Source organism: Indicator indicator, chromosome 11 (assembly GCF_027791375.1).
Source record: "Indicator indicator isolate 239-I01 chromosome 11, UM_Iind_1.1, whole genome shotgun sequence".
Classification (NCBI taxonomy): domain Eukaryota; kingdom Metazoa; phylum Chordata; class Aves; order Piciformes; family Indicatoridae; genus Indicator; species Indicator indicator.
This window is the reverse complement of record NC_072020.1, coordinates 23,214,576-23,358,754: the sequence shown is the minus strand read 5'-3', so window position 1 is coordinate 23,358,754 and position 144,179 is coordinate 23,214,576. Positions and strand designations below refer to the sequence as shown.

General features: G+C 38.6%; 2 protein-coding genes across 2 annotated transcripts; both read left to right on the top strand.

Annotated features, from left to right (window-relative positions):
* Nucleotides 1-8,439: 8,439 nt before the first annotated feature.
* Nucleotides 8,440-11,288, top strand: SOSTDC1 (sclerostin domain containing 1). Its single transcript, XM_054385081.1, has 2 exons — nt 8,440-8,755; nt 10,873-11,288. The coding sequence occupies exons 1-2, from the start codon at nt 8,440-8,442 to the stop codon at nt 11,286-11,288; spliced, it is 732 nt and encodes a 243-aa protein (XP_054241056.1).
* Nucleotides 11,289-25,553: 14,265 nt separating this feature from the next.
* On the top strand, nt 25,554-121,685 carry CRPPA (CDP-L-ribitol pyrophosphorylase A). Its single transcript, XM_054385059.1, has 11 exons — nt 25,554-25,720; nt 31,676-31,955; nt 47,613-47,762; nt 60,860-60,964; nt 65,552-65,597; nt 74,205-74,302; nt 77,789-77,878; nt 78,496-78,588; nt 82,405-82,521; nt 120,205-120,219; nt 121,581-121,685. The coding sequence occupies exons 1-11, from the start codon at nt 25,554-25,556 to the stop codon at nt 121,683-121,685; spliced, it is 1,266 nt and encodes a 421-aa protein (XP_054241034.1).
* The last annotated feature ends 22,494 nt before the right edge of the window (nt 121,686-144,179 follow it).

Below are 144,179 nucleotides of genomic sequence, written 5' to 3'. Positions count from 1 at the left end.
GACGCAACCTAAAAGTTGAGGTAGGTATTTGAGATATAACAGCATTTGCCAACATTCTCTACCACTATAAACCAGAAATAGTACTATAACTTCTTGTACATGCAGAATCAGAAGTAACTGTGAAGTAATTTTTCTCTATGTAGTTTTTTTTAAAGGAAAAAAAAAGATACAGTTCTTTACTATTTTAAGAAGTTCTACAGCAACAGCTACTTTCATCTGTCGTAGAAACTACTAAAATTATTTTTCACTCATTTTTGACATAAATGGGTATCAAATGCTTTGCTACTAGTTAATGAAATCTCCTCAGAATACCTATTTTAGAAAATTTGTCCCCAGACTGCCTCCTGGACCTGCCTGATCTACTGGCTCTTTCTGATGCTGTGTAAGTATGCAGCCTTAGTAAGTATCTCAAGTACTTTTCCTCTCTTGAAGCTTCCACTGTGCAGAAAAATCTCTGGAGGGATACCCTCCCACTCCTCTAGCTCCCCTGTTAGTTGCTAAAGGTGCTTCCTGCAGAGAGGAACCAGGTGGACAGACATGGAAATGACAGGCAGTCATTATCCCACCTCTTAGGCTTGCCAGAATTTGCAGTGGAAAAAGTGAAGGAGGGAGTCAGTGTGGCACACTAATTCCATTCAGCTACACAACAGATGGATGGAAGTGAGCATCTGTCATGCAGAACTCTACAGGGGATATGGAAGGCAAGATTTTATGATTCTGCCCTCCCAAGAGGTAGCAAAGGTAGCCAGCAAAAAGAAACCCAAAATTCGGGCAGAACACCATCTCTTACTGGCTCTTTATACAATGGTGGCTTGCTACATCCAACCTTAAAAAGTAAACATGAATCTCCTGGACTTAGAGGAGGTCTATCTGGTTACCATCAGGGAAGAATCATGCCAGGGATTTCACCTGAATCATTTTCCATTTACAGTAAAAATTGTTAGGTTGTTCTAATCAGGCAGGCATGAATGTGTGTGAGATGAGAGCTACATTTTAGATGAAAATTGCCAGAAGGGAGGACACTATTCTGGTTTTCCTCAAAGTGAAAATTTATTGGATATATTCCTCATGAAAAACAAATGCAGATGTTAACAGTTATGAAAGCTTTATTTGTATAAAGTTTCCATGTTAGGGTACATTTTAGAAAAGCAGCTGTGTGAAAAGTTTTGAAGAATTGCAGAAAGGCCAAGTGAACAAACAATGTTCTGACATTTCCTTTCCTGAATACTGTTTATGTGTCATCTAAACCAGTTTGTAATTGTAAGTAGACTTAAGACTGAAGTCCCAAAATAAATGTCTCTCACAACCATGTTTTGCACTGGAAAAAGAATGTCTTCATTGCCTGAATGAAGTGACAAGGTTTTGAAAATGGGGCAACACGTTTTTTAAGGATCCTGTTCAGTTTCTGGACACTGATGTTAGGTTCAATAGTGACAAGAACCACTGTTAGATCAGTGATAAACAGTATGGACAAAGTTTAATCTTTGGAGAAGTAGGCATTTTAAATTAATCACTGCTGATTATCTCTGCTGACAGCAGCCTCATTGTTAAATTGTTTTGTAACTATATTACTTTAACTACATTTTAATCCTAAATGCTAATCTGTTGTGATTATATAGATATATAGAGCATTAGCTGAAGACTGAAATCCTGCTGCACTTCAGGCTAGAGGATGGTTTTGCTTAAAACTCTGTGATTAAGCAAGTACAGCTAATATTTTTTTTATTACCACAAAGGTATACTGAGAGACTTCTAAGCTTAGATAAGATAAGATAAATAATCCTTTAAAACCAAATGTCATGCTTAAGGCAGGGATTATCCTGCTGGTACTGAACTGCCATTATTAAAAGTCAAGATTAATCAAAGAAAAAAATCAAAATAGTAACATCTGCTTAGATTTTCTTATTTTTCTGAAATTTCTTCAGTAAGGAGTCTCATAATGTGAAGATTTTTTTTTTTTTCTGACTAGGATTGAAGGAAAGATTTTGAAATCTTGACAACTATTGCTGCAAAGAATTTCCATTCTTTGTTCCTCCCTGTAAGTGTTTTGATATTAAATTTTACATACAATCTGGAGAAGGAGTGGAAGGTACTGAATAGGAATTCCCACCTCTAAGCTTTATGGCAATAGTATTTTTCACACTCTAAACCAAACAGAATTTGCATGCATTTCTATAGATTATCTTTGTGAACATGAATCAACAGCAACAACAAAATGTTCTCACTGTAAAAATGTTTAAAGAATTGCTAAACATTTAGCCCTACGATTTTGGAAACTTGACTCTTGGTATGCATTTTGCCACTCTATTAGTTAAGGCTGTACAGCAGTCATAGTAAACTATATTAAGCTTTAGTTTAGTAAAAATGTAATTTTATTGTATTAAAGGAGATCCTAGAGAATTCTGGTGAGGAGATCTTCAATCATCAGGGATTTATCAGCTCCTGTTATACTTTCTTTTACACTTGAATTCAAGGTGATTAAAATAGCTGGAAAGGAAGTCTGGAATGGGCTGCAGTGTCTGCACAGGCAGGTGATCCTTGGGTCTGTGTCTTAATTTCATTCAGCTCAACTCATTCATTGATTGAACTGAACTCATTCATTGATTGAACTGAAACAGTTCAGTACTTAGAACTGGATGACTAAAACTAACTTCAGGTAGGAAGGAAATATCAGCAGCTGAGACTGAAACCTGACGCATGAAGATATTCTTAAATTTCCTTTGAGAAAGAGAGACAGATGTGTCCACTCTAATTAAGGTTCCCAGTGCTTAAAACTGTTCTGGGGGTGATAATGTGGAAGCATTTGCTGCATTATAGCAGATCCTACAGGTACAAATAAGAGATTTTCAGTACTGGTACAAATGTGCAATAATATTGGATGGATTAATTGCAATAAAATAAACTATATGCATTTTATTCAATGATATTCTGGTTCATGGGTTGTAAGTGGAACCCTGACACTGATGTGTCTGTGAATTCGTTGTGCAGAATAGGCCATTCCTGTCTCCTGGCAGGGAAAAGATTACACAGTATTACAATTATTAAAATTCTAATTTGGGGCCAGGTTTTGCCCTCAGGTACTTCCTTAATTTCAGCAGGGAGTTGTGCATGTTTATCTGATTGAAGAATTTGGACACTCACATTCTTGGTGAAGGTAACATTTTTCTTTAACATGAATATACAGTAGTCAAATCTAAAATCTGAAGGTAGCAGGGATAGGTTTCTTACCAGGAGACAAATGTCAGTAACTGTTCTGTTTTGATAAGGTAAAGTGATTTCCTTGTAAGGGAGTGGAAGATGGAGCAGAAGGAAGGAAAGAGGGATCTTCTTCCAGATACCTTGTAGGCTTGTTTTTAAATTATGACTTTGAATCCAACAACAGGTTTGGCAAGTGTTTGCCTAGGAAATCCTGACACTATGCCAGATTTTCTTAGCTGGTTTGTTGTAGAGTGTGCATTTTTTAAATACACTGTAATCATTTCAGACCACGTAATTAGAAACACAAAGCAGTTTACTGAAACATAGTGATATATTAAGAGTTCAGTTAATTACATGTAAAGAAACAAGTCAGACTTCAAAACCTTCACTCAGTTTCTTTTTTATTTGCAACTGGGGCATGTTGATGGGACTTTGCCTGCTTAACACCGAGTAGGAGTTTCAGAATTTTAACCTGAGGGTAAAATTTTCAAAAGCATTTAAGCAACTGGCTCACTGAAAATCAGTAGGACTTTCGCTCCTCAGGGCAACATTTTAGAAAGTATGTAGACACCAAAGTCCAGTGTCTATATGTATATATATATATACATGAATATATATGAAAAATCCTGCTTTATTACCCTAAATCTCTCTAAAATAGAAGTGTTACATTTCAGGGTCATCTAAGAGTTGCCCCCAGTAAACAGGCTATTATTCTCTTTTTCTTTTCTTTCTAGTTTTTTTTTTTCTTAATTTGTAAGACCTCACTTTCTTTTTCTTCCTTCTTCAACATATGCAGATATCATAAAACATGTTTTGGATTATAATAAGCTACGTTGTCTTCAATCTGGTATTAACATCTTACTACAAATGCTCAGGAAGAGGTGGCAATTATAATTAGTGCATGTCAACAGTTCTTCACTCTACTGTAAGTGTTCCTAGACTTTCAAAATAAACTGAAGCATTTCCCCCTTTTCAGTCTATTTAATGTCTTTTGTGCTAAAAGTGATAAATTGCCTCCTTTGAAGGCACAGCCTGATCTAAATTATTCTGTCTTCATTATGTATAAGAGCAAGTAGTAAAAATAAAATTGCAATATGAAATCTTATGGAGATGAAGACATAAATCAGAACTAATTAGTCATTCTCATTAATGAGAATATAGGTTATGTTTGCCATTGAATTTCTCAAAAGTAATTTACTGAGAAAATTAAGAAGTACCACTAAGTATAGAAAAACCCTGGTATTCAAAATATCTTTTGTTTGAGAATCTGCATGGGGATGTATCTTGGGTCTATAACATATTTTCTGTATGGGCTTTAAAATCATGCTGACTTGTTGCACAACAGCTTACAAGTTCTCAACAGTTGCATTTATTACCATTTTACCTCACTTTCAGACATGTTCTCTTATCATGCTCCAAATCACATTTTATGCTGCTTTGAAGTACATTACTAATATGCTTATTGCTTAACAGAAAATAGCCTGACAGTCATTTCTGTTTTAAGGTGCAAAGTAATAAATGTCAGTTTCTTTTTTGCAGTCATTTATCTGAGCCTGTACTCACTCTCAAAATATCTGCCTTTGGAAACAAGTCAGAGTGCAATGCTCTGATGGTCTTCTCTTTGGGACAACAACAAATTTTGAACCTTTCTCTCTGTGCAGCTTTCATTCTAGTTCTGGCCTTTTCCTGTCATTATTAAAACTGTGCAGGCCCAGTTTTATGAAAATTTGGGCATTTCTTCTTATTTTGTGCATGTTCAGTGATCATGTGGTTTGCAAAGAAAAGGCTCTCTGGCAGTCATTTTTACTTGTCAGTGCATACCCCTCTATTCCCTGTGGCTGTTTTGTGCTGCTAGACAGGTGTGTGCACTCCACACAAAACTTTGCCCTTCGGACATCATTACAGTGTCTAAGAAACATGGAGGATGGGGTCCTGACAGACTTATAAATGACCACAAAGAAGGGAATTCTCTTTTGGGATCTTAACAGAACACATGCCTTGTATTATTCCACATCCATTGAGAGAACTGTGGGGCTTTTTCCCTCACAGAAAATGGAGAAAGCAAGATTTAAGGTGTGGATAACTCTCTGAAGAGTGATGGATGGCTTTACTACTATATTTAAGTTCATTCAGAAGCAAGGCTATTAAGATACAAAAAGCAGTTGAGTGGGGGAAAAAAAAAAAAGCAGCATGTAGTTAAATATAGCACTTCATCCCTGGGCGCATACACAAACATCAACTTCCCCACAGTCACTTTTCAAGGATCTGACTAACAGCAGCATTTTCACCATGCCCAGCAACAGAACAGAGCTCTTGTGGATCCTTAGCAGCAGTGATATCCAGTCTCCTGATCCTTTCATGCTGAGCATTCTCTAGACACTTAGGTATAGTCAGTATGCCCTGGCTGATCTTAAGCGTCATAATGGAAGATAAAGGAAAGAGAATTTATTGCCTAGGACTCAAAGTATATAGGGTTTTATAGATCAATAAGAACATCCTGAGTTATGCCCGGAGGCAAAAAGGAAGCCAGTACAGACTTCAAAGACCTTGTGTAATATATTCCTTATGGCAAATATTACAGATTAAGCATAGAGCAATGTTCTACACAAGCCACTGAATCTGACTAGAATAAGGACAGACTATAGGTTCTAGAAGACTTTTTTGGAGGCTACAAAGCTAACTTACAGCCTTCACCTTTGAGAGCTTACCAGAACCATCTATCTAGCAATAGCTAAAAAACCTGTTCTGGGCTAAGCATCAAGAAACATCTTTTGATTGTGCAGCTTGCTCAGGAAGAATAACCCAGTTTGACTGAATGGCATCCTTTCCTTTCATGCAAGTTCTAATCTCTCTCAGAAAGACTCAGAAAAAGTGAAAGACTGCAGTCTCTAGGCTTGACTAAAGAAAGTATAAACCAAATTAACTGACAAACTCCTCAGAAGCCTGCTTACCTTTCAAAGCAGGGAGGTTGACAGTACTAAGAAACTGAAATCGTGAAATTTTCACATGGTATTTGTAACGAGTGGGAAATACAAATGAAATTAAAACAATGTCAACTCTATGCCTAGTGCGCAGAAAAAAGAGTTAATCTGTATTATCATTCCTGTTGCAAATTCAAGGCCAAACTTCTCCTCTGTAAGAAGCTTGTCTTGAGGTCTTCCTTTTCTGAGTGACAAGACCAAGAGCAGTATGTGATAATCTTAATGCTTTCATATAGCCCAGTTTTGAAAGGATGATTTTTAGCTTCCAATGAAATTTGAAAAGGTTGAGGCTTAGCAAGTTATAGACCCAAGTTCATAGCCACTCCAAGGTCCCATTCGTGTTTCCTGTGAGAAGATTAAGCCTTACTTCAAAGAAAGAAGCTCTCATAAAGACTTCCCAAGTCTAAGCTAAGAAAATCTTTCTACTAGGAAGAAGTCTCCTGAGTGATACCCACAGGTGCATAACTGGAAAACAAGTTCCATGTTTGGTTTTTTTTTTTAATTGGCTTAGTTCACCACAAGGACTGCAGGGAAGGTGAAATGTGTGAAGATCTGTATGATCTGTGAATATGGAAAAAAAAATTAAGTAGGATTTGAACATCGACAAAGTAGACCCTTCCTTAGCTGCTGCTGAAGAAAAATAATGCTCAAATATAAATGGTCTGTAACATACATATCTTCTCTGACAACTTGATACTTTTTTAAAAGGGAAGGTAAAATGCACATCTTTGCTTTAGTGACTAAGTAACATGTTCCATGAGAGTGGAACTTGGAGCTTTGTCAGGGGTTAGCAGTGATCCCACTCCTCCATACATTACTGTGCTGAAAGATCTCACTCTGCCTTGCAACATTCTTGTTATTCCAGAACTGGGTTGGGCTAGTCATAATAGATGCAGGCAATCAACGTCCCCACACACAGCTCTGCCAGTAAAACTTCACTTCACAAGGCTCCTGTTTTTCCTGTGTCTTAAACAAAGACTATCGATTTGGCACTTACTGTGGATCTCTCCTTACTCCTGCAGAAACCCAGGGTAACTTAGTGATGCAAAAGGAAAGTGTTGCTGATATAGATGTCTTACTGGGACCAGGATGAAACAATGTTGTCTTCTCTGACTGACTGAGATTTTGGCCCTGACAATAGAGGTAACTGACCTGTGTTCCACTTTTGCGTTCATTGCAGCAAATAAAATGCAGGATGACTATGCATAGCAACTCAGTTACAAAGTGTGTAAGAGGGATTAGAGTCTAACCTTTTCATAATGTGGCCTCCTGCATGGCTGTGCTTTTTCCCAAGAGAAAGATTTCCTTTTAATTAGAACATTATTGTTTTCAGTGTTGATCATTGTTTTATTTATAATGAAAATCTATAGAGCATTCATCAGGAGGCAGACGAGCATTGGCCTTCTGACAGCATCTCGATTTACACTAGTTTGGAGTTGGGCCATGCAATTTAATGTAAAATCAAATAAGTGTGTGATGCAGTAAAAAAAGTATGCCTTTTGGTTTTGTTATGACACAAAATAATACATTAAAAATATAAGAATGCTCTAGGCAACATACAAAAATAAAAAAAAAAAAGACTTGGTTTGGTGAATGAGCATAGTGAGAGACTATGAATATGGATATTTTTGTACTAAAGAGCCTAGAGGAGATACTTTTTATGCGTGGTGATACAGAAACACATACTTGTAACTCTGCACACCAGGGAGAGAATATTCCCCTAAAACAAGTAGTTTCTCTAGCAGTGCTCCTTGTTGATCAAAGCTGCATAATTTAAAGCATCTAGAGGCAGCTTTAAATTATTCACAGTATTTTTTTAAGTGATCTGGGTATACTGAAGACAGTATTTGTTTGTAACTAGCAGTCTTCTGTAAGTTCTATAACTTTTGCATCCTTACAGTCAGTTTTCTGAAAGTCACATTGGAGAAGAGGGGACGTAACTTTGCCTGACAGGAGTGAGACTTCTTCCGACACCGTGTTAGTGGCATCACGCAAACAGCACAGGCATGCAGGGCCGTGTGCCACAGCAGGGCAGACCGGCAGCCTCTAGTTTTCAGCCCGAATGCTGCTGTGTGGTGCCGGAGAGTTTTCTGATACCCTCAAAAGCCCCAAACAGGAATCCTGCAATTAGTGCATCTAACTCCTCCTTTACTGCAGTCTTCTCTCCTATTGGTAATAGGTCTTCGCAGGCTCATGTTGAGATCCCACCCCTTTTGTGGGTTTTCATTCTGAAGCTATCCACAACTTTACACCTGAATGAATGCCAAGCCTCTCTGAATATATAAAGGAAACCTTCACGAGCAGTTTCAGAGTTACCCAGAAGCAACAGAAGATTTCCTGCAGCTCTGTTCAGACAGACACTGAACCAGCCATGCTTCTTCCTGCCATTCCCTTCTACGGCTTTCTCCTGGCTTGCATCTTCACGAGAAGCTCTTTGGCTTTCAAGAACGATGCTACAGAGATACTTTATTCACACGTTGTTAAACCTGCTGTGGCGAGCCCGAGCAGCAACAGCACGCTGAACCAAGCCAGGAACGGCGGCAGGCACTACCCCAGCGCAGGATCCGACCGTAACAGTGAGTATCCCACCGGCGGCACTTCCACGCTGCCCGGCCCGGCCCCGGAGCGCAGCCCCCGGCCGCAGCCCCCTCGGAGCGCGGGGCCACAACAGTGCCCGGAAGCCGGAGCGAGGGAAGATGCTGCTGGCTCCCTGCTGGGCTCTGCCTCGCCGGGCGCCCCCGGGGTGTGAGTCCTGTAGGACCGGCTCTTTCGGGCAGGTTGCTTCCTGAGGGAGGTTGATGCAGGAAAGCCGGGTTTGTGGGTTATCCGTTGGGGAAGCAAGATCAAGGAAAAGGAGTGAGAGGCATTCCCAAAGCGCTCGCTTCCTTAACTCACCCTCCCACTGCGGGCGGGGGAGGTGTCCGGGCTACATTTCAAATGCAATAAAAAACTCTGAATTTCATTCCCGCTGCTCAGTTTTACTTCCTGCTGTAGCACTTAGCTGCTTAACACCTCCAGCAAAAGTAAACAAATCAGATCGTGATTTACCTGTGATCTCTGCTCTAACTTGCCTTTTTATATCTAGTCTTTTCCTGTTAAGTTGTATGTATACACGTCAGATACATGGGGCTCTGGAAACATGCTGCTGACTGTTCCCTCCCCTGCCCGCCTCCTTAAAATGAAAGAAATTCAAACAGACACACACACACACACACCAACCCACCCACAATAACGCGATAAAAATAGCGTCATCCCTGGAAAGCGAAGGCAAACGCGACACCGATGCCTTTCAGCTAAGCCAGGTGTGTCAGCTTCTATGAATGCCGAGGGTGTAAGTGCACAGGAAACATCTCATCATGATGAGATGACTGGAGCAGCCCAGTAGGTATTCATTGTCAGCTGTCACCGCAAAAACGCTGAGCCAGGAAAGATATAAAAACAAGAGAGACAAACTCCAATCTGTGACCAGCTGCTTCCAGGTACATTCCTGTGTGCAGCTGCAGGAAGGAAAGCTTGATCTCTTCTGCAAGGCAGGCAGGAGAACAGCCTTGAAAACAGTCCCTTGGATCAACCTGCAGATTTACAGTCCCTTTGACTGCCCATCCCGAGACAAAGGGGATGGGGTGAAGTAATCTAAGTGTCTCTGTTCAGAACTGGCTTCCAAAAATCCAAGCAGAAACAGAAGCAGCCTGTAGCTGTGATATGTAGATGTACCTTCAAAGCCTTTTATGATTCACTCTAAAATGTTTCTAGTAATTACTTCTGTTTTAAAGGCGTTAGTTAATTGCATTGTGTGTAGAATCTGTGCCGTAATTGTCCTTCAGAAAGAGGGAGAGCACAGCCAGTAAAGATTGCTTATTAAAATTAAGCGCGCTGTGGGCGTTTATTTCAAAGTGTAATTACTGAAATAAACAGTTGTGTTTATTGCAGGGTGCAGAGCTGCACATACAGACGGGTACAAACACGCCTGTATGAGAAGCTCTGTCTGTTGATTCTGTGTCAGTTGCCTGAGAGAATTTACAGGATCCTCTATGTTACATCTAATATAAATACTGCTACAGATACAAAGATGCTGTTACCCTGAGGGCAAAATAATCACACTGAAATCATTGCTGCTAATCATTCGAACTTTATATGCAGAACACCCTGCCCTTGTAACTTCAGCTGTTATCACTTCTGCAGTATCTACATTCAGAGCAGCTGCGCTCATGGGAAACTCAGTCCACTGTAACCGTGGAATGAGAAGAAACACACTCTTTGGAATTCATTTAAGAGCACATAAACAGTTTCCAAAGCACTATTTACCCCTTGCTAATGGTCCAACATAATTGTTGTAAACATCACAGAGCAGATACCCTAGACAGAGAAGAAGCAGGAAACATTTCTTCCTTTGGGGCATTTTTTCCTCTTCTAAAAGGTACATCCCTGAGAAGAAGGAGAGAGAACAAAATTCCCTTTTCTACCACAACTGCTGAAGTACATATCATTATGATTTCTTTATGCTGTGGTAATACCTAGAGATATCATCTGTGCTTCAGGCCCTTGTGTTGGGGGACACAACAGTAAAAAGGTGTCCTGAAAAGATTACAGCTTACTTTAACTTCTGCAAAAGAGCTCATTAATGTGAAAATTACTGGCTAAGGAAGCCTCTCCATTCTCAGTCTCAGTGTTTATTGTTCTGTGCATTCTGCAGATCGTGTTCAGGTTGGCTGTCGGGAACTGAGATCCACCAAGTACATTTCAGATGGCCAGTGCACCAGCATCAATCCACTGAAGGAGCTAGTGTGTGCTGGTGAGTGCCTCCCTTTGCCACTGCTCCCCAACTGGATTGGAGGAGGTTATGGAACCAAGTACTGGAGCAGGCGGAGCTCACAGGAGTGGAGATGTGTCAATGACAAAACCCGCACCCAGAGGATCCAGCTTCAGTGCCAGGATGGAAGTATAAGAACCTACAAAATAACTGTGGTCACAGCCTGCAAGTGCAAGCGATACACGAGGCAGCACAATGAGTCCAGCCACAACTTCGAGGGAACTTCTCAAGCAAAACCTATCCAGCATCACAAAGAGAGGAAAAGAGGCAGTAAATCCAGCAAACATAGTACAAGTTAGAAGTCAGACATTCCATCCTCTCTCATCCCCCTCTCCTTGTGCCAAAATTGAACTCGCCTGTAACCTTTGCTTTACCATTTTGACTGCTTAAAGACAAGTCTGCCATTGCTGTCTTCTCAGTTGACGCTACATGCTTATTGCTTTGACCAAAATTAAAAGGGGCATTCTCAGCATATGGACCTTTTGGGTGATTTTCCAAATGCTCAAGATGGGGAATAATACCAGCCTTCCAAACCCACACTATAAACTTTTTTATTTTCTCGAGCTGTGGAGACAAAGAAAATTTGCCATGAATATTCACCGAAGTCTATTTTGTACAAAGATGCATTGTTGTGTGTTTTCATGAGAACAGTTATCACATCTATTGCCTTCTAGATCATGTTTTATGAACTTCTGACAACAGCTTAAAAATACAACACCTAGTATCTGCTTTCAGATTCATTCTAAATAAAAAAAAAAGCCTTGCATGCTGACCTTTCTCTTATCTCAGTATACTGAAAATTAAAAATATGCATGGCAGCAAAAAGTAAAGCTGAACAAACTATTTATTTGTTGTTGTAATTATTTAATGAGCTTCTATGTGTGTTACTTCCCTCCAAAATGTTCTTATGTTTATAACTTTTCCCATGTATCAAAGTATTTTCCTATGATTTATGGCTGGATTAGAACATACATTTTTGTAGATAATGTAAAATAGACATTTTAGCATTCTTGATATATATATTTTCATTTTGAACATTCATAGACTTAGATGTTGTTTTGAAGTAGCAACAACAAGTTTCATTCACTCTTCTCTCTATTATTTTTGTTTAAAAGTGTGCAATCGAAAGACAAGTATGATGTCTATCAAATCCATTGGTTTCTTTTTACAAAAATAAACACTGCTACAAATTGTATTCTCTGGCTCTGTGTACAAAAGTGCACACATTTTCATCAGCCACAATACTTAAAAAGGAGAACACGGCTTGGTTAAAAACAAAAGTCTGTCTGTGATATTTAACATTAAAGCAATCTTTCTGTGGGGTCTTTTTGGATGTAAAAATCTTATATGGCTGTTCAACAGATGGTGCTTATTAGTGGTCCAAGCCAGGTTTTTATCTAATGATTCTTAAGTTGTATATTGCAAAAAAAAGAGTGTATTAAGGAAGTTTTACAAGCTAGTAAGACACAACCATTTTGTTTTCCTTTTATTAGAAATGATCAAAGAAAAGACTAATGGTGAGACTAATGGTAAAAAGCTTCATCTTTCCCATAGAGCAGACAGTGTCCTGCATATTATCTACACATTCTTACGGAATGTAGCAGGAAATGTACAGTAAGCAATCTATCTTTCAACACATAGTCCATGAATCACCTATTCTTAATCTTTCACACTCCACTGAAGTACTATGGGCAAGATTTCAGCATGGGATTTTGCTGTTCTTAAATCATTAACTTTTACAACCCACTTGCACCCAAAGAAAAGAATATCCAAGAAGAGAGTAACGAAAAGTCTTGCCTGATAAGGTTTCACACAAGCTCCCTTTGACCTTCTCTTTATCTCATTCCACTTTGCATGTCAATTCCAAAAGATTCATCATAAAGTTCTTGGCAGAGATCTTTCTTGGTCGTTAATGTAGAACTGTTTGAAAATCACTGCAACTCCTTGACTTTGTGAATCCTAAATTTTATTTACAAAATGTAATGATTTTTCTTCAAAGCAACATCCAAAAACTCTCTCTAAATCTGCTATGTGTTAAAAAAAGATATTTCAAAGAAAAAATAAAATACAGAGTGATCTACAATTAAAAAACAATGCATTAATGGCCTAGTTTTCTCAAGTTGAGTTCCTTGGTCATGAACACATCAGAACAATGAGGTCAGAGACCACCAAGACTTAAATTCTCTGATCCTAGAGGTGCTTCTTTTAAGACTAAGAGGACAAATCGTTAATAAAGGAATTAGCAGGGAGAGAGGTGACATGACATTGCTCCTAGGCACATCAGTTCAGTGGACCTACAGATATCCTATTTTTTATTTTAATGGACATTATAGTGTCATTCAATCTATTTTATGAGGGAATGTCAAACATATGTCAATTTAAGAAGTGTTCTCCAGCTACTTGTTTGAGACGATAAAGCACAGAAGATTGACATAATGGACCAAAATTTAACCCAAATTATTTTCAAAGTAAATAATCACTACATATCAGTAAGGTTGCTCTGCCTGTTCTGCGTTTGATTCCTAGGAATAAGAATGGTGAAAAAAACCACACATCTTGCTTATGACTCTTCTCCAGTCAGTGAAGTTTGACTGTAGGAACAATATGAACATCTTGTAAGAGCTTGCCTTTAGCAACAGAGGTAAATTCTGGCTGGTCTTTTCATGCAGAACTACCTTATGGGGAATAGTTCAAAACACTTCCATCAAGATAACTTCATGAAATTTTGCTGGATGTAATGAATTAAAATCAATTTTCCTCAGACATCATATCAACCTGCTCTAGGTGCTCCTGCTCTGTCAGGGGTGTTGGACTAGAGGATCTTTTAAGGTCCCCTTCCAAACCCTAACATTCTGTGATTCCGTGTGATAGAAACAAACTCAGCCAGATGTCGATCACTTTGATAGCATGGTAGCACTCAGAGGAACACTTGAGGCAGTGGTAGATAGTATGTGCCATTAAGACATTACCAACTGTGGGAGTCAGAAGGACCTGACTCTTGCAGTCTATGCTAGAAAGGCCCTTGAAAAGTTTATTTATTCAGTTTCTAGGCAATAGTAACAAATCTGTTGCTCTCTTCTTTCCAGCAGCTCTGGAATCAAAAGCACCCAATCCAAGTTCAGTCATTTGTTTGGAAATAAAGCAGACATTTGAATCACACCCTTCAAAATACCTAACAGATTTCTGGTAGTAAATCACTGTAGTCCTCCTAACCTTGACCTTTATACCCTTCCTGAAGAAGTACAACATTAATCAAGAAAGGACTGTTCAATACATTCCACTGTGAGAGTCTTGTTGCTACAGTATTAACCTGGAGGTGTTCAGTGGAAAATTAGAAGGAATCCTTAGTAGTGGAAGGTATCCTATTCTCATGATGCATTTCCTTTCCCCTAGGCCAGGCAAGGGGCTTTGATTTTAAGTTCACTGACATACATATCAACATTGCTCCAGGCTAAAACTGAAAATTCTCTAGAGATTTATGAGTTAAGCAGACATTCTGTCACTGGATTTGTTAATTTTGCCTGAGCGTCACCCCCAAACAAAAAGCCTGCCTGTGGACCTTTCTGAAATACATGGAGCCTTTCAGCTCACTCATTGCATGAGTTATGTGGACTGACACTAGGCAAGTGGGATTTACAAGTGTTATTTCCTATCACTGAGGTAATATTCAAACATTTACCTTCCTTAGTACTTCCACAACAACAAAATACTCTTAATTCCTAAGTAATGCTCATCAACCTGTAAGCCATGAAAAAAACTAGTCTCTACTAATTGCTGAGAAAAGTCTGTACAAACACTGGAGTGTAACTTCATTTTAAGAGTTGTTTTTGCTTAACAGACTTCAGTTTGAAAACATAACATAGTGAATGAGGTAGTGTTACATTACCTAGCTAGGGTTCAAGCCTTTTTAACCCCTCTATACAACCACAAAGAAATACAGAGGACATCTTAATATCAATAAAAATCAGGACCACTGACTCTGATAAGGCTATTTGTGGAAATGGTCCTTCATGAACGCAAGGGAAAATAAAGAAATTCAGCTCCCTGGAAAAGAGGCTTAAATCAGAATACACAACAGTATAGTTCTGTTTACTAAACAGCAAAGACAAGTGCTGTCAAAAAGTAACCTGTGTTACTATCTTCTTAAGTAAAAAATACCAAATAATATAAAGATGCATTGTTGAACACTGCCTGTTTTTCCTTCCCTGCCCTATTTTAGTAGTTGAGCAAGAGTGTATTACTATCTCACTGTTTAAATCCTCAACTGTTCTGAATATATCTAATATGGCATACTTCCTTTTTGATACAGAAATATTTAAATCTCTTTTAAGAATGACTGGATGTATCATTTGTTAGACCAGTGAGAAATAACTTAGTGAGGAAATGGCAAAGAAACTCAGAAGAAGCATGAACTAGTTTGTGAAGTCCAATGCTTTGGTGGGCTAAAGAAGAGCTAACCAGGCATATTCATTAAAGTTCTTTTATATGAAAGAGTGAAGAGTTGAGGGAGAGGGCCTAAGGAGAAAAGTACTTGTCCAACCCTACCACAAGAACAGCCACTGAGACGGACTATGCCAAGCTTTAAGAAACAGACACTGTAGCACAAAGACTTTGTTATAATTGCAGCTGAAGCAAGTTTAAACATCTGTTGCTTGTTAGATTATTTTACTTATTTATTTATTTATTTACTCATTTAGGTTTGGGATGGGCTGAAGAAAGCTCTTTTAGATTCCCTATGGCCATTAGACTGGGATGGAGAACAGAGGTCTGAATGTTTCTAAACTGTAAAGCTGCAAAAATGTTGGTTTTAACAAAGATCACTAGATATTTTTTTTCCCACTGAAAAATGCCTGCTGAAAGTTTTGCTTTTGTACATCTTTATTGCAGTTTTTAGGACAATAGCCAAAACAGTTCATAGCAACAGGGAACAGGTTGTATAACTGCATTGCATCTTTGGTTTACATCTTCGGTTTTCGGATACTGAAATGTCTGAACCTAGGCATGTCTAGAAGAGGAGAAAGATGAGAAAATGGATTAAAAAAAAAAGAAAAAGGAAAAAAAATACACGTGGAGGACAGCATGCGGTGGATGTCCTTCATTTTCTTCTGATCATCACAACTTTTAATGAGATTTCAAAAGACTTGTTCTGTCTGCAGACTGCCAAGCCAAGCATTAGCCAATGCACATGCTCCCCTTGGGAATTAACAGACTGCCAAGTTTACATCTACATGGTACATAACCATTTCTGACTGTCTCTGTGTCTTCTCCTCCCACAAAAATGTGGGAAAAATGTACAGCACAGTGTGTCTGTACCATCCACACGTTCCATACTGAACCAGTACAAGTTTGAGAGATTTCTGAATCTGACGTCTTCACAGAAACTCATGGTTCACTACATTGGTCATATCTTCTGGTCAGCATCCACAGCTTACTCTTTCTGAGGAGAAAGAATACTGACTAAGCTGAAAAGGTTCATATGCTGGTTTCCTAAGAAAGCTATCACTCTATCACACACCTGAACTTTGGCTCAAAATCCTATCTTGCTTACAACCTATGAAAATTTACCAGCAGATTCCCTCTCAGTGCAACCCTTATAAAATTACAGAATGATTTTGTGAACAGGACTATTAAGAATACAAGAAGTGAGTCATCCATAAACATTTTCTAGGTGGCCTGCAACTATTGCCCCTGTATTTTCTTGTGAACTTTTTGTAATCAGTTCTGAATCTTGACACTTTTACCAGAAGAAAATGTTTGCCACATCATTTGCCAAGAATAAAGTAAATATTAAGATGGATTTCCATTTTTATTTGTGCAATTAAATACATTTTTGCATACCTATTCCACAAAAGCCTTTATTAGACAGACTACTCAAACCACTGTCTGAATCTTAACTGAAGAATACAGTACTTTGTGATACACAAATACTGTGCCCCCTTTCAAATCTGCCTGCTTCTGCCCTCCACTTTGAAACTTCTGGGTCTGGCAAAATCTAAATGCTCTTTCTCATGGTGTCTCTTTTCTTTACAGTAGTTAGGTTACTTGTTCCACATTTCTGTTTCAACAACAACAACAACAAAGGATACATTAATCAATTTTCTAAAGTGCTGAGTACTGAAGAAACCAATGTATGTGGAAACACAAGTGTACTGGCACAGGTAAATGTCAGGAAGAATTTTTAAACTTGGATTGCATTACTCAGAAAACCAGTAACAGCATACAGAGCATTTTTCATTAGGTAGTTGGTTTGCATCCAACTAGATTAGTATGTTGGAAAATGGTTAACCTTTGATGGTTGCTCAGTGGTATATATTAAACAGGCTGAGTCTATCTAATTGCTGGATGACAGGTAGCCACATTGCTGCAGCTGGGAAAAATCTGTAACCTCAATCTTTCTTAAAACTGAACAGGATCAAAGGACTGACAATTTCCAATCTGACATTTTCATGCCAAAATTGGACAAGCCAGCAAAGGATGAGGAAAAGGATTAGAACAGGAGTACAATTTTTAGGGACTGCCACCCCATAGATTTTGCTCACTATAAAGCAACTGTCTGGAAAGAGAAAAAAAGATTCACAGAGTTTTCCACAAGGCAGGCTGCATTTTAAGGCACTTCCCTAATAAAATGCCAAAGAGGTTAGAACATAGCACTAAAAGCTCCTTAAAAGAAGAGAAAAATGAATTAGGTCCACATGATTAATTTGTCTAATACATAACATAAAAATACTTAACGAAGGCAAAATCCAGTTTTTGTGTTGCATAGAAGCTTGTCTTACCTACTGAAATTTCAGTCCTTAATGGTACAGCTAGGACCGGTCTTCATTTGTCAAGTGAAAACTTGCACAGTTTGAATCCCTCCTAGATGAACTCTAGCAAATTGAGTTTATATTCATCAGACATGGGAATAATGGATAACATTCCTAGTACTCTAAGAGTAACATGACAAGAGATGCAGATGTAATGCTTTCAGTGTAGTAATAAATAGTAAAGCTTGTACTCCTATTCATACCAAATCTGCAAATTTTCATTGCTGTTATTTGATTCTGTCCGTCACTTTAAGTCTGGTGAATTGTTTCTCATCCCTTCACAAAGGTTCCATGAAGATAACATGGAATGTGGTAAAGCAGTAAGACACACCATGATAATATGTGCATACTAAAATTAAACAAATATTTGAAGCAGTGAAAATCCCAACTCTGTTCCAAATCTAACTTCATCTCTTAAGTATTCTGTACTGTTTCACTATATCATCTGTATCACTGGCATCTCTGTCTTAAAACCACATATTGAAGCAGTTCACAGATTATCTCTGCTTTCAATCATTTTGGGAAAAGGAAACTACCATTAGTCTTTCCTCCAAGGTAACTCTAATGGCTGGTTCCTGCTCTTAAGTCACAGTGACAGTGGAAAAGAACCTCCAGGATTTCTATGCCTTGGCCTCTATGTCTTGATCTTCGTTAGGGTCACCATACAAGACACTTTGATAGTCAAACATCCCGAAACATAAATCTTATAAACCAGCACAAAAAATGCTGAACAGAGAGATAAGCCTCCTCCTCTTGGCATTACTCAACATCTTACCAATGTATCTAGAGCATACTAAAACCCCCCTGGAACCTAATGTTTAAGACTACTCAACTATTTCTAATGAAAAATTACACAAGGCCTCACCTACATTGCCCACTTGCCAAAGCACTCCCCAAAGCAGTAGAAGACTTCCTTCAAATCTTTAATATTTCTGAATTTCACAAAGACTACAGTAGTCAGGGACTTTCATGAATTATTGGATTAGATGCTATGGAGTAATTATCTTATATTTAAATTCTTTTACTTTGTGTACACAAAATACTCATTAGCTTTTGAATTAACCTTCCATACCCCAGAGAAATAGCCTGAAGTATTATTGAGCAGAGTGGATAAACACACCAGAGTGAATATAACATTTTAGGGTGAAGCTTTAAAATGTGTGTTAAGCATCAAGTGAATGAAATTTCTGTCTTTTTTTTTATTCTAGCACTTGCACAGAGCATAACCAAGATGCTTTCTCTGCATATCAGATGTTCATAGACTCTAGAGAAAATTTATCTACCTGAACCACGTAAAACTATGCCAAAGGTGGATATCAACTACATGATAGAAAAAGTGACACTCAGTGTATTTTTCAACACTTATCTAAAATGAGGTGTAAGTATGAAAACCTTCCACTGTCTTTAGAGAAGAAATTTCCCTTACATTTATAGTATTCATATTCTCTATTTGCACTTCAACTATTAACAAACTAAAAATCATGGAACACTTCTACCATATTAATTAAGGCAATAGCACTTAGAATTCCCCTTAGGGATCTGATTTATCAGTGATTTTATGGACTTTCTTTGATATTTGATAGTCAGCTATTTACATCATTTAAGTTATGCATGTGCATAACTCCCTTGCTGAATACATGCTGTTTTGATCTCAGTTCCACATAGCAATAGGAGTAAATCAGTAGCACAACACTTTATGTATTCCACACATCTATAGCATCTTTCATCAAAGAATCTCAGAGCAAGAAATAACCCTTTGCAATCATATTTGTAAAAATAGAAACATAAAAATATGCTAACATGAAATAAGATTTCCCTGAAGGTATTCATTATGATTTGGAGGGAAAATAGTTTTCCCTTTTTCAACATTCCACTATTATACTGCCTCAAGCTATGTGTTCCTTGACATGATACTGGATTGCGAACCACTGTCACCACAGAACAAATACTGTGAGGTGGCTGCTGTGCAACAAAGACTGAAATACATCGGTCCAAAAGGACTACATGGAGGGGTGATGAGGTCTCAGTCACAGGCAACATGTAAAAGATTGTGAAGAGCATCAGAGAAAACTTACACAATTATTTTTACTAGTGATCAATCAGAAAGGAAATAAAACATCTGGAAATGAAATGCCTACCCAGACTATGCTTTCTCAATTACTATTTTTATTTCCCATAGAGAGATGTAGAAATAACGATTATGCCTAAAACTCTGGGATCTCTTGTAAACTGCTATAAATAGCAACAGATAAAACCTGAAATACTATCTTTTGGTGGACTTTCTAATCTCCTTAGATGTGCAAAGAACCTGTGTCTGTCTCTCTAAGCAGCGACTTCAACAATTAGAGACATTACTGGTGACTTAAATAAAGCCAAGACTGCTACCTCAACAGAAAAATTCTCTCAAGAGAAGTGATATTCCACTTGCCTGCTTATAGCTCTTGATGTTCACTTTGTGGTTTGCCACCAATGAAGTAATAACTTATATAACCAGAAAAAATGAATGAAATATAATCCTGGAAATACAAGGTTCTGGCTAAAAGAGTCACTGCTCAGAATGCTGCACATACTGTGTTAGATGAAAGAATGGCTCTCAGATTTTAAATAGTTTTAGCTTCATGTTGTCTTTTATGGATCTTGCACTTCCATAGTAGGAAGCATTATTGTTATGTTGTTTGTTTGAGGGTTTTGTTTTGTTTATTTTGCTCTAACAATTCACTTTAATTTTCAAAATATTCCTTGATTGTATGCATTTCCCTTTAAAACACACAATAGTGAGTCCTGCTGCTGGTTGAGAAAAGGTAAATTCATTTTACCTGCATTAAAACCAAAATACTTCAAGAGCTTAGAAATTATTTTGAAAAAGGGACAGACAATTCATCAATTAATTTATACCACATTTACAGAAGACTCAATTGTGATTTAAAATTAAGAAATTTTACTCCTTCACTAATTTTTCACATTCAGTATGATTTCTACCTATCCAAAAACTTAATGCTGTCTGGAAAAACTGTTGTGAGTTTCAATCATAAAAACAGACAATTTTTTTTCCCAAAAAAGTTAAATTTTAAAGTGAATTTAACTTCTGCAACTTGATTCCAGTTTGTAGGTATCTTCTTTCTTCAATAAAAAAGAAAAGACTTCAAACATATGATTGGCATATTTACTGCTTAATTGTAAACTGCTACTGTGGTTTCAGATGTTATTATACCCTTGCACAGAAATGATGGATTAGGCAGCTCTTTATTTGCTTTGAGGCAAAAATGTTGCCTCTGTCCCTCTTTATCCAATTAAAAACTGTGTAAAATTGTTCTCCCAGTATGTGTGAATTTTTATCTCGCTTCAACTGTTTATCTATGAACATGTACCTATACGCACAGTAACCAAATTATTAGACAGATTCAATAAAAATGCAAAATGGACTAGAACCAAAACAAATGATGAATTCACAAAATGCCACTGTGCCTCATCGCATGTTACTATCAAGTGAGTATTAAAAACGTGTAAACCCCAAATCCCAGATTTCTTAACTCATGCTAAGACGTGGCACACATTCATAATGATGTTAAATTGTGGAATTGTTGAATGGCTTGGGTTGGAAGGGACCTTGAAGATCATCGACTGTAAGTTACTAAGCACATGAGATTGGTGAAGCAGGTGAAGAAGTGCAAAGCCATAATGTCAAGAAGGAAGGGGAAAATAGTTCTGAAGGCTGTGTTTGTGAATATCCTACTCAGTTACCCTTCAGAACAGTGGGAGAAGCCATGGAAACAAAAAAGATTTTGTTTTGCTCCTGGAAAATCAGCTTGAGTACTTTGTCCAGTTCTGGGCCCCTTAGTTTAAGAAAGATGTTGAGTTGCTCGAACGTGTCCAGAGAAGGGCAACAAAGCTGGTGAGGGGTCTGGAGCACAGCCCTGTGAGAAACAGCTGAGGGAGCTGAGGGTGTTTAGCCTGGAGAAGAGGAGGCTCAAGGGAGACCTTATTGCCATCTACAACTGCCTGAAGGGAGGTTGTTGCCACGTGGGGGTTGGTCTCTTCTCCCAGGCAACTAGTGACAGAACAAGAGGACACAGACTCAAGCTGCACCAGGGGAGGTTTAGGCTGGATGTTAGGAAGAAATTCTTCACAGAAAGAGAGATTGGCCATTGGAATGGGCTGCCCAGGGAGGTGGTGGAGTCACCGTCCCTAGAAGTGTTTAAAATAAGACTGGATGAGGAACTTAGTGCCATGGTTTAGTTGATTGGATGGCATTGGGTGATAGGTTGGTCTTGATGATCTTGAAGGTCTTTTCCAACGTGGTTAATTCTGTGATTCTACAGCTGACTAGATGAATGTCTGTCAGAAAGATAAAGACCCAAGTCAGGAATTCAGACTGTCTGTAACACTGAAGTTTAAAAAAAAAAAAAAAAAAAAAGAAAAAAGTGGGAATGTTGTAGAACAACTTGTCATAAACATGTTTGTACAGAACTGCTGCAAGAAAAAGTCAATAATGGAACCTATGAGGTCCAAAACGATTGTGAATGCTGGAGGTGCCTACCTTTAGAAGAAAAAATCATTCAGGACATCTAATAACAAAGAAGTGATGCTGAATGGACAGCAATCTGCACAGCAGGGAAGAATCAGGGCAAACCTGGAAGTCCTGAAAAGAGACAACAGACAAATCGCTGTCATCAGTCAGGAATTAAGAGAGGTATGTAGAGAAAAGGAAAAGAAACAGGTAAACACAGTTTCTGAGTCGATGGATTAAAAAAAGGAGAAGAAAATCTCACCTGATAAACAGTACTGAAGATGATGACACCAACACTTGTTGAGAGGAAAGCAGTTCAACTTCTAGCTAACGCTTTCACTGGTAACAAGGGTCTCCATTTCAGAAGCCTTTCAGCAATCATATTCTTTCCTCTTTTTCACATGTCTGTTTCCTTCAATGTCCACAATTGTTCTTTACAGAAACTTCTGGAGACATCATTATCTAGAATGCACATCTGCATGTTTTCATGTAAAATGTTTTCCGTTATTTGCCATCGGTCCCTCTAATATTTCACTGCATAGTATGGGCTGATGTGATTTCTGTTCATCATCTTAACCACCAAGAGTGTGTAAAAGAATATGCACGTAAAGAGAGTATTGTATTGTCCATATCTCCACTGTATTGTCCCATTTTCCAGGACTTTCCTGCTATTGCAGGTGTTAAGGATATCTGCAAACTCTGCCTTTGCTAGCAGGAATCACTTCACTCCTGTGTATGATTCCTCTGTGATCCCATGTGATCATTTTACACCACTTCAGAGCTGGCATTGGCAAAGCAGCCCATCTGGAACATAACAAACTTCCCTCCATGCTACTTTTTCAATCAGACTTGTGCCTCACAAAATTCTCCATGTGCTCTACTTAGATTCCTCTTAACACAGCTAAGAGAAACCTGAAAAGCTGTAAGTTAGTTATCTTCTCAAAGATGTAAAGAATAGATCAAAAAGATCTTGCAGACTCTAAATGCTCTTGTCTTTTTAGGGCAACCTGTATATAAGACACCAATTTTTTTTTCCTAAAAATAATGTCAGAGAGGACAGTGTTAGGGCCCTGAGTGCACCCACCTTCAAGAACCCCAGCTGGCTGAGTTAAGAAGTTTAGCTAGCGAAGTCCAAAGGCAGCTCTAATAAGAGCTGATAAGTAGAATGCTAGAAGCAAAGGCTTCAACCTCCTTTCTTGCTTTTCCCTTGGGAGCTACTTTTATGTGTTATTGTTGGCCCACTACATCTGCACCTTGTTTGGTGCCTCCCTGACCTTCACCAGCACCCACTGATGTGGCTTTCTGGCTTGCCCTGGAACCTGCTGCCTCACTGAGACCATGCCAGGTGGTCACTGGACTATGCCTGACCCTGGTCCTGATTCATGCATAGCATCTTGGCTCCTTGTTGGTGAATCTGTTCATGCCTGCCTTGGTTTCATGCTCTATTCCAATCTCCTCTTCCCTTTTGGAGTGGCTGGCCCTCATATCTCCCTGATAAGCAGCAACAGGCTCACAGCAGTTCAAATTTGCAAGGCTGTCTTTATAGCATGATGTCCAAAACTTCCAGATGAGGAAAGAGCATAGCAATAGTATTTAAAAGCTACAGCCTAAGATGTCCAGCAATGCCAGATATACCAACCCAGGGCCTATTTGCTGATTATAAATGTGTGATCTGATGCCCTGCTTAGCAAGCCCCCTCTTACCCAGGCTCTGCCTCCTCTGCCACTGATGGCTACCAGCCCTATGAATTTTCCCATCAACCTGTCTCAGGTTTTGCCTACAGGAACACAGCAGCATGAGCTGGAACATACCAGCTTCTCTCAGTGAATCAACTACTGCTATCAGCATTTCTCCCTCCTAGAATTAAGGGAAACCAGATTTTGGCAGGCATCCCCAGCCAGCCTGGGGGAGCAGCAGTCCTAGAATCACAGAACTGCTGAGGTTGGAAGAGACCTTTGAGATCGTCATGTCCAACCACTCACATAGAGTTTGCAATCGTTCCACTACTGCTAAACCATTACCACTAAACCACGTCCCTAAGCACCACATCCACACATCTTTTAAATGCCACCAGGGATGGTGACTCTGTCACCACTCTGGACAACCCATTCCAATGCCTGATAACCCTTTCTGTGAAGAAATTTTTCCTAATATCCAACCTGAACATCCCTTGGCACAACTTGATGCTGTTTCTTCTTGTCCTATCCCTTATTGCTGGTGAGAAGAGACCGACCCCCACCTCATCCCATCCTCGTTTGAGGTAGCTGGAAAGGGAGATGAGGTCTCTCCTCAGCCTCCTTTCTTAAGACTGAACAACTCCAGTTCCCTCAGCCGTTCCTCAGTAAGACTTGTCTTCAAGGTCCTTTGCCAGCATAGTGGCTCTTCTTTGGACACACTCCAGAACCTCAGTGTCCTTCTTGTAGTGAGGGGACCAAAACTGAACATCAGTACTCAAGGTGTGGTCTCATCGGTACTGAGGGGGACAATCACATCACTAGAACTGCTGGCCACACTATCCCTGATGCCAGTCAGGATGTTGTTGGCCTTCTTGGCCACCCGAGCACAGCCGGGGATCGCGTGAAGATGCAGGGCTCTGATCCGGCCCGTCTTCCCCGACACCAAGTATTTATTTCTTTGCCGAGACAGGGCATCCCGCCCAGACCAAAAGACCCTGAGAGGCGGATGCTTCCCGCCTCTCCCAGCAAGGGAGCTCAGGGTAGGGCGACCCGCCCGGCCCCGCTCTGCCCTGCCGCAGCCTCTAACAAGCGCCTAACAAGCCCCCACCAGCTCCAAGCCGCGCTCCCTCGCCGCGGCCAGCACCACCCACCCCGGCTCGCCGCGGGTAGGACCAGCCCAGCCTAGCCCGGCCGCGCATGCGATGTGGGGATCCACATTTAAAGGGCCAATGGGAGCGGTACTCTGCTTGTGCTACTGTGTGCCTGCTTTCTCCCTATCGAGGTGCCCCGGGCAGCCGGGCGTTCCCTCTGGGGCCTAAGGCGCATGCTGCGGGGCTGCACAGCCGCGCCGGGGCTTGCATTCCTCTGCGGGGCCTCACTTAGCGCGGAGGAGGCGAGAAGCAGAGCTCAGTCTCCGCTGGGGGCAGGCCAGCGGGCGGGCGCTGGATTCTTCGGATTGCGGACGTCGCGGGCAAATAAAACACGCGGGCGGGAGGTTGCGCCGACCCGGCAGCGTTCTTGCTGCTGGGGGCGCGGGAAGGGCAAGGAGTGGAGCGGCTGCGGTGCCCCGCGCAGATGGAGCCCAGCAGCGGGAGCCGGGATGCCAGGCCCGCCGTTACGCTGGTGGCGGTTGTGCTGCCGGCGGGCGGGAGTGGGGAGCGCCTGGGCGGCGCCACTCCCAAGCAGTTCTGCGCTGTACAAGGCAGGCCGCTCATCAGCTACACAGTGCGGGCGATGGAGAGGTAACGAGGCAGGCGCTGCTCGGCTCCCCGTCTGCTCCGTGCGGGCCTTCCCCTCCACCCCTAGCATTTGCCGGCCCTCGCCATGTCCGCAGTCCCTAGGAAACCTCTGGCAGGAGCTCGCCCCTCTCGCCTCAAGCCCTGGGTCCCCCTGGCGCCGCCGGCCCTTGGATGGTTTGGGTTTGCGTTTCGGTGGGGTCTCATTCCCTCCGAAGTGTAACGGGATGGCTGGGAACGGCCTGGCGCAGGCCGGGATACTCTGAGCTGTTGGCTGGGCAGGCTCACCTGAGAGGGGCTGGGTGTTGTCTCCCGACACTACCTGGCTCTATCAGTGGCATTCTGGGCAGCTCTTCTTTCTCTCCAGCGCTGCCAATGCCTTGAAGCTGTCACTTTCCATTGCTGCTGGAGATGTGTTAGAGGTCCTCAGCCTCAAAGCTTGAGAGTTTCTGTAGCAGTAGTGACTGGTTTGGTGAGCTACAAGCCTACAATAGCTGTTGGAGGCAGTCATAGTGCTATCCAGAAACCTTGAAAAAAATGTCTGTTCAGCCATAGGCTTGGAGATGGTGTTAATGGTGTCTATAGGCCTCAAAAAAAAAAAAAAAGTTGACATTTAATAGCATGATAACTAAGGCCTACAGTGCAACATTATGCACCACCAGTTCAAGGAGGAATGTCCTGTTTTGGCAGGAAGTTGGAATGTCCTCTTATCTTTATTTATCAAACCAGAAGCTCACATAGTGTAATGCTGCATGCATAACTTTTCTTTGTTGGAGCAAAGAATATAAGTAACAGGATAGCAGTCAGGTTTTCCTTTCTGTAAAACTGTTGGGTTCAAGGCACTGGCAGCTAATGTATTGTGAAATGTAAATATAATGTAAGTCTTGTATCTAGTGTCACCTGAAGCTGCAGATAGGATTGGAGTGTCAGATGTGTTCTGGACATTTTTCAGTAACTAGTAGAAAACACCCCCGATTTTGGGAAGAATAAATGGAGAGGAATGGAGTGTGGCATAAAGAAATAGAATTGCCAACATCTCTCAAAGTTCTTTAGTCATGGAAACTTGTACAACATCAAAATTGGGATTTTTCCATTCCCACCCAGAGAGGCTTCCCTCAGGTCACTTGTTACTTTGTGAAAGAAATACGACTTGTTGTCTTTATTTAACTTTTCAACAGCAGCCAGTCACAAAGCTAAACACTTCAGTAAGCAAAACCTCCAATCCAGTTTGTCACTGCTGTAAATTTTGCCAAAATGTCATGGGAATCTGCGAAGAATAAAATCCTCACTCAGTGTAGTGGAGACCTGGAAAAGAACAGAGTGAGGTTTGGGAAGGAAATTATATTCGTAGGAAAATAAAACATTAATTAAAAAAAAAAATTCTGCCAGTAAGCTCTGAAAAAATAGCAGTTTTTTGAGCAACAGTATTATATTTATGTCCTAAAGCTGCAAAATATTAGAATGTTGAATTCTTACTGTACAGTCCAACTAGGTCTGTGATCCCAAGTCGATTGCAAGAGTAACAACCTAGCTTAACTTTAGGAGTGCAGTAACTGGTGCCAGTGCTCTTGCAGGCAGAGCTTTCTGCCATCTTTGTACTGAACTGGAATGTTGGCTGGTATGTATGTGCATGGGGAGTTGGGAACAGATGTACTCTAAAGCTCAGAATGGCTTTCATTTTCCCCTCAACACTTACTCTTCAAACTGCAAAGGAGATGCCTTGTTCTTACTTTGTGCAAATCTAAGCACAAAAAATGTAACATTGTGAAACTGCAGTTTGTCACCTAATCTATCACCCAGAAGTGGCAGGTTTTCTGTGTTTAGCTTGATACTCTCTTCCGATGTCTATTTTTTTTACCTGCTGTAATTGAATGAATCATTGACTCATTAGCCTGTAATAACTTGTATTGAACTGGTTGTGTCAGGTGCTGCAGCTATATTTGAGTGTTTTTTAGTCTGGAAGAACAGCAGCAACATACAGAAATACATGAGCAAATGAAGAATTTGCAGGTGCTTTGCATGTGATTTTAAAGCAGGAGAAAAGGATTTTTTTTCTTTTACACTGTTCAGCTGCAAGTAGTAAAAATGTTAAGTATTAATGTGGAAAAACTAGCAGACAAGAGCAGACATGAATGAATAAGCAGCACATCCTGTTGCATAGGATGACTACATGTAGAACATTGGCCTGCCAATAATCATCAAAGATGATGCCCTTAGGAAGAGGAGGTGAGAAAAAATAGAGTGAGGAGAAATGGTTGGTTTTTATTGCCATTACAGTCATGCTGATGGGAAGGTCAGGCCTTGCCTTGACAATAAAAGTGTGTTAGAGAACTTAAATGGCTGGCTTTCCCATTGGATTTGTTTCTGCATTTGCTGAACTATGCAAGGCTTTTGCATCAAGTTCAATAGCTGGAATGGCATTGTTCCTTTTTGCTTCTGTAATAGCTAGTAGGCTCAATTTTTTTTGTGTGTGTGCGTGGTGTTGTTTATTTGCCAGGTATTTTTTTCCCAATTGGCTGATGCATGCTTATTGGCTCTACAGGTCACACAATTATGGTTTTGTTAAAATGTATCTATCGTGATAATTCTTTTTGTCCTGTTATCATGAGCTTATTCTTGAAATGGCTTATGAGCTACAAATAACCATAGCAAACAACCCAGTTGTTTAACTTTGTGAAGTTATCTTTGTTATCATATCTGACTAATCAGGATCAATGTCTTTCAGGAAAAAAAGAATGGCTTCTGTATATGAGATGCTGAAAAATTACTTAATGTACCCTATGAAACTTTTCAGATTTAAAAACTCCCTGCTCCCATTTTGTAACATAAAAGATAGATATGTGTTAATATACATGCATGCCTTAATAAACTAATAGCAAAGCTGTTATGGAGAAGGAGGAAATTACGCTTGCGCTCTGCAAATGCATGTTCCTGAGAATTCTTTTTCTCATTTGATGCTTGAATGTAAGCTCAGCAGAAGAGTTTCTGTGGCAGTGAAAGATGGTATCTTAGCCTACTAGAGCCATCCCAGAAATGGCTGGCCTTTTGCTGAGACAACTGCCAAGTTTCAGTAGGTTATATGTTAAATAAGTTGTCACTGTTCTTAGTAAGAGTTGGAAAGAAACCGAGTGTGATTATGTAAGCCCTGTGTTGGATTTCAGGCTCAGTACTGGTTGGTGAGTGAACTGATGGAGGGTTGAACCTCAGTCCCGGTTGTACCTGAGCACATACCATCCAGGTGATAGAATCTCAGCTTAATTCATCGGTTATTTAATTTCCTCTGCAGCCCTTTGGGAAGCCATGTAGTAGTTCCATCTGCTCCTGAGTTAATGAGCTCCTTTTCTTTGAGTTCTGGCTCAGCTAATTTAAATGTATGTAGTTTTGTTTGAATTTTAATGAAACAATACTCTTTTTTTGACTAGGCAGCTGGTCAGTCTGTAGGTGAGGACAAGTAACAGTTGCAGGAAACCAACATGTAGTCCTTTTTTGCTTCATTGTTTTCTTTCTACTAGTATTGAGGTCCTCCCAAGGCAGATGCAAAGTGATTATAACTGCAGTTGTGACCTGTGTTTTGTTTGATCACACCTGATTTCCACTTTAGAACCACAGCCTCTCTTCTGTGGAAGCACAGCCTATGTTCTGTATTTACTGCTTGTTGAAGCACGTAGGGGTACAGTATTCAGAACTTCTTGATGCCTGCTGCTGAATCTCTCTGAAGTTTGCATTATCTTGATCTAATACTGCTATTATGAAATGGAAAGGGTGCTTACTTTTTTTTTTAAATTGGTTTTGATCAAGTAGTGAGCTTCTTGCTATTGTAGTATGAAATCATTATGAAGAAAAGGGTGTGACAGATTGCAAAGGTAAAAAAAAAAATCCGTTTACTGCCAGACTGAGTGTGTGCTGTTGTCTTTTTACTTCATTAAAACACTTTGCAACATTTCCATAAACAGATCTTTAAAAGAATAAGCATCTCTTGTGCATGGTTCTCATTCATGAGAATTTGCAACATACTTTACTGAATTGCTGTTTTTTGTGAGTTTTGGTGGCACGTTAGGCTTCAAAGCATAAACTGTTCCTGTATCTAATTAAGACAGAGGATACCTTTATACTCTTGTATGAATAAGCATCTCTAAATGTCAGATCTAATTATAGAACATTAGTCCAGAATGAGTATAAGGAAGACATACTCAAGTTGATAAATGTGTTTCTCCAGACACAGGGTGGAGCTGTGACCGCATCCTGTCACTTTTCTGTGTATTGTACCACTGGAGGCCTTGAGCCATTCCGCACACCCTGTGCAGAGATTTATCAGAGGCTGACCAGTACTTCTGTTCTCTTCCTTTTTTTATTGGAAGGGGCTGTGTGCTATCCAGTTGCTTCATAATCTGTTATGTTTACCTTCAGAATGGGAAATGTTGGTGTTTCTCTTACACAGTCTCCAGTGAGTGTGCATACTGTCTGGTTTCTTGGAGCTCTAAAATAGTCTTACTGCAAGTAGAAGTGCAGAGTTCTTCTTCTTGTTTGTGTGAAATAGCTGTTCTTGAGTTTTGCTTTATTTATATGACTGACTCTTGATAAATTTGAAAGAATGAACTGAGATGAATCAATTATTTGCCCTAGTTCTAAGCTGAAGTCATGAAGAGGTGCTAAATTTTGTGGCAAGGTGTAAGCCTATGCCAGCCTATGCCATTTGAGAGTTTTGAAAAACTTGTAATGAACCCATAGAGAATGACAGGTTGAACTGAAATTGGAAGCATATAGCTTTATGTTAGAACAACTTCGATAATTAAAAATGCTGAGAATATGTTAGTTTGGCTATATTTTCTGCCTTTGGTCATAATAAAATGAACATGAAGGCAAGTGTTTTTCTATTGAGGAATGCTAATAGCACTTCTGTTGATTTTTTTTTTTTTTTAATACTTATTTTCTGTGGAGTTCTATTATTTACAAAAACAAACAAAAAACAACAAAAAACCCCCACAAACAACCAGAGGGGGGAAGATGAACTATGTGAAACAACAGAGCAAGGGGAGCGGTTGTAGCACAGATGACTTCACTTTTGGAGTAAGGATAGTTTGTAGGCAGTGCCTTCTTGTGTTATTGCAGAAGCCAGTAGTTTAAGCCTGTATATTTCTGAACTGTAAATGTCTTATTTATATATTTCTAACTTGAAGTATTTAGTACCTTAGTCTGTCTTATTTCTGCAGTATTAGTTTCAGTAGTTATACTGGTTTTAGTTGAGAGAATATACCATACTTATATCCCTTCCTGGTTGGATGTGTAGGCTACACATGGCTAATTTTATTATAGTAAATAGCAAATTGTTTTTATAATCATTGCTACTCTCACAAAATTTGTCTGTTATATTAAAAAAAAACCAACCAAACCAAAACAAAAAATCAACAAGCAATTCCTGTCATCTGTGAAGATAGAAAGGAAATAAAAGAATTTTTTGAACTTCATTCTATACGTAGCATTTAGGAAATAAGACAAATAACTGGATTTGAATTGCAGCTTTTGTGTTATTTAGAAGTACAGTATGCCATATGTGACTGTAATTTGTATTCCTAAATCCTTTGTCACAAGTATGACTGCAGCCTAACTTCACTTGTGACAGGCTTCAAGATTGTGAGTCATTTTCTCCCCATATCATCCCTCAGTTACAGATCTAACCTGATAACTCGGAACTGCTAACTGGTTGTTCAAAGCAAGTTCCTTTCCAAAACTCCAGTTACTTTGGTTGGCATCCATGTACCAGTAAAGGTCCTCTTATGTAGCTCTCTTTTTGGCTCAAGTGCTAATACACACATGAAAACATGGACTTGAGTGCATTGAGAGATGCTTTATTTAGCCAGCTTGCATTTATTTTGATATTAATTTCTTTGTTTCGTGGAGATATTTGTACTTCTACTTAGTCATTCATGTCTACTTTCTCTGGTTTTGTGCTGTTTCCTCTAGGATAAGTTGGATATGTGACATAATTGTGGTGGTCTCTCCTGAAAATGTTGAAACAATGAAGTCCATCATTGAGAAATATGGCCACAAGAGAGTTACAGTAGTAAAAGGTGGAATAACTCGTCATCGCTCAATTTTCAACGGACTGAAAGTATTTGCAGAGAGTGAACTTTCCAACCATTTGCTCCAGAAACCAGAAATAGTGATTATCCATGATGCTGTGAGGCCATTTGTCGAAGAAGATATTCTTTCAAAAGTGGTCATGGCTGCTAAAGAATATGGGGTAGGTACTACACAGCAACAGAACTCTGCAGTCTTCATACTGTACAGTGTAAAATTGTGATCGGTAAATAAGGATTTTTCAAGCAATTGTGTTCATGTATTATGTTGATTTTTAATTAGAACAAATTCCGAATTCCCTATTATGCAGACAGATCAACTGGGGAGAGAGAAATTTTAAATGCTACAGGCATTATTTGCTATGGGGAATAATTATTGCCATAGAGACTCAGTAAGAGATTAATCAGCGATTTGTTAGTTGAAAGGTAGATTGCATAATGATAGTTTACATTTTTCCGTGCAGAATTCTCCCCTAATACTGGATTACTACATTGCTGACTTGCAAACTTAGTGTTCCTATCTAAAATTTACATGCAAATCCTGAATAAGTGGTGGCAAGAGAGCTACCTCTGTATTAATGATAAATTTTTCTAGAATCTGTAACCATTGGGAAATGGCCACTGGGAAAGAGGGAAGAGTTGTGTTGCCTTTTAAGCCCATTCAGTTGCCAACAAAGCAACTGACAGCTGCTTGCTCACTTCTACCATTCTTAGATGGAACAGGGAGGAGAAAATACAACAAAAGGTTCAAGAGGCCAGGGAGGGCTCACTCCTCTGTGTTTTGCTCACAGGCAAAGAGAGATTTGGCTTGGGGAGACGATCAATTTAATTTAAACAGAACCAGCACCACCAGTTTACAAATTGAATCAAAGCAGGACAATGAGAAACTGGCCTATGTTTTTAAGAACTGGACCTTTAAAAAAACCATAATTGCTTCCACCCTTCCCTTCTTCCTGAGCTCAGCTTTTAGGTTTTTTTACCTCATCCACCAGTGGTAGGGAGGGGGCAGAGAATGAAGGTTGTGGTCAGTCCTTCCTGTGTTTCTGCCCCCTCTTCCTCCTTAGGGGGAAAATTCCTCACAATCCTCCCCTGCTGCAACATGGCGTCTCTCCCATACGAGACAGTCCTCTCCTAATTTCTTAAACCTAGCAATTGCTCCAGCACAGGCTTCCCTCAGTGTCACAATCTTCTTGGAAGCAGTCTGCTGCTGCTGCAGCATGGGGTCTCTGCAGGCTGCAGTTGGGACTTTGCCCCGCTTTTGATCTCTAAAACACTGCAAGGGCTCAACCTGCCATCTCACCACTGGCTGGAACTAAAAGGCTAGTCTGGCACATCTCCTTTCCTTCTTCTTCACTGACCACATGGTTTTCTCTCTCCTGTCTCATTCTTCTCTGAAATAAAAGAAATTGCCTAACAAGTTATCATCTTCGCCTTGGCCAGAGACAGGTCCAACTTGGGGTTGGGGAGAGTTTTGAATCTTCTTGCAGGAACCATACCAGTAGACCCCTCTCCTGCTACGAAAATCCTGCTAGACAAACCCAGCACAAGTTGGTAAAAGTTGTGTTATGCAAGTAAATTGGTAGTGTTATTAAAGGCATGCATTAGGAGCAAGAGGAACTGGTGGATGAACTGGCTGGTTGAGGCATAGATGTAAGAATTCATGGCTTATCCACAGGCTTGTTTGTGCAATTCATCTTTTACCTTGTACTCCAGTGCTCCATTAATAAGACTATAGAATGCTTTCCTTCTTTAAGAAGGTGATTTGAGGTAGAAGTCATTTGTGATGACTTCTAGGAAGCTAGGAAAATCCAGCATTACTTGTATTTTTTTTTTTTTGGAGAAATGAGGTAAAATGTAAGCTAGCTGACAGATAATGCATACCTTTGATAGTGGAATAAAGAGCCCATAGGTATTTCCTTAGAGCTCTTCCACTTTTTTTTTTGAAAGCTCGTAGTGTAAAATAGGATTGTACTGCCTGTTAAAATATTTATTATGAAAATAAAATTGTGTTAGGTCTCTTAGAACATTGTTAGAAATCCTAATATATTGAGCTTCTTACTGGTAGGCCTGTACTTTTGTAGATAGGTTTAACGAGAAATGGCAATATATAGAAACTACTTTATAGTTTTCAGTGATAACAAACATAAGCTTGCAGCCATTAAAACTTAAATTGTTAGAATTTTAACAATGTTTTTGACCAGTCTCATATAAAACAAAAATAGCATTACAGAACTGATTCTCTGCCAAAGATTTAAAAATATATCTGCTTTGTAAATCCAATTTAAATGAGTTTGGAGAACAGAAGAACGGGGTTGATTGTACTGATGTTGGTTGAAATGAGGAGTAACTGTTTTCTGAATTTTTCTGTTTAGGTATCTTTGCATGTTATGGTATGTCACATCTCATTTTTCTTTGTGGTTTAATTTCTTTTAACTTGTTCACTTTTTTGGAAGTTGTGTGATTTTAATATTGTTTCCATGGTTTTCTTTCTAATCGGGTGTCAGATATTTTCAATAAAACAGTAGAGAACTGAGGCAGTCACTGTTGACCTTCTCAAGGTAACATATTCTAGTTCATCTGAACTTCTGACTAGTAAGTCTGCTTACCTACATCACTGAAGTGTAATTTGATCTCAAAAAGGTGATCTTAGACATTTGTCGTAGTCTTTTACGTTGTGTAATGTCTGTCTGAAATGTGTGTGTTATTTATTGGCTTAGTGTTGGCTTAGATCCACTGAATTTGGTGAGGTTAGGCTGTCAGACAACTGGACTCCAGAAGATGTTAACTGTGGTGTTAACTGAAAGTAATTGAATTAAGGAGCATGAGAAGAACTTCATTTTATGTAACAAACTGAAAAAAGCTTCATTTCAGAGAGAGGTGGCTCTCTTCAGAATTCTCTAGCTGTCAAGTGAAGAGCTAAATGACTGGAAAGCTAAGACTGTTTCTCAAAACTTGCAGGGTTTGAATATCAGAAAAAAATTGGTCAAGAGAGGCCATCATCTTTAGTTCTTCCTATAGTCAAATTCTTTGCATATCTGAAAGGGAGTCGTTCCTTCAATCTTTCAGTACAAAAAATAATTACTTCCTTTTACATTATGTAGAAAGGTACAAACTCTGGCAGAAACATTGTATTAAATCACTAGTGTAACAGGACTAGTGCTGTATTGTTCATCTGCATGCCATACAGGTAGCATAATTATGTGAAGCTTTCATGTTCTTTACCATGGCAATTGATCAAGTAAGTTATTGCACTTCTAGCTGCCAATTGTTAGACAAATAAATTGTTTTATTACACTTACTAATCAGTTTGTTATTTGCCTGTAGGAATCAAAACGTTCACCTTATCCAGAACTAATAAATTATGCCTTAAATCCTCTAAACAATCCCTTGATTATGTGAAAATATTAGTTTGTAACCAATTAACTTCCATTTATGTTTTGGTGGTAATTTTATAATTAAAATTACATGTTTCTAGAAACAAATCCTTTATTGCTAGTAAAAGCTGGGAAAAGTGGAATCTTTGGAAGGCATCAGTCCAAAGCCTCTAGCACTATCTTATTGGCAACACTTCATTTTAAACAACAGAACTAAAAAGAAGACAATTCTTAGAAGAGGGAAAAAAAAATCAGGAAGGCAAGGAGGAACTTGTCAGTTCTGCTCTTGAGTGTTTAAAAAAAAAAAAAAAAAAGCACATACAGGCAAAGACTTTTGGTGGTTAGCAAAAGCTGTACTTTCAAATCTAGTTTATTTCTTTGAAAAGACCGAATCAAAATGGCATTTGTAGAAGTTGTTTTCTGGAAGCTGTCTGACATCATTACCTTATTCTGTACTTTAACAAGGATTTCAAGAAAGCATACAGAAGTACAGTGCTACTCAGCCTCATGGACTTGTTGTTCACATACACTATCAATCAAAATAATACCCTTAGACAGAAAATACTGCGTATTATGCTCAGTCAGTCGCTGTCTGAGATTACTCAGCCTCAGTGCTGTGGTTACCAGACTTGCTGGAGCAGAAAACATGCACCAGTGCACATGCTGTTCTTTTGCCTAGTTAGATAGGAAAATAAAATGCTTTATGTATGACTATTGAGTTGCATTAGCAGCTGAAGGTGAAGAGAACTTGGGTTGATAAATAAGCTGATCTGGTGCAATATACTTGAATGGGGTCACTGCTGCTGGAGTAGTTCAGCTTGCCCTGTCCTTTATTCTTTTTCTATTAGAAGCAAATATCTTTTTATGTTATTTCTTCTGTTTTTATTATATATGAAATATTTTACACATGATTTTTCTTCCCTCTTTGTTATGATCAAAGACTGATTTTAGCCAACTATGAAGGCTGCATCAGTAGCAGACCATTTTTGCTTCATTTATGTATTGGCTCATCATCCTGTACCTGTATTCTCAGAGGTTCTGTGTTCATTTCATACTTTACACTTTGGGGTGCTCCTGCTGTCCTGTCACTGATGCTTGTGCAAAAGCAGAACCAAGAAGTGATGACATATTGCTATCTCCCTGTTCCATTAGTAGAATAAAAATGAGTTCTGCAGTTTACACTGATGTCAGTCAGTCTTCTAAAAATACATATTAATGAACTATAGGGGTGTTATGTAGCAATTTTAAAAGACAGTGTTTGAAGAGCTACGATATTGTGAAGATCAGGATTTGTTCACTAGCCCTGTGTGGAGGAATGAAGTGTGATTTTGTTCTGCTGTTATATAACACATTATTCCTTCTTCAACTCTGTAGTAGTAACTATTAGAAAAATCCTGATGCTTCCATGTCTTATGTCATTATTGATCCCATAGAAAATTACAGCCTTCCCACCCAAGTCACTTCATGTGTTGAATGGAGAACTAATGTATTGTTAGCAACTACTTGAAGTCTTTGTCCTAAGAAGATAGTGTTTGGTGGTGGGAAGGCACTGGTAAGGGGAGAAGCAACTCTGTTCCCAGATTAAGTGATTTAGATAATTCATTGCATTCATTAGAAAGGATGCAACTCAACCAACTGAAATATATAAATCAAAGAGAGAAACTTAAATTATAGTCTCCCTGTCTTCCTTGCAACATATCTGTATTGTACCCAATGTAACAACTACTATTAAACTCTTTCAAAAAAGGTGTCTTAATCTTACATTCTCACATTGTTGCTTCTGGAAGCTTACACATATAGCAATTTTTACCTTAGCTGTTTGGGTTTGGTTTCTTTTGTTTGTTTTGGTTTATTTGGGGGTTTTTAGGTAGGATTCCTAGAAATAAACTTTGAGTGTAGCTTTCTGCACTGAAGTGGTTGCTGAGGTAATTAGTGTCTATGAAATGTACTTTTAGATTTGAGAGATGCTGTATGTATGACACTGCTATTGATTTGAGGTTAATTTGTGTGCTTTGTTTGAATAAACTATATGACTTTGGAACACAAATCAGCCACAATTTAGCAAAGATGTGCCTATTTAATCACTTGGGTTTCTCTTCCCTGCAGCAGATCAGAAGAGTAAAAAATAGTTCTTAAAATAGGGGAAATCTCAGCTTGTCTGTAATGTGTGAGTAGCTGAGTAAAGGCCTTGGACCATTCTAGCCACTTCTACACAGCAAGATTCTTAGCCACATTTCTCTGGTGAAAGACTAGGTGTGCACACTCTTCCACAGGATTTCCGCTTTTTTATCAAACGTTTGACTGCACAGAAACCTTGAGTTTTTGTCCCTAAATGCCCTCAGCTGCATTTTAGCTGAGTTCATGTTCTGTGTGTTTGTGGCAAGGGCAGCACCAGCCCTGCTGGTTTGGTGAAGCTTCTGAGAGCCAACTTGTCCTGTTTCCTATGGTGTAATAGTTTGCTGGACTGGTTCTGTGTTTATCCTACTGTTTCAAGAAACTAAGTGGGTTGTGATGCAGATAGAAGTAAGACTGCCTTGAGGAGCATTGAAGCTCGTAGGAGAGAATTCATCAGGTATCAGGTTGATACATACATGTATTAGTCGCTGTTTGAGCCAAATGTGCATAGTAAGGTATAACGATCCATTTTACAAGGCCTTTGATAACAGAGAAGGTCTTAGATGAAGGGTGTATACAGAGGTGACTTGAAATTTTCAGTCTAATGGGCTGTAGGAGAACCTGAAGTGCAAAGATTCCTGCAAAGAAAGGACCCAAGCAATTCCAAGAGAAACAGCTGGGTGAGTTCAGAAGGGGAAGCACATTTGATAAGCAGGTGCAGGGTTGCTTAGGGAATTGCATGACTGCACACCATAGTGCCTGTGGTTTTTGGTTGCTCAAAACTGCGTGTATAGGAAAGAGTTAATAATTAAATGCTGCAGGTTTGCATTTGGTTAAATTGTGCAAGAGTCCTCCTACAACATCTCAAGATTTTTTTTCTTTGTAATGATGCAAATCATATTTAATGATACACAGTGAATCAGTAGTCTTCACATATACTTTTGATTTTGCAATGATGTAGACTATCAGGAGGTAAACTATGACTTCCTAAATGTAGTTGTAACTCCTGTGACAGTAGCATCAAGATTTCTTCCCCACTGAATACAAATGGTAGCTCCTCTTAGTCTAATGTGCAAAATCCTTAGTGGCACAGGGTGCTCTCACTGATAGCTTTTTGCAATGTAAATCAGTAATTAGGGTATGAAAGATGGCTTGCTGACTGTGAGATGTTTCATTACTTGTTAGTGCAAGATCATACTATGCAGTCAAAATAAAATAAATAGTTTTGTTAGTTTTAGAGGTGAAAATGTTTGGGTTTGTGATTAATTTAATTTTTACAGCAAACGGTCTGGATTTGCAGTATAGCACCAGGTAGAAAAAGACAGTGCTAGTGGCTCATTTTATTGTAGTTTTATGCTGAATGCCTAAACATAAAGTGGTAAATATAATTTTAAAGCAGTTCTAACAATACTGAAAACTACTGACAGCCTACTGGCTAAGTGGTTTGCTTTGGAATGTTTAAATTGCTTAGACTGACTTTTACATGGTACAGAATCCGTACAACTATTGCTGTCAACCGACAACATTAGATATGTTGTAAGAGTCTTTTGAAGCTTTATACCAACATGTGCTGCTCTTCAGGTGGGAGATGCTATGTGTGATCTGGATCATATACTATACATATACTAATATGGGTCTTTGGTATTATGCATATGCATACAAACTTTGCAGTACTTAAAAATCATCTTATCACGAAGAAAGCAGAACCTTAACAAAGGAGAACAAGTTGTTAAACATTACCAGTCATTGCACTGCACAAAATTTAACAGAATATGTTAGCTAAGGTAATAAGGTCTTATTTGGCTAATAATACAATGAAATGTATTTCATTGAATATACAGTACTGTTGTGTTTATGGAAAACACAGACTTTCTTGACCATTCTTTTATTTCTCTCAGGGAATGTCATGTATGCTTTCTCATAAGGAATACACTACAAGAAATGCCATCTAATTTTTATGACATCGTTAAAAATGTATCTATTGCTTTAATTTTGCTAGCTTTTGTAATTTTACTCTTCATTAAAAGCAGTTAACTTGATTATTGCAGTGATTCATAATACAAGAGCAACATAAATGACGTTCTTTTGCTTTCTTTTGACTTCTTGTATGTTCCTGAGCTTGTTTTGTGTTGCGTTGAAAAACTGCAGCCTGTGGTAGGCCTAGCTCTGTCTTCTTCCTCGACCTCATATGTTTTTTGTTGCACATATTTATGTCTTTTGGAGGGGAATATTTTTTGTTTTCTTTTAGAAATCTTACATTTTCCACAGAAGAACTTTTAGAATTTAGCATGTTGTTGATTAGATCAAAACTATATTTACTGACACTTAGAGGTAAATGCCTTCAACACAAAAGAACAGAAATTATGTAAGGTAAGAAAGAACACATGCAGTCTTAATTTATGAGCAACAGTTTCTATTATAACTGGTAATCTGTAGTTTGCTCTAGCTGACTTTTGAGGAACTGATGTCTTGATGTACATGTACTATCCCTACTTAGTCAGATAGTATGTTCTGATAACGGTGACCTCATTAGAAGAAGTGTTTTCTTTTTCTTAAACAGTGTCATAAATATACATTACATTTGTTTAAGGGATCTTGTGTCTTTGAAGTCAGTTCAATGTACAACATAGTGTCAGCTCATTAATATTGGATCAAAGTGTATGTTAAATTTCTGACTAAACATCCCCTCTTTTGCAGCTAGGAATAAACACAATTATATCTTCTTCCTTCCTGGTGTTGGTTTAAGATTAACATGTGCCCATTTTTAGTGACTTCAGCTATTGCTCCTAGCCAGCTGGGTAAACAGACTTTAAGTAAATTGAGTGAAGTTTAGCATAGAAGTCTTTTTTTCATAGTGTTCAAAAGTCCTTACATCTGTTCTAATTAACTTCCTTTTTGTCTGGCTGATGATTAGGCTTAATATCTGTTATACCAGGCTTGTTTAACATTTCAACCAATGCTGTCCTTGGGCAATTAAAAGCTGCCAGTACAAATATGTCAAGATAGCTGGAATTGGACTGGTTGGTGGTACTGCCTACAGAGAAGAAATTTCAGTTTGTATCTCACTAATGAGAATCAAAGGTGGTGTGCCAATAATGGCTATGGATTTTGATTGTTTTATTTATTAACAACAAAGTTTAAAATTAAGTAATCTTAAGAGTTATTCTTGTTTTAAACAAGGCAGATACCTGATAGAAACAAGGTAACTTTTTTCTTCAGCCTTAATCTCTCATGGATTTACAGCCCAAATTGCAGATTGTACTTGTTTGTCAATAGAATAAATAAGTAAAAGGAATCCTGTCCCCACCAGAGCACTGCCGCACAAATTATGTCTGTACTACACGTGTGGGTATGTGGGTGAAAGTATGATACGTCCTGTGGTCAAACTGGTGTTTCTGCAGGATAATGGGAGTACGATATGGTCCGCTGTTCTTCACTGAGTCATCCTGGTTGTCTGTAGTCTAGGCTGGTCCTTCAAGAGAGGTGTGCACCTGAGGTACTTGTTTGGGAGAGTCTCTTGGACACAACAGGAGTTACAAGTCAGATGGTGACGTTTGACTTGAACCTATGCAGCCAGACTGCTGCCATGCCTAGTTGTATAGCAAGTAAGTGGGTTCTGTATGCAAAGTGAGGTTATCAATTTGGTGAACTATATGTAGGCTAGAATCAGTTCAGTTTGGAAGTTTGTCTACTTTGGGCGTAACATGTGTTCACCTCTAACCTTAGAAAGCTTGGCGCATACAGACAAATCGAAGTTTATCAACTCTACTTCTGTAAACGAATGATTTGTGTTGTGACTTTCTCTATGCACTGAACTTTTACATCCAAATAGAATTATTTGCCAAAATTTCTGTAGGCTGGAGGGGGGAACACTTTTTAAGTTTTCTATCTCTGCAGTGGAATCATAAAACTTCTCATAGATTATGACTTGTAGTTACAGAGGAGGTAAAATGTAGGCCTGGGTAACAGCTAGATAGAAAATGCAGGAGAGGAAACAAGAAAAAAGTCGTTTCAGTGCCATACCTTGCATGTGCTGTGGAAGAAGTTGTCCAACTGCTTTATTTTACTAAGGTAGTTGTGTGACTTTATTATCTATTCTTCCCTTCATATTTGATACAAAAGATGTTAAAACAGCATTCTCTTGAACATGTGAAATATTTTAATCTTATAATTGAGTTTGAGTTTCGCTTTGAAGATTCTGTTAGATAAATTTGAAATATCTTTCAGTACAGACAATCCTAACTTAGTAGTAATTACCAAGTGTGGCTGAAGCATGTTAATTACTGTAGATACAATTAGTTTGAAGATGCCTGAATAGAAGTACGTGTTTCTACCTGTTTCTTACATCACAGATACTGTGTTTATTTCTCTATCTTTGTGCTGTAGTTGGCTGTGAATGCCCTTCATGACAAGTAGTTTGATCTGTGTAAAAATATTTTTGCCTATACTAGCATGTGGAAACCATTTGGTGGAACCAAATGGGAAGAAATTAATAATAGTTATTTTGAGCTGCTTTCACTGATTCATAAACAGACCCAGTTAGGCTGAAATCCTTAGAAGGTGGTAGTATTGGGTAACATAAATAATCTTTCACCTAATAAACATTCCAGGATGTGTTTGTAAACTCTTAGATGCCTAGTTTGTGTAAATGAACATTGATTGCTATATACGTGAAGAGTGTGCTCGTACAATCCTTGTCTTCATGGAAAAAGATAAAATCACTTGTATATTTGCCAAACTCACCTCTACAAAGTTGACTTTAATGGAGTTCCAAGATGGATGTATTTGTCCTACTAAGTATGACTAGCCCTGCAGTCTCCAGCGTATAGTTTCAAAGGAGCTACCTGCTTTGAATTGATGAAAATATATTTCAATGTACTTCTATTTCCAACATATATGTGCAAGACAAGTCTGGGTTTTTTCTGAAGCAGAATGACTTGGTTCAGTACTGCTTTGCTTGTTGGAGTTGAAAACAACTCTGACTAAAGAATTAAAATTAATAAATATGAATATTGAGGAAACATGTTACAACATTAGAATAGGAGCATTCTTTTAGAGATAGCAATCGTAAGCTGTATTTCTATCTGTTTGGTATCAGGCTTATTTCTAAGTAATTTTAGGATATTGAATCTAATGGATTCAGTTAAGGCACATATGGAAGAATAACCCCATGCACCAGTACAGGTTAGGAGCTGAGCACCTGGAAAGCAGCTCTGCCAAGAAGAACCCTGGGAATCCTGGTGATTAACAAGTTTACCATGAGTCAGCAGTGTGCCCTTGTGGCCAAGAAGGCCACCAGTATTCGGGGTGCATTAAGAATGTGGCTAGCAGGTTGAAAGAGGTTCTCCTTCCTCTGTACTTTGCCCTTGTGAGACCATACCTGGGGTGTTGCCTAGTTCTGGGCTCCTCAATTCAAGAGAGACAGGGAACTACTGGAGAGAGCCCAGTGGAGGGCTGAAGATGATTAAGGGACTGGAGCATTTCTCTTAATGGACTGAGAGACCTGAACTCTTTAGCCTGGAAAAGAGAAGATGGAGTAGATCTTATTAGTGCTGATCAATATCGAAGGGGTGGAGGCCATGAGAATCGGACTGAGCTCTTTTCAGTAGTGTCCAGTGACAGGACAAGGGGAAGTGTCCTCCAGTAACACAGGAGTTTTTACTTAAACATAAGGAAAACTGCTTTATTTGGAGGGCAGCAGAGCATGGAACCAGGCTGCACAGGCTTGAGGTTGTGGAGTATTTCTCTGGAGGCATTCAAAACCTGCCTAAATGGGGTTCTGTGCAACCTGATCTAGGCAAACCCACTTTAGTCAGAGGGTTTAGCTGGATCTCCGGAGATCCCTTCCAACCCTTATAACACTGTAATTCTGTGAGTTAGGACGATTGAAATACAAAATACACATTTCTTAATGCTGCCGGACAGGTGAGAAGATAGAAAGCATAAGAAGAATGAATTTCAGGGGAGATGGAGGCTATGAATGTTTAAGTAGAAGGGAGTCATGCTAGAGGGGTAGACTCTATATAAAAGTTTTAGGCTGTGATTCACACTTGCATGAAGGTCAGGTTGCAAATTTGCTTTTTAAGTGAACTTTGTGGGTCTGTGTTAATACATGGGTCCTACTGGGGACAGGGATCTGCCAAAAACATGGCATATTCTTTTTTTTTTTTTTTTCCTAGTATGCCAGCCTGCAGGATCTATGGTTGTCTGAGCTTGTTACCATGCTGTTGTAAAACAAAAGGAATTGTAGTTGTGGCATTGTTGCAAGAATCTGGTGCCACTACATTTTTTTTTTTCTCTCTTCCTACTCCTTGTCATTAAACATGTTGAGCTTTGCATCTATTTAGTGTTCTTTCAATGCTGGCTACCAAAAATGACCAGGTCAGTGATGCATGTGTGTTGGGTTTTGTGGTCTTCCGGAGCGTCTAGTTCTTAGGTAACTTGATAAGTTGTGTTGTACATACGGACTGTTGGTCTCAGCTGAATAAAGTACTGTGTGTGGGGATATTTGTAAGCTGGGTAATTTCACGTTTGTGATATAAATGCCATCTTTTTCCAGGTCCTTTTGGAAATTATAAGGGGTTCTAGTTGTTTGGGTTTTTTTAAATAAAATGAGTATTTTCAATTTTTATGAATATTCAGTAAAAATAAACTATCCTGCATTGTTTTAGCCTGGTTGCCATGTTGTGTGCAGGCTTCTGTGACCTAAACATTCATACTTCATTGTGTAATAAAATGTCTCATCAGTGCTGCTTGGGTTTTAGTCTCTTGGTTATGTATTGACTGAATGCAGCTAAACGATTTCTTGTCAGAATAAAAGTATGATCAAATGAGAGTGACCCATAAAGCTTAAATGGTGCTCTTCTTTAGCCTGTATATGAGAACAAAATTCATATGTTCATTCATGGTGTAAGCAAACATTTGAAATGGTATGTGAGAAGATGTTCATGAGGCAATTTTTGAAGCAGAAGCCTGTGTGGTGAGGTCTGTGTAAACCAGTTTGGGTTTGGCAACTCTGTTGGAGTATGCCAGTTTGAGAATGTTTCCAGGACTACTGCAGATGCAAGGTTTCCTGTGTCAGAGACTCAACTTTTGTCCCATGTGAGAAAAATGCAAGGCATACACAGGCCAGTATTTTCCTTTGTTTGATCCCAGTTTCACTCAGACTGAAAGTGGCTGTAGGAGCTAATATAATTGTAATTCTTAGGTCACTGAGGTAGTAAATTAAGCCTTGTGTTGGGTCACACCATCTGGGTGAGGAATCCTGTGTGAGTATGCAGGAGTCCTGCAAAAAAGTGAGTCATTAATGAGCAAAACAAAAAATCAATTACAATATCTTGTCTCAAGATTTTAAGCTTTCAGCTCTGTGCTGCACCTTAAAGTATGCTATAGCCCATTGATTCATGGTTTTCAGACCACCAGCTGATCATCATAGGAAGGTTTTCTGTGCAGTAGAAACTTCCAGACTTCAATTACTGGAGCCCTACATTCTGCTTTTGTAACAGAACAGTCAAGGACTGAGTTGTTCTTATTTTTTTAATAAGTTATCATGTTGTTGCTTATGTAGTTGGGATTTTTGTCCTTCGTGTGATTAGAAGTCAGGATAAATCTTATTCTTTGCATTAAACTTCCTGTTATCAGTCAGTGTCAGGTATAGTTTGAGGGGACTTGCTGCAGAAGACGTTTATTTTTCCCAACTTCTGATTTCTCATTGAAATGAACAGAAGACAGGTTAGAAACTCTCAGCCTGCCACACTGGACTCAGTTCTAGGGTAAAGCAAAATTGTAATTGTTTGGAAAGTGCTGTTTGTTACATTTTAGGTGCTGTGAAGCTTTTCAATTTTTTGAGTAGTTAATTGGGGGTTTTAAAAAATGTTGTTTGGATTTATTAGAAATTAGATCTTTCTGAATCTTTTGAAAGGGGTAGACCTTACCAGAGCAGTATTGTCACAAAGCTACCGATACAGACATTCATGATTTTTTATTGTGCAACAAACCAGATGTCAAGAAAACAATGTGTTTCAGAGCTCTTTTAGGAATATAATTTTGGGCATTTCAATTTTATTTAGAATTGTAGTTTTTTTCTTATTCCTCAGAGTGCGTGTTTTGTTTTGCTTATGAGATTTGGTTACGCAAGTCGCATTGTATTCGCTTGGCCTGTTTTATGCTTAAAATGTAACATGACATGATTGTTAAAAACTGTAATAAAATATTGGATCAGCGTAAGAAATCCTCTTGCTAACTGTTCTTCTGGAATGGTAACTGTTTCAGGAAAAAAATTCAAATAGACTTAACTAGTTACAGAAAAGCATACTGCTCTGCCTCTTTTCCCTTTGCCTTCTAATTTTGTAATGTTTTGTGTGTATGTGTGACCAGTTAAAATGTGACAGCAGAGCAAAATAGCATAGTCCAAATGCCCAGCAGCTGGGATGCAAAAGTGTAATAATCCATGTCCTGGAATCAGGAAATGAAGAGGGCACAGTTGCAGAACATTTAGTCTCTCTACTTATGCTGATGTACTTTTCTTCAAAGTACATTTGTTAAATGTGCTTCTAATTTAGTTGGTTGATGTGTTCCTATAATTATAGTAGTGCTTAAGTTTTGTCAGTTTGTCCTTTCTGTTACAGAAGTAAAGTCGATTGTGCCTAGGACAGAAAGATGGGCCAGATGACTTCTCAAGATCCTTTGCAGATAGTTCTTCTGTGATTTCTGTGTTGCCTTTGAATGATAGTGTCTTGCTCCATGTAGTGTTGTATAAAGATATCTCTTCCCATGTATTAAAAAGAAAAAGTTCTTTTCAGATTTTGAGAAAGTGGTTCTGATATTTCTTTTGTGATATTAATCCACTCTATCTTCTTTTCTCCCTTCTCACTGGCCAAGGGGCTAATTCATATTGTAATTCTGAGCATGAGAAAATGGTTTGTCTCTTCTCAATCTGTAAAAGAATGAACTAAGAAGCTGTATTTTCAAGCTCATAAAGTGCTCGATATGCTGACTGCATTCCTCTTTGTTTTATTGTTCAGTAGTCTGAAAAGAGGAGGGAAGACAAGTAGTTCTTTTCTGGGAGGAAAAAAAATGGACTCATTTTTGCCTTATTCTGCCACTGTATGCTTATTTGAGGTCAGAAATTTTGTAAAAACGAGCAGGACTTGTGTATTGGGACAGGAATTGCCAACACAAGATAAATTAAATCAACAGTAACAGTGTTCTTATTTTATGTGATAAGAAACCTATTTTTTCTGTCAAACTCACTAGAGCTCAGGAGATGTGTGGCTACAGTGAGAAGTGTCATAATTTATGATGAAGGGTGGTTTTCTAGGTATACCAATTTAAGAGGTTGGATAAACCCAAACATTTTGAAACACCATTAAATGTTCATTTTTGTTATTCTTACCAATAGATAATAAACAGTATAGAGTAAGGATGCCATTCTCCATGGTTAGCATGCTTAGGGAGCATGCTTTTTGTCCTGTTACTTGGTAAGCAATGTTCTGCTGTGACAGCCTTTTCTTTATTCTTGTATGGACAGCTCTTGTCTTGAGCTTCATATAAAGTTTGTGCAAGCAAACTTTAAGTGATGGATGAAAATTGGGTAACTTTCTGGTATTAAAGGACTAAAACCAACTTGAGAGCTCTGTCTCAGGGATACCATGATCTTTAACACTGTATGGTGATGGAAAGATCAAAGATACATGTTTAATTGGTTTCAAATCCAAGGAAAACCAAACCTGAAATAAAAGCATTTAAAATAACTTGTTCTGGTGTACAATTCTGCTGGTTATTGTATACTTTCTGATGTATATTCTGTGGTCCCAGTGATTTTGCTGGTAAGCATAGTCGTTCAGTTTTCACAGGGTGAATTCAAGACAGAAGAACAAGTTCAGTTTCCTGAAATTTTTGCTACTGCTTATTTCTGAACAATTCAGCCAAATTGAAATCTCGTGAAAGCCAAAAATACAGTGAATTGACAAGAACTCTCTGAAGTATGTGCTGCTGTTTGATATCTCAGTAGGCCTAGAACTGTCCTGACAAAACCCACCTAGTATGTATGTAGAAGAGAATCTGCAAAGCAGATAACTCAGATCTGTAGATGTATTTGCAGTAGATGTTTGTGAAGGACTTGACCTTTTTGTGAACTGGCCATCAATCAGTCCTCCTTTACTATGGTTATCTTAAAGGTCTCATATGAACTAGTATGACTTACACATTACGCAATATATAAAAGGTAAGTAGAAATGTGTTTTAAAGCTCTTTTTAAAAAAAAAATGTAGATGTCTGATTAATCTGACATTAATATTAATGACATTTAGGCCTCTCTGTTTTGTTCCACAGGCAGCAGGAGCAATTCGTCCTCTAGTTTCTACTGTTATTGCCTCTGCTGCAGATGGTTGTTTAGACCACTCATTGGAACGTGCCAGGTACAGAGCGAGTGAAATGCCTCAGGCTTTCTTGTTTGATATAATCTATAAAGCATACCAACAGGTAAGACTTTGAGACTTTCTAAGGCTGGCTTTTTTCATTTACTTCACTTTTAAGAAACACAAACTTTATTTCTCCTTTCAAAACCAGAGATGTAGCATCTATTTAAGACCAGATCAAACTGTGTGTATTACTTCTCTAGGCTTTAGATGAAAGTGCTTTATCCATTTGATCTATGCAAGTTTTTAAGTTCTCAAACTACCAAATTCAAGAGGGTCTAAACTATTGGAAAGACAAATTTGCTTTAATATTTATTACTCAAATGAGTAGGTTTAGGTGTTTGATGCTAGGTGTCTACTAAATATGTATTGTTGGCTGAGAATATCAGACTTTAGGGGACAGTGTAATAATGACATATAACAATATGGGGATAATGTTAACCTGATACATCTAGATAAATGTTCAGCTTTTTTCATGTTGCACATATTTTAAGTGGCTGAAAAGAATATTTACTTAGTCTTTGTAATAATTTTCCATTTGTTTTCCCTAATATATTGCTTTAATGTCCTCTTTATTTACAGAAATAAAAAATAGTAGTGCATGAAACGTTGACTTACTGCTTTTTATCCTTCTTGAGGACTGCTTTTGTTTGCCCCACCCTACATTCACAGTTTGCTGGAAGCACTCCAGGCTTTCTTCTCAGCATTCTACTTCCTCTTCATTCATCACCTTGTGGAAATTGCCTGTCCTCCAGGTATCTTCCAGACGGACTGGAAGCAGAGCACTTCTTCATTTGTTGCTTAGAAGGATTTATTTTTCAGACCGGTAATGCTGACAGTCATGCTTCTTACCAGTCTTTCATTTCTAGAGTAAGCAAGCCCAAAGTACTGATACCCACTTTCAGAGAGTATGTAGTTTAGAAGTCACCAATAGTGGAATAAATGCATGGACAGGCAATGAAGAAGAAACAGTTACTTAATTATTCAGTCATTTACTTATGCTTGATACTTGAAGCTGTTCTTAGATGCTGAGGATGAAGGGCTGGACAAGATGAAGAGCTCCTCAAGTGATAGGACTATTGCAGCCTGATGGGAAGTAGGGGGATGTTCCTGGTATATATAATGGTAACACACAGCTTCTAAGTGAGACTCTAGCATCAGTGTGGTGGGCATACTCATGATAAGGCAGCGTATACATGCATAGAAGACATCTCAAGAGATACCAGATACCATTGGTTGTACAACTGCCTGTTTCTTGATGTGGATGTCTTTTGGCAAATCACATCTTTGTGTTGTTTCTTAAAACTCACCCACCCTCACCAAAAACAAATCCTGGCCGTTTCCTACTCTTTGCTCTTAGTTTGCAGATACAGTCAGGCTGGCAAAGGCATAAAAAGCTTTTGCCCTCAATGCCTTTCTCAAAAGGCAACTATATTTGCAGTCCCTATGCTCCTCTGAATAGCGTTCTCTTCTCACAAGTGCATTCCATCAGTCTCCTTTTTGTATCCCTGCTTTCTCAAGAACAAGCCACCAAAGTTGTTAGCAAGCAAGGCTATGGTTCCTTGTCCCTGGTTCCCTTTGCATTGGCTAAATTCTAGTCATTTAAATGCTCTGTGCCTTGGAGCTCTGGGAAGGATAACACTTCACTAAACCTCTCAGCTCATATTGTTTGGTAATTATTTATGCTTCAATGGTGCCTGTCTGTCCAAGTCAAGGATTAAGACTATTGTTCTGGGAATTGTACAAACAAATAAAAAAAAAGACCGATAATCCTTGTCCTGAAAAACCTACATAGTCAAGCTACTGTAGGACAGATTTTTGTAGGAATGGTTGGTTGTACGGATGAACAAACACACACAAAACAGCTGAAATAGTTACTTGTGTTGAAAGTCACTCTCAAAGCTGGGGATGGAATTCATTTTGTCTGACTTGACAGGATCATGATCCTGTATTTTATACAGTTGTGACCTTGTGCAATGACAATGTGGGGGAAAAGCAATAGTCAAATGTGTTCCTTAGAAAGAAACTGTCCATTTCAATTATTGCTTCAAGTGACAGATGTTGCAGTTACATTGTGGTTAATGTGGAATACTGCTTTTAAATTCTATCTTTAAGTGCAGCATCTAATGTGAGTAGGTAGTTTACCTGCAGATCTGTTATTTTTCAGGAATGTAAGATCTCTGAGTATCTTGACCATGAAGTTGCAACATTCAATTAAGGGTCAGTTCTCTGATCCTTACATGTTTGCCATCTGTAGTCTTTTTTGCTCTTTGTCTGGTACCACCCTGGGCAGAACAGGGCAGTTCCCCTTCTCTCGGTACCATTCTGAATGTGTTTAGAATATATTTTACATATTACGTTTGTGAAAGTGTTTTTGTATCTTTATCAAAATAATTTCCTTAGAAAACTGTTTTCCGTTTCTTGCTTGATTAAAATGTGATGGTAATGATGTGGGGAAAAATGGATGCCTTGCACATACAATTGAGTGAAGGAGATACAACAAATGGCAAAGATTAGTTTAAAATACTTTCTTAAAATATTTGTATACTGCAGTGAATTCCTTTTACATTTGTTCACGGAAATCCAGCACAGAATTGGAGAACACTCAGCCAGGTTGTTAGCATGCATTGCATTGTGATGCATCTCAGGTTTCTGTCCTGGATCTCAATTCAGTTTTCAATCTTAACCTCCTCTTTTGCCTCCTCTAAACAGGTCTTCTTTCTTCAGGCATGCATTGCTTTCTGATTTATCTGTGCTTACTCAAGATTTTTGATACAGCAACTATGAACTTCTTAGCTTTATAGTAGTGCTGTTGAAGTCTTGCTGCTCAAAAATTGCATGCACTCCATGGTCGTCAGTGACATTGGAAGCTCTCTGAAATGAAAAAAAGCCTTAAGAAGCATTGCATACAGGGATAGGTGCCTGTATCTGCCAAAATCCTGTCATACTGTCTATTTACATGTTCTGTGACTGTTACTGTGTCACCGTATATGTGCCTTCTCACCTCATGCTTAGGAAGTACAGCACTGCTTTCATGCCCTTCAATTTGTTAAATTTATAGAAGTTACAAATTTATAAAATTTACAAAAGTAATAGCTTTTATGTGTATGATGCATGCTTAACAGACAGAGGACAAGTGACAGGTACAAACAACTGCAAGGGGTGATAGAACTCTATCTATAACGCGGATGGTGTCTTGCAGGCAGGAGGCTTTACCTCAGCCAGGGATTTTCCTTGGGACATTTAGTAAAAGGCCCTATCAATATGTGAAGGGGCTAAACATAATGTTGCATCAGTGCTCTTCTGGTTATGGTATGTCTGCTTTGAGTTTTGTTGCCTGCACACTCTAACCATACCACTAACCTTCAGTAACTATTAGTAGTGGAAAAATTAAACTTTCTAAAATCAGAAATGCAAATCTCTAATAACTAGTAAATCCTGTGGAAAAAGTTGTAAAATCCCTGAACTCATTATTTACTTCAATTCCAACCTACCAGGGACAAAACCAGCAGGTTTGGGGTTTTTTAAATTATTTTTATTTTTTGAAGTTAAGGAGAAGGTTAATTTTAATGATAGTGTGTTCTATTTTTATCAACCCTAAGGGAAACCAGACAAATTTAAATGCTAATTGAAAATGCACCCTTTCCAAAGGTAGCAAATAAAGGATAAGTTCCTTAGACCAGACTTGTTCATTTTTTGCTTAAGGTAATTTCATGTTTCTGTTCAGCTTTTAAAATTAAATAGGAGCAAATGTGAACATGATCTTGTAATTCAGAGAGGAGGAGGGTAAGGGGAAGACCTCATTTACTAGAAGTGTTCCCCTGAAGCAGTATATTTTCAGGAAATATTGTATCAGGAAGTCAGAAACTATGTTGGTTTTTTTTTTCTTTAATCAGAGTAAGCTGAGACTGATTTCTGTAATACCAGTATCTGGCATAATGTGAGATGCACAGAGACCTTGGAGATCTTTTGTCATTAACGTGAAGTACCTTGTTGTGTCATGTCATGGTATTTTCCTAAGTAACATAACCAAAGTATGAAGGCTGAAATACCCAAACTTAACAAAGCATTGTGTATTTGAAATGTATTTGCCAAGGCAAGGAAGATAGCAGAAACTATTAAAAAGATTTGCCTTTCCTGGGATGGCAGAGAAACAACTGACAGCAGAAGCAGAAAAGCAGTGGTGTGTAGAAGATCCTGACCATGTTCTGTGTCAGATATAAACAAAAGCCCAGGACAGGTACAACATTTAGAATTGTCAGCATGAGTGCTGGGGATACAATGGAATTGCTCAGTGATATAACAAGTCTGAAGCCAGTTGCCTTGTAAGAAGGAAGAGCTACACACAGCTGAAGAAAGAGTGGGGTATTTCGGAAGGCAGTTCTGCAGGAATCCTTCATGTGTAGGTGGCATAGCGATGTCTGATCGCTGTTTCGAGTGATTGCTTTATAACAGTCCTTAATTTCAGAAACTTACTTAGATATGCTGTTTGTTGTTTTCTTTTGTTATCTTTTAAACACCATTTTATGCTTAGCCTCAGAATCTTCTGTACCTGGGCAAATGTACCACAATTTACACCATTTTTTGGGGGTGTTTGTGATGTGTAGCAAGTTTAATCATCTGTTGATAGTAGATGTTTTTGTAGGTTATGGAAGTTTATATTTAGCTAATCAGAATGATGAAGCTGAAATGAAGTAAATAGGAATAGGAAGCAGGAATGCTCATTGAAGCAGTATGAGCTTCAACATGTTTAGAGATGTTTCTCTGATGCATGTCTAACCGTCTTGCAGATATCCACATGGAACAGATTGACCTGAGGGATTCTATCTAACCTGTGTACAAACTATATAGGGATTTGTATTTTGGGGGGACTACACTGAATTAATACATCTGTTCATAGCCAACATTGCCCACTTTTGGCATAATAAGCTATCACGTTTTCTTATGACACATTACAGGATCTGCCTACATAGGAGAGAGTTGCTATATATAGGCATAGTAATGACGTGATAAAAAATAGTAGTGTCAGGAAGAATCATGTAAATACTTTGGTCAGTTCTGGGAGGCAGATGTTCTTCCACTCATTCAAAAATCACTATAAGATGTCCCCAGATGGGCTTGAGATGGGGAGAAGAGATACTCTGCAAACTGTACAACCTCAGCAGAAGAAAAAGAAATGCTAAAATTGTTCTGGTCTATCAAACCCCTGAGAATGTTTGGAGTAAGAAAGGAAATTGGCTATTGTTAGGACCATTGTAGAAGGATTTGCTTGAAGTATTGTCTTTTCTGAATGTAAATAATGAGTGTATTCCATGTGGGTTTAGTAAACTTCTGAAATGCTTTTTGAAAGGGCACAACATTGCTGGGAGTCTTTTTCAGACCTATGAAGTATTTAAATATCCTCTCTAGCAGGGAAGTAGAGTCAGCTGTAGCAGTTTAGTGATATTTTGACGTAAGTCAGGCAAGTCCTTTGAGGCAAAATGTCTAGACTTATTTGGGGATTTTCTTGTGGGTTCATTCTTTGTTGAAGAAATCAGTCTCTGTCAAATTGTCTGTTGCTTCAAGCAATGTTAAATGAACAGCAGCGTTCTACAAATTGACTAAAACATTGGCAACTTTAGGAGCAAGGGTCAGTTTCGGAAAAAGGACTGAAGGGTCAAAATATGAGGCAGAATTTGGGCATTTAACTCTAATGCTAAAACAAACCACTGCTGAACTCCCTCCTGAAACTAAAGATACCTGAATCTTCAAGCACCTCAAATTCTTTTTCAGCATTCACCAAATATGAACCTTTGCGTGTGCCAAGGCATCTAACTTGTGGCAAAGTTGAATAGCTTAATATTTACCTCTTGCCCGCATTTCTTTGGAGAAAAAAAAATGCCAGATGCTATTCAGCCATTAATTGGTGATAGAGATCAGAGCTGTTTGGGTTTGCAGTGTAAAAAAAGCCTGAAAAATAAATAACTGTTCTTAACATAGGACAAAAATTAGGATATATATATATGTTGTAGCTTGGATTTGTTCCCCTTTACCCCAACAACAAAGTTGAGATTAACCCCCCAGGCCTCATCTTACCTGGCTTTGAAAACCCCCAGGCAGGAGGCATCCACAACTTTCCTGGGCAACCTATTCCAGAGTCTTACCACCCTTGCACTGAAGAACTTCTTCCTAAGATCCAGTCTAAATCTACTTTCCTTCAGCTTCAAACCATTCCCCCTAGTCCCATTGTTAGACACCGTTATGAAAAGTCCATCTCCTGCCGTCCTGTAGGCTCCCTTTGGGTATTGGAAGGTAGGTATGAGGTCCCCCCAGAGTCTTCTCTAGGCTGAACAACCTCAGCTCCCTCAGCCTATCCTCAGAGCAGATGTGCTTCAGCTCTTGGATCATCTTTGTGGTCCCCCTCTGGACTTGCTCCAACAGCTCTATGCCCTTCTTATGATGGGGACATCAGAACTGGACACACTATCGGGGCTGCAATCTTACAAGAGCAGCGTAAAGGAGAAGAATCACCTCTCTTGACCTGCTGGCCACACTTGATGCATCTTGGGATTTGCCTTCTGGACTGCATGAGCTGTTGAGCTTCGCATCAATCAACACCCCCAAGTCTCTTTCTTGGCAGCTACTCTCCTGTATTCCCTATTTCTGCATTCCAGTTTGTGTCGATTGGTTTTCTTCTTTCTCATCAACTGTAATCTGAAATACTGAATGAAGAATGATTTGTGAATTAGACAAGAGCCGGCTAAAATAATAATCTACTACTTGGATTATTTGTATGGGGAGAGTACTACAAGCCAGTGCTCTTCTATATGTGGAGTCCTACAGGTACTGTACCCATATCTGCCTGTGCTGTAAATACTTTCTTGGTCAGTCCAAGTCAGCTTGCTTGTAGTATGGATTATTAGAGTTTGTTGAAATTCCTATTCCATTTCTTTGGATATAATAATACAGATTTTAATTCCTCAAGATGAGGAATATCCAAGTTTTTCAATATGCAACCTAAGCATGTAAAATATCCTGCCAAATTAAGCATTTCTGCTGATTTGCCCATGGATCATTGGGATTTTAGATCTGATTGTTTGCCAAGGGATTCTGTGTATCTCCTAAATGTTAAAATGGGAACCTAGTATCTCATTTCTCCTTATATGATGAGTTTTGAATTGTTTAATAGCAGCCTTTCATTGTGTGCTCTGTTTCAACTTGGATTTTCTCTTTGGCTTTAGTCCCATTAAAAAAACTATTTCTTTGTGACTTCAGTAGAGAATGAGTTGGATTCCATTTCATTCGTGCTGAAAATTGGATAAATTTTTGTTTTCATGCAAAATTGTAATGGAGCAATAATGCAGTTTTGCAGAGGATTTTGATCTGTCTTTCTCCATTTGTCTTCAAGCTGATGCATACAGGCTGTTGCTTAAATTACAGGGTTGAAAACCTCACCTAATGGAATATCCTGATTTGTACAGTCTTCAGGTTGTAGTTTTGAGATGTTTTTCCGAACAGATTTTACGGTTACCTCATCAAGCATCTTTGTAGCAGCTTTTTGCTGAGATTTCAAGGATTAATTTTTTTTCTGTTTCCCTGTCCCAGGAAACTACCCAAATCTTTCCAGGATAAATACAGTGAATGAATTCTGTCAGTAATGCTTTCATTTGTTCAAAACCTGAGGCTAGATTGGTGGTCTGCTGAAAAAACTCTGCTAGTTTGGATAGTTCTTTGGCACAATGGTATGGCCAGGATCTTGAATGAATCCCCACCTTGCACTGATTAATTTCTGCCACAGGAATGTTTGAAGAATTTCTGATGCCTTGTGTAAAAAAAAAAAAAAAAAAAAAAAAAAAAAAAATTGCTAATGGGATAATTACTTCCATTTTATGACACTCCTCATCCTGTAGGATCTGAAAGCACTTTGCAAATTCACATATTAGCTCTTGGAACAGTTTGGTGTAGTGGTTCAAAGCTTCTGTACCCTGGGTGAAATCTGGCATCTCTGTGGCAGGGAAAAAGGCATTTTTTCTTCAGATGTAATTTGGAGGGTGTATATTAGGGAGACACATTGCTATCATTCACATTAGACTGGATTATGAGAGTATTGTTTTGTTGCTGGATTTACAGTGATAAGAGTACTGTATCCACAAGGTTCACCTGTTTGGCACAGACTCAAAGGCTGATTACTGAGTGAGAATCACTGTACCCAGCATATGGGAGACTACCCTTCTAAATTGTCATCTGCTGCTTGAGAGAGCAAAGAAAACAAGACAGTGATGCTAGAGCTTTTAATCTCTTAGCTACTGACATTATTGAAAGGTGAGGAAAAAGTCTATTTATGACCTTGTATAATTTCAAGAAGTGTTTGTGTTAAATTGCTCCAAGACAGAACAATCTTCTCTGTTAAAACAAAACCAAACCCAAAACAAACAAACCAACCCCCCAACAAACCAACACAACCAAATAAACCCCACAAACCTGCATTTTAACTTGACCTGAGTTTGATTTACCTCTACTTTTAAGCCTGATTAAATTCTCTGTTGGTTGCCTAACTTCCGAACTTGATATATTTAGAGATCTCTTTGGGAGAATGTGAAATTCTTTATATTTTCCTAGAACATCCTAAATAATCCTTTGTTTTCTACAGTGAGAGAAGTTTTGGGTTTATTTTTGGTCTTTTTGTACATGTAACTTTTTTCCAAGTATTTTCCAATTTACAAGATTTTTTTAACGTGTAAACAAGTCCTAACACAGTATTCTTACTCCTACCATTGTCACATGGAATATTAACATTTTCTAATTTCGTGGCATTTTAACTAAAATATGACTTTTTAATAGCTGAAATTGTATGTGAAGTCTGAAACGTCATGTTTATCTGCATACTTAAATGACTTCTGTGTCCCTTTCTGGTATGAGAAAAATCAATGCTCTCACATGGTTACTTAGGACCTGATTTATGAAGTCTATGATTAATCACTAGCTGTTAGTTGCACTTAGCTCTAGTTTGTAATCTCATTTTCATCATGCTAGTTGGCGTGCACTTTGGAGTAACATTAGAAATATATTGATGCAGTCCCTGCATAGTATTTGTAAAGTCAGTGATTGTGAGAAGGTGGGAATTTCAAATGATTGTCTTCAATGAGAGGAAGCCGGAGCCTCAGAACCTTCAGGCCTACAGCTCCTTGATTGAAATCTTAATTCAGCCATCACCTTTTGCTTTGCTTGGATGTAATGCTTTTTAGCACATGACATCTTAGGAGCAGCTGCTGCATAAGTTCTTTAATGGGTGTTTAGTGGACTTGGAAGCAACTGGAATACCAGAATGCGTCAGTGGTCAGGAAGTATTCCTGGGATCTGATGGTAGAGTACAAGAAAATCATGACATACCGGGAGAAGACTTGTAGTCACTGCAGTGAAGGGCATTGGGAACGAAGAAAACCAGGCTTGCTTTATTCTGTTAGAGTGAATTGCTGTATCTGTATTCTCTTCACTGTGAAGCACTACTGCATCTGGATGTGTGTCACAGTAGTGTTAATAATTAATTACAGGAGAATTGTTTCAGAGATGAGCTTATCTGAACTCACATTAATCTCACTGCCTCCTTGTTCATGTTTCCTCGTTCTGTTAGCTGGTTCTGTTATTTCTCATTTAGCTGTGGTGTATTGCTGTAGCCTGGGTGCTTGCTGCAAATCCACTGCAAATTCAACAGTAATGAGTGTGTCAGAAAAAATATCTTTATAAAATAGTCCAATTCAGGTTCAGTAAGACCTTAGGTCTGCTTCAACTTACTAAATGTTCTGGGTGATGGAATGTTCATGATGTATTCCAGTACTACAGCAGTGAAAACTCTATTTGCAAGGATCTGGAAAAATCATAAAGCTCTGCTGTTGATAATTAGTTATACATTTTCATTGCAAGTGTTCTGATATTGTTATAGAATGGATTTACATGGGAGAGTGAAATGGAGATACTTACTGACAATGTCAAAAGAACTGAAGATGACATAGCCAGTGGTTACAGAAGCATAAAAGACTGGCTCTCTACAGACTTTAAAGGTACCACTGCAAAGGAGCAAATCTGAACATTTTCTTGCAGTTAATACATAAATATAGATTTTTTTAAAAATAATTTTTAATTAAACTAAGGAATGATGAAAAATTAAAAAAATACAGTGCTGTACTGAAACTTTTTTGTTCATTTGTTTCACATTTTGCACCTTAAATGTGGATTTGGAGTTTCACTTATGGAGCTGTTTAGTGTATGAATAATACATAAATTAAGCAGGTCTTGACCTGATACTTCCATTTCATTGTTTTCTTTTGACATCAGTGTTATCTGACTTGCAGAAGAGTACAATGTGACAATATGTTTAGGTTTAAGCAATTACAGATAATTAGAGTGATAAATGTCAAGATGTGCAAGTGTTAGTGAAATATGTTTTTAATTATTACTTTGCTTAATGTCATATTTCATCCCTTGAAGCCAGCAATACACTCAAGATGCTTTAGACAATTTATGGAACTTCTCTGCTCCCTACTAATTATCTGTAATTAATACCATGCTAAAATGTTGGAATTGCTTAGTCTTGTCCTAGTATATTTTGTTACCCACATATTAAAAAAAAAAAAATTGAAGAAAATTTTCTCAGATTTTTTTTCTAAAATTTTATCTTCCATTCTGAGGCTAAGTAAAAATGTGTGTTCTTTTGAATCTGTATGTTATTTATATAGAAAATGTTTATCATCCTTACATAAAATTTTCCTAAAAACAAAACAAAAAAAGGAAACATTTTAATAACAAATATTTGACATAGAAAGTTACTAGGCCAATTCTAGTTTCATTGGCGGTTTATCTCTAGACCTCTATTTTACATGTTTTGGGTCTGGAGTTCCCTATTCCTTTATATTTTGTGTTGACTTCTTTTGAATTGACCTCTTTTGATCTTGATTGTTTAAAGAATATAAATAATTTCTGCTTGATTTAAAACTATTCCAAAGTGTCTTTTTGAAATTCCTATTTTCTGTAGTATTCTGCAGCATATAAGTCTGTCTTTCTAAGTTACTCATCTTCTTCTGTCTGCTTTGTTGGTCAAAGTGCTTAAAAACTGATGTGTTACTATTCTCTGCAGAACTTATCTAAATGAGCTATATAGAATGATCTTTTTGATTGCAGTCATGACAAACTGACAAAAATGACTAATTTAAATAGCATTGAAGCAAGAACTGATTTTTTTTTTCTAAGACATCTGCATGTGTTAGTAACACAATTCAGATGTAAAATGCTGATGAATTCCTTGAATTTTGCGAATGGATTATAAAACAAGAATAGAAACAAACATTTCTTCATCTTTTCTATTCAGCTTCTTGATGGAATGATAAAAAAGGATTAACAAAGGCTTTTTAAGGTCAATAAACAGTTCTGGGGTAACAGTAAGGATTTATGAAAGCAGGTTATTTGTTAGAAGGTAAGAAACAAGGTCAAGTCCATAACTGGCTTTCATAGCAGTAAACCACCAGTGGAGATTTGTGAAGATCTGTACTGGGACCTCTGCAGTTCTTCTTGTTAATAAATAATTAGGAACAGGAAGTGGAGATACTAATTTGTTTTCTGGGTAGTAGAGAGATCGAGGCTAAGTAAAAAGGTTTGTAGAAGGATGTTGTTATAAAATTGATCAGTAAGTGCAGATAAATAGAAAGGACAGTAGTAGTCAGAGTTCGGAAGCAGCTTAAAAGACTGATTAGATGTTGATCTCTTTACCTGGGGAAAGATGTATGAAAATGTGGTGGAGCATTCTGGAGGGCTGTGGAGGTAATTTTGCACTCCCTTTTCTGTCAGAACAACAAAGCACATAATGAAAAGTGATGAATCAGATGTGGGTGCTAATAAAATCCTGCTATTCAAAAATTAATTGGGTGAATTCAGGCTTCCTAATTCACTGAGGACTGTTAAGGCATCACTTGTTAAAGATCTCCCTCAGAGACTTAATTGAGAGATTTCCCAAGCCAGGATAATAGCAATGTCAGGCTAAGGGAGTATTCTGAGAAAATGGGAAGATATGATTGCCTTGTTCTTACTTGCTTATGCTTGACTATCCACTGACAACCTCTATTAGAGACGGGATTCTGGGCTGGCCAGCCTCTGTGGTCTTGTCAACTACATCTATTTCTATGAAAGATTCTATCTTAAATTATCCTTCCTTGTTACATGTAATTAATTTCTGGATGGGACTGGTAATTTAGGATTCTGAAAATACACTAAGAACTTTCTTACTGTAATCAAGCCAGTTCATCTTGAGATAGTCCTGTCTGGTAAGCTCCTAGTTCCTGCTTTTGTTCATGTTTTTTGTTCCTATGTTTTGGCTTGAGAGATTCTGCTCCTTACTCAATTTTCTATTAATAGGATGCTTACAATCCATAACTATAGGAAGCCAAACTACTTGGAGGGGAGTGTGGAGAGAAAAATGCCTCATCTGGATGATTCAAGTGGACAGACTTTTTGGTTTTGTGGGGGGGTTTTTGGTGGTGTTTTTTTGTCTTGTTTTGTTTTCTTGTTTGTTTTTATTTTATTTTTTAAATTACTATATGTATTTTTAATTTTTTCTCCCATCTGCAAGGGTCACAGAGCAGTCTAAAACTTTGTTCTTTTGTGTGCAGGTAACTGGAGAAAAGGGGGAAATAAGTAAGAAAATTCAAAGGTTCTTAGTTATTACCTTCCTTTTTTGAAGCTGTAAAAACCAAAAGAGAAAAAGCATTTGAAGAATTTGTGCTTCCACAATTTATTAATTTGTTCCCACGTTCTAAAAGTTGTTTGGTAGAAGAGTGATGATTTCTTTTCTTTGGGCCTCAATGCCATGAAAAACATTTGTATACCTGTCACTTCTCATTGATTAAGTTAACCGCATAAAAGTGTAGGAAGGTACCCACAGCACCTAATTGAATTGTGTTGTGCTTATAAACTTTATTTTAATTTCTATAACTTTTTGCTGGATAGGTACAATTTGGCATAAGCTTCTTGGAAGGCTTCTGGTTGATCTTGAACCTACCTACCTAATGCAGCATGTATTGTTCTGGACAGGCCTGTTGAGATGTAAGGTTTAATTAATGAAAAAATCTGTTACTGCTTAAAAATGTGAATTCTTTAAGACTAACGAAGAATATTTATGTTTTTTAATTATGACAGTGCACAGACTATGATTTGGACTATGGAACTGAATGTTTGCATCTGGCTCTGAAATACTGTGAAACAAATGCCAAACTTGTTGAAGGACCAGCTGACCTCTGGAAGGTAAAGGCAATAATAATCTGGGGGTTTTTATGTCTCTAAAAATTAATAAAATGTGCCTATTACTGTAGAAATTCAAATGTGTTTTCAATTCTAATAGACTTTTCCAAATGTCAAAACTATGACCTTTTCTTAGAACTCATTGTTGCAGACAGACTTAAGCAGATGTTACCTGAGATAATCACTGAAGACAGTATTTATATAGATGTAGTAAAGCCAGGTAGGTACCTGAGACTCTGTAATACTATAAATCCATAATCTCTAAAAGTAAAAAATACATTCTTTTGAGTTGAGCTTTCTCCTGCTATTTCTATATTTTTATTATTTTACTTTGGTGCCATACATGACTAAGAAGAGTTGGATTTTTAGAGTAGTTAATTTCATTCAGTAGTGTTTGCAACCTCTTTAAACTGTTGTAATTTTTTTCTATAAAACATCATTCACCTTATCTGATAATCTGTAGGGTCCTGTAAACTGGCAAAGCAGTTGTGTATATGGATGCCAAAAGATAGATCCCTGCTGCTTAGAAGTATCCCATGTCATTGATTGGGATGCTAGAGCATTATTCTCTAACTGTTGTGTCATGCAATTTTCAAATGTTTCCTTTTTTAATTTACTTGATTCATTACTACATTGAAGAATCTGGAAGCAGCTCTTCATCGTCTTTGACAGCAAATTTCCTCCAATAGGACATAATTTCTAATAATATGACAGTAAGTCTTACACAGAGAGGTAATTTCCTGAATCTGCAGTACAAATTTCCTGTGGAATTTAGCACCAAAATTTACTTATTCATTGGTTGTATACAGCAACTTCTTTCAATATCTTTCTGGGGAGGTAGTCTTTCTGAAACAGTACCTTGTCTGTTTTCCTATTCAGTCATCAGAGGCAGATTGCAATGCATATTTGTATTACATCACATTTTGGGTGGCTTCATTGTTCTCGTTGCAAAGCATGGTACTTACATGAAGGGTTACAAAATAAACCCATAGCATTCATTTAGCTCTTCTTAATATTTATTTAGCTCTTACTAAATAGAATTCATAGAGTCACACAGTAGTCTGGGTTGGAAGGGACTTCAAAAAGTCATCTAGTCCAGCCCATTCTGCAGTAAGCAGGGATACCCTCAACTAGATCAGGTTGCCCAGAGCCCTGTCAAACCTTACCTTGAATATCTCCAGGGATGGGGCCTTAACCACCTCCCTGGACAATGTGTTTCAGTGTTCCACTACCCTCATTGTGAAGAACTTGTTCCAAACATCCAGTCTAAATCTATTCTTCTCTAGTTTGAAACCATTGTCCCTCATCCTATCACTACAGTCCCTCTCTGGCCTCCTTGCAGGCCCCCCATCAGGTACTGGAAGGTTGCTGTTAGGTATCATTTCATCTGCTGGGCATCAGTAGTAATCTTTTGACCTAGAATTACAGAGTAATAAAGACTGAAGGAAATATCTAGATGTCACCTGGTTCAACACCTTGCTGAAAGTGGGGCCAGGTTACTTGAACTGTGAAGGACCTTGTCCAATTGAGATTCCCCCAACTAAGACTTTGGGGAAAACAATTCCACTGCATATCCCTCTGTATGGAGGAGATTATTATAATATTTGGTCAGTGTTTCCCTTGCTGCCTCTTGCACTGGGAAAGGATGAGAAGTCAAGAGAAATACCAGCAAGAAAAGTTCGGTTTACTCTTCTCTATGGCCTTAATTATGACACTTCCCCACCCTTCATCTTCTGCTCTTTGAGCTGAACAAGCTCAGTTGTTTGACACCATCTTAGCAGCCCTCTGCTTCTTCCTGTTCCTTATTGCATTATGAGCCCCAAACTAGAAACGGTCTTCTAATGTGTTCTCAGAAATACTTGTATTCCCTATAACAGGAGATGTTCCACTCCCTCAATCATCTTTGTGGCTCTGCACTGGACTCTTTCAAGCAGTTCCCTGTCCTTCTTGAACTGAGGGGCCTCAGAACTGGACACAATTTTCCAGATGCAGCCTCAACTGTGCTGGGAAAAGATGTCCTCCATCTTTTAATGGACTGTAGTTTTTCATTTGCGCATCCCCTGTGTGCAATGATTATTTATTTCAGTTCTCATTTATCTGGATGGATTATCTTTTTGCCACTTGCTGGAATATGAAACCTAATTTATCTCAGCATTAAAAAGCTTTTCATAAAAACCGCACAATATATTCCAATTACATTATTATGACAGCTTAGGAAAGACAATTCTGCTTCTGAAAGGTGATTAGTAACACACAGCAAGAGCTTTTGACCATTTTGTAGGCAAGAATCAGATGAGAAAATTGGCAGTCATCTTCACTTCAAACTGCACAGGCTGGGCACAAGTGTGTACTGCTTCAAGTCACCTGCCAAGTGTCCTGGTACAGAGCAGGGTGCTCTTCAAGTAGGAAGGCACCAGCTGCCTCTGTAGCCTCTGAGTAATTGCTGCAGAAATGGAAGGCCTGTATCTAGTGGAGCCCCTCAGGGGTCAGTACTGGGACCAGTGCTATTCAATATACTCATCAACAACCTGGATGAGAGAACAGAGGGCACTGTCAGGAAGTTTGCTGTTGACACAAAACTCGGTGGAGTGGCTGACACACTGGAAGGTTGTGCTGCCATTCAGTGATACTTAGGCTGGAGAGTTGGGCAGGGAGAACTGTAACGAAATTCAACAAAGGCAAGTGTAGACTCTTGCACCTGGGAAAGAACAACCCCATGTATCAGTATAGGCTAGGGACTGACCTGCTGGAGAGCAATGAAGGGGAAAAGGACCTGGGGGTCCTAGTGGATGGAAGGTTGACCATGAACCAGCAATGTGCTCTTGTGGCCAAGAAGGCCAATGTCATTCTGGGGTGTATTAGGAGGGGTGTGGTTAGTAGGTCAAGAGTAGTTTTCCCAACTCTCTATTCTGCCCTGGTGAGGCCACACCTGGAATATTGTGTCCAGCTCTGGGCCCCTCAGTTCAAGAAGGACCTCAGGGACTGCTTGAAAGAGTCCAGCGCAGAGCCACAAAAACGATGAAGGGAGTGGAACATATTCCATATGAGGAGAGACTGAGGGAGCTGGGTCTCTTTAGCTGGGAGGAGACTGGAAGGTGACTTTGTTCATGTTTTAAATATGTAAAGGGCATATGTGTCAGGAGGACAGAGCCAGGCCCTTCTCAGTGATTTCCAATGATAGCACAAGGGCCAACAGGTACAAGCTGGAGCTTAGGAGGTTCTGCCTAAACATAAGGAAAATAGTTTTCTCTGTGAGGGTGACAAACCACTGGAACAGACTGCCCAGAGAGGAGGTGGAGTCTCCTCTGGAGGCGTTCAAAACCTGCCTGGACACATTCCTGTGTGACTTACTCTAGGTGATACTGCTCTGGCAGAGGCATTGGACTTGATCTTTCAGGGTCTCTTCCAACCTATAATGTTCTGTTACCCTATGTGTACCTTCAATCTTTTAAAGAGCAGATCTGATATTTGTAAGAATTCCCTTTGCTGCTTATTAGATGTTCAACCTATTAAACAAATGATGAAAAGCTGTGGGGGGAAAGAATTACTGATGTGTGCATATATATTTTTAAACTGTAATTATTCTACCTGAGCACTGGCTGCTTAGGGTGCATTAGAAAAAGTATTATATCAAAGTCACTTACTGTTGGAGCTCAAGGAAGAGATAGTTTGTTTACTTAGTGGTAACAAATTACAAAATTAAAGTAATTCTTTGTAGTGACAACAACCAGGCAGGAACATTCAGATTACTTCAGTGTTATAAATATTTATAAGTTCTGTTATAAATGTAGTTGTTATACACATGCTTATATTTTTTTTTTTTAGGATCAGGGTGGCAAAAAAGCAAACAGAATAACCCTATCAAGACTGTGATTTCAGTTTCTCTGGCATCTTTGAACCAAAATGACTTTGAGTGTTGTGGGACAGTATCTTCTCAAAGTATAATCTCATGTATCAGATTGTAACTGTTGGAGTCTAATATATAGATGTGTGTGTAATGCAGATGAAAATTGCATTGGCACAAATTAAAAAGAAAATCTAATCTAACCTGGTCTGATAAATTTCTTTGAGAAAATCCGGATGGTTTCTCATCCTCTGAAAGCTCCCATAATTATACTACAGCCTCAGTGACTTCCACTGATTCATTGGGCTCTCATTAACAATAATAGTCTTGCACGACTGAAAATTACACCTGTATTAAAAAAGTAGAGGTTTCTCCCTGGTTGTCCTTTGTATAATTACGTGTCTTATAAGAAATTAATATTTCACAATGAAATTGTAAGGTAGAGTGGATGGGTGAAAATAGATACAATATCATATTTTTATGATTCTTGAAAGGATTAAGAATAAGTTTGAGGTGAGTTCTAAGCAGGTGTAAGTATTTAAAGGATTTTTTTTTTTCAGTCTTTGGTAATTTCTGCAACTTCTGTTCCTGTGACTTGCCAGTGATACTTTACCAGAATTAAGAAATTTACAATATCATTTGTTTATGGTATTTCAAATGTAAAGAATTGCCTTGGGGGCATTGTTTTATTGGTTTTACATTCCTTCCTGCTGTGTTAAATCTAATGAGGCTTGTCTGTCCTTTAGGTGACCTACAAGCGGGATTTGTATGCAGCTGAATCGATTATTAAGGGTATGTGCTTGTCCTTGTGGCTGTCAGTTTGCATATTCCTGAGTCTAATTAACTGTCTTGTGTGTTGTAGTTTTAAATGTCTTTACAAAAGTTTTATGATGAATAAAATGTGCTTAGGCAAGTTGTTTTAGTTTGTTCACAGGAATACTTGTATTATGCATGATTTACCTTTATTTACTTAAAATAGAGAACCTAAAAAGCTGTGTGTTAGTCAAACTGAGATAAATCTTTAATTACTTTATAAGGAGTAAACAATTTGTTCTTTCAGTTGCAGTTCAGTTCTGATTATGTTCCATCTAATTGAAGGAATAGACTGAAAAAATTAAATACTAACTCTTTAGGGCTCTTCACACTTCTGTACTCAGCAGCTTGTTAGCTAAATGTGTATAGCAATTTTATGATACTGAGGTATTCCATTATTTTATAAATACTTTGAAGTGTTCTTTAACTTTTTCCTGTACTGGTAACAGTGGTTTCTTAAAGTTCAGATTTAATCTTTACCTGGATTGACTTAATCTAAAAACCACACAGAAAGGAAGAACTCCTACCTACTGTGTAATTGTAAGCAGACAGACACTGGTTCAGGGAACTCTTGCTTGGTTCCATGTTGAGAACAAGGGATAAAAGCCCAGAAACTGATGAAGAGAAAGGGTCTTCACTTGGGATTAAAAATATCTTTTCAGACAAAAGAGTATGATTCCTATTTAAGAAAGAGCAAACTCCATGTCTTGCTAGGGCACTTTCCACTTAGGTGGCTCTCTTAAGAGATCCAGTGTTGGTTTAGCTTCTTACGTGAATAAATTAGATCATGTTATGATCAGCTCTGTCCCTGAAGACATGCTAGAAAGTTAAAACAAAGCTCAGATATCACTGTGGTATTCTGCATAATGCTTCTGTAGACCTCCAGTTATGCATCAAATTTCAAGTTTCTGGTTGTGGCAGTGGGCAAATATTGCACACTGTATGCATTAATAGAACTACCTGACTGATTTTTTTCAGGGACATACCAGGGAGATAGAGCTGTTGGGAAACCTTGGAAGTTGTTTTCAACAGGGAATGGGCTCTCATCTCTGTAACTGGAGGCCTGAAATTTTTGAACATCTTGTTTTGATTTGGATTTTTAGAGGTTTCACACTCTCTGGCTTTCAAGCTATTTCTTTCCAAGCTTATGAAAGACAAGAAGGTCTTGTAGTAGTTGACATGAATCTGGAAGGGGGAGATTATGCCTGACCAATTTGATATCCTTCTATAACAAAATCACTAACTTAGAGGTCAAGATGAGAGCAGTGGTTTGTCCTGTTTTCATCATGGCTTTTGACGTTATCTCCTGATAATTCCTCATTGATAGATTGAAGTACAGGCTAGAAAAGTGGACAGTGAAGGCAAATAAGAACTGGCTGAACTGCCAGGCTCGAACAGTAAATTCCAGCTATAGCCCAGTCACTAAGGGTCAATGCTGGTTGAAATCTTCACTAATGATCTGAAAGACAGGGTAAAACAAGTCTGCAGAAGATGTAAAGCTGGGAGTAGTTGATAGGCCAAGTAGTTGACAGGCTGCAGAAATGGGTGAACAGGAGTTTCATTAAATTTGGCAAGGGGAAAGGCAAACCCTCACACTTAAGAAGTACTGTTACAGACTGGGAGCTGACCAGCTGCAAATCAGCTTTGCAGAAAAGGCCCTGGGCAGTCCTGGTGGACAGAATTGTACAGGAGGTGATAATGTGTTGTTATAGTGAAGAAGGCCAGCAACCCTATGGGCTATGGTAGACAGAGCATTGCCAGAAGGTCTATGGAGGTGATCTTCCCTTCTGCTCAGCACTGCTGAGGATGCATCTGGAGCGTTGGGTCAAATTTTGGTCTCCCCTGTCGAGGGGAGGTACGTCACACTGGAGAGAGTCAAGCAAGGTCATGACAATGATTAAGGTATCTGTCATAAGAGGAGATCTTGAGAAAGTCTGAACTGTCATACTTAGAGAAGAGAAGGCTCAGAGGGACCTTAGCCACGTGTATAAATGCTAGAGGGAGCAGAGTGCAGAAGATGGAGGCCAGACTCTTCTTTAGTGGTCTTCAACAAAAGCAAAACAGTCAATAGACACAAATTGAAAAACAGATAATTGCATCTGAACATCTGGAAAGCCTGGAAGTTCTTTAGGTTTCTCAGATATTTTATTACAAAGCAGGGAGATTGGAAGGAAGACTATTCTTGATTTCCTTGGAATCATTTGTTCAGCTGAGGCTGCCAATAGGAGCATCTCTTGCCTTATAAATAATAAGAAATAAATAGAAATAATAATTATAAGGCAAGAGATGCTCCTATTGGCAGCCTCAGCCAAAAAATGAAAAATGTTATAATTTTTCATCAACTTTTATTGAGATACTGCAAAGAATATTTCACCCCAGATATTACTGGTGTTAATATTTTCAGAACAGTATTTCAAACTTATTCAAGCTTAAGGGAAGCTTTTAAAGTGGGGCTGTGATCTGAGTTATACTGGAAACTTTGAAAATGTGCAGTTTTTCCATGTTTGTCCACTTACTTTTGGTAGTCATTGAAAATTTACGAACTTTCTGCTAACACAATTTGTTCTGTCAATTAGAGTTTTTTACAAATAAAATCTAGATGAGGAGGTCTTGAGTTGGCCCAGTGATGATCAAAGTATTTTAAAAAAAATTCTGAGATTGTTATGCTGCTGTAAAAATATTTAGAATTATCTTTCCTTGGATAAAATAATTCAGTTTGAATATAAATTTTAAAAGCTCAAATATTATTATTGTGGTTGTCATGCAAGTAAAACTGGCTTAATAGACAAAAAGTAGTTAATAGAATGAATCAGTATGCAGAAAGAGGGGATTTTGTGGTGTGGTGTGATGTAAAATGAAGCAATAACTCTCCCCTTCATGAATAGCAATTGGAACTAACACTTCACCTTGAATGGTAGATCAATGGCAAAAAAAACCTTACAGTTTCTGAGAGGTGTGAAAGTAATGATATAAAAAAATTGCAACTCTTATTTCTAGGGTAAATATAGATCCCATTACCCATTCTCACTGAATTCCTAATTCTAATAGAATATATGCATGGTTTTACAGTACAGATTTCTTTTAAGTATTATCTGTCATTTTAAGTGTATATAGCAGAGATTGTCAAAGTCCCTCTGCTGCCCTTTCTTAGTTATAAAGGTGGCTTCCTTTATTCTTTTAATCAGTGCCATCTGTTCTTTATTGATTACTTATAAGAAAAACAGGTAGGTTGGTAATATTTGGAAATACTTTGCTTAAAAATGCTTTTATAGTATTTAGTGCTAATTCTATGTAACACATACACACTGTTTCAGAAAAAAATTGTAACCTTGAAACAATACAGCAACCTCCATGCAAATAAACTTCCATGCTCCTGTGTATACAAGTGCTTCAAATATTTCCTAAGTCAAAGATTAATTATAATTTATTAACAAGTTGGAGCCACTTCAACAAGCTTTCTGTAAAACTGCTTGAGTACAAAATGAGGATATAGCTTTATTCAAATGAACAGAATATTCAATAAGCCTATTTCCATTTATAACTGGAGCAAAAATGCTGTAAATGCCCAGTCATTCTCTTCATAGATGCATATCTTATATGTATTTTATCATGTTTTCACATTAGTATTTTTATTAAAACCAATGCCATCTCTTCCAGCTGTTAGTTAGTATAAAAATATTTCTGTAACTTTAAGTAAAAATAAAGGCTTTCACAGTAAATCAGGTTAAGGCCTTACTTGATCTTCACTTATCGAATGTTCTGTTCCTGTGGCAGCATCCAATATATCTGCCTTAGTAACCAAAGCAGTCTTTATGCCTAATCATCATTTAAAACTGTACTTGAATATTATTGAAGTTTATATTTGCTTCTTGCTGCATTGTGTGAGTTCAAGAAGGGGAAGCCCTACATGTTCTTTACTCCTTATGCAAGCTGTGTAAGTCCTCCATAGCTACTCAGGACACCCTCTGACAGACTTAGTTTACATAATTAATTACCATTAATGGGGTTTTGAATAGACACTGTTAGTACTCCAAGCCTGCAGTTTGAGAGTTGTGCCTTATCTATTCTGTGCCCTTCAAAAGACTCTAAATACCTGATCATCAGGTCGATATGATTTGGTTTTGTAGTGGGCAATTGATCCACATGAATTAATATTAGGCAAGCATTTTATTCTGTTCATGCCACACTTAGAGGAAAGCATTTTTAAGGGAGAAAGTATTTGTGTCCTATGTTGCATCATTCAGTCTTATCATTGATAGTTGCACAAAGGAAATCTTAATAGCTATTATGTTCTAATGTGTTGTGCTGTGCCTATGGGAGACTTGCAAGGATGGGTTACCTTCCAGAATGGCAACCATCCTACAAGCCAAGGCATGCTCAGTTAGGCCTTTCTAACTATATCACAGTGCCTTCTTTTCTCTGGAGTTCAGTATGTGGTACTATATGAAGTGGTCCTACATACTACCCTTTTGTGCTTTCTCCCACTACTTAGGCAGCTGTCAGCTGGGTGGCCACTACTCACTGCCATTCATGAACTTCTGTGTTGGGGACCTGCTACTGTCGCAGAAATGTGACAGAGAAACAATTGCTGGGACAAAGCGGCAGGCAGTGTTTCTTTTGATGGTTTCAGTAGCAGACTCTGGAGAGTGGACTTTCTGCTGATTCTGACTCACATAGAGGTGCAGACTTGGCTAGCAAAAGTTCCAGACATACCAATGTGCTGCTGTTCATGGCTCACACAAGACCTTCATGGTTGTTGATTTTGCCCTCAGGGACAGGTTTTCTGGATACCAGCTTTGTCTTTTTTCCTTTTCCTTTTTCTTCTTAGGAATGATGATGAAATGCCAGGAATCCCCAAAAAGCGTATTTATGGCAAGAGTAGCTGCCTTCCCATGTGGAATTCACTATCTTTAGCATCTCTTTCTCTTGGCACTGGCTGCTAGTGTGTCTTAACCTTGCAGAGCATAGCTGGCAGCAATCTTTTCTACCTTTAAGGAGAAGAGGGTGCCTCTTCCTAACAGTGTCTTTCACTGTGTATAAGTGGTGTTCTTCATGGGATGGTGTTCTATGTGATTGGTTCTTTGTGTCAAGTTGTTCAAGAGAACACAGGAATGAAATGTGGCATTGCACACGGGTGGACTCCAGCTCTGTGTGCAGGCCACAGAGCAGCTGAAGAGGGAACTCCTGTGTTACACTGTAAGGCTGGATTGCAAGGTACCAGCTCTTGGCGTGCCACCTTGCATGCTGTGAAGATGCTCTAGCAATTTCCTGGAAGCTAACAGCATGGGCTAGGAGGCTGTAGCTGCCAAGGGCACTGGCCTGACATGGGCTTCCCAGTACTGTTCTTGTCTTCACAACTGATTTCTTCATTATTATTTGGTGATCCAATTTACTTTGCTGGACACACATTTTATCCCTAGATGAATTCAGCACTGACAAAGAACTTGTTAGTGTACACATTTAATTTCATGACTATGATTCCGATTTCATGTCATCTACAGTTCTATTTATTAGTGATTGAAACTTGGTTTCTTTCAGCTTCAGAGAATAAGTTAATATAAAAAAGCCCACTTAGAAAATCCACTTAAGTGTACTATAAATATTTATTTTGGTGACAATTACTCATCCAACTGTTCCCTTTCTGGTTTCAAATAGTAACTTGTTTTCTTTAGGCTATGAACTTCAACAGATCTTTCTTAAAACATGTCTTAGTAATTTGCTTAGTTTCTCAAGTCTTTTACCAACTGTGTTCTGAAAGTCTGAGTCCCAACATGATTTTTTTATAAACAGTAAATTTAATGCTTTGCTTTACTTAAGCAGGTATGAACTTGTAGAATATGCAGGCAAGGTGGCACACGCCTATTTTTAATAGTCTCAAAGGAAGAAAACATTGTCTTATAATAAGGGTGACTCACCTAGAAATGTAGTTAAGATCAGGCTAATACAAAACATCCTAAAAAATTTCCATTAGGACTACTGCCCTCGGGGTAGGTATCTTTGAACTCCAGTTCTAACATGTAAACTTCCAAATGGGGCTTCTCAGTAGAAGTTTGACTTAAACACTTTCCTTCTCCTTTTTCTTTTCTTAAGGGCCATTATTCTTTTTTTCACAGGAGTGTGCACTTGCAGACTGGATACTTGGCCAAATGTGAGGGCAAAATAAGTATCTGCTAATGTCGATACAGTTATGTCTTGCAAGTGCCAAGAAAAATATTGTAGTGCCTTCAAACTGTTCATAATTGTTGGAAGCTAGATACTTTGTCTATTCAAATTAAGATATGGATCTTTTTGGCCCTTGAAACCATTGGGTTTTAAATGGAAGTTGAGTTTTAAACCTCAGCTAGATCAAAACTGTTGCTTTTATGATGATGGCTTCCTAGAATTTTTATACACTTTTCTTGATCATTTAAAAGCATGCAGCATCTTTTCAGTGTGTGAATTATCATTACATCCATTTTATCATACTTTATTAAATACAGACTTTCCTCCTGTAACATTATTTTCCTTCTCCATTCAGTTTTACTTTCTTATTAAATCAAATGTGTATATCTTAGTCACTTCTTTGGTAGTTGTCTTTGTCTTCTACATTACAGGAAGACAGAGGTTTAAAGGGGCTGGGGAGATAAGTCACATGGGCTTTTAGAGTTGCATTCTTTGAGCTGCCTCGTGTGAGGTTACTTTTGACACTTGCTGTTGATAACTGACTTCTTTTTAAAAGAATACTGAGAGTGTAAGTTATGGTGCCTTTTTGGATTCCACAGACTTCTTCCATATGTGGATTTTTGTAATAGCTCCAATCTGACCTTCTTCACTGAATTACTTAGTTCAATAGAATCTGAGTTCTTGAAATCTGATCTGCCAGCCTGGTTTATTATGTACATTTATCTTCTGTCTGCAATGTATCTACATTCCATGTACACTACTGAACTCAAGTGCCTCTTGCTCTGATTTCAATCTACCCACCAGTTTCTTTCTGCTGATAACAAATTAATTCAGTATGGTTGCCTACTGACCCACAGTTTTATACTGCAAAGTTACTCCACATTAAGTAGACACCAGCTTTGATGCATGTTCAGTGTATTTTTTTGCCCAGTGAATCTATGGGAAGATAATTTCTCCCACAGTTGTGGTGATATCCTGCCATTTCCAGGCCTGTGAGAACTGGCCTTGGATTTTTTTAATTCTCACTTTCATCTGGTTGTGATGGTTTATAAGCAGATGTTTATTTTTCTTTGTTTCTTCTAGCCTTCCCGTTCTTGTTTACTTAATAAAAACCCATTTCCTATTAGTATTGTTGTCACATTCTAAATAGTCGATATAGTGAATGCCCATGATTCATAAAATCATTGCAATTATCTTTCGTTTCCTCAGTGGTTAATTCATGTTTCCTGCTCATAACAAAATGTTTAAATATTACTAGTAAATTCTCAATAGTGTTAGCTCTGCAACAGCTTTAAAATTAATTTTCAGGAGCATATGTTTTTGTGAAGAAGTCTTTCAGTGTAGAATAGAAAGTGGGATGTTTACTGAGGTAATGCACTCAGGTGAGCTTATGGTGTGGTATGTAATTATGAAACAAACCTTGCCACATGCAACAACTATGCATCTTAACATTCAGACTTCTTTGAAGAGCAGTTAAGCCATATTTTTATAATTGCTTTTATGTTTTTCACTACTAATTCATTTTGTGGTGGTGTTCGGTATATTTTTGTCCCTGAGGATTCATTGAAGTCTGCTTTAAACATAATTAGCCTTTACATTTATGGAATTTCTAGCTACTTACGGAATGTCTACCCTAAAGACACTGAAATCTTATGTGTTGGTCTGCGTATTAATTTAACATCTAAAGGATGAAATCCTGAATTACCAGAGCGATTTCTAGACTTCAATTATTTTGTTTTCTTAAAGAAAGGAAAATGCTCACTGAATCTTGAAACCTCAAAGAGGAAATAGTACTTTTCTGGAAAATTTGCTTTATGGATCAAATTGGGCAATAACTTGAAACTATTCTTGAGGTCAACATTTTTTTTTTTTCTCCTCCCATGAGTGAAAATCCAAGAAATTCCTTATGCCAGGATCTTGGTCACTGAATCTGCAACTTTTTTGATATTGAGGTGAACAGTTATATCTGCTGTTTCCCTGGACAGTATCTTCAATACTTTTCTGCTATTGTGTAGTGGGTTTTTTTTTCTCCTTTTCTTGTTATTGTTGGGACTGTATTCAGTGGTTGAAGCTTTCATTAAGTTGTGCTCTTGGTTATCACCAAATATCAGTAATGTGGACCTAAATAAATACCTTTTATAGAAGTCCCTTTTTTAAGTGGGCTTTGAAAACAGGCCTTATGTGATCTTTTGTACAGAATCATATACATTGTATTGTGGAAATTATATTTGAGATCTAAGTTATATAATTTATGTAGTTATATTAACCGTGCCTTGGTGTCAGTCGTCATAAAATTAATTTTACAGCTGTTGTAAGGGTTCTGTCAGGTGATAGCAGTATATGGACTGAAGGTAATGTTTAGCAGATTAGTAATTTTGGTTTATCTTTGCGTGAAATACTGAAGGTTTTTTCTCTTGATCACAGACAACCTATCACAAGAAGTTTGTGTTATTACTGATGTGAAGGAAGCTGTTGCACAAGTAGGTTTTCACTTTCATGAATCGCTGAAAAGCCAAATGAAAGTAAGTACAATGCTATGGTTATAAACTGTACAATTAATTTAAAGTTTCTGGTTGTCACAACTTGTAAATAATATGAATACAGAAGCAGAGGTGTCCTGTATCACTGTAGTATTTGTTACAGAGAATTAGCAACAGGTATGGAAGTTACCAAGAAGGAAGCACCTTCTGCCCAACTATGCTGTCGAGGGGGATCTTCCTAATCCTCTTAGTATGGATATATTAGGTTAGAGGGAAAATTAGATCCAGGGAACAGAGAAGCAATTTTCTTTAGATTTTGTGATTTCAGTAAGTGAAAATTGTTACAAATATTTACAGAGGAAATGCTTTTGCTACTCTCAAGTCTGAATTGAAGTCTGAACCAGTTGAAGAGCAAGTTATATTCCTAAAGACCTGCGAATGCAAAGTCAAATTAATCGGCCTTTTTGCAGAGTGATAGGAGTACATTTCACTCATAGTGAATGCTCACTGAAGACTTTGCTGTAGGGTATTGATGGAATTTCTACCAATGCTGCTTGCATCTTTCCCTTTCTCATTATTCCTACTAATAGAACTATCACATTTTGTAATTTTCCCAGAGGTGGTTAACATTTGGTAGTTGTTCAGATTTGACTGCTCTTGGGCTTATTCTTAATTATATTTGATGCAATGATATCACATCTTTCTGAAAGAGATGGGGAATAGCTGTTAAAAAATACAGGTTTCCTGGTTTGCATAATGTTACATCTGTAATGTTTTTATTCATGTCTGTTGATCTTCAGCATTGGATCCTTAGTTAACAGTAAGATACTCTCCTGTAGCAAACTGTATTGCTAATTTGTTCCTAGAAATGTCATTTGACATTGCATTTACAATTATGTTTGTTTGGCAATAATTGTATTTAGTATGGAAAAGAATGACTTGTCTAAAAAAACCCTACTTTTATAAGTGCACACATCAGCAGAGTTGAGTAAGATCTTTTTTTGTCTGAATAGCTGTGTAATGGAGCACAAGTATGTTTCCATTTCAGTTATGCCAGATCCATTGCTCTTTCTCCTTTCCATTTCAACTACTCCACAATTACTAGGAAGACATCACTTACCCATATTAGAAAAGAAAAAAGTGCTTAAGTGTTTGCATATAACCACTTCAATCATAGCATGAGAAACATTTTCAAGCCAGTAAGTCAAACAATGCATTGTTTGATCAGCCAATATTGACTTCAAATTTAGCAGCCTCTAACACTGACACCCAAACTAGTTGAAATTTGCCATCTTTCCAAATTGTCATTGCAAAATCAGTTAGTCGTTGGGTTGGTCAGGCACCTGAACCTGTGGTACATTGATAAGATATATGTAAAATGACCACAAACATAAGGTAGTGAGGACATAAAATGAGGGAATTCCTGTTAATATGAAACTGATTGTGGCTCTATTATATCAGTTTATGTAATTGATGATTTTGAGCACTGTTGTTCTTTTTTTGATTCATGTCTTCCTTCATAATTGCTAAACTCCTCTTCACCATTTTCAAAATATTCCTGCAAAGTGACACCTGCCCAAGAACTCCATCAGGATCTCTATCTTGATGTTTTAAGGAACAATACATTAATTTATTTTATGAACCCTGATGGAAAAATCTATGAAAGATTCAGATGAAAAATCTATAAAAGCTAGTATTTGTTTTGGGTGTCTTAAACAACAAAATCTCTTTAAGAGTTAATTTTTAGGCTTACCAATATAGAGAACTTTTATATATGAAGTACCTCAGCAAGAATACATCCATATATCTTGACTTGAACATCTCTTGTGTGAGGAAAGACTGGGACAACTGGGGCTGTTCAGCCTTGAAGAGAAGGCTGAGAGGGCATCTTTTATCAGTATCTATAAGTATCTGAGGGGTGGGTGGCAAGATGAAGGTGCCAGGCTCTTTTTGGTGGTGCCCAGTGATAGGACAAGGAACAATGTGTAGAACCTAGAACACAGGAGATTCCCCCTCAATGTGAGGAGACACTTCTGTGTCTGGAGCATATTGGATCAGGCTGCCCAGAGAGGTTGTGGAGTCTCCTCTGGAGATTCAAACCCCATCTGGAAGTTTTTAAATGGTCAGGAATACTGAAGCATCATGTATTGTAATGTCTCAAGGAGGAGAAAAAAAAAGAAGACTTTCTCCCTTGAGTGATGTTCCATTTATCATCTGAGAAGACTGGCATGTGCAGTATGCTTCTGTTCATCTAAATATCTGCAAAGCTGTCAAGGTACTGGGGATTTCTGACTTGACCATCTGCAGAAGTAAAATCAGGAGACCCCTGGAGTGTTGCAATTCTTTTTAAGCATCTTGCCTTCTGTGATTTTTTTTTTTTTCAGAATCTCTTAAAAAAATTACATGTCAAATATTTGGGGCTGTGTTATCTTATTTCCAGCTCAAAATGTTTCTGAAGTCTTTGATGCATATATCTAAACTTACTGGTTTCAAAGCACCTTTCTTTGCAAACAAGTTAGCTCCTCCTTAAAAAAATAAACAAATCTAGCTTTAGGCCACAGGGCAAAGCTTTTTTAAATGTTGTATTTGGTACTTCTGTGATATTGTGGATGAAGTGACATTTTGAGCAAACAGAGCAGTACATTGCTTCTGTTGGCTGTGTCAAATGTGTCTTCTGGGCATAAATACAACTTCTTTGAACAGTGTAACAGTGAAGTTTGCTGCTTTAGCAGAAGCAATAAGATTTTTTTTTTCCTTATTTTCAAGGTTTCTTTTATTGGCTTCAGGGTGTTATCTTCTGCTATGGAACAAATTCCCCTTCTACTACTCAGTTTGCTGTTTTCATTAAGGCAATCCTAAAGCTGATAATGTAGTAGAATCTATTTTTTATTTTAATTAAAATAAAATGATTTCTTAGTTGATGTTATAGCTAAAAGTCGCAAAACAGTATGTCTGTGATGAAGCCAGTATTTTGAAATACTCATTGAGGAAATAATTTTTAGGATAATTTCTAAAGTAAGTCTTGTCATATGCAGAACCTTACAACAGCTGTGCAGCTACTCTTTCATATGTACTTCTTCATTTATTGTATTTTTAGTTGCCTGAAGACAGAGAATGTATTTAAATATTACAGATTTGAATTTCTCAGAATTGGAGGTCTAAAATCATTAGATCATTTCGATCCTGTGAGCAGTGTTTTCATCTCTGTGTACAGTTGAACATCCTAACCCAGGCAGCAGCACTGGTTTCCAGTACTTCCAGGACTGTTTCCACAATAGCTCCCACTGCTATTATGCTTCAGTGAAAACACGCAGAAAACTGCAGGGTGTTTAATTCCATGCTTCGCTACAGAGTCACCTAAAAATTGAGCAAATTCTGAGTCTTCTAGTGGAAATAAGAATTGCTAGTTTTGAATAATTTAAATGATTAAACTCAGCTATAGTGGGAGAAGTTTTAGCAGACAGATCAGACTGAAGTAAAATTTGTGACATAGTAGTTATTTTTTTATTCTATTTTTTATCTTACCAGGTTGAAGCTATATCAGTATCTCTAAGCAAAATTGATAGCCACCTACAAAGCATCTTTTCAGGACAGTGCTACAATTTTGTTTGTGTAAATGTAAGTAGCAAGAAGCACGTAACACTTTTTAATGATGGTAAGTAATAACTAAATATTTGATTAAGTTGTTTGTCGTTTCTGTGCTCTTAGTGTATCCATTCAGCAGTTTGATGTTTTTAGTTTGCACCAAATTAGACCTTGGAGATACTGTTTCTTTCTTTTTCTCCTGGCTCTCCACTTCTGTCAGTATGTTGCTGAACTAGCCATGAGTTCTTGATCAAGAGGGGTGCAACTGAAAGTAGTTTAACATTTCATGTTGTAGATAACGTACTGAAAGGAATTGTCCCAGGTACGTCTGCTGCGTAGTCACCTAACTGTGCATTGCTCCTGTGGTCTAAATTAGTGTTTTTCATTTTGGATGCATGCACACATGTACATGCATTCATATTTGGGCCCTTGTATGACAATAAGAAGGTTTTAGATGAACCATATCTGCTATAATTTTACCCAACAAAAGCATTCTGTATATGTTAAAACCAACAAATTAACCTACTAAACAAAAATCCTCAGCCTCCCAAAAATTGTGTTATTTTTAATAAATAATGGATCTTTTGCATTCATGTTCTGTGAAATCAGTGTGATGTTTTCAGTTATTACAAAACCTTATTTTCATTTAGGATAAAAAGTATGCCATTGAAGAAACCCAGCAACTAGTGGATATGTTGGAAAAGTCAAATACTCCTCTCTTAAATCCAGTTGTCCTTATTTTGGTAGGTAACTCCTGATAGTTCCTGTAGAAAGCACCTCATGAAATCTCTTTAAATGCTAGACTAGTTTTAAACTGCTGCTAGCTCTGAACAAAATTGTAAATGTGAACTCTGAATGGGCCTGTGAAAAACATCATTTGCATTTCAGCAAATGTACTGCATGCTGTCAGAAAATAAACCAACACTAGCAAATGACAATTTATTAGCCATATATTGCTGTGGAAGACTCATTGTGGCCAGTCCTATTGAACTGTTAACTTCTCCTTTGCTGTTTGTGCTCATCTCTGTTGGGGATGCAGCAAATGATGTATTCTGCTTGAGTGTCCAGCTGGAACAGAATTAAGTGACTTTTTTTTTTCTTTGTTGTATGGTTTATTCAAAGGTTTTAAATTGCTGTTGCTTTTGTGATTCAGGTATTAAAATTTAACTTTGAAGTCCTTTGCAACATAAATTGAATACATTAATTATTGAGGTACTGTAAGTCTGAAATACCTGTTCTGCTATGTGGCATAAGTTTTGAAGTGTGTTTTTTGGCTGAAATCCTCATTGTTTGAATATTGCTGCCAGAACAATTTAGATGTGGATGACAGCTGAAAGTGTCACCACTTATGTTACTTAGTTAAAAAGGAGAAAATGTGAGTAGATTTGAAAGTCTCCTTGCTGTGTAACCACATTCAATTAATTCTGTCCTTCTGTTTGTTGGTGGGGATGGGAAGTATTGGGTGGAATGATTGTCAGTAATGCCACAAGGAGTCTGCCTCTGGACTGCCTTTATTATAGAGCAGTAACACAGGATATGTTGTGATTTAAAATATAATTTCATATATGAAGCTCTTAAAAAGGAATAAAGAGTTAATTTACATGGGGCCTGGATAGTTTCTGAAGTGCATGGGCTAGTGATCTGGAGGTAAAACTGAGCATTTACTTCTCAATTTTTAAGCTCAATCTGAAATTGAAGTGATGACATTTCATTACCTATCTAATAAAAAATGAGTTATTTTGGAGATTGATTACTCTCACAATTGAAAAAAGTTACCTATTGTATGCTGGTGTCCTGGAATGAGCTACTCTGATTCTGTGAACATTAATATTTAGCACTTGATTTCTAGACTGCCTTTTTTCCTTGGCCCTATTTCTGAGCAAGTTCAGGGTAGAGCTTTAATCTTGCTGACTTTTCAAAGATAAATTATTTCTGCCTTTGGTGATCAAATCAATGACAGACCTTCTTTTTCCTGTTTACAAGACTACTGGATGTGCAGAAGGCTCTTTTCTAGACTGAGAATTTTTTTCAGTAGTCATCTGTCAACATAACCCCTCCCATTTTTGTCTGCTCAATTCTCAGGCTGTACAGATGAAGTTGGAATTGTTCATCTACTAGATGGTACTACAGTATTAAAAGTACACTTATTCTGTGCCTGATTCGTATCTAGTATTTTGTCTGGACTTGGAAATAAATGCTTTTACCGTGTGACACATGGAATGCCAGATCTCTGTTTAATTGCAGCTCAAAATATTCTGGATTGAGTATTTTGTGAGAAATGGGTATGAATGCAAATAATATTTACACAAGCACACCATGAAACTCAGGTTTTGCGCCTGAGATGCTACATCTTGAAATCATTGTAGAAACCAGCACCACTTTTAATAGAAGTGTACTTGCTTGAGCAGCCTGCAGCAAGCACAAGTTATTTAGGTGGACACTTTTAAAAATAGCCTCAGGAGAAAGTGATACATTTAATCTCTTTATTCCTGATTCTTGAATTGTTCCTTAAACTAGTTTGAATTTCTCAACACTAGTGAGTGGGAGAAAAGTCTCATAGCTAGGTGGAAGCAGTTGCTAACATTTAAAACACAGCTACACATATGCTTATTAAAACCATCCCTAAAAAATTAAATACTCTATCTCTGCAATGGCATTTTGTGCTACACTTTCAAATTTTGTGGAGTTACCACACTATCTTTTAGAACTACAAGAGGGAAAATTAAGAGGATGGGGAAGGATCTTTTGAATTATAAAACTAGCTAAACAAATCCTTGTCTTATGTTAATCACTAGGAACTATTTCAGTCCTTTAAACTTCTGATCCCTAGAACTCATTACAGATGGTATGACTGGGGGATGGAAATTTCCTTTAGCAGCCTTTAATTAAATTGAGTGTTGGGTATCATCTTCTCTAGGGCTCATGACTGGGATTCTCCTCAGCTTTATCCTTCACTATATACCTGAACGTAAAACTTTAGTGAAACATAAAAACATAAAAATTTAGTGAAAAGTCCTGTAAGACACTTTGTTTTGACGTAAAAGGGCACATTAATATTTCTCAGGCAAACATGACTCACAATTGTGAGGAATTTATTGACATTAAATGCATAGGGTTTAGGTACAAGCTCTGTAGGAAATACTATTCTTTTTTTTTACTTTCAGAAGTAAAATTATGCCTGGTAGTGAAGAACTGAAAGGATAAATGAGGAGAGCAGCTAACTGCTTCCATTTTAACTTTATAACTAGGAACAGTGTACACTAGACCTGCATAATTGGGAAGTTGTTTGTCTATGGTTATATGTGGTTTTGGCTATGGCTTACGACTATCTCTGAGTTCAGGACATGTGTAATACAGTCTGATAATTAAGAGAATTAGTTTCATTTTTCCTGTTGATACTCAGCTTCTTCAGTTGTAAAAACAAGAGGTGTTATTATTGTGCCCCAGCCTGGGGAGAATTATCCTAGTAAAAGCATTAGCTTACACTGGGCATGATGACTTCTGCCCATATTCCTGCCTATAAATTGCCACAGATTTCAGTCTGCCCTTTATCCTTGTGTCTGACTGGGGATTTTTGTGGCATCTGTAAGCTAAAGCAGCAATTGGACTGCTGTGTCTGCATACAGAGGAGAAAGGAGGATTAATGTTACAGGAGAAACAAGAAGGAAGCACAGAGGTAAACTTAACGCAATTATTTGTCTCCATCAAATCTGTAACTTCGCTATAACCAGAGGATAGTCTTAAACTGACATTGTTTTTCCTAGTAATACATGTTCACATTTGTAAGTGATGTGAATGGATAGGATTATTACATTGTTCTTATTATTTTAGGATTAGAAAGAAAGGAATGCTACTACTTCAGCTCTGCAGTTTTCATTATTTGCATTTGAGTACAAAAATAAGTTTGAGGAAAAATCTCTTTTTAAAACTATGGAACAGGTTAATGGTAAATATGTGTTAAACTGTATTCTCACAAAATAGGTTTTAAAAATTCTTCTACATAGAAGTAAATGAGCAGTACTTACCATTTTGTTATTTTTTTACCTGAAATATGTTTCATTATGCTTTGAAAAGAAATATATATTTAATGACATGAAACTTAACTAGTGGAATTCAATAGTAATAGAAGCTAAGAAAAACATTTGTAGGCCTGTGGTTTTTTGGGAATGTACTTCAGTAGGGCCTATTGCAACAGAACAAAATGTAATGATCTTAAACTAAAAGCGTAGATTTTAGACTATATATAAAGATGAATTCCTTTTTTTTTTTTTTTATGATGATGAGGGTGCTAAAACACTGGAAGAAATGCCCAGAGTGGTGAGAAAAACCCCATCCCAGGTAACATTCGAAGTCAGGCTGGACAGGGCTCTGAGCAGCCTGATCTAGTTAAAGGTGTCTCTGCTCATTGTAGGGATCTTGGACTCTTAAAAGTCCCTTCCAGCTCCAGCTATTCTATGATATTTATGTGTGATTAACACATAAAAATGAGATGGTAAAAACTAATGGACAAATAGCACAATATGGAAAAAGTGGCATTTTCCTTATTTGTTCCTTTGCAGGTACAGTTGGATATTTCAGAAAAAGTTTCTTTCAACATTGGCATGGAAGAACTAACTTGGATCAAGAAATTTGCAAGGGAAGTGAAAAAGAAAAACATTTTGGTTTATGGCCTCTTTATGCAATACAAGGTATGTAATTCTTTATGTGCAAATTATCCTTAGTGGTTTATATGATTAATGAATGAATCTTCATTTAAAACAAAATCAAAGTGAAATGTGATATGAAAAAGATTTTTTTTTTTGGGACGATTTTTGCCTGTTCTTGTTAAAAGTTTAGAAGAGCCTGTAGTTATAGGCAAAAATGTAGGCATTTTGATTAAAGAGAAACAAATGGTAAACATTTTTTAGAAGCATGTGAAAATGTCAGGACTTTTTTCTTTTTGCCTTTCTGCTTTGAAAATTGCTTTTTGCAACATTCAAAAAGTAAAAAATAGTAAAACTACATTTGATCAGTTCTGCATAATTTTGCCTTCCTCATCTAAACAGTGCTTGGTACTCAGGTGGCAGAAATAGCGTACAGGTGGTGAAACAAACAGTGTCTGTGTCAGCAATAGCAGCAAATTGCCTCAGCTGGAGGGCAAAAAGGGTTATTTAGCACTCCAGAATCATATGTACTCACAACAGCTCTTTAAAAGAAACCATTTTGCCTGGGAAATAATGTTCTGCCAACCTGAACAGTGCCTTGCCTCCAGTGCAGATACAGTTTTTGCAGTTTCTTAACTTTCTTGGACAGCAATGAAGGAAGAAACAACTTAGAAATTCAATGGAAATGTTAATAAAGAAGAAAAAAGGTAACATCAGCTGATTTATTTTTGTTTGTTTGCTTCTTAAATTTAGGTTAATTTAGGTGTTTGGGTTTGTGTCTAATTGATTAAACATGGCTATAGTTATATCCTTCTCTCATCTACCAAAGACTTGATTTTTCCCTCCGAGTTCTGTTAGCTGTATTGAGAGCTATCAGTGTCAGTGCCTATCAGTTTATGCTTTTACAGAATTCTGATGCCCACAGAATATGGAAAATGTTACTATAAAACATTACTTTGTGACTTGTTCATACAAAATACAAAAGTATGCAACTATTTTCAGTCTTTCTGGTGCTATCAAACTCCATTTTCCCCAGGCTGAATTCTGGCTTTCTTTGGTAAAAGTTACTCAAATAACTGTTGAAACATATCTCTAAAAGGTGATGCAAGTGCCTTACCATGATAAAAAGTAGCGTTGCAAATATTATTTTACTCTAAGTTCAGTGTTTTCTTTTTAAATTTCATTAGTTAGGTTTGAAAGGAAGTTCTTGATCCTTAGTGGCAAGAGAATTGCAGCAGAACACTGCCTTCATTTTAATTTTATTTTTTAATAAAAAGCTAGAAAGGTTGGTTGTGTAAGATCACTGAAGGCTAAGTAATAATGTGTTAGCTTGGAGAAGATATTATATGGACTAGAACATTTTGCAAAGTAAACTACTGCTAGCTATTGTGGCTTAAAATGGCTTTAAAACATGTCCTAGTCACAAAGATTGGATATAATCCTGAGTTCCTGCTTGTTAGTCTTTTCATGGATGACTAAGAAGTTATCCACATCAAGTGTGTGTATGTGACTATACACATCGAGTTTTCATGTGGCTGCAGATCTACAAGGACAGAATTGTTTCTAAGTGAGGACCTGGGGAAAGACTTGACATGTATCTAGGTGTGACAAATCCCAAACTTTATTGCTGATCCTGGGGAGAGCGAGAGAGGCACTTGAAGTGAAAAGACAGGTTTTAAACAATTTCTTTTTAAATTTTATTTTTAAAATTCCAAGGCAGGAGTCACCTGGGTATTTTACTTTTAGTACAACCTGTTAGCTAATAGGTGAATTCATAGGTGAATTCTGTGCTTGGGGATGGAAAGGTGAGTTTCATACTGACATGGTGGAGGGTCCAGAGGTAGTAGAAATACAAAAAGCACCTGCTGCTGTAATGCAGGGTAGTCAGCCTGTTCTTGCAATCACTTCTGTCAGCATCTACTTCCGAGAGGTCCCTGAAAGATGTAGTTTTATTTCAGGAAAAGTGATGACAGATTACATCACGAAGCCTTCCTCTGGCTGACAGGTTATATCAGCACTACTAGACATGCACAGTTGATATACACATTTTTACTAATTCCAAAACAGGGATAAGCTCTAAGGGACAGAGAACTTATTGAGATGTATGACCATGATAATATGTGAAATTCTTTTATGTTTAGAAGGGTTAGCGATTAAATGAGTGTGTTGACATGTCGATATAAAATATGTGGGCATGCTTTAAGATTCTGCATTAGGAAAGTAAATTTTTAATATAGATTAAGGTTTTTTGAGATACGTAATTGCGTTTTATGTTTTGGAACTGAAAGTGAAATGCTCTTGAAGTCTAGGAGCGTGTTTTTGAAAGTGTTGAAGGAAAGATGAAGGTCTCAGAAAAAGAACATATACTTTTCCCAGAGAATTAGAAAGGACAGTTATCCAAAATAAGGTATCATGGATGGATATAGGAAGCCACAAAAAGCTTTAAAATATTCAAGTAATATGAACATATCTTAGTTATAGAACTATATTAATTTTAAGTAATCGTACTTCAGGGAAGCACTGATGGAATATTAGGTCAGAACAGCAAGTATGTGCTAAGGTGTGCCTGGGGAAAGGTGGCCCCAAATACTTTTGCCTCTGAAACTATTTGGTTAAGAAATGAAACTATTCAGTGGCAGCCATAAAAATCACAGACCATACACAAGAAAAGAGACAAGTCATGCAATAGAATAATTATGAAGCTGCTTGAAACTAAAAGGAAACTGAAGTGTGGGTGATTTCTTAGGCAAACATACTGGACATTTATTATAGTCTTTTAAGACTTTTTAAAGACAAGAGGCCCATCTACAGTATGCTTGATGGCTCAAGAAATAATTCTACAACTATGTTTTCTGTCTGGCTTGGTCAATCAAAAAAGTAAACATAGATGGTTTCTTTTTCATCAGATCCCTTACAAATAGTATTATGTGCAGATATTAAGGCAATGGCTCTTAAAACAGGAATTATAGCGCCAAAGGGGATCATCCAAGTGGCAAATCAGAAGGTGATCTGGGGGTACTGGTGGACAAGAAGCTGGACATGTGCCAGCAGTATGCATTTGCAGCCCAGAAGGCTGATTGGATCCTGGGCTGCATCAAAAGAAGCATGGCCAGCAGGTTGAGAGAGGTGATTCTGCCATTCTACCCTGCTCTGGTGAGACCTCACCTGGAGTACTGTGTCCTGTGTGTGGGGCCCCCAACACAAGAGAGACATGGACATGCTGGAATGGGTCTGGAGGAGGGCCACAAAGATGATCAGAGGGCTGGAGCACCTATCCTGTGAAGACAGGCTGAAAGAATTGGAGCTGTTCAATCTGGAGAAGAGAAGACTCTGAGGAGACCTTATAGTTCTGTATCAGTATCTGAAGGGGACATACCAGAAGGCTGGGGAAGAACTGTTTAGAAGGGCTTGTAGCGATAAGACAAGGGGCAATGGTTTGAAACTGGAGCAGGGTAGATTTAGGTTGGACATAAGGAGGAAGTTCTTCACAATGAGAGTGGTAAGATACTGGAACAGGCTGCCCAGAGATGTGGTTGAGGCCCCATCTCTGAAGGCATCCAAGATCAGGCTTGATGTGGCCCTGGGCAGCCTGATCTAGTTGGAGGTGTTCCTGCTTGCTGCATGGGGTTTGAACAAAATGACCTTTGAGTATCCCTTCCAATCCAATGCAGTTGTGAACCAGCAGTGAGATAATGAGCCCAAAGAGCAAATTAAGTAAAATCATAGAGACTTGACAACTTGTTGAAAACAAACGAGTCATACCCTGCATGATCCCTGCTTGCTTCTTAATTTAATAATCAGCATAGAATTGGTCAATTGATTGCAATTTGATTAGAATGATTGGGATGCTGCATGGAGCCTTCTCTCATCTCAAGATTACACTTGCTTCAGGTGCAATGACATAAGAGACTGTAATGAATATGGAAACCTCCATTATTCATAGAAGTACTTAAGGCCAAGTAAATACTGTTTAGTATTTTGAAAAGCCAGAAACTGCACTTTCAATTAGCATGAGTCCTGCATACTATGGGATGAATGAGTGATGGGCCAGAGTGATGGTGCTTGCACAGTGTGTGAGAGAGTGGGAAACCAAATCCATTTTGAAACTTTCTACGTAACAGCACAAAAATCAGCATCTGTAAGGTTATTAATACAAATGCCTAGCAAGTTATTAATCAGTAGAACTAGAAATTGATACTGATGGAGCTGCACACTGTTTCATCTTTAATAATCGGTTACTACTGTCTGTAATCAGTCATGACTGCATATTTTGCCCTAGGTAGTGATGAAAAAGATTTACAATGCTGACTTCATATTAAACTTACATGTAAATCTTGATGGATTTTTTTTTTTTTTAGCAAATAAGATACAGCATTAGGGGCTCTAACTCAATACTCAAGAAAGTATCCCCTTAGGAATGGCTCATAAAAATACAGTGAATTGACTCATAAAGGAAAAATACTCTGAATGGGCCATATCACATTTTAATGCTCCCAAAAGATAGTAATAGAATACAAAGTTTATTGGTGATACGTTTTGCATATATTAGTTTTCAGATCTGCAGTAATTTCAATCATATGTAGCTTATCTTCATATCTGCATTGTGTAGTTGGGTGAAGATTACTTGTAGTAAGTTGATTTACGTTGAAAAAGACTATACTTGCAAGGAGAAAAACCCTTGTGCTCCATCAGTACTTTCACACACATGAACAACTATAGGTAACTTTCTGACCACCTTGATAGTTTTGTCTTTGTTTGTGTTTTTAAACCTCCAACAGCTCATCATTCATTCATATAATTTACTGTGTGAATGTGTGTAAGTCTTAACAGGCTTTGTTCAAAGTCATTGGTCCATCTGGTTGACTTGATCATTGGAATTTTTTTTATCTGTCACTCTTGCTCACATGAACTCACACTTAAAGGAACTTCAGAAAATAGCACAGTTTTTAAATAGAGACTTAGTCATGCTGTTTGTAACAGACTGCACGTTAGCACAACGTTTCTGTAATTTTTACGTATTAGTATCAAAATACATGGAGAATTCTCATAAATATTCCTGTGATAGAAGGCTTCATTTACTTAACTACAGAAAATCAATTCCAAATTTAATATCTGAAGGACAGAAAGATGAGTAGTTCCAAGGAAATACTTGTGTGAATTTTTTTTCCTGCTATGTAATATAGACTGAAATAATAAACTGCTTTAGTGGTTTTTTATTTTTGAGTGAAATCTGTTTGACCAAGCTAACCTTCTCCATTTTTTTTCTTGATTACCATTTGAAGCAAGAAATTAACAAAGTTCACTTCTATGTAACATTAGTTAAGTAGTACATTAATTGCAGGTTTACTGAAATAGTGGCTGAACTTTAGGCTTAGAGTCAGCCAAGGACAGAAACATTTGAGTGTTCGATTATTTAACTCTAAGCCTGGAAATCTCTCACAGCACTGTGGAAAGTGCAGCTGCTTGCCTGTACTGTTGCTGATTTTAGTAGATAACCTGAAGCCTGAATGCATGTGTGCATGCTCTTCTATTTGCTTGTTCATTTTCTATTTCCCTCTCTGTTGTTCTTTCTCCCTTGTCTTTCCTTGTTTCCCTCAAGCCTTTTTCCTCCCATAACCAAAACAGGTAATAAATTAATGGATGTATTACAACTGTGCAGCTTTAGTAAAGGCACTCGAATGAAGCATTTCCACAAGGTAACTTCATGGTGCAGTATCAGATTCTCAGTCTGAGGAAGATAGGCTTTTTAGAAAAATAATTGCTAACCTTTTGGGGTTTCATTAAATAACCATACAGGATTTTAGGAGGGAAAGGTTGTAAGCTGCTCCATTTGTCTCTGCTATTACAGCTTCTAGGAACTTAACAAGGCACACAGAAAATGGTGAGATTAGTGTTCTGTGCCTTTTACACATGACCTTTTTAGACTTATTTCAGCTTATTGAACTTATAATTGGAGGAATCTGAGTTCTCCCATCACTTCATCAGCCAAAATGATTAAGGCATGTAGGCTTACCTTAAAGGTCATGTCTTCATACAGTGGCCTTTATACTTGCATTTATAGCCCTGTTCTGTCATTCTGGCAATGTTAATAAAGGTTGCCAGTTGTATTTTTGTCAGTATTTTAATTGTATTAAATATATAACTCTATAATATCTTAATAGTATGTAGTGGAATTTTGGGGAACACATGGATTAAAAAGGTGAAATGCCAAGCTCTCTAGAGGAAAGGAAAATAAGTTGTAACCATATAGCAACTAAGATAAGTGTGTATGTGTTAATTATGCCAGATACTTAATGTGATAAGAAATAAACATTGAGTTGGACCGATTTGTAAAAACAAATGCTGTGAGCATCAGATATGAGTTTCATCTTCAAATCTGTCAGTATGAGATATTCTGACTTTTATTTCCATCTTATGAAAGCTTTGATGTTGACCTGCTATCTCTTAGTGGAAACAAACATTTGAGATGAAAGGATTTTCATATAAAATTTTGTTTGCAAACAAACCGCTTTTAACTTGTTTTTTTTTTCTATTGATAGTTTGCCTAACAGAAACCTGTGAAGTCCATCTGTTTATGGACAGTTTGAAATTGTTATAGCTGCAATTCTTGACTTAAAGCAATTTTGTACTCTTTTACTGTCTAAGCTGGGCATCAAAAATTAGTCTGTTGAACTTGCTTCAATGCTATCCCTCAGAAGCATCACTTAGCAGGTAATCAAAACACTCCCCTACAGAGAAGTGTCCATCTTTTTTTTTTCTGCCTTAGCTCTGAATATGTAAAACAACAATAAAAGAAGCTAATTAAAATTATTATGTGTGCTTAAGAGGCATTCTGAAAATATTACCAGGTTGCTGTTAGCTTCCTAATGATCCTTTGTGTTTTGGATGCACTGCTTAAGAGAAAAACATGGCTGAAGTTTTTCAAATAACCTTTCAATGCAAATTTAGTTTTAGAGTTCAAGTATTAAATGACTCTGAAATTAGGTTTGATAGAGCAGTGCTGGCTTGGCTGGTAATGCAGATATTGATCAATATTTTACTCTAGAGTTGTGGGGTTTTTTTGTGTTTGTTTTGGGTTTTTTTTTTGGGGGGGGGAGAGTTTCTTTTTTGTTTTCTGTAAGTTGTTTGTTGCCTCTCAAGTTTTGTGTTCAATCATATGGCAAAGATATGTAACATTTCTGTGGAACTTAAGGTTTCTACAGACATAGATCAGTAATTTTTCTCCATTTTTTTTTTTAGTTGCCATTCAAAGCAAGAAATTTACAAAGGTCACTTGTTTCCAATGATGAAGATACTTATTATGCTATAATAATGTTTTTTCCTGTGCCATGTAACTTCCTCCTTCAACCATATAACTATCTCGGTGTGTAGCACATTTTCATCGCTCTGACCAGGAAAACATTAGAAGTTCTTCAGCCATTTAAACACAAGAAGAAATTCCTGTCAAGCTGTACATTGCTAGTAACTGAAACTGTTTGTTTTTTACTTCAGTCCACAGGGTGTGGTAGGTCCTAAAATAATGTGGCAGAGGCAGTGGTCTTCACATCTGTTGGGAGTGTTAATTTCTGCTTTCACCCTATTGCTGTTTGCAAGTAAGGGTCAAGTAATCCAACCCCCAGGCTGACTTTCAGGGGACTTCTTTACAAGGGTTGGAAGCAATGCTTGAGATTTCCGTACGTTTGAGAGACTAAGCACTAAATCTAAATCATTGCTTAAATCAGATTTGTTTGTATGAAAGTTATCCATTGTGAGACATACTCACTACTGAAGTATATAAAAATAATACATGATGCTGCACTTGACGGCAAGAGCCCTATAATGTGAAAAATTAAAAACACCCTTTACTCCTCAGCCTGTGCTCAGCCTTCAGGTTCCAATGAAATTTAAAAATTTCTTGGGGAGATAGAGATAAAGCAGAACAGGCAATTTTCAGAAAATCAATGACTTTATTTAAAAAATTTTCTCTGCGTAACTGATAGAACAACTGGAAATTAGAAACCCACTTCTGCTACTCTTAAGTTTTTTCCACTCTGTGTTTTCTGTTATCTTCAAATGAGAATAGTCTTTTTGGTTCAGGGTTTTGAGAAATGACTGCATAAGACTTTTGTTTGAATGAAAGATGTTACATCCTTAGATAGTAGGATGAATGAGACCTTTCCTTTTCACACATTTTCTGCAGCTAGTTGAGAATATTACTTTTAAAACAGCTAACAACACTAACATAACTGTGTTATATACACTAACGTGCTCCATATCCTTGTCAAGCATAGGTTCTCGTCTTGCCTGATGCTGTCTGTTTAGTTACTGTATTTAAAGGTGCAAATATGCCCTGGCTTCTTCAGCATTGCTTACCCATGCTCACATTAGCAGCTCACAGACCTTGCTGCAAGCAGAATCTAACCCAGCCAACCACTAGGAAGGGACAAGCAAACAAATTAATTTACAGTCAATAAAAACATGTTGTTTCTCTTCACTAAGGATGAGGTCAGAACGATCTCATGAATGCATTCTGCTTCTTGCTTCTGATTGCTGGGAGCTATTTAATCATTTTAGCATTTAAAGATAACAGGAACAAATCTTTTGGCAACTTCATTTTGGTAATGCTAAGTCTTTAAACGTTTCTTCTGTCTTTTATCTAAATATGTTTTGGAAGATCTGGGTGTGAAGATATGTTCATATGTCAAGATTGTTGTGCTGAGGTGCACAGCATTTGAAGTGAGATTAAACTGTGCTGTGGAAATTCTAAGGCATGGAAATGAATGAATTTAGGATTAACTAGGGTGGAATGAGATATTTTTATATTTTATTTAATAAGTACTATCATTTGGAGAAAAACATGTAGATCATAGGAAACGTCCATGAATAGTGAATTTTTGTCTGAATTTTTGTAGAGCTTTTTCTGAAAGTTATTTTCCTATTGTATGCTTGAATTTAAAAAAAGGTGGTAAAGGTCACCATTATGGAATTCCCAGCACTCAATTTGAACTAATTATATTAGATTTAAAAACATTGAGCTGTTGTTTTCCTAAACCTATTTTTATTTATCCACCTAAAGAATATTTTTGCTATATTCCGAGCACTACAGTGCAGGAGAGTCATACTTTCTACTGAGAGGCAGAGCCCATTACTTCAGAAAGTGCTTAAGTAAATCTTCTTGATTTACAACTGTGTTGATCTCTGAAGTTTCCACCAAGCAGAACCTTTTTAAAAATGGGATTGTTTATGTTTGAGTTTGATTCAACCTGTGTGGTACTGGCAGCAGCATAAATGCTCATTTTTGGCAGAGCCTCTGCCTTTCCCTCACTCAGTTTTTCCATTCTTATGCAGATGCATCCACAAATATCTCTTACTTATGTATTTAATTGTAGTGTTCTGTGCTTAAATTTATCGAACTAGGGGTTGAATTTTATAGGCAAAGTTTTTAGCAGAGCATGCAAGAGACAGATCTAATACATGATCTCTGCTTATGACAATACACTCTCTAAGGCTGACCACACACAAACCTTTGTGTCCACTTATTCCCTGAGCTGTGCAGTTGTAGAAGCTTCTTCCTGTCTTGTGAGGTCTTTCAGTATCCAAAATTAGGTAAAATGACTGCAGAGCTTTCTGGGTTATATACCAGTTCCATAATTCAGCTGTTGAGTTTTGTCCTCAAAGTATGCTCTGTTCTTGCAGTATTCCAAGGCACAAAGATTAGGCTGTGGAATTGTGGTGTAACTATTTATGAACTCCTGGAGTTTGTGAAGCAAAATTCCTGGTGTTGTCAAAAGGGACAGTATGTGTCTTTGCCCTAAAGTTAAGAGTAACTTTCTTCTTTCTTTTGGCTCTGCTGTTGTAAGAAGGAGGGATGGTGTTAGTTCCTTCTGCACAAGGTAAATTATTTCTTTCAAGGACCACCCTTTCTGGGTCAGAATGAAGCTCTATTTCTTGTGCTGTCTCCAGCTCATGTGCATATTTTCCTGGGTTTAGAGTACGAAAGGATTTTACTATGTGTTTTCTCCCAACTACTTGTCTGTGTTGTTACATTGTCCTGCAAATGTGTCTTTAGGAAGAGACTTAGGGTACCAGCCAATACCTTATCACATGCATGTTTTCAGGAACACCAAAGGTAGGGAAGGCAGATTAGTAATGCTATATTGATCACCTAGTAAATTTGTATATGAGTGATTCCAAGAGATCACAGGATAGGGTAGAGGAGTTCCTGATCACAGGGGAGAGTGTGAAGTAAATGCAGCTCTAAACAGAGTGTAGTTTTAGATCAGTTGTCATGGGAGACCTGCATAAGGTTGAGAGTCACTCAGATTCCAGGTTTCCTCTCTGGCCAGGCAGTTTTGGTGTGATTAAAAACCATGCCACCCTCTGTGTGCATATGAGTACATGGTCAGTTAGAGTTATTCTGACTCTGTGATAGGTGTGCAGTTCAGCTCTTTTAATGAGCAAAGCTGAAGTTTCAGTGACTGTAACCTCTTTTTAACTAGTGTACCTGTTCAGAGCATTGCAGGCTGTAACTGATACCTGCTTAGTTTTGAACTGAGACTCAACCTTCAGCAGCTTTAAACTGCTTTTAAACATTTCTGCATCCAGACTTAACTGCTAAATTGTTACTAAGTTTACTGCTTCTGGACAGCCATCTGTTCGGTACAAGTTGTCTCCCTGATTTAAAGGAGAATTTTGTCAGTGCCTTACATAGTTACATAGTTTGTCTCTCAACACAGCCTAGCTCAAAAGTAAGTTTTAGGCCACTTCTCATAAAGCTGCACCAAATCCTTGTTTAGAAGTTACACGGGAAGTGGCAATACTGATTCTATGCCATCTACACTCTTCCTATGAAAATAATTTGAACTAGGATTTCTCTAGAAGAGAAAAAGCTGTGAAGCTTCAGAATGTTTGGAGGTAATTTACTCTTGGAAGCACTCTTTGGAAGCTTCTGAAGTTCCATTACATGTTTGTCTGTCAGAAATTTGCTGATTAACTTCCTAATAACTCCTAGTGGCATATCACAGGAAGAGAAGGAAATTCACAGCAGTTCTGCAAATTTTGCATAAACTTCACAAAAGAGACAAAATGTGGAAAAGATAACAAGCATAGTTGTCTATAGGTGCAGCCTTTTTGTTATTTAACATTCTAATGAAAGCTTAGATGATTTCATGTTTGTTTGGGTGGTTTTTCTTCCCCTGATGATTGAGAAAAGTACATTTTACTACCTAGAATCATCTGACAAGTATTATGTTTTTTTTCTAGAACATAGTGAGCAATTGGCCCAGTGGACTCAGATTTCCTTATTTTCCTTAATTCCACCTCTCTGACTGGTCAGAGTTTTGCTGCAAGATACTTTGCCATCGCCTGCCTGCCTTTTCTCTCTTGCCTGCCTGCCTGCCTGCCTTTTCTCTCTTGCCTGCCTGCCTGCCTGCCTGCCTTTTCTCTCTTGCCTGCCTGCCTTTCTGTGGATAGTGAAAGGACACAATTTCATGTGCCAGCAGTTCCTTGCAACTCTGTAAGAGCTTGAAACTGGTCTGTTTTTAAAAGAAATGGATTTGAATGTTCAGTGGCTAGTAGTGTTTCTTCTTTAAACATAGAAAGTTAGAAATCAGAGGCAGATCATCCAGCATCCTCCACTCTACATCCCAGATTATTGTTTTAAGCAAATATTCCTGTCTGTCTGTCTTCTGTGTTGGCTTTATCCATTTTGCATAGGTGACTTGATAGAGCCCATCTGAAACACCTTTGTTTTTGTATACTCATCTATTTTGGCTTTTCACTGCTTGGCAAGAAGTGTTATGTAATTAACTCTGGATATTTTTTCTCTACTAATTCTTTCTGGTGTTAATTAGGCCAGTCTCCCCCTCTATTCAGCAAGGACATATTTTGACCTAATTAATATTTACAGCATTAAGAGAAACTGCTTGGAGGCTCACTGGCTCAGTGCCTAATTGCCACCTACATATCCTTGGTTAAGTGGGACATGAGGAATGTCTTTTCAAACACAGACACACAGAAATGTCCAGCACTATTATTATAAAGGAACCATTTTTCCTCTTCAGTTGCCCACCCGAATCACACTTACATTCAGTTATATCTTGTCTTCTAACTTAAGATCTTTCTTCATGTTGCCTTTTGAAAGTGGGGTTTGCCCTTCCCTCAGATGAAAGGCCGTCACAGACTGAAGTGCAATAGCAGGACAGACCTGAGTAAGCTGCTTCTTCACAGAAAAAAAACAAAAAGGAAATGTGTTTTAAAAGAAGAGTTCTTACAAAAGAATGTATTAGCACTGGTGGAACCATCAAAGTGCATGGGTTTTTTTTCAGAGCTTCTCTGTCAATATGTGATATTTGATATGGATGCTGGAAAATGTGCAAGAAATTATCAAGATGGCTTGTAGAACTGTTTGTCAAACTGGGGATAAGGGGTGGTTAGCCACATATGTAAGAGGTGCAACTGAGAAGTGTTTTCCAAAAGTAATATAGCTATGTTTAAGATAGTACTTGCCAGGATAATTGGAGATATGAAAGATCAGATTAACTCAGAGCAGAAAGATTAAGCAGAATAGTTTAGCACTCAGAGTGCTAATTTATAGCTTTATCACTGGATTCTTTGGTATTAATTGTCTTGGCCAATATACCTCTATCATATTGGCCCAATAATCTCCTTTTGTTCCTATGATTTTATCATTGGCAGCAACATCATTATTTCTACAAGCTTTATTGAGTGTTATAAGCAAGCTGATACCCTTACACATTGTGTTTAGTCTAAATTTATGTCATTTCTAGGATTTGACTGCATTTGAAAGTAAATAAAAGATGAATGTAAAACTCACCAAAAGCTTTCTCACTGAAACTTAGGATACTTTTGTTGGGTAAGATCAGGAATAACTCTTGACTATGCAGAAAAATGGTTGTCCAGTTAAGAAAGGAATGTTCTTATTTGTATAGTTCTGTTAGTAGAAAGCAGATTTACTGTATGCAGTGTGATTTGAGGTGTGTGGTTTGTTCACTTAGCAAATGCCTGTAGCCTGTCCTAACATTGTGCTTTGCAAAAAAAGTGAACAAAATCCTTTCTTTGGTGTTTGTTAGGCGTGATTTCTTATGTATCAGACTATCACCACCTTCTATGAAGTGCCCTAGATTTCTAGCTCCTGTCCTCTTCTGTGGATCTTTGATAGGCTGTGCCGATCGAGATTCCTACTTGTCAGAGCTGTGAGCTAAGCAGGGATTGGAAGATACAGTGAATTAAATTATATTCAAAACTGTTCTTTCCCACTTTTCTTGGATGAGGAAGATAAGCCTATCTTGGTAGGGAGGGTCAACATAATACCAGGAATATCTTTTCCATGTTTAGCTAAGAGATGCTGCTATAAAAACATTTGCTTTTATGCATGCACACTGTTTATGCCAGTGAAAGCTGCAGCACTGAACTTTGCAGACATTCATCTGTAATGGCTACTGGGTTCCAGCTTTCCCCTATGGCTGTCACTTCCACAGAGCCTCTTAATAGATCCCACACAAGCATTTTTTGCCCAGGGAACACCTTGCAGTTCATTGCACCCATTTGGTGCTGCTGCATAATGTGTAATACTGGAGGTGAGGTAGAATGATTTTGTCTGCTGACAGTCCCCCTCAGCTTGGGTACTTGGTGCCAGGATGAGAGGGTAAGGAGTAAACAGGCATTTTAATTGGAGGGGAGAAAAAAGGCAAGACAGGAGTGAACATTGCAGGAGACGGAAAGGAGAAGGGCTGGGAGCATGGCAGCAGCAATGAACTAAGCATTTTGTGGCACAGTTGGAGCAGATCATGGGGTCCACCATCACTTTACAAGTCCTGGTAGTTTGCAGCACTTGTCAGAGATGTTCCCTATGGGTCTTGTGGCATGAAAATCTGAATAAACCTATAGTATTAAAATGTTTTATGCACAAGTATCCTGAAGCAGGCTGTACAGAAAAAATAGCTGACTTCTGACATCTGAGTGAATCTTTGTATGTTAAAAGAGAAAATGGATGTAGTGAACAGTGTCTTTCCTCAATTTTCTCAAAAAGTGATCTACTCTAAAATTATGTGCTGGCTCAGTTCAAGGTAGAACACTTCCCACAACTCTTCTACTGAGAACAGGACAGGCATTGCAATATCCACATCTCTGGATGAGACAAGGCTGTCCTGCCTCTACTGACAGAATTTGGAGACTCTATCAATGAGTACTTTAAATATAGATGAAAACACTCCTCACATTTTGAATCTTTCTACAAGATCAAAAGTGTTTAAATTTAAATATGCAGTTCCAGTGATGTATCCCCACTTGCCAAGTATAAAATAGGCCTTTTTAATATTCACTCCAGGGATATAGTGAGCAAAATAAGATTAAAGACATGATTTTAAAATAAGATAGGAGGTTTCTGAGGGCTGTGCTTTGCAGACATAGTTGGAAGTACGTGCTCTAATCTACTGAGACAATATTTTATTACATATGAAAGATATCTTAAATGTGTGTTCATTGTCCTGAATCATATATTTTCAATAAACATGTTTCATCCAGTAGAGACAAGATATTATCTTGATTCAATGAATTTATTATCATGACAATAATACAGGAAAGAGATAACACCAGAAGAGAAAGCCAGAAGAATTACTGCAGTCCATAGGTGAATTATTTCATATACCAATGACATTTTTTTCATACAGACTTGATTTTCTAATTGGCTGAGTATAAACAAGTGTTGATTTGCAATCCCTGCAGCATAAATAGCACGTTTCTTCATCAGTCAGCAATACTTTCATTACTATAATTATAGTCAGAGGCGATAGGATTTCAGGCATCTGATTTTATCCAGATGATAATTACATATTTATTACCCAAGTTTCTAATGTTTATTTTGAAACAAGGCATTCCTACGCATGCTCATGCGTGCAGGAATGCTCATGGTCTACCAGGAGCTACAAGTGCAAACTCTATCAAAGAAGCGTGGTGTGTTTATTTTGTTTTTCAAGTGGATTGAGTGGATTACAGCTACTTCCTAGACAGATAAAATATTTTATTTTTAATGGTATCTGTTCATTGTGGCATATTGAAGTAAAGTGGGAGCAACTGCAAAACTGTTCCTTCTTTTGCTCATACTGTCAGACATAAATAAAAGTGTTGCAGATTATGTTCTGGTTACTCCATCTTTCCCACTCACCAGAGATTATCAGCATTTTATGGCAGAGAGGAAACTAGGATACAATATTTTTAGTATAAGCAAAGAGGGGGAAAAAGGCTCTAGTAAGAATTCAAGTAGCAGAAAGGAGTTTTAAAACTCAGAAAGAAAATAATATTATCTTAAAAATTCTCCTGAAATTGGCCGGTGATCCTTCATTCTGGGCTTTTCTCCACCATGGAATTGACATCAGTATCAATTTAGCAAATACTTAGTGGTTTTAGCTGAAGCCTTTTAGCTTCTTTGACTGTCCTTACTGAAAACACAATGCAATGATGAATAACAGGTTTTGAAAATAAATGTCATTTGTAAATATCTATGCAGACACTCTTCAAGAAACCTTAAGTATCCCTGGAAGAGTGGAATGCATATGGATTCACAGGTTTAGTTCACAACATCTTAGTGTGATTCTACATTTTTCTCATAGTATTTTATAGCTTTTAAGTTCATTGTGCATCTTGGAATTTTTGAACTGTTCGTTCCATTAGTTTTTATTTCTCATACGCTAGGAAAGGTAATAGCCTTCTGCATAGCTATGCATAGATAGTATTGGAATTACTCATGTTTTCATTGTAGGAGCATACTGTGTATGAGGTACTTGTAAGAGTGATTAACCTCTCTTCAAGTATCAACAAGCTATCAGTTTTAGAAATAAGCATGTTTGTATTCCTTTCTCTGCATCTACGACTGATGACAGGACTGCTCCATGTAGGGCAACACGTTCTGGGGAATGCTGTGTCTGGCCAGATCTGGAGGTACAGATTTTTAGTCTTTGTTTTTTTTTTTTCTTTTTTTTTTCCTCTCCTTAAGAGGGTCTGGGAGCAGTGAACACACAGGATCAGATTTGAAAGAAAGTGGTGAGGAATTCATCATAACCTTGCAGTAGAGGAAAGGATCTGTCTCATGCTGAATAGGTGGAGATTTTTACCTTGTATTATTTTGATTTATTCCATCCTTTTGATATTCCACAATAATAGTCTTTGAATAGTTGTTTAAAAAAATTATATTCTTTGTGGCATGCAAATTAGTTCTACAGTATTTCAGAATTTATTTTGGTGCCTTATTACAGTGTGTGTGTGTGTGTATGTACAATGTGGTTAACTATATTGGTTATTTATATTCAAGAAAGCTGAATTTAAAGTAGGCTGGGTAGAAACCTGGAGCCTAGGAATCTGGTTGTGAGGAGCAGGGTTTAGGTAGTGATACAGATGGTCCATGCAGACATAGTAATGTTTACTCAGTTTTTGGGCAGCTTTGTTTGTGGATAGCCTCAGGAGCAAGAGTTTGAACTAGAGGACCACGGAGATTTCTTCCAGTCTTATGCTTCTATTGAAGAAAATTGAGTTACTAAGAGCTACTCAATTATGAAAATGATTGTGCCAGACTACTCATCGTATTTCACTGCATATGCATGTTAAGAAGCACTTCTCAATGACTGATGTGCAGTGGAGACCTAATTATCTTAGATGCTGAGGGAAAATTGCAGTGTCAGTGTCAGTGAGTTCTGCAGTGACACTGGTATATCGTAATGAAAAGAAAGAACTTGTTGTACTTGCAGCCTGGTGAATAATACTGTAAAAATTAAGATTAGCAAAGTAAAACTCTTAATTTGGAGGAAAATGTAGAGTGTATTATTGATACCATTGTACTGCTCTGCTCTTACTGTGCTGCCCTACTTGATGAAGAAGTCTGAATTTAGGAAACCCCAGGAGCTATTATTTTCTTGTGTTAAAACATTGACCCAAGTTTTCCTGTACTTCGGCTTCAGCTATCTGTTCCTTCCATACTGGAAAACAGCAGGCAACTCTCTCCTCTCCCTAAAACATCTGCCTGTCTTTTCTCCTTGCCAGGTAACCTTCCCTTCTCCTTTTGTCTTTCAGTACATGTAATTTTTCCTTACTTAGACCTGCAGCAACATCCCTTTTGTAAGCTAATAGTCCCTTTCCCTTACTCTGTTCAGCAACAGAATTACCTAGTACCTCTAAATTATCTTCATTTCCCTTACTTTCTTAGTCTTGCCTGGAAGTTTCTTCTCTGCTATTATGCCTCTGGCTACTGGTTCAGAACAGAGGCGGTCTGGAATGGGTGACTTGGTCAAGTGAAGCCTAAAAAACCTAGAGATGTCATCTTTTAGCCCAACGAACCCCCAACCAGTTGTGTTTTTATGCTCTATCCCCTCACAGAAGCAGCCTGTCTCACTCAATAGCATCTGGTGCTTAAAGAGCTGTTGTGTGACTCTTCCAGGGAATTCTATGCCAGAGGGGAAGATTTGCAAAATGGCTCACTCTCGCCACTTGTTATTAGACTTGAACACAAATATAATCTAAATGAAAACAGCATTAAACACTCTGCATAGTGTACCTTTTTACTCATTTATTCTTTTGCTAATTTGATGAACTCTTTGCATCAAGATTTTTTGTAATGTGACTAGTAACTGCCAACTCTTACTTTTATTGCTTTTTATTGCTTCAGGCAATAATTGGCAACAGAAAGTTGCCAGTTACTAGAAAAATTACAACAGCAAATCATCGAGTCAGACAATCTTTTTTCTTTCATTTTTACTTTTCCTTTTTTTCTTTTCTAACAACAACAAAAAAAGTGGAGATTGTAAAAGATCTCCAGATGTTATTTTGTTCATGTCCCTTGTCAAAAGAAAAATATCCTGAATAGGCTGGCCCAAACAGGTAGTATTGCTTAAATACTGATCATAGACTTCCTCACATATCCCAAACAGTGGTAAGAACTCTCCACTATGTGTGGTAATTTGAGCCATTCTGTTAACCCAAGAGCAGCAAAGTGGAGCTGGTGCCTCTGTTTCAGGGCTGTTCACATACTTTTAGAATGAGACAAGCAGCCTACAGTGACCCAAGTTTGCTTAGATATCTGGGGTTGTGCTTGCACATTTAGTTACAAGGAAGACAACTCTGCAGGCAGTAAAGGTACTGTGTGCCTAAAGTTGAGTACTAAAGCAAACTGTTGGGGAATGATCCACAAAGTTCAGTTCTTCTCTTGGTAGGAACAGACTTTGTCATCTGATTTTATCACGGAAAATTTTTTTCATTGACTGAAGATGAAAATTATGTGGAAACAATAGGCATTGTTACTGCTAAGTAGCATTTTTCCCTATTAAATAATGTTTTAAAGCTAGAAGTGATGGGAATGCACTTAGCAAAAAAAAAAAGAAAACTTTTATCACAGTGTGCACTGAAAGCTAAAGCCAAGGGGTATTAACATAGCAGTTTTGTACAGTTTTATGCAGTGTTTGTGGACTGTAATGCTCAGATGCTCAGATTTCATAAAATGTGCTTTTCTTTTGAAGTTTTTTTTCCTTGTTTAAGTATTTGTCTGACAGTGCATACAAGGCAAGTGATTGGTGACTTCCTGATTTGATGAACAATTATAAGTCTCATCTGTGAATAATGTGTTCTGTCAGGCATTTGTGAAGTACCTTCTCTGTAAGTGCCTTTTAAACTTTGTTTCTGTCTATCATGTTCAAAGTTCTGCTGCAACCTCATGATGATTGGGATTGCACTCCATAGGCAAGGCTGTAATAGAAGTTTCAGTCTCTACATTAACTTTACCATCGAATTTGAACACACATATACTGCTGTTGAGAGTACTGCTTCACCAGTGCTGAGCAGCAGCGGTGGATCTTCTCCCTGGGGATGCTTTGCCTAATTCATATGAGGGCCCTGTGCACCCTTCTTTGCTCTGAGGGCATGTTGCTGACTCCTGTTCAACATCTTGTCTACAAGGACCTGAAAGTCCTTCTCTGCAAAGCTACTTTCCCAGTCAGTTCCCAGTCTGTGCTGCTGCATGGCGTTGTTCTTTCCAAGTGCAGGACTTTGCATTTCTCCCTGAAGTGAACTTTGAGTCCTCTTGGGTCAATTCTCTACACTATTACATTCCACAATCAAAATTAGAGGGCAAAACCCCACTAAGAACTCTTGGGGATGGTAAGAGAGAGATGTGTCTGTTCTTGTCCCACCTATCTGAACATGTTAGAGCATGCAGGTTTGCAATTGGAAACAGAATATGAATTCACAGAAAAAATCAATTAATGAGTTCTCTCCATAATTATTACCAAGAAAGAAATGGTGGTAAAACCTGTTCTCTGATTAGTGATGGGCTTGCATCTAAAAATTCATTTGTTGCTGTGGTAAATATTTTTCCATTGCTGAAAATCAGAAATGCTACAAAACAAAGGGGAGAATTCTATACAGTTTTTAGCCTTACACTTAAAAGGGTTTTTAGTGAAAGAAAAAAGTATTACTTGAAGAAATTTGCTTAAAGTATCCCTTTTTATAAATGTGTGCATTTACAGAACTATGATCAAAATATTTGTTAACACTGTGTACAGTTTTGTATCTAAGAAATCAAGAATCTGATACTTGGCTTTTACTCCACATTATAGTTAGTATTCAGATGTGGGTTGTCTTAAATATTTATGCAGTATATTTAATACACTCAAAAAAACTTCACTGACAAATGATTCAAACTTTGAAGTATGGGGAGTCAAGCTATGGCACAGGAAGAGTGGAGTTTCCTTTCTCCAGCATGTATGCATGCAATTTGAAAACATCAGGCAACTTGGAAGTGCTCTGCTGAATACAGATTTGTAGCAGGGGTTGTGAAGATTGAACTAGAAACTATTACTCCATTAACAATTATATTTGCCTGAGAGAGTGGGTACAGCTTGGGAATGGACTCAGACTCATGCAGTCACAGCTGACATTTTTAGAGCTCTTAACATTTAGGGGACTGGCAGTATCTGTGAACCATGTACAGTGTGTGTCATCCATCTGTTCCTTCACTCTACGCCTTCCAGTGGATTAAGCAACAGGATCTGGCAGACCCATTTTGTTTTTCTGCTATGCTCTGTCCTCCACTTGTTAAATCTGGGCATTTAAAACATGTGAATGAGATTAGTCTTATGTTGACTATCGCTGTAGTTTATGAAACTTCTTTTCATCTCAGTTATGCTTAATTAGTTATTAGGACTCTTAAATATGGATGGTTAATTGGTTTTCTTTATCTTGAGGTGTAGCAAATAATGCAGAGACTTGCAATGTGTGGTGCTATCCCTGTCAGTGACCACATGGAAGAATGGAAAGGGAACCTTTGCCTGTTCCATGATTCTTAATTTGTTTTGTCTCTATCCTGTTATTGAGGTATTTCAATTTCTGCTGAATTATTCTTAGATGGAAGTTGGTTCTGTGCTTTCAATTACTTTTTCTGCATATTAGTAGTCCGTGGAAGTTCTAAGAATAAAGCAATAGAATATGTTTGTAAAAAATATCATTCCCCTTAAGAATTCTCCTTTTTAATAAACTAAGACACTATATATTTATCACTACTTGTTGTAGAACTTTCTTTGCTACACCAAAATATCTTTGGAACCAAGTAGCCTGGCATTCAAATTTCCTTATGTTTGCAGAGTATACGAAGCTTCTGAAGAAAAAAAATATATTGAAGACAAATAATTCATCATAGGTCTTTAAGCAAATATCTCTTACATAATCCGTAGCAGTTTGGTGCTCCTGTGTGAGCTGCTCTATAGGTGGTTCTGCTCTAGCAGGGGGTTTGGACTAGATCATCTTTTGAGGTGTCTTCCAACCCCTAATATTCTGTGATTCTAAACCATAATATCCTAGGCGTGTAGTGTCAGAAACGTGTGAACTGTTTGACTTATGGGTGTGCTTGGATTTTGAAAATTACCCTGCTGAATTTGAGCAGCCTTTTCCTGTCCAAAATATACTGGAACCCCATAAAGACCTTTTGTGAGTCTGTGTCTGTATGTGATACATTTTGGGACACTATCGTCGGATGGAGTAGTGGTGAATTTTAGTAACTATTTTAAGTTTCTTGTGGATTGTGTCAGTCTGGTACTCATCACAGAAAACATCTGTTTGGAAGTGACCTCCAAAATCATCCAGTCCAACCCTCAACCCAGCACTGAAGGGTCAACCCTAAACCATGTCCCTGTGTGCCAGGACCATGACTGGTATACAAGCCAGATTTCTCATTTTTTTAATGTTGCCTGTGGAATCTGATTCCTACTTTAATTTATGTAATTTGATTATTAGAAGAATTCAAGGACTGGTTTTTGTGGGTGGTTTGGTTTTTTTTTTTTGTTGTGGTTTTGTTTTGTTTTGGTTGGTTTGGGGTTTTGTGTTTGGTTTTTTTTTTTCAGTGCATCTTGAATTTTGAGCTTTTGGCTATGAAGTTGCACTGTTCTGTAAATCTTAACTTTTAAAAATGTTATTTTCAGGTTCTAAGGTAACAAACCAGGTATTAGTGCATGATTTATAAAGAGTGGGTGCTGGTAAAATCTCACTCATGTAGTACTTCAGCTTTATAACACTGTTCATAAGAAACATTTCATCTGAACTGTTTTTCTTTTCTTAACAGGTTAAGAAATAGAAAATTAACTGATAGCAATTGCCATTATAAATAGCCTCAGGGTGCTTGATAATATTAATCTTCTGGAGCTGGTGTGCAGTGAGATCATTCACAGATCAGCATGTAGCCTTATTTTGAGGTTTATTTCTATTTTCTATCAGTAATATAATCCAGGCTTTTCAGTCCAAAACAGCACTTCTTGGGTGGTAAAACTCAATAGGTATTTAGTCTCATGCCTTGTAAAGCTACTAGAGGCAAGTTATAATTGTCTGGAAATACAATGCTTGTCATGACTCATTACAGCTTATGTATTATCTATTGTGTAAATACAATATTGGTTCCTTTAAACACATACTGAAGTCACAGCAGAAAGTAACATCACAGTGCCAGTGGTATGATTTAGAAAATTGTAGTGTCCATGGTAGCTTTCTCAGAACATTATCAATTAAGGAGATTGAAAGATTGCTTCTACTGAGTGATTTGACTTTAGAGCTCCTGGTATTTACTGAATGCAGAATATGAAATTCATTGCCACATCAATGAAACAAGGATTTCTCTGCAGGACTCTTTGAATTCATTACTTACCTAAGTACATCCTAATGACCTGGTGTGAATATAGAAATGTTTTGGGAAAGGCGATTTTGGCTTAATTATATTTTATTTTATAAATAACTCTGTGTTTAAAAATGTTCTTTCTGATATTTGAGTTGAATTTTAGAAAGAAACTTCCTGATTTGTCATTTTAAATGTCATTGCAAATTTGTTAATAATCCCTCTAACTAATATTTATGACCACCTTATGCAACCACTTTTTTTAGTTTTCCTTTGAACAAATTAATTCCAGTGTATATGCATAAAGCTTTGAGATTGCTTTTTCTGCGTTGTTTGTGACCAACACTGACACTTCAAATTTCCATCCTTCTAATGGAATCATATAAATTGTATTGAAAACATTTGAGAAAGATGGAAATAAAAGCCAGATATTCTAGTATCAATAAGAATAATAGAATTATAGAATGGTTTGGGTTGGAAGGGACCTCCAAAGGTCAACTAGTCCAGCCCCCTCTGCAGTAAGTAGGGGCATCCTTGACTATATCAAGTTGCTCAGAACCCTGTTGAGTCTCACCTTGAGTATCTCCAGGGTTAGGGCCTCAACCACCTCCCTAAACAACCTGTTCCAGTGTTCCACCACCTTCATGGTGTAGAACTTGTTCCTAACATCCAATCTAAATCTGTTCTTCTCTAGTTTGAAACCATTGCCCCTCATGCTATCACTACAGGCCTTTGTAAACAGTCTCTTTCCATCTTTCTTGTAGGCCCCCATCAGGTACTGGAAGGTCGTATGTTGTATATTCATTACTCCTATGGAATATTGTGGCATTGAGTGCACCCTCAGCAAGTTTGCTGATGACACCAAGCTGTGTGGTGCAGCAGACACACTGGAGGGAAGGGATGCCATCCAGAGGGACCTTGACAGGCTGGAGAGGTGGGCACAAGCCAACCTCATGAGGTTCAACAAGACCAAGTGCAAGGTCCTGCATCTGGATCGGGGCAATCCCAAGCACCAATCCAGGCTGGGCAGTGACTGGCTGGAAAGCAGCCCTGAGGAGAGGGACTTGGGAGTGCTGGTGGACGAGAAGCTCAACATGAGCTGTCAATGTGCACTTGCAGCTCAGAAAGCCAACCACAGCCTGGGCTGCATCAAGAGAAGTGTGTCCAGCAGGTCAAGGGAGGTGATTCTCCCCCTCTACTCAGCTCTGGTGAGACCCCACCTGGAGTACTGTGTCCAGTTCTGGAGCCCCTATTACAAGAGGGATATGGACATGCTGGAAGGTGTCCAGAGAAGGGCTACCAGGATGATCAGAGGGCTGGAGCACCTCTCCTATGAGGAGAGACTGAAAGAGTTGGGGATGTTCAGTCTGGAGAAGAGAAGGCTCCGAGGTGACCTTGTTGTGCCCTTCCAGTATCTGAAGGGGGCCTCCAAGAAAGCTGGGGAGGGACTTTCTAGGATATCAGGTAGTGATAGGACTAGGGGGAATGGAATAAATCTGGAAGTGGGGAGATTCAGGCTGGAAGTGAGGAAGAAGTTCTTCACCATGAGAGTGGTGAGAGCCTGGAATGGGTTGTCCAGGGAGGTGGTTGAGGCCCCATCCCTGGAGGTGTTTAAGGCCAGGCTGGATGAGGCTCTGGCCAGCCTGATGTAGTGTGAGGTGTCCCTGCCCATGGCAGGGGGGTTGGAACTAGATGATCCTTGTGGTCCCTTCCAACCCTGACTGATTCTATGATTCTGGGAATATTTCATTAGTGGTTTTGTACCTAATGAGTGTCTGTATCAAAGCAAGGTCAGTGTCTTGAAAGCATAGCTTTTGGGTTCTTGGACAAACCTGAACTAGTTGCTTATCTTGTCCAGGATGTTGGTAAATAAAGTGAAGGTTTGTAAGCCATTTCAAAAGCATCAGGGGGGTGGAAGACAGGAAGCTTTTTTTTTTCTGATCCATATTTCTGTTATTCTATACAGTTTATGTAAAATTAATTGACAACACCGGTGATTTAAGAAGAGTGAAGTAACTGAGGCATGAAGACAAAGAATATTTTTTTCAGGTGAAGTTTAGGCTATCCTTTCTGCTTCAGTTCAGGAAGTTCAGGAAATCCTTTCTGCTAATGTCAGATCTGGTTAAAGGAGAGAATCTGTGGAAGTAATCAGATCAGTGGGAAATAATCAGAGAACTGTAACTGAGAGCATAAGGACTTTTAAGTCACATCTTTGGTCTGGAGCAAGTCCACAGACAGTCTTGAGCACAGGACAGCCTGTGTTTTGTTAATGGACCTTGAAGGGAATGTGCAGCTCTGTTTGAGAGTAGATTTGTTTGACTGGGAGAATGGAATCTCACTTTGAGCATATAAAAAAGGGCATTCAGCAGCAAAAGTCAATGCAAAAGTTCCTAACAGTAAGCTTCAAGTAAATAATAGAAAGTTAATCTCACTGGTTACTGTGAAGGAGACATTGTGACTGAGGACATCTAGGAGTGTTGAGAGACGAGGCTGTGGCACGTACATACTGCTGCAGACATGGTTCTGCTTACTGCACAGACAGTAGATTTATGGAAGCAGAGCACGCAGGGTAAAAGCTGAAGCCAAGAGCAGGCACAAGGGAACAGCGTTTGTTGAAGACAAAAGAGATACTGAGTCAAGAGAGGAATTAGTGGAAATGGGAGTTTGAGATTACTTCTTTTGTCCAGAGGAAACTTTTAAAGCATGTCCATGAAAAGCCAAACCACACATTCATCTAATCAATACAGGCTGAGGAGATGAACAATGTGAAATCATTGCCCATGTAAAAAGATACATGCAGTTCTAAAGGCAGCTGTGGACTTGGAAGCAGGCACTGAGGCTAGAAGGGAAAGACGTCAGAAGAAGAGTGAAAGTTATGCTTTCTAGTTGAAGCTCCAGGAGATTCACTCTTAACTAACACCTAATTTCTTTGAAGAGCTGCACTAGTTTTGAAGGCTTAAACAGAGCCATATTCCTTTTCTTTTAAACCAAACCAATCTGTGGCAGAACAGCTCTGCAAGCTGTAGTAGTACACAGTGGGTGCTCAGATGCCTATCTGTGCCATCCAGTGTTCTCGTTTGAGTGACTGTACATGGGAATTATTTCACTAGTAACCGTGGATGTTAAGGCCAGAACCTACCAAAATTAAGCTACTGTTTCCCTTAAACACAAATGTTGCTATTACAGTTTGTACAAAAAAAGAAATTACTTTAAAACCCAATTTAAAATTCCTCTCTAGTTTGTGGCTAAGATCTGTAATGATTAATTGTTGTCAAAATTACTATCAAATTGAAAACTACTTAATGTTCTGCTTGCTTTTTGCTGATGTTTATATTCAGAGAATAATCCAACCACTTTACTGTCCTCTAAATGATTCTTGAGTTTCTTTTAAATATTATTACCACTTAACATAGTTTAAAATATGGAAGTTAATGATATTTGTATTTACTTAATAGTCAATATAATGATTCTTGTATCACTTCCAAATACTTGCCATGGTAATATTTAGCTAAATATTAAGCTTTTATAGGGAAAGCTGAAAAAGAAAAACATTCCACATGCAGGCAATCCACAAGATGCTAGTATCACCTCTTTTATCTTACTGTCTTGGAAGAATGGCAATCCCCTTTCTTATGAAAAGGACCAGTGCCCATCACTGTGAGAGCAGCATTGGTCACTTGTTCTCAGTCCAGTGATTTCATTTATCTTTGGATGACCCAAACTTTCACGTGAGAGGTGATGTAGTCAACTCTTGCACATCATGTGTAGTCATGCCTTTGGAAGCTGCCACAAATAGTTTCTTAATCAAATGCCTATTATGAGAAGATACTACGAAGAACTTATCTTTGCATACAGTCCTAGATGTATTTAAAGTTGCGAGTAGACACAAGATGGGTTTAGGGCACTTTGAAAGGCAGCTTTGGTAACAATTTAATTGAAGGTGTTGAAGCCTGTAAAACAGACTCGTCTGTTATGCAACTCAAGAGACAACATACCTGAAGAATAAATGTAACACTGAATGCTAATCTCATAACAAGAGAGATGTTCATAGCTAGCCAAATATTTCAACTGTTTTATTTTTAATAAAACATCTTAATTATGGAGTGCAATTAATCCATCTGCTAAAGCAAGACATTCCTTTGTCTTTATTCTTTTTATTCCATTTCTTTCTGTTTCTTTTGAAAATGTTTTAAAATACCCATTTCTCGAAAAGGACAAAGCACTTATGGGGATTATTTTATAAGAGTTTTATCACTCAGATGTATTTTTGGTTTGAATGCCTTTGTATATAGACAGGCTATTGTGTTACATGGTTTGGGCTGATATTAACTGGCAAAAGAGAGAAGCCTCTTGGCAAACCCTGATTTTTATGTGAGAGAACATCTGTGAGCTCTTTGTGGTGTATCTGGACTTCCGTAGCATAAAAGAAAACTAGAATGTAAAAGCAAGCACATCTGGCCCTTTGCAATTGTATTGGTTATACATTTGGAGTTTAAGGATAAGGGTTTACTGGTGAACCCTTAGGAATGGTACTAACTGCTGCATTTCTTTGCTTTAAGCTACAAGGCCAGAGATAGACCCTTTTCTGCCTATATCTGGTTTTTTTCTGATTTTTTTTTTTTTGTGTGTGGGTTGATTGTTTGAGGTTTTTTGTTGGTTTTCTTTTGTTCATTGACTTGTGTGTGGTTTTTTTTTTTTTTTTTAAACTGGCTATTTGCCCCCTGCTATGTGATGGTTTAATCAGTAGCTAGTGGTAGAATGTCATCCATGTCATTGATGCTATTGAGGGATGATCAGGTGAGGGCTGAGACTCAGAACAGCCATCACAGCATGTGCTACCAAGGGGCTACAAAAAACAAGTTGAGTATATGTGTGAGTAGTCCATGTTCCAACTGTATCTTGAAAAATTGTACTCTAGTCTTCAGCCCCGTCCATCCACTACAGCCATCCATGCTTGCATGGAAAGGTACTATGTGCCCACTGCTCACCATTCCTCCTGGCCATTCAGGGGTACCAGAGTAGTACTTTGCCACAGTGATTTTTTCATATGTTTGTATGATTCCTGTCTACCCCATCTGCTGGATTGGATACAGACTGTTTACTGCTGCTTTCTGAACCCAGCCCCACTTTTCATACCAGATTTCCAGAACCATATTTCCTCTAGGATTAATTTTTCAGAATTTATATGCTCCCTCCATTGCTTAGCTGAAAACTTTAACAAGGGGAAATGCTTTAGCTGCACTGGCTTTAGGCTATGAACTAAGGAGGACAAAGAAATAGAGAATAGAAAAATTGACAGTTTGGATCAGCATTCTTAGAAATTGTTTCCTCATGCATGCTGGATAAGGATTCATTCAGTTCATGTCCTGAGATGCTGCTCAGATAAGCTGTCTAGTTTTAAGTGTAAAAGACTGTGTAGGCAGCATACCTGAAAGAAAACAATAGACAGAGGCAAATACGTTTTCTTTCTTAAATCACAGAAGTTTGCAGTGGTTTGAGTACATTTAAGTGTACTTATGTTTAGAGCTCCTATGCTTGCAAGAAATGCATGTTCCTATCCTGCTTACTACATTCACATGAAAATGGCTTTGCAGTAGCAAATGAGTCCATGTTCCATGCAAAGGGTCATTGAGAACAATCAGAATTACCACAAAGTTAATAAATTAAAATGTCATATTGGTTTGAGAGACAAAGGGAATAAATCTTTATTAATAACTTGTGTGGTAACATGTTTTTCTCCTCCTGAATCCTCTCCTCTTACTCTCCAAGGAGACGTGACCTCGTGTACTTGTAACTTTTTGTCTCTTTGGGCACTTCTTCATCAGTCTGATACTCTTTTTTTTTTTTTTTTTTTTTTTTTTTTTTAGGGGAGAAAGTAGGCTAGCTTGGCCTTACATAAAAATCTTGAAATTGTAAAGCATCTCTGTAAAGCATGTCTAGTTTTTGCCTTCCAGACAGGAAAGTAAGAGATGGGACATAAACGATGCCTAAACATCACACAGATGTGGCCAAAAAGTGGAAATTGAGTAATGAGATGAAAGATATAGGATGCACATTTTCTTAAACGTTTACTGTGTGATTCAAGCATGTTTTCAAATTTCAATGAGTAACTTAAGATTTTATGATTTATTCTACAATCAGTCTCTCACAGAATGATGAGATGATGCAACTTGAGAGCTGCTTGCTACATTCAATTACAAGTATAGAATGAGGGAAATCTGTGGTATCAGATGCTTAATGAGCTTGTGGACAGCCATTCCCTCTTGCTATGTCTCACTGCCCAGAACACTGACATCTGTGTTTCTTTGAAACTGCTTCTGAGAGGACAGTTTAAAAGCAGTTAGGTGTTAGGTCTTCGCTCTTACTCTGTAGCAGAATACAGAGTTTTAATCTGCAACAGCAAAATAACTGGGCTCATAATACTGTAGTTACTTTGGGTTTTATTTCTTCAACCAAGATTGGAATGTGGCCTTTACCCCACTGAACTGATTTTATCATCCTAAAAGTTTGGAAGCCACAAGACTGGGATGTGAACAATAGCCCAGCACATACGTACACATACTTTGCCCCTCAGAATCTGTTGGGTTTTGTTTATTTCCTTCCCTAAAGGAGAAGCTTTAAATTTGTTTTTTGGTGAGTACACAGGTTTTTTTTCTCTGAAACATCTCAAATAAATTATCTGCAATCAAGAGGAATGTTTCCCCCCAATTAGTTACTGCAGCCCTGTGCTTGTATTTAAGAGTATTCAGTCTGTAGGAGTTGTAAAAGGTTGTAATGACTGAATAGAATGCTTATATTGAAATGGGTGGAAGCATGCCTGTTCTTATTTTGGAGAGTCGCCTGTCTGTTATGCTTAATATTCTATATCAAGCACCTGTAGGAGGGGAGAGGAATGTGCTTTATTCTGAAATAATGGCAAAAACACTCATATTTCCTCTGCACTCATTTTCAGCAGCCCCCAGGAGATTCAAATGCATCACTCATTTTTCCCAAAGACCTTCCTACTTCGTTACAGTCACTGACTCAAAGTTGCCCAGTCTCTTGATATAATAGTGATAAACTCAATCAGAAATTGTATGAAACAGCCCCTGGACGTTTCTGTGCAAATTCCTGTAACCTGTGGTAGCTAAAGCGTTTCATGTCTTGCACTGCATGTGAGTAGCTTAGTTCCTTGCAAACTGCTGTGTTCAGTCTTTTAGTGCAACTGCCAATTTATGCTGTCAGTATAACCTGGGACAGAAAGGAAAAATCCATATTAGCAAAATACAGGGTGTTAAATTTACCATCATAGTACATATTTTCTTGCTCTTGCTAGAAGTTGATGTGAAGGAGTGCTGGATTGTTTTCTCTAGCCCCGTTAGGTAGGTTTTGTCATATCCTAGGTAAGGAGAGCATAGTGCTCTAAAAGAAAAAAGAAACATTCAGGTATGTGATATGCACTGACTTACAATGTTACAATTGCACGGATGACCTCATATCTCAATGGGTAGAAACTCAGTCTAACGCTTTAAGTCAGCCTAACCCTCTTAAGTTAGTTGCACCCTCTAACTCAGTCCTGCTCTCTAATTTGGTCCTACCCCCCTGGCAGTATATGACACAATTTATCTATCAGATAGAGCTTTTGGTGTGAATATAATCTCTCTTGATCTTTAGCAGTGACATGTCTTTTTATATTTTGAGGATTTAGGTAGTTGTGTACTTAATCTTTTACCACTGTAATTTTTTCTGTTCTCCTTTCATAGAATAATGGAATGGTCTGGGTTAGAAGGGATCTTGAAAGGTCATCTTGTCCAGTCCCCTCCACAGTAAGCAAGGACATCATCACCTACATCAGGTTGCCCAGAGCCTTGTCGAGCCTCACCTGGAATATTTCCAGGGATGAGGCTTCAACCACCTCCCTGGGAAACATGTTCCAGTATTCCACTACCCTCATGGAATAGAACTTGTTCCTAACATCCTTTCTCCTAGTTTGTTCTCCCACCACTTCATCTTCTCTACATGCATGTTTGGCCTTCTACTTACTGCTGACTAGGGCTACTCATAGAGTGAAACTGAGCCTGAACATGCTGTGTTTCTGAGCTTGTAATATGAGAAAACCAGCTAAACTGTGCTGAGCTGCTTTTGCTCTCCTGCTAGCCCCATGTCACAGATGCATTCATCTGAGGCTGTGCCCTGCTCCCTTGGTGCCTGGTGCACTGCAGCAGTCTGTAAATGATTTGCGTGATTGCAGTGTTATGTTTTGCAGGAGGCCAGCACTATGTAACTGCTTTTTTTTTCTGTGTGTGTGGTGGGTCTGATATGTGTTCTTGGCTGCCTGCAAAACTTAGTGCTGCAGCCCATCAAAGTATTTATAGACTCAGAGTAGAGCAGGCAGCAGAGGATCCACTACACACACACACTGCTGCATGGGAGGCTTAAATCTTACTACCAGGTGAATTTGTTAGTGCTATCAGATTGACTCAGAGCTCTCTGAAACCAGAGGAAAGTGGCCACATTTTCACTTGAATTCAACCCAGTCTTAGACTGGGCTTGCAGTGCTGGTTGTCAGAGGAGAAAACAAGTCTGCTGGACCTCAGGAGCATTTCACTTTTCGTGTATTGATAGTAAGAAATATTTTTTCCTTTTCCCTAAAAACCCGTATGTCATGTTTTACAGGGTTACCAAACTGATACTTTATAGGACCTCATAGTAACATATATGAAATCTATTCATGCTAATACTATACTCTTACTTGGTAACTTGGTGTGTTAAAAGACCACCACTAAGAAACCTCAGACACATGATACACTTTTGCAGGCAACCACATCTGTTCAGTGGCTTATTTCTGCCAATATTTTTGTGCCAGTCCCATACAGGTGGCAGAATTGGCTACTGGCACCAGCATTAGGTAGCTTTTTGAACAACCTAAAGGGAAAGATAGGCAGTAGACGATTGTGCTGTCACTACTCACTTGGCAGACTCACCCTTGCCAAGAGGTTAGATCAGATAGTGGAAAGTGCTGAATGAAAACTCTTGCTTAAGTTGCAATGACTGTGCTGAAAAAGCTCTTTATAACAAACTCTTCAGACAGTGTTTTGGTCCAAGAATTTTTATTGATTTTTCTGTATGATCATGCTAACAATTCTTCTTATAGAGGGGGAAAAAAAAAAAAAGGCTTGGAGAAGACAAGAACAAAGGGACAGCCTAGGTCTGCAGGTGGCAGAGGCACTGGCATTGAGCTCATGTCTGTTCCAAACACCAGTTGTCTGTTTTACATCAAAAGGACAACCTTTTGGAGCTAAAATTAGAATAGAACTTTCACTTTCTTCCCATACATTTGGACTTGTGTGTATTATGGAATCTTGTCATCTTTCTGTTGTGATACAATGACTGTATGTAGAATGAGTAATCCTCCACAAGAATTTTAGCCCCAAACCAAAAAAATGTGTGAACTGAGGGGCACCTTAGTCACCTCACACAAAAAAGGAAACTGAGTTCTACTGGTCACCTACATGCTGCAGGACATGTAGGTAACTGAAGCTGGCTTAAAACTGCTTGTCGAGGAGAATTCTTTCTATACCGTGCGTAGTAGAGACAGGAAGTAATTCTGTTTGCGGTTTTGTTTGTGCTGTTTGAGTTTTTTAGGTGGTGTTTTGGTTTGGTTTTTTTTTTTTTTTTGGGGTGGGGGGTTTGATTTGTTTTGTCTTAGCGAAACAGTAATGTTTACCTTCAGTTTTAAATCTGTGACTCTTAGATCAAAATATACATTCATGTTATGGCCATGATCGTTATGGACTCCTTATGGTCTTCAGAAGATTTAAAAATACTTCTGTCCTCAGTGTATTCACACACTTGTTTAAAATGTTGGTGGTTCTCCATTTTCTTAAGACAAACTGTAAGAGAAATGGTTGATCAGTGGTACAGGAGAGATACAGTTCAGTAGCATGTACTTATGCACAATTTATCTGGGTTTGGGTTGATTGCAGCATGGATATAGAACCATTTAACTGCAGGGAATAACTCACTTTTACATGAACTAAGTGGTCTGCTAGGCTCTGTTAGCAGAGTGACACATTGGTTCTTGCAGTACCACTCATCTGTTTTCTCAATCCTCACTGCATCCTGAGTATCTAGATTTCTGAATTATTTCTGTCTTGAGGAGCATCCTCTACTAAAGAACTGATGCATTCTCTTTGCTGAGAAAGAAGACAAGGCTGTGAATCTGTCATTTTGAACCCAGCTACCTAACTGATCTCAAATGCTGCCTTTATTGTGTATTACTTGAAAGAAAACCTGAAAGTATTCAGAGAAATATTTTTCTAATCTTTTAGAATGATCTGCATATCTTCTTATTGAGGTAAATTGCTGCATTGATATTATGTATGAGATGTCACTTATCCATAGATTCTTTGGCACGTGGATTAAAAAATGCAATATGCAAGCATTTTAAGAAGAAAGGAGACCAGATTAACTTGTACTGTTCCAGAAATGGAGTTTGCTTTCATATGTAGGTGCATGCCACTACATAGCTTGAGCAGGAAAAAAATGCTTCTTCAGGAATCTACTAGAGAATTCCTCAGAGTAAGATTATACACTAGACCATGCTACACTATTGATTTCTAGTCCATCTTCAGATCATCATTTTAAATGAAAAATAGTAATTGAAGAAGAAAATTTCAAGTATTGAGGGTTTTGTGGCTACTTTCTTTACTCAGTTTCTCTGAGTGCAAATAAAACACTATCAGTATGTGACACTAAGCAAGTTTCGGAGGCACCTGGTATACCCTTAATGTAGATATCCTCTGGAATTAATAGCAGCTCTTCTTGTACTGCCAATATAGCATTTTGCAAGATGCTTGCCAGAACACAAACTGTTTCAGCCCTTTTCTCTGCCACTCATGCCTTCTGATGTGCCTGGTATGCATCCAAGCCCACCCTGTGAAAGGGAGCCATGGGCATTCTCCATGACAAGGTCCTGCATCTGGCTCCAGGCTTTTGCTATAAGGTGGCAGGAATCTGCAGTACAGCACAAGTGCTGGCATGCAGTGAAGTTCATTCCTCTCTCCTCTGTTTTGGTGGGAAAAGTGTCCATGGAGCATTGAGGCCTTTTTAAATGTCTGTTTATGCGGTAGCTACGTGTGATTTGTGCTTCGTTCAGGAAGGGGGGAGGATTATTTGATCGTTGTTCTGTGTATTCTTGATGCGCTTGGGTAAGGAGAGAAAGGCACAGCTGTCACTTCCCAGCAATACTTAGGCTACTTCTGTACTGGCAAGTAAAACAGACCAGGGATGGTTCTCTTGTCCTGGGGCTAAAAGACACAGCGTGCTGCATGTCCATGGGGCTAAGTTCTCCTTTCCCAAAAGAGGGTGGCCTCATTCAGCCTGTCCCAGCCATTGTCTGAGAACATGTTAGCTGGCAGAAGCCAAAACTGTGCCAGGGAGTGGGCTTACAATGGAACAGCAAGGGCAGGGGCATGCCAGCGCGTGCCCTGGCCCTCTTTCCATTCCAAATTAATAATGATGTTCCCTAAGTTTAGTAGCATCTTTAAATCATGTTTTCAGGTTCCCCCTTCAGTCACATAATCGGGGATAACATTACAATTCTATTCGCTTTTAAAAACTGCATGAACTGGAAAGTCAAATTACATTACAGCAAAACAGAGAGCAAATAATGGAACACAGCTGCCTTATTCTTTTGGAGGGATGCAGTACAAGGCAGAGGTAATACCTGCAGAGGCAAAGGGTTTTTTTGAGCTAAAAAAATGGTAGTGTGTGTTTTTCTCAGGCTATGCTTAAACTGAACTAGCACATATGTAAATTTAAATGCATGTATGTGAAGTTCTAGCTGGAGAAGAAAATTAAATCCTAAACAGATTGAAGCAAGGAAATGAATTGTTAGGGGAATGTCAGTAAATATTCAGATAGCCTCACAGTTTCTTAAATAAATGCACATTTGTAAAGTATCAGATTGCTTATTCCAAACACATCTTTAACTTTGTCCCTGTAGCGATTCCCAGTCTTATTCTGCAGACCAGAAAACCCCTACAGTCAGTAACTCTACATCAAATAAATTCTGAGTATGAGTTACAACTATCACACAATATGGTTAAGTTGGAATATTTTTACTATTTAATAACAGACAAAGTGGATATTTTATTTTGGAATCAAAGTGCTGTTATGTGGATTTATGGTTTATAAGGTTGGCAGTGTTTCTGAGTACTTTCTTTTCCAGAGTACATAAATATAAAGTGGTAAAAGTTTTGGTTTTAGCTTATAAATGTAGTTAATCATCTGTTCAAACAATAAAAAATTCTATTTACTAGTGGCCAAGAAATGTTAGGGGGTTTGGGTTTTTCTTTTTTACAAGAGACTCATTTAAGTCAACTGGATGAAATGAATAGACAAGTATCACAATGGATTAGGGGGGGATCATGGCACACCAGTTGATCATGTGGAACTTCAGTCATTAATCCATTGAAGTCCTTACTGCCTCCCAGTCTTTTTTTAAGGGTTTTGTGGATGAGGAGAGGAGCTGTTGGTGTTTGATCCATCCAGCTCGTGCACTGCTGTGCACTCCCTGGCTGGCGTGCTGAAGTTTGTTCCCTGCTTGGAATTTGCAGTGCTGAGCAGTGGGTGGGCAGTAAGTAACGTGCAAGAGCTCTTGTGGGCTACACCAGGATTTCTATTGATTGTTCTGTTTTTGCATCCTGTTTTCTATCGTGGTTACAATATACTCAAACACGTCAGGCAATTAGACATGTGAAGACCTGGTTCTGCTTGATTATTTGACTTCCTGTAGCTAATAATGAGATTTTGGAAAGATTTAGTGCTATGCTGTGGAATATAAAAGAGGGTTGGAGGCCTGTATGTGCAATAGAGTTAGGTGTGGTAGGTTAAATTTGTCCTGGCATCCTTATGGAAGCCTCCCTGTAGGCGCAATCAGCTGTAATCAGCATGGGTGCCAGAAATAACATCAGAGTGTCAAAAACATGGGTGTTTTAAGGGTATAAGACAGGGGATTTGAAGTGCTTGCTTGTTTAACTTCAATGAAGACCCATAAGATTCTTTTTCTTTCCTGGTTTGTTGTTAAATGTTGTAACTTTAATTTTTTAATACTCTTCATAAACACTGCTGGCATCCAAACTACATAGAACTACTTATGAGGAAGCTAAGTGACTGTCATTGTGGCACATTAAAAATAACTGCTTACATGCATAGAATGGCCTAAAGTGAACTAAATTCCCAGCAGGATTCAGAGGACGGGAAGGAATACTTAAGATACAACTTAATCATTGCACCTACACTTTGAACAATGTGTTCGCTTTCGCTTGCTAGAAGCACTTTTTCTGGTTTCTTTTTCTCTGGTAATAAAGACCAGAAATGATCAACAAAAGTTATAAATTGTGTACAGGCTATGACCATCAGAATCTACAACAATGATTCCTAGCATAAGAGTCAGTTTTGATTCTCAGAAACATCCAGGATATACAATGGTTTTGAAATTCCTGGAAGAGTCCAGTTCTTTGTGTTATTCACTGCCTCTTTCCAGTAAAACTGTGGCTGTGAGAATAAAGCAAGTTAAAACTGGCACATTCTTGACCTCTGTGGCACTGATTTCTCCTGCGCTCAGAAGCTGGCTCATGGGCTCAGGTGCTGGATGCTTTTCAATGAAGAGGTGATCCTGAGATCAGGCTGGGACAGTGTTACCAGGAAGGAGCAGCAACATAAATCTAAAAAGCAGTAACCTGTGATAAATACTTGAAAAGATAGCCCTGTTGAAAGCTTCAGTACGTGCTTCATGATATCGCTTAGCCATCAGCTGTAACTGTATAAAATGAGGAATATCTTTTCTACTTGTCTTACTTAAGGTAATGTAAATTCACTTGAGAAATATGCTTCTGGTTATTTCCAAAAAGCAGGGTGACATGGGCCAATCCTGTCTGACTGTTCTTTATTCCTGCAGCTGTATTGACTGATTTTAAGAAACACAGGAACCAGTAAATTTCCTGAATAGTGATAATAATAGTATTAATAATCAGATTATTGGAGGTGAAGTAATTGTGAAACTTGAAGATGTGTTTTAATTTGTGTTGCTTGCTTGTGTTTCTCTTTGGACAAACTGCAGTTCCCCAGTTGCCTGATTCAGTGTGGTTCACAGACCACTTCTGCATGCAGGTTTCTGTGCATATTACTTTGTTAAAAATACTACACACTTTTTGGCATGTCTTTCCTTAAGAACGTGGAAATTAGCACTAAAACTTTAGCTTTTTTCAGTCTAAAGGAATCTTATGGTGTCACTTTCAATCTCTCCTGTGAAAGTTAAATTTCTTTCTCTTGCTTCCTTTTATGTTCAAAAACGTAAATGATTTATTACTGCAAAGGAATGTGTACCGAATCCAGTAACCAACAGAGGATGTGGAAAGATTTATTGGGAGAAACATTAAGAGCATTCCTGGCCAGGTGTACTTTATTTCTTTTTTTTTGTGGAATGGGGAAAAAAGTACAGACCTCCAGCCAACTTCAGATATGGCTGGAAGCCCATTTGGAGAACTGTGTCTGTAGCTGTGAAGTGCTTCTGGAGACAACCAAACAAAAAGCAGTGAGGGGCGCACAGAGGCTGGCATTGCTGAATAACAAGAAGTGGGTTCATACATCTTGAAAGTGTTCGCAGTGTTTGCTGACTGAGTGGGTGCATGCACATGATTTCTGCTGGGAAATGGAACCCCTATCAAATTTGAGTAGTGGATTCCATTTTGCATCCCCAGTCCATGACGAAAAGGTACCGAAGGAGCGTGACCTGAGTACACTTCAGCACTCCTTATTCAACTGAACAGGAGGTGTCCCTCAGTAAGAAGCAACTGTAAAATGTCAACATTTTTACTAGTTTTTAGAACACTAATAAGTAATTTTACTGCATACTAGAGTATATAACATGAAGTTGTGAGGAGTGTAAACTTATGGGTGCTTGCAGATTGTAACAGCTTGCTTACTTGATGATTTTTTTAGGACAAAATTCTAGCCAAATACTAATATCATTTTGTCAAGAATGGTAAAAAAATCAGATGTAAATGAACTATTTCTAATTCTATCCAGTTACTTGTCTGTCATGTTTCCTGTCATTTACATAAAGCACAAAATTAATAAGAGCATTGTCACTGAACAGTTCAGGTTGAAAGAGCCTTTAAAGCTCATCTAATAAAACTGCCCTGCTGTGAGCAGGAACATCTTTAACTAGAGCAGGTTGCTCAGAGCCCCATACAGCCTGACCTTGAGTGTTACCAGGGGTGAGGCTTCTACCACCTCTCTGGGCAACCTGTGCCAGTGTTTCACCACTCTCATCGTGCAACATTTCTTCCTTATATTTGGTCAAAGGCTACTTTCTTTAAAGCTATCACCCCTTGTCTGATTGGTACAGGCCCTGCTAAAAGGCCTGTCCTCATCTTTTCTTTATAAGCTGCTTCTAAGTATTGATGGGCCTTAATACGGTTTCCTTGGAGTCTTTTCCTCTCCAGACTGAACACCCTGAACGCTTTCTGAGCCTTTCCTCATAGGAGAGGTGTTCCAGCCCTCTGATCATTTTAGTGGACCTCCTCTGGACCCACATCAACATTGAAAGTGTTCCAGGGGCACCTTTCCCTTTCTAGTTTCAACTTCATGCAAAACTTGTTAGTCTTGAGCTCCCCTGTGTGTTAGCTAATCAGGTAGTTCCTTTCAGCAGTAGCCTTAATCCTTGAAAAACAGGGTTTAATGTCATGGTTTTGTATAAGTTGTTGATAGTTTATTCTTTTTTTCTTTAACCCAAGTTTCTTAAATATGCTCTACAAATTCTTCCTTGATGCAGCATCTTAAGAAAATAGTTTCAAAAAGATATAACACCAAACTGTTCCATCTTCCTGCCTCAGGCAGGAACCTGTACTTGTAGCCTGTATGTGGTTCTGGTGTTACAGGACCCTGATGATGAGTTTGCTTCAGCTGTCCAGTAATCTGTTCCATTGTATGCCAGTCCTTATTATTAAAACAACTTTCCTGGCTTTTTCTATCCCAGTTTAAGTTCCCTTAAAAGCCTGTTGCTTTCAATATGGAGAGCAGCTCTTGCTTTCTCTTTGTAGCTCCACTTCTGTATTTGAAACTCTCCCTAGAAAGAAAGAGAGTTAGATTCTCCCTAGAGTTAGACCTTTACTTTTCTCTGTTGCTTCACAGAAATTGAGCCCTCCTGTTTCCTCTCTCAGGGATGTATCCGTGCCTGGATACATCTATTGATATTTTCCCAGTGTGCAAATGAAAATCTTACTGGTAGCAAGAGGCCAACCTTTTATAGTCAATACAATTAAGAAAACTTGGCAATTAGACAAAGGACTCTTTCAAATGGAAGCACAGAATCAAAGTCTCGTTTTATTACTTCTTCCTGTGTTGATCTCTATACTTGCCTATCAAAACCAGACTATTTTTTAAAGTTAAGTGATACAAAGATCAGCGTACACTACTCAACTCCCAGCACCTAAATGCCTTTGTGAATTTACGTAGTTTGTGGACCACAGATGGGTTTTGTTGGATGTTTTATGTTACAGGTCTTTAAGAATAGTGCTCAGTTAAATCCTCTGTTTAATTCCAATGTTTTCAAACCCCAAAGTTTGATTACTTTTTAGGTTATAAAAAAGTCAGTTAGGAGGCAAGTGACAGAATCAATCTTCTGGTTTGGTGATCTTTGGATAGATGGCATTAATTTAAAAAAAAATTACTTTTTAAATTATCATGGAGGTTGGAAAATGGATATTACTATGAAATTGTTTGTTTTAGAAGTTCTTCTAGTAAGTACAAATAAAGGTTGGGGGAGGGGTGGTGATGTTGAACAATACTACGGTTGTTTTGCCTACTTGAAAATTGACTTGAAATGCTTACTTTTCCCGCTTTTGTTTACATATTGTTTTCCCCATTCTCTCATTTCTCTCTCTTTTCTTTTTTTTTTTTAATTCCCCAGGACCATTTGCTGCTTCAGGAGACAGTAAATTCTGCTGCTGCTCTTATCATGGCATTAATAAAGGACAGAAATCCGGCGCTGATAGGCCAGCTGTTGGTAGCGTAAGACCATAAATCATGTGTAGCCTTTGGAAATGTTTCTTTTTCATCATCCCATTCACCAAAGGTCTTGAATCACTTTACCCTTTGATGAATACTTTAGATTTATGGCATTTACTATGAAGATCTTTTAACAACATATTTTTGATACTTAAAATGGAAGTCTCATACTATGTAAAAAGTATAAAATGAAATACAAATCATTCTGAGATACACTGGGTACACACTGCAAGAAAAGATGCTGGAACTGTTTTGTGAGGTACTGATCATTAGAAGAAGTACCTGCCCACTGCAGGCCAGTTAGGCTAGATGACTTTTAAAGTCCCTTCAAGCCAAAAAGTTTATCATTCATGCAGAATTGTCTTAAGTCATGTAAATGTGTTGTACCTTAGGACTGCATCAATTGCGTTTTAAGATTAAATAATCCTTAAACCACAGCTCATCTTCATATGAAATTGTTTTAAAGTTGCTATACCTAGTAGTAAATACAGAGTTCATGATACAGTGTAGCCTTCCTGACATCAACAGAAACACACACTGCAAGAACTGTTTCAAGGGACAGGTCTCCATCCTTTCCAGAATGAAGGTAACCTCAAATCAAAAAACGCAAGGACAACAAGGTGCTAAACTCCAGTTTTCCAGATGCAATATGCTCTGGCTGTAGCTCTCTTTAGTGCCATCATTCAGAACTAGCTCCTCTGCGTACTGTATTACACATACTCCATGTTTGCATGTATTTGTATATGTATATGCATGTGCCTATCCATCCTTAAAGGAAAAGGGTTAACACCAAAAAACATGTTTTGCGACCCAAGCTGTAGGTAATGGAGAAAGAGGAAGATTCTGTTAGGTCATCTATGAGAACAGGATTTTCATCCTTCTTTTTGGGATATGTGCATGTTAAATAAAAGGGAAGAAAACTCAGTGTTGTGAGTTCAAACGTGCTATGTTCATACTCAGATGGGGAAAGTTGGGACAGGAAAGTGAAATGGTGAAGGTTTTTCGCATGGAGTATCTCCAGCTATCACAACCACTAGAAGCAATTCAAGAGGGTGGCTAATCCCTAAGAACATTTGTCCCTCCCTACACATCAGACTCAGGAAGTCCAGTTCTGCCGCTTGTGAAGGGGCTAGGTTAATGTCTTACCTGCCTTAACTAGAATAACGTCTTAGAGAATTAACCCTATCAGAAGTGTCCAGTCACTCACAGCAAGAGCACTCTCAGTTCAGCAAGTTTCCCTCTGAAACCAGTATTCCTCTCCATATTCCCACCATATTCCCTCCCTCTAGTACTCACTCAAAACTAAGGATACCGTGATCTGTGCTTGGTCCCTCCTTCCCTTCACCTGAGTGTCTATATACCTTTTTTAACCCTTTCAGAGGCTGCTGTTGACTGAACTTCCTTTCGTTGCATGATAAAGTAGTGAGTTGTTAGTTGGTTGTTCTATATCCAAAGCACACATTTTCTTCCACACAGTCTTCCTAAGACAACTAACAAAGTTCTCATGTACCATCTGCTTTCTTCATTGCTTCTTGTTCCTCTCTCCTTTGATTTTGTCCTTTTCTGGCATCCTACAACATAAGCATTCATATTAGCTCTGCGTACAATGGGCATATTTTATTCATATCTATATTCATGCCTGTTCATTTGCAAAGCATACAAATACATGAGGAACTAAAGAATTTATAGTTGGTATTCATAATTTAACAGGACAGCTTTCACATAAGTTTTCTGAGTTAGCTTTCACATTAATAAATTTGATGAAGGAATTTGTCTCACAGGCTTTTAAAAGACATCATGAAAGATGTCTCTGGTTGTATTTAGTGATTCTTCTTTGCTTAAAGACCGAAATACAGTGTGATGTGTTTTCCCCAAATAATAAGCAAGTGAATTTAGAAAATCCTTCCTGTTTTCTGTGGACTAATTCATACACTCTGATACTGCATTAGCATTGCTAACTTAACATTTGCTTAAACGGAACCTTGTACTTGGTAGGGTTCTTTTACTTACCTCATTCTCTTAAAAGGATTGAAATCCAATTAAAAATGGTACTGCAATGAATTGCTGTCATGAAAATTTATATTTTGGTTATTTATGGCGTTATTTTGAAGAGCCAATAGAGAATGCATGATGCAAGGTGAGTTTCAGGTCATCAGACATACTTAGTACTAATCTTAAGTAGAAGATAATAAGCTTTATTAATGTACTGATAATACTTTCATTATGGATTTTATCCTCACAAATCTTTTTAAATAATCTACAAAGACTGGAAAATCTCTTTTGATGAAGCAAATATGCCAACAGAACTACTAAAACAGATCATGAAATACTAGAACTGCAGTGGAAAAAAAAGGGAACTGGACTCTGTGATTAATGCTATTGTGCATCCAAACCAAATTGCAATGGTCTTCTGCATTATTGTTAACACTTACAATGGGAATAAAGATATAAAATGAAATTAAGAAACTGGTTGATTGTTTTTTGTCTGTGCCTAGCTTCTCACAAATAGCAATATACATGAGAAACTTGGCAGCCTTTGGTACACAAATGCTGTTTTGAGTTTAACTAGTGAATCAGTCACCACCCATATTGCTTTGAACATTTGGACAGAGATAACACAGAGTAAATAAAAGCTCAGATTCTTCCAGCCTTGCTTACCTTATTCCTCAAGTGCTCTAATGAGTATTCCTTGGGTAGTGTTCATCAGAAAAGACGACAGAGAGTATGGCCCTAGAAATGGGTTTTGTAACTGCAAAGTTGAGTAGCTAGATTTGTACACTGAAACCAACCCACTTCACAAATAAGCTTCTAGCTCATCTTGATAACTCATGTAGGCTGCAGAACAGAAACTGTGTCTGGATGTCTTGAAGCATAGCCTCATCATCTTCACAGTGCTGTTCTAGGTGCCATCCAAACAGAAGCGTACAACGACACACAAAGTTCTCAATTACTGCTTATCACTTTCTGATGATACAGCAACTTTTCCTGCCTGTAGGTCACCCTACCAGAAAAGGGTCACATTTTGCTTGCTCTGTTATCCCTGTTTGAACACTTGCAACTGGTCACTGCTTTTTGTGCAGGTTTTGATTCTGAAGAAGAGCACATTTACCTCCAGATATGGCAAACAGTTTTTTTATCACCTTTCTCCTTCCTTTTCAGCTGTAACTTTGATTTGAGAAGTGATAGTTCATCTCATCAAGCATTCACCAAGATGTTCAGACAATGCACGCTTCTCTTTGTTCCTGTAAAGGAAGGCTTTGAGGTTCAGGAATAGCCTCATGTTAACACTGTTCCTGCAGGAGCCAGAATCCTAGGTGAGAGCTAACTTTGACCTGTCCCAGTGTGACTGGTCTGATGATTGGGATCTATAAATGGCTGAGAGGTGTAAAAACTATGTTTTATGGATGAATTTTGGCCCTTCAGAGTGTTAGCAGTGCCTGGACCTTAGGATTTTCAATATTTCTGATTATTCTCTCTCATCCTTATGACAGATGTACTAGTCTTGGGGGGAAAAAAAGAAGAAAAGTATTTAGTTGATTAGATTAATTCAGATGCATAATTTACTAGATGGTCAATTTTTCGCTGTGTAGGTAGCGAAGGAATGGTATTCAGAGGACTTTGTTCTTGTTTATTTCAAAGATCACTTATTAAAACCACAACTAATTCTCGCTAAAACAGGGAGAGCTGCTGAGACTTGTAAAAACAATAATATCATGGTGAAATCCATTATGAAATATTAAACCATAAATATATATCTTATCTTTATCTCATAGAAATACATAATTGTGGTAGAAAAAGAGGTTCAGCTATAACTACACTATTTAAAGCTGATCTTGAAGAGTTGAATTCTGAGAAACTAAGAAGCTGCTTTCATTATTTCCACCCACCTCAATCAATCCAATCAAAAGATGGCTTTCGAGTAATTTGTGAGATACCAAGGCAGAGTGTTAAGATGGATTTACATCTTTGTGCCCCTAATGCCTGCACTTTCAACTTCAGAGTGGAAAATTTTTGTGCTGCCTTTCTCCATCAGCCCATTGCTCAGCCCAGTTGTTTACCACAATTCAGTTTGTCTTGTGCTTTTGGCAAGCACCAAGAGAAAGCAGCAGTCACTGACACTGCATTTATCTCAGTGTAAGCTGATTTTGATTGGCAGGCTTGTAAAGCGCTTGTCAAATACACATTATCCTTGGTTATTTCTTCCAGGAATGCTCAAATTAATTTTGAGATCTAAAAAACACACTCAGTGCATGAGCTGAGGAAACAGCCCCAACTGTGAAAATATGTCTATGACAGAACATTCTCGGCTTGCATACACCCACCTGGGGAGCAAAGTAGCATGTCTTAATATAGTTCTTGCCAGGTTAATGTAAGTAAGCATCTCAATCTTCAGATTGGAAAGGGTCTTGTCCTTCATCCTGCACATATACCTGTCTCAGAAACTGATATTGTAATTCAGTTAAAATGCCACAACACTGAATTATAACCCAGTTACAAGGATAAATGATGGAGTAAGAGACTTGGACAAGGAAACAGTGATGCAAATTTAAATAAGACGGAGAAGCAAGGAGGCAAGAGACAATATACCAGAGCTCCTCCAGATGGCAAAACCTACAGGGAGGCCCCCTTCAATGGCATGATAAACTAAGGGCTGTAGGCAGGAAAGCCTTCAGGCTCAGAAGCGCTTGAGATGGCAGTTCAATAACATTTCTCTGTTCAGCAGCCATTTTAGATAATAACTCCTTTGGACAGTTATTTGTTGCTACTTCTGCAGCTCTTTCATTGCTCTGCCTTTCTTTGCCTCAGACTGGCTGTGTTTCCATTTCAGCCATTCCTGCACTCTTCTCCCATCCTTTCCCCTACTTCTGTAACTTGTTCTTTCTCTCCTTATTTGTCATCTCTTTCCATTCCTCCAAGCCCACCATCGTTGAAGGAGATGATCCGCCCCCCTCTTCCCCTGCAAGCCAGGCCGTGGTCTGGCATCAGAAATCCTTCCTCGCTTCTGGATGGAGAACTGAGGCGTTTGAGCTTTGGCACCTCTGCGCTGCTCACAGCTGGGACTGAGAACAGATGTCACTTCCGCTGCCAGCTGCAGGCAGATGAGCAGCAGCTGCCCGAAGGGACAGACCTCCTGCGTGGCAGCTGCTGGGCTGACACTGAATGCCGCTTGTTAGCTGGAGTCAAGCTGCAAGCCAAGCTGTCCCGCTGAAGGGGAAAGAATCCACTCCGAGCTCAGGCCCCCCCTTCCCCCACTTAAGTAGCTGAACGTGGGTTTGTAAAGTCAGCACCTAGTCAGAGAGCCAGATTTGCAAATCTATCAGAATCCCAGCAACAAAAAAAAGTGAAAGAAAATAAGCCAAATCCAGGTATGGTTTGCAGTCCTGGCGACTGGAAAAAGTGTGTTTTCACTTACTAAGCAGTGGCTTTGCCAGGAGCTGCTCAGAGACAAAGCCTGAGGAACCCCGCAATGCTGTGTTAAGCAGTTCCTTTCCACAGCAGAGACACAGCCTCTGATTGAAGCCCCACTGAAGTCAATGGGACTGAAAGCTCCTTGCAGTGCACTAAAGAATGCGTGGCATCTCCTCCCTCCAGCCATTTTCAACTAACTCACACATAACCATGCTCATTATGCCGGGATTTTATTACCTTTATTATTATTTGTACTGTGTGTATTTATGCTGTACTCAACTCCTTTGCCATTTGATGGGGCAACATTATGGTCTTGATTAATGCCAACTATGTTTTGGAGTTTAGCTGTGACTCCAGCTTAAGTACCCACAGGCGTATGGTACGTGGGGCTATAGGGGCACTTCTAAAAGGCAGTTCGCTTTCAGATCTCTCTTTGAAGGCTCACTCTGGATCCAGTGGCAGCACAGTAAGCCTGAAAGGATGTTTTTGTGCTTGGTTTAAGCTGGACTGCAGGGCTAGAAAAAGTCTTGACCTCCTCTAGACACTTTTGTCCTGTAGGCTAGCATTGAGCATTGTGCTGTTATGTGGCAAATCAGTTGAGAAAACTAAAAAACTCCTATCTGACTGTAACCATAGTGTGCAAGAAGTGCTTAGCTTTCACCAGGGCCAGCAGGTGGGATGACTTTGGGGGAGGAGGTGTGTCATGATTCCTGTTGCAAAGGGATGCGCAGGAGACACATAGGGCTGCAGCAATACAGACACAGATCAGCCTCAGCTGCTGTTCAGCTGTACACTGAACACTGGGGCACTAGTGCTTAAGTCTGCAGTCTCAGGTGCTGCCTGTGTTGAGGGCAAGATGAGTATTTGTTATTTTAAGGCTGTTATACTTCTTCTGCAGACAAGGGTGTGTACATGGGTGAAGCACAGGAGGGTCAGATGCAGTATGTGGCTCCTTTCATGTCATGTACAGGTTTAGTTGTGTGTTGTGACATGCAAGCTTCTCTGAAAATGGAGGGAAGGAAAGGAAGGAAGTGAGGGGTGTCTCACCTCTTCTGGGAGTCACTGCTTGCAACAGATCAACGGAGTACTCTTACTATGGGTATTTGCAGCAAAGCTGTAGAATGCCTTGAATACATAGCTTAGAAGGAATGTTAATTCTCCTGGTTGTTTTGTTTGTTGAGGTTTTTTTCACTCTTCTTCTTTAGAGGAACTGGCTTCACTGACTTTGTTATTTAATCTTGCTTTATTTGTGAGGGCAGCTCCACAGAAATGGAAGGTGTAGGATTTGTCCAAATCTCTGTTACTCCACAGAATGGTTATTTATGGGTCCTTACAGTATGAGAACGAGCATTACAGTGGCAGCAATGCACCCTCTGGTGGTGCCCATTAATACTTTATCAAACATCTTCCCCAAGTTAAGTAAAGGGGAGTACTGCTGGTGGTAGAGAAAGGGACAGTATTTTTCTCTCTATCTTTGCTGATTCCCAGCAGTGATAAACTGAGGTACTGAGATGGGATAAAAACCACGGAACACAGTGGAGTTTACAGCCATCAGCCCCCATGCCTACAAAGTGAATAACAAAGATGTGGCTAGCTTGAAGAAGAGGCTGGAAAACAGCTTAGCATGTGAGTTAGTGGAAAAATGGGAATTCTTGCTAATCAGGTTGTGTAGGTGGAGGATGGCAAAGCGTTTATAATCAGCTGGGACTGCTCCTGCCAACACGTACCTGCCTCAGGCTGGATTCTTGGTAGTGGTTTCTGCAGAACTCTTTCATTCCTCTGAAAACACCCCTGAGAAAGATTTGTTTCAGATTTCCAGAGAATGCTAAATACAACACAAACAGGCACGTTCAATGTATTCAGATTATGAATCTTCAGCTGCTCTTGTGAATGATAATTTATACTTCAGTGAAAATCTCAACTCTTCTTTTTTATTTATTTTTTAAAATATTAAGCCGAATTTACTAGAATCTTTATAAACATTGGAACAGTTTTAGAAGTAGCTGCACTGCACTGTGATGGATGTGGTCAGTGACTCCAGTGAACATTAATGGATGGCTGGAGGAGTTTCAAGGTGGCATTATGTGGGAAATAGGTAAGTGCAGCTCATCCTACATAAGCAGTTGAAATTATTTTGAGTATGAAGTAAAATTAGAAAAAAATCTCAGTAAGAAGTGACAGCCATTAGATTCAGTGAGGATAACAGAATGATTTGTAGTCCATAATTGTTGTAATGAAATAGCCTCTGGAATGAGTCTGATAATTTATGTTTTTTAGATTTGTATTTTTCCCCAGGGAAGCAATCAGATGGATCCTCAGATGATCCTTCAGGACTAAAAATCAGTATTGTAAATAGCATGGAAGAAATCACTTGTAGAAAATTAAGTTGCAAGTAAAATGCCTTGTGAGTAAAACATTGTGCTGCTGTTCAGTAGCTCTTTCATGCCCTCTGCAGTTAAAATGCTGGTTTATGTCTGTGCAGTCAAATTGTGTTTTTTTTCTGGTTATGGAATGTAGTACTGAGGGTTAATGAAAAACTTTAAAGCAGTAAGTACTGTTGGAAATTTTTTTGGAGTTGCCAACAGGAGATTTTTTTGATCTGCTTGTAGTCTAAGTTGTGCCTTTATTACTTACATCTAGCAAGCATTTCAGAAGAGAAAATGATCCTGTGCTTTCATAGGGTGCTGTTTATAGCAAGAGTTGAGAGCACAGAAGTAAGGAGAGATGTGCTCTTGAGATATATAGATACCCTTAAAATAATAATAACATCGTCTCTAAAGTCTCTGGGCTATGGCTGTCACTGTCATATATGTCCATTGGTAGATCCAACACTTGGACTCAGATGCTGGCCTACTGAAAGTATTTCTGAAAAAACTACAAATTCAATGCATTGAGTTTCTGATCTTTACTGAGACATTATTAATGTGCCAGACAGTTTTGAAATAGTGTTTTTCTCCAAGGAGCTTCAAAAGCTAAATAAAGAACACCTGGGAGTAAGACTGGACACAGGTGCTGGAAAAAAACTGGAGAAAGCCCAGAACCCAGTGACTCCTTGAGGAAAGGCAAGGTCCCAGGATTGTGAGGCCAATGCTAGAACACGGAGACCACTTAGGCCCTCACTATATCTTTCTGCTCTGTTTTCTCTCCGTTAAAGAGCAAAGTGCATATGGTGCACATGCTTCGTGGTTTAAAATACAGACTGACGATTGAGGAGAGATGGGCACTAGTCCTGCCCAGAGAAAGATGAATGCTGGCAGGTTAGTAAACATCACTATGCTTTAGTGTCTCTTGCTGTGCAATATGAATAATGGATACTTCACACCAGTATTTGTTACAGTGATTGTATTCATATTTATGAAGTCCTCTGTAAACTGAAAACCATAAAAGCTTAAAAGCACTGTCTTGTATTATTTATTACTGCTGAGATGATACTTGAGTGCTGAAAACAACGCTGTGTATCAGGGAAACCTTGATTAACCAGTTGAACCATGGAAATCCCTCTTTGCCTGTGTTCATTTTTCAGTGGCTCTAGAGATAATAGGTAGTATTACTCATGTACCTGAAATATAGGCAAGGACCTCGACTGCAGAATTTATCAGTGTATTAAAATTATCCAGCCATGTTTCTCATTTGGCTGATTTGATTTTGCACAATAGACTTATGATTGCTCATCCCTGATTATGTTTTGTATTAGCAATGCGAATTGAGCTGAAATCCCTCTTTGACAAACCTGGGATTGTCACTTATACTGATGACTACACTGTTAAGAACTGTGATGTTTTGAAAGCGTTTGGTAGAGGAAACTGGAATTCCACCTTCTGTGTTCAGTGCTAGGGGGCAAGGCTGGTCAGGGGATGGATAACCTTGACATGCCTCGACTGTGACTGCCCAAATGAAGGCTTGGGCATGCTGGAGGCCAATTCACTCCCTGCCTAACAGTTGAGGGATAGGCTTCCCCTGTCTGTCTGGCAGCCATTTCCAGACCAAGCCTTCTTTTTATTCTCACATGAGCTGTGCTACAGATACATTATACCCACAGCATGATCCTGATCCTGGCTCAGCCCATCCCCAGGCAGGTGCTACAGCCTGGACTCATGAAATGCTGGCTGCCATGGCAGCTGAGCTCAGGACCATGCTCCCCTGAGGGACCCTCAGTGGGGAACAGTTCCCTCTTCGCTCTTCACTTCTGCCTGCTCTCTGTCCAAGGGTAAGGCCAACATTTGGTAGGATGAGGAGGAGAAAACTCTTGGGAATCTTCCAGCTGAAGTAAGTTTCAGGGAGAAAACAGTGTCTACAAAATTGAAATGATTAGTGGAAACAAATGTCAATATTTGGGGGTTTTTAGCTGACTTAAACCAGGTGAGTTTAAATCAGTTCACCAAAGCCACTGCCTTGCATTTCTTTATTACTATGCTGACTTAAACCAGGTGAGTTTAAATCAGTTCACCAAAGCCACTGTCTTGCATTTCTTTATTACTATGCTGACTTCAGATGAGAGTGGCTCAGGCCCTCATCCCTATTCCCACAGCTATCCTCTGGCCAGGTGCCTCAGGGACATAAACTTCCACAACAGAGTGCAAACTTTCTTCTGGGCAAGGTGCAAGTGAAGGGTGGAAGTCAGACAACTGATGCCTTTGTAAAAGATGTTTGGCCAGAAAGAGCACTCCATAGGCAAGACACATCATTAAGTGGCCAAATGTTCATTCCACAAGTCAATAAGCGCTTACAGGGAAATGTAACAAAGCATTTGAAACCAGCTGCATTTAGATGCTGAACTGTGTTTTACTTTGATTGAAAATACATAGATAGATGTTTCCAAATGTCTTCTTTTTTTTTTTTTCTTTTCTTTTTTTTTTCCTCCTTTTCTCTATTCATACCTATAATAAATGCAAATGCTACTTTTTGGCTTTGATTTACCTTGAATGTATTCAAATGTCAGAATTCACACAGAATCACAGAATGTTAGGGTTTGGAATAGACCTTGAAAGGTCATTGAGTCCAAACCCCTGCAGAGCAGAAATGCCTAGAGCAGGTCACCCAGGAATGCATCCAGGCAGGTTTTGAAGGAGACTTCACAACCTTTCTGGGCAGCCTATTCCAGTGCTCTGTCACCCTCACACTTAAAAAGTTTTTCCTTATGTTTAGTTGGAACCTCCTATACTCCAGCTTGCACCCTTTGCCCCTTGTCCTGTCAGTGGACATTACTGAGAAGAGCCTGGCTCCATCCTCCTGACACTCAAAGAAAAATCATCCATGTCCCTCAGCTCTTACTGCAGAACAGAAGCGAGAGGGCATGATGGAGAGGTGTGCTCGGGGGCAGCGGTGCAGAAGGAGGGGCCTGTACCCCAAGAAACGTCGAAAGGGAGAAAACAGGACCTCTGGAAGCACCTGAGAGCTGTGGAGAAAAAGCTCTGGAAGGCTGAACAACAGGAGAGAAGGTAAGCGATGGCGGGATTGAGGTTGTTCCTGTGATGAATGTACAGTGTTACTCCCTGACAGCTTTCAGCGGGACACTCTGATTAACGTGCCGATGAATAGCGGGTAAGTGCAGGGGACGGGGAGCAGAGGCCGCCGGGAGGCATGCGAGAAGCAGAGGGGCGCAGGCGGTGCCGGCTGTCGCCGGCGGCTCTTCCTGCAGAGGGAGTAGAACACCAGAAAATGACGGTCGGAGGGCGGCTCGCAGCGGCTCCGGCCGTGCTCTGCCGTGTGTGACCCCTTAGTCAGTAGTGGCATTTGTAAAGCACACGTTTCCATCTATTGAACTACTTAGCGACTTAACCCTGTTTAGATATGATAGATATGCTGTATATGATAAAGGTTAGTTAATGGGTTTAGCTAATGTAAAGTCGTTTATGATATTATGAAGTGAATGCGTTGAAGGGGGAAGAAAAGGCAACTTCCTAGCACGTACTAAGGTTCAGGATGTGGACTTCCAGCTAAGGAATGTGAGCCCAAAATCCCTGCCTGATGTCGTTAGTCAGTCCCAAGCTCACAGGTAGCTGCATGAAGCTTAAAGTGTGGTGAAACGAGTGTATTGTTCAGCCAATCCTACAAAGAATTTTTTTGGTAAATGACATTCATGATAATTTATTATTTTGAAAGTAAAGGCATACAATTACACATTAGTGGCTAGAGATAGGCCAACAAGGGTCACTGAGTACTTAAGTCACTAAGTACTTATTCTCTGGTTCTCCTCTGTCTTCATTTTTAGGATGGTGTTTGCAGGTGTGGGCACTTTCCAAGTGAGTGCAGTGTAGTGTTGTGAATGACAGTCTAGAGCCAAGGGAGCTGCACCTGGCACATATTTTAGGGAAACAATTACCAGCTCCTCAACTGCTGCCAGGGCCAAGCAGATATTGAGGGAGCTGCAATAAGTCCCTGTGATCTCTTATCTGGCAGACACTGCATGTGTGTGCATATGCCCAAAAGCACATTCAGAGCAGCACCTGCACACATGTTAATTCGTAGGTCCTGTGTTTAAGACAGGACCAGTCAGTGTTATTCTCAGTTGTCTCCAGCCTCTTCATTCTTTTGCACTTTTTGTTGCATCCACTTATTTGAAGCACTAGTACTAGAAGCATGGATAACAAGTGCCTCACCCCAGTTCAGAGAAGATTTCTAGCTCTTAATAAGTTGGTTGGACTCCTTTGCTGAATGTTAAAGTTGTCTAATGACCGCTTAAAAGGAATATGTTTAAATATCATCTAGATACCAGATTCTTTTAGATACTTTAATCAGTTTAAAGGCTGACTGCTATCAGTGCAACATACACAAAAAATGTTCTGGCTGCATCAGCTTACTTGATCTCTCAGATTAAATACAAGTGCTGATAAATGAAAAATACTTTCTCCACCTGTTGTGAGAACACATCACTCTCTTCAGACAGGCTTTTTTCAGTTTTCACATATTTTACCCAGACAGTCAGCTCTCTCAAAATTATCTGGCCTTCTTGAGACATAGAGACTGAAGTTTTCCACTGGTTACTGTTAATCTTGGCTTAAACAACTCCATAATAAAACATATAATTATCAGTGGTTCATATATAACACTTTGCATGGGAAGATCCCCAAGTACTTCATAAACATTCATTAAAGGTGACAGCAAGCATGTGTAATGTGTAATAGCTAGGGAGTGCTGTTCCTATTTTGCTGAGAGACTTAATTTCTTAGTCTCCATTTATCCACAGCCTCAACAGTGAACTAATGCGATTACAGGTCTCCTGCAGGACAGAAGCAGACACTCAAATTGCTACTGCCCCTGCCACCACCTTTCCTTACAATCATTTGCTCCTGTGACCCCCCTTTCCATAACAGCTCATTGGCTGTTTTGACTGACTGATAGTCCAGGTATTTTAAAGGATTTGGCTAGGTGTTGCATTTAAAAAAGAAACATGACTAAGTTTGAATCCCAGGTACTCCAACTAAAATCCATCATGCCCACGATAGAAGGTTACTCCAGAGAGAACTAGTAAAGCAGTGCATAATATACCTCTTTTTACACACTATTCATAGAAAAACAGCTGCTGAAGTTGCAACGTCTTCCAGTACTGTAAGTCACTGACAGTCCAGTGAAGCTCTCCTGAAGTTGGCAGTTTTGACCACATGTAGTCAAGAAAACAAATTGTTCATGGAGTGCCACCAGCCTCCCCGCTAACACAAGGATATATTGAAATTAACTGAGGCATCTCAGCTCTCTGGGTGGAGGACTGAAAAGGGTGTTGTTCAAATTAATGGTTGCATATATGACAGAAACAAATGGAAGCAAAAAGAAGACGTGTAACTCAATGGTCCAGCCATACTATAAAAGGTGGTGTCTTCTGCAGATTGTAAGTAATATCTCACAAACAAAGGAGCTTCCTTATCAGTTTGCATATTGTGCTGGGCTTGCACTTACAAGCACTACCTTCTGCAAATCTTATTAGCTTATATTCAACACAGATCTGACATGACTGTGGTCTTCTGTTAGCCTGGTTTCTGTTGTGATCCCTCTACAATATGTTCCTTTGCATGATATAGAAGGAAAAAGAGCAGAAAGTAACAAAAAGCTGGTTGCACAACCCTAAAAAACCTGGAGAGATTCCTCACAGGGAGGTAACTTAGAAGACATTGATGTGGTGAATATCTTGTTTTTCTCTTCAGGAAAGAGGGTCAATCAATTTCTTGTAAAGGTACAAAATTATTTGAGAGAAGAATTCATTCCTGAACCAGTTTGTGCACAGCTCAGGGATGAAATGTAGCAGTAGCTTCGGGGATATGTATCAGGTGAGGCGAAAATGGGGAGCCCACTGCCGACACTTATCACTGCACACGCTTCTCAGAATGGTGCAAGCCTTCTGGCAACTCCTGGTCAGCTGCTTTCCTTTCCAGGTGGTCTCTCAGCCTCAAGTTGTGTGTCCTAGCTGGCCAAACTCCCTTCTGGTACAGAGGCTGTAAAGTTCCTCTTTCCTTTGCAGGCAGCTATTGTCAGCCTCAAATCTATCCTTTCCAACCCCATATCTTGATGAGCATCACATGTGCTTTTTCCATGACAGGACTCTTTCCTACCTCTGATTACCTTTTTCTGTTCTTTGAAATGAAAAATCTCATGGCCCAAATTTCCACAGGAGACCAGAAATCTCCTCTGGAAATTCCCTCTTCTATTTCCTAGAACAATACTATCTGTACCTGTAATTTTTTCCTTCCGTTATAATATCAGAGACAAACCTTTTCTTCTCATTTGTATATAGTTATCTTTCACCTAGTACAGCTTACTTACCAACTGCATGTGGAAGGGGTCCTGAATTACATGAAGCTCTGATCTGCTGGGCTGCTTTAGTGTTGACACAATTCCATTCTGATTGTTAAGTAAACTTACAGCTATTATCAATAGGTGCTGTTGCAATTGAAGAAATAGTTGAATTTAGAGCCAAATCCTAGTAAAAAAAATACGCTCAAAGACTGCATACATTACATATACTATGCACTTACATACCTATATATAAAATATATGTTGTATGGATGCAAATATATCTTTTTGTTTGCATTTTAGCGTCTATATTATATGCCTAGGAGAAACACATGTAAACAATATGCAGTTTGGAATAAAACCTATCAAAATTTAAGATGTTAATGTTTAAAACCAGACTGCAGGTGAGTAATAAAAGAGGCACCTTCATCCGACATGTTCACAAATTTAATGATAACCTAGGTCGATTAAGCCAGATGTCAAACATGAAAGAGCAAGCAGGAAGGTTCAGAAAGCTGAAAACAAACAAGAAGAGACCAAGGTCTGAAAGTCCATGATGAGTGAACTATGTTGAAAAATTAGAGTTCAACTTGAGATATGCTGAGTAAGCTCCAGTTTCTTATTTGAATGCTTGTGGGTGGACCAATACAAAATGTTTACTCCCTAGACTTGGCAGATTGTTATCTTTCACCTAAAGACAACTTGCTGGGGCAATAAGGAACTGTATTGACAACACTCAACAGACAAAGTTGGCAAACATTTTTTCCCCAGTAGTATTTTGTTTTTCTCTCCCCAGTCCATAATGCTGTCATTATGAAATGAGGAGGTGTGTGGTTTAGCACAGTACTGTATTACTGAGGCCTTTACTTAAGCTTTGTGAAATCTAGAAGGCCATATGACAGGAAGGGGAGATGCTAGCTGCCATGGCTTACAGCATAGGTCTGAAAAGCTCTGCCTTGGTACCACCATGTGTGTTAAAAAAGCCTGTTTATCTTGCAGAACTCTGTGCCCCACACTGTGTCCTCTTCTATATCCTTTTCCATTTATTCATGTGACCATATAAAATGGCTAGGATTTGAATTATTATTACATGCAATATAGCAGAACTGCAAAGAATGGAATAGCTTGATTCCATGAAGCTTTATTTGCTTGGATGTGTGCTTTGTACTGTACCTGTCTAGCGGTCCCAATTTAAAAACCCACCTGACTTAGCAGGAAGACTTTTCAGGTCTTCAAAGGGCAGCAGATAAGCTCCCAAGGTGGATGACATGATCAGCCTTGAATTTAGTGGGTTTGTTCAGACAATCAATGGTTTTCAGTTCTCCTGTCTTAGAGAGAGGAAAATAATTGTCATGCAAGACAAAGTGCCTTGCTCAGCTGATAAGGAAAATTTCAAAGAAGGAATGCTTTCTGCTCAAACCAACTCTGTATTTCTCATGTGCACTTCCAAATCATTCTTTGTCACCACCCACAAGTGTGGTTTGCAAAAGGTACTGCAGACCCCTGCTAGTGCAGGCCATGTAAGTGGATCTGCCCAGCTGGGCTCTGGCAAGAGCCAGGTTGCTGTCACACGAGTGGTCACTAAGAAGGGAAGTGCACACCAGGGAGTTTTGAGCTTGTGGGGACAGGGGAGAGGGCTGAACATCAATGGAGATCCACAAAGACAGAAAGAAAAGCAGAAAATACTGAAAACCTTTAAATTAACCAAACTTCAAAATGGGTTCATTTCAAATGATGGGTTCTGAGTCATCTAGTTCAACACCTAAATGGCTTCACCCCATCATTAGTTGTTACCCTGCCATCATGATTTAGATAATGAATTAAAACATTCTTTCAACATTTGTCTTAATGCTTCTGTCCCATTTCAAGTACCTATTTGCTGAATCATCTTTTTGTGCAAAATAATTGATCATGATAGGATCTGTATTTGAAACAATGGGAGAACTATTTATATAACTTAAATGGTGTACTTTGCAAGTATGATTTCCTAACATGCATTCTGCCTTATTCTGAACCTAATCTAAGGTCTGGCTGAAAACATTTAACTCTTCTCCTTAGCTATCTCCAACTGCCAAACTGAAAAGCCTTCACCTGGGTTTAGAGTACAGCTTTTTTGAAGTGCCACTCATTAATAATAGTGATTAGTTAATAGACATCTCCATGCACTGCTTTGTTTTCTACTCTGTCTTTTACACTAATTTCTATCAGGAAATTATCTAATGGGGCAATCTATCAGAAACTGCTAGTTGAAGAAAGCTGGTTCACTGATTCTAGAACACTGAAAACCAAAAGTATTTTTCAAAATCTGAGCAATGGAAAGTTGGAGTTGAAAGCCACTGACTTCACAGGTTTGTGCATTGGGGCTTACTCCCAACTGTCTGAAGCCTTCTGAATCCTGGTCCTTAGTCCTGCTCTTTGCACCCAGCACCCCTGGAGCTTGTACTTGACACCTGGAAGCACTGGGCTCAGGCCAAGGCCTCCATGGGACTGGAAGTCAGGTAGTTCAGAAATTCCTGCCAGGTTGCAGCTTCATGCAGGGAAGTCCAGAAAGTACCAGTTAAAGAAGGGGATTTCCATGGAATACCTGCTCAGAGACCAAATAAGCCAGCACAGCTGTTAGTGGAAGTGATGTTTTTCTCAGTTTCATGGTTGCTAAAACATCAACTTGAGCCAAAGGAATAATTTCTTTAAGATACATTCTTTGACATTGTATTTTTGGTAATATCTAACTCAATAGAAATCTGAAAAATAATAATTCATTTATATCTGAGCTGAATCTGAGTTCTTGAAAAGTCCTGCAAAGGCAGAATCCTATTTTTTGCCATTTCTTTGCTGGGTAGTAAGCAATAATCAAATCAATGACTTCAAATTAGTTAAAAATCATCTTGAGCTGAATCCAGCACAACTGCAAGCAGATGGATAAACATGATATAACCAACAGCTAGCTATTTTAAAACACCTCTGGAAAAAGACAAAACAAACCAAAGCATTTTTAGGGTGGTTTCAGTGGGGTAGTGTCTATGTCTCTATGTCTCTAGCATAAGCTAGAGGCTGTTAACACTACTGCAGGGGCTCCAACAGCTTTCAGGGTAATCACAAAATCAAAACCCTGTCAAGTTTTCCCTGCTGCAGAGGGAATCCCTGAAAATAACTCGAGTTTTATAATTTGGGCTTGTTTACAAAGAAAATGGTCTCCCCAGGCAGAAAAAAAAACCCTTTTGCCACAAAAAGTGATAGGCTCTGCCCCTGATTAAAATAAAGTCTCATTGGTGAGAGTTGTCCAGGGCTATGGATGGGCCACTGAGACATTCCCAAAGTGTTCCCAGGAACCAAGGCCAACTAGCATAGAACAGGCAGCTCAGCTGTAGTAAATACTAAACCTTCAAAACTGGGTGGCTGCTTGCAGATTGCTTATTGAGAATTGTTCTGGAAATCCCCTCCTTCTGATTTGTGCCTGGGAGTGTTTTGAAGGGTAGTTGGCAGCAGCCTTGACTGTGCTAGAGACTTGGCTAACTGTTTAGCACTGTAGAAGATCACAATCCAGTGCCCAGGAATGTTCCCAGGCCCTGTTCGATTCACCAGGATAGATGCAGACTGAGAAGAAAATTAAAAAGAAATATTGGTTCTGTTCATAATGCAGCTGTCATGTTTCCTACTTTACAGGACATCCATTACAGAGATGGACTGAACCAGTGTTGTTCTATTTACTTGTTTGCAGAACTAACTACTAAACTCACAGAGGAATCCTTTTAGCAGCACTCATAGTACCTCAGAAAATCGACTTGCATTCAGGACAGATCCAGCACTGTGCAGTTGCAATCCTAATTTTGCCCGCATCAGGGAAGAAACAAATTCATCTGCAGCATCCTAATGTGACCTATAGACCATATGAGTTAGGTTTCATTGGTGATAATAGCCCAAACTGGGAAGCATCTGTTAATTTATCCTCATACTTTGTACATCTGTTATCAGTCCCTGGTGTGATTTGATTTTTCGAAGGTGGATTTCCTTGCACACACACCATAAGGCTCAGTTCAGTCTCTTTTATATCGTTTCCTACAAATGCCTTGCTTAATGCACTGAGGGCCAAATCTGAAGAGAGACCATCAGTCCAGACTGCTGCTGTTTTACAGCAGGTACAAACAATGCTGTTAGGCTTTGACTTGCTATCTATTCTCTAAGACAGCCGTCGTAAAGATTACCTGTCAGCTTTGGCCAGAGAAAAGACAGTCACCTCTGCAACCCTTGTGTGTAATTTTGGATAGGTGTGTGAAAGGCAATGAGAGTACAATTGTTTCATCTCTTCTAAGTCTTAATGATCCTGCCTTCCCCCAGCCGACCTACGCAGAGACATTTACAACCATCAAACATACAGCCTGCCAGACCTAGGTGTGTTGGGCTGTGCCTCCAGGGATCCTAACCAGATGGTATTTTAGGAGAGGACACAGTTCATTTCAGAGCAATCCGAATGAGCAGCTTTCTTTTCTTTATTACACCACTGCATTTGGCGGCAATCCACCAGAGGCAGATTCCCTGCTCTCTAAGGAATGATCTGCCCACTCTGTCCATTTAACAGGACGTTCAGCTCAGAAAATCCAGTTGCTGATCACACATGTGGAGCAGATGTGCGAGCATGCGTAGCAAAATAAAAAATCAAAAATCCCAGCAGTGTACTGGGAGAAATGTAGCGTAACTACTGAAAAACAGTGACACAAAAGCTCTGATTCTGAAACAGTGGTTATTGTTGTTGTAAGGAGGACTTGTCTTATTACTCTTTCTTAGGGAGGGGAAAAAAAAGCATGTAATAAATCCTTTATTATTTTTCTCTTTGGAGGTCAGGGAGGATTATTCATGTTATACTAATGTGGCTTCTTTGTTCATTTTCACAGACTTCTCCTTTCAAAGATACGATTCTAACTATTTTGACCAGACTGTCTTGGGGCCATACCTCTCAGGAACTGAGTGTTGGAAAACTTCCACTGGAAAAAAAACACACCCTTTTAAAGGAGAGGATATCAGAAGTATACATCTTTTATCCATGCCCCACACACTTGCATGTAAAGGGAGAGCACCAGCTGTTTTTCTCATGGTGAATAAGGGTTACTTAGGGAAATCTGACTTCCTGTTTTTACATGGACAGCTACATTGTTGCATAGGCAGTTAATTTTGGTTAGGTCAATAGAGCAAGTTTAATTATTGAAACTTTCGTTATTCACTCAAGCTTCATACTGTACAGAAGAAGGAGGGAGTATTAGGAAGTCCAAACTGTGTACAGAAGCCGAAGAGCTCATCTTAATTGCATGGCCACTGCTCAAACACAAAAAACATTTTGAGGGGGATGGGGTTTGCTGAATGGTGTGATTTGGATTACAGATTAAATTTGTTTCTTAGTTCAGAATATACTGAATGAAAATCTTATAAAGATTTTTCTTTAAGAGTATTTTTTAAAACCCCAAAATTATGTATTTGAGGCATTTGGAACAGGTTAACTACTCCTATAGAAGTGATGGGAAAATGGTCCTTTTTTCCACAACAGCACAATGCAAAAGAACAAAAGGCTGATCAGCGTCAAGTACTGAAAGCAATCCTATTTAGTTACAGGTGATACTGTGGAAACCAGACCTCTCAAGTTGTGGTTCTCACAACCAGGACAACTGGTGATGGTGAAATGAAATAGCAACTCATCACAGGTAAAATCTGCTAAAAAACCAGGAGCATTTATTGCACTCTGTGATGTTCATTTCTCATTTACTTTAACTGGAACACTAGGATTTTATTTTGTTATTTTGTTCAGTGACTGGATAAGCTTCCTCCTCCTTTTCATGTAGTTTTACAAGTTATGGTGGATTTCTAAATCTTGGTCTTGGTTAATGCATCAAAGGACATATGGGCTGATTTCCTTTAGTTTCTCATAATATACATGTAGCCAGCTGGATGTTATTACATAACTTTAGACTTAAAGCAGTAAGATCATTTTAGATACCATGATCTATTTCTGTGTTTTTGATACAGTAATACTACAGTGGGAGAAACTCACCCATGCTGCTATAAGCAAAGTTTGGAGGTTTTTAATTCATATCCTTGTTCTTAATAAACATCCCAAAGAAAAATATTCAACAGCAGCAGGCAGTAATAAAGAGGCAGAAAATGGCAAAACCACAGTACTGAGGAAACCTATGTGAAAACACTGGTTGTGTCTTCCTGGTTACAGAAAACAAATAGAACTGTTCAAAGTGCTTGCCAATAAGGGCCTGCCAAATAAAATATTGTTTTATGAAGTCAGGAAAAAACTAATTTTGAAGGTTATTGTAGGTTATTTGTGGTCACGTCTTGTGTTCATAAAATATGATGTCATCTTGAACCCTTCACTATTTTTATTTCATCCCTATAGGTCTTTGTCTGAGACACTATCTCAGCAATTGTAGAAATTTAAGAGTTACTGGGAAGTACTTGCAAGAGTCTGTTCTACAAATTGAACAGGAATAAAATAAATTAGATACAAGCCAACAGAATCCAAGAACCCATCAAAGCAGCTATATTTTAGGGGAGTTTGTTTACCTAACCCAGTAATTTGAAATTACAAGATCACACCTGCAGCATTAAATTTGAAATCAGAACGTGCAAAATTTTCTCCCTACTTACTTTTGTTTCAAGTTATGTTAACACCACAAAACTGCCCATTGTGGCATCTGATTCTCTGCCCTGTCCCTGTGATACTGGGGGAGTGATTATCATGGCCATGAAGGTAAACATTTTATTTGTCATCTTTGGTTTTTTTGGGAAAGAGTTTATTCATCTCAGTGAGTCATCCCACCAGCCAAAAGCAGATAGGTAGCTGCAAACTGATGGAGAGGACGGATGTTAGTGAGAAGCTGATGAAGAGTTAAAGACTTTTCCTGGCTTCCATTAAACTTTTGCCTCATTTCTTTCTCTCTCTTCTATCTTTCACTGGCCTGTCATAATGCCAGATGGAGTGCATGGGATTTTTTTTAAGAATCAGGGATTTCTATAAATGGTTTCTGCCATTTGAGGCTACCTAATTAACAGCTGACTCAGGCCTGAACACTTCCTTGAATACTGTGGCAGCTTTGGGGGTTTTTCCTTTTTAGCCACTGACAGCCTCCTCTCTGGTGCTCTCACTGCTAAAGCAGTTTGTCACCACAAAGAAATACTTAGACCTTCTCCCCATGTGCCCCTTTAGGCTTATGTGCCTACTATTTTTTTCATTTGAATAGGAAGGCCATCAAAAGAAGCATGGCCAGCAGATCCAGAGAGGTGATTCTGCCACTTTGCTCTGGTAAGACTTCACCTACAGTACTGTGTCCAGCTCTGGAACCCTCAACATAGGAAGGACATGGACCTGATGGAGCAGGTCCAGAGGAGGGCTATGAAGATGATCAGGGACCTAGATCACCTCTCCTACCAGGACAGGCTGAGGGAGCTGGGGTTGTTCAGGAGAAGAGAAGGCTCTGGGGAGATCATGTTGTGGTCTACTACCTGAACAGGGCCTACAAAAAGGCCAAAGAGGGACTGTTTGTAAAGGCCTGTGGTGATCAGATGAGGGACAGTGGTTTGAAATAAGAGAAGATTTAGATTGGATGTTAGGAATAAGTTCTTCACCATGAGGGTAGTGGAACACTGGAACAGGTTGTCCAGGGAGGTAGTTGATGCCCCATCCTTGGAGATATTCAGGGTCAGGCTCAACAAGGCCCTAAGCATCCTGATCTAATGGAGGATGCCCCTGCTCACTGCAGGGTGATTGGACTAGATGACCTTTGGAGGTTCTTTCCAACCCAAACCTTTCTATGATTCTATAATAGGAATATCCCTCTATTTCTCCTTCTCCTTGTTCCCTTTAGGCTTTGTTTTATGGTCACAGGAAGTGACTTGACATAAAGTCTTAAAACATAAGATTTTAAGGTATCGGATAACTAGTTGCTATTCCTTCTGAAACACATGAGGCTGGACTGTCCCAATGATGGCCGAAGCACTCTGCACGTGGAAGAATGTGTGTGGTGAGGCCTGGCCCAACAGGAGCAGTTCCTGGTGCTTGGCTTCTTATGGGGATGCAAGGAGGTGCATGGTGGGCATTATGGTGTTCCTGGGGGACAGCAGAGAATATATGCACATGTATTTACCCAGGTGCAACTTCTGGCTTTGTTATTCTCACATCTTGTCTTAAAATACGCCTGTCTTTAAATTTAAAAGCAAAACTCTGTGAGGGTCTCAATGTCAGTGAGAAAAGATAAGGGGTCACAGCCTACTACTGCCCACTCTCTAGCCTGGGCTGCTGCAAGCATTGGGGCAGCCTTCAGATTTTTGCAGAATATACACAGCCCTGAAGTCTTGTGTGCTCTGCTGGTGGCAG

Excerpts from the sequence above, each read along its gene's own strand:
- SOSTDC1 (XM_054385081.1), top strand. The coding sequence starts at position 8,440 with ATGCCAAGCCTCTCTGAATATATAAAGGAAACCTTCACGAGCAGTTTC. Across the intron at positions 8,756-10,872 it reads CGCAGGATCCGACCGTAACA|ATCGTGTTCAGGTTGGCTGT; the intron begins GTGAGTATCCCA and ends TGCATTCTGCAG.
- CRPPA (XM_054385059.1), top strand. The coding sequence starts at position 25,554 with ATGGAGCCCAGCAGCGGGAGCCGGGATGCCAGGCCCGCCGTTACGCTG. Across the intron at positions 25,721-31,675 it reads ACAGTGCGGGCGATGGAGAG|GATAAGTTGGATATGTGACA; the intron begins GTAACGAGGCAG and ends TGTTTCCTCTAG. Across the intron at positions 78,589-82,404 it reads ATCCAGTTGTCCTTATTTTG|GTACAGTTGGATATTTCAGA; the intron begins GTAGGTAACTCC and ends GTTCCTTTGCAG.